General features: G+C 39.2%; 2 protein-coding genes across 6 annotated transcripts; one reads left to right on the forward strand and one right to left on the reverse strand.

Annotated features, from left to right (window-relative positions):
• Nucleotides 1–6,243: 6,243 nt before the first annotated feature.
• GJA3 (gap junction protein alpha 3) lies at nucleotides 6,244–7,758 on the forward strand. The gene has a single exon (XM_063127823.1). It carries the CDS (start codon nucleotides 6,244–6,246, stop codon nucleotides 7,756–7,758), a length of 1,515 nt encoding a protein of 504 aa, XP_062983893.1.
• A 23,415-nt stretch (nucleotides 7,759–31,173) lies between these two features.
• On the reverse strand, nucleotides 31,174–106,182 carry ZMYM2 (zinc finger MYM-type containing 2). Of its 5 annotated transcripts, none has more exons than XM_063127050.1 (25): nucleotides 106,043–106,182; nucleotides 104,875–104,932; nucleotides 94,537–94,652; nucleotides 89,749–90,600; nucleotides 82,690–82,975; nucleotides 76,617–76,782; nucleotides 74,301–74,513; nucleotides 57,022–57,172; nucleotides 55,364–55,479; nucleotides 51,055–51,171; nucleotides 49,670–49,820; nucleotides 47,896–48,068; nucleotides 46,666–46,831; nucleotides 46,127–46,161; nucleotides 43,918–44,047; nucleotides 43,654–43,769; nucleotides 42,445–42,622; nucleotides 41,097–41,204; nucleotides 39,508–39,602; nucleotides 37,759–37,927; nucleotides 37,207–37,358; nucleotides 36,206–36,320; nucleotides 35,437–35,688; nucleotides 33,238–33,361; nucleotides 31,174–32,065 (listed from the first exon to the last, which is right to left on the reverse strand). In XM_063127050.1, exons 4-25 carry the CDS (start codon nucleotides 90,521–90,523, stop codon nucleotides 31,873–31,875), a joined length of 3,981 nt encoding a protein of 1,326 aa, XP_062983120.1. In that variant the 5' UTR covers nucleotides 90,524–90,600; nucleotides 94,537–94,652; nucleotides 104,875–104,932; nucleotides 106,043–106,182; the 3' UTR covers nucleotides 31,174–31,872. The 5 variants fall into 5 exon arrangements, with proteins under 5 accessions (XP_062983120.1, XP_062983119.1, XP_062983121.1 ...); XM_063127049.1 differs by having other exon boundaries at nucleotides 104,875–104,952; XM_063127051.1 differs by lacking the exon at nucleotides 106,043–106,182 and having other exon boundaries at nucleotides 89,749–89,842; nucleotides 90,104–90,600; nucleotides 104,875–105,078.
• Between the last annotated feature and the right edge of the window lie 12,507 nt (nucleotides 106,183–118,689).

Genomic DNA, 118,689 nt, shown 5'->3' on the forward strand with positions numbered 1-118,689 from the left:
TTTTTTCCATGCTAAACAATTTATTTATTTATTTATTGCATTTTTATACCGCCCAATAGCCAAAGCTCCCTGGGCCATTTACAATCCCAGCTGTTGTAACTTTCCCTCATTGGGGAGCTATGCAGCCCCTTGATCATTTTAGTATGACTGAAGCATATTTATGTGTGAACCATTAAAAGAGAGGGTGGGTAGGAGGAGAGGATGATCAAACAGACTGGAGAACAAAAAATCATGAATTATGGTAGCCCCTCTGGCAGTGCTCATTCCTGACCTTCCTCCCTGACGCTTATGCCACTAAGGATTTAAAGGGGCAGGATAAGCAGTAGGATAGTGTTCTGGGAGCAGCAAGCGTTCACGTGTTGAATGGTTTTAGGATGCAATCCTACCCACAGCGTTCTACAACCTGGTGCCCTCGGGGTGTGTTGGAGGAGCACAGCTCGCAGTACTACGGGTTGTGTCCAAAATCACTATAGAAGGGGGGACGGACCAACCTTAAAACATCATCCCTTTCATCCTCCCGCCTTTTCTTATAAATAAAATAACAATAACCACCGAATACCTGCCTTTCACAGACACAATCTCTTCTCCTGTTGCGGGTACAGCTCTGAAGTTATTATACCTGCTTTTTGGCGGGGACCATCACGGCCTAGCCGACGACGCGAGGACTCGCCAATGAAGGGCCGCTTTTGGGGCCGGCTCAGAGGCGGGGCCTCGGGCCAGCCTTCTAGGCGCTAACTTGGCGGGTTCAGCCATGCATGGTCCTCCACTGTGACAGCGGCGATGGCTGAGGGGGAGACCCTGGTGTCTTTCTCTCTCCCTCTCTGTGGGAGTCAAACGTTAAGTGCCACTAAACTTCCCTACAAGACAGATTTGGAAGTTTTTTTGTTTTATTTCTTATTATAGCGTTCTTAATGTTTTATGATTTATTTTGGTCCTGTCTTTTCTTCTTCTTTGCCTCCTCCTTTTCTCTCTCTTCTCGGGTAGCCTCTTAAGTCCCATGCGCTGTGAAGGAGTTTGGTGAACTTGGCTGGTTGCGATCACAGTTTTGGGGGTAAGCGCCGGGCAGAGCCGCTGGGCTGTTTGTGGGGGAAGAAACAGTTTTGTGCGGGTGTGAGGGAGGCAGCGACGGGAGGCTGGCTGACGGGTGCGCGTAACACCTTTGTCGGTGCCAGAATAAAACCAGTACCAAAACCTAGCCTCGTCTGGCACCTGAAGAACTAGCTGCTTTATCGCAGCACGGATTTATTCGCTCTGCTGCCTGTTTATTCCTACAGCCTCCCGACTTCCCTCCTGAAATATAACTGGTTATTCTCCAAAGAAAGTGCTCCACCGCCTTGGGAGCGGGCGTGCTAATTCACATATCGTCGCTTTTAATAAGGGCTCCATGGCGACCCTGGTCTTTTTGGGGGCGCGTTTGCCTGCCGACCATCCTGGTACCGAACAATACAATATTCTGCTAAAGCCTCCACTTGAACACGAAGTAGATGGCTAATTTGGTCTTAAAGATACCTTTTAATATTAATATCCTATGGTAACTACTTGGGCGATGGGGGTGGGGATGAGTTTTTGTAGTGAATTCTCCTGATGCTTTTGAGAACTAGTGGAGAAATGTAATTTACTATCAACTTTTTAATGATTGCTTAAACTGTTTTTTGCTTATTTTTTTATTTGCAGGCGCTTAAAGCTGCAATCCTATACACACTCAACTGGGGATAAGTCCTGTTGAACTCAATGGGATTTATTTCTGAGTAGACATGCATAGGATTGTGTTGTAAGATAACTAAAGTTTATATAGCTTGTTTTCTTTCCCTAAACCTTTTTACATATAGCTTGGTTTTTTAAAAAACAAAAAATCCTAGCAAGATTTTGCTTCCCACGCACCCCCGCGCCCAATTATAATGAATATTACTTGATTGAATGATGTCAAGAATTGTCTGCTTTGTTTTCTTGAAAGAATATAGAGAACAATATGCAACATGTAAGAAGACTTTTCCACCGTTCCTAATGCTTAATCCCCTGTTATCCTCCTTGTCTCTTTGCCTTCTTTCCTTGCCTCCGTTTATTGTTTTTCCATAGATTCCATGGATTTATAGGAACGTATGTTCCCCGGGGCAGGGAGCTGCGTTTTTTTCTTCTGTTATTTTGTAAAGCTTTCTATATATGGATGGCAGTAGTAGTAAAAGTACCAGTGATAATGATGATGATGTCTATAATAGTGTAAGTTCAAGAAAGACATAAAGGGGGAAATACGCATCATGGTTTTTATGAAGCCTTTAATTCGAGTCTGGCATGAATTCTGATCTTAAACTATGGTTTATACTGTTTTGGAGGATTTTTTTAAGGCGGCATTATATATGAAGTTTTAAGAGTATGCTAAATCCATTTTGGAACTGCGTGGGGTGTGTAGCGAAAATAGAAGACAGTAAAACATTTTCAGTATATTAGGGTGCATGTATATACTACTCACATTTATGGCTCAGTCCTGCATAAGTAGTCGGAAACAAATACCATAGATTTTAATAGAACTGACTTCAAGGTAAACGAATTTAGAGTGGCAATCTGGTACCCTCCGTTCTTTACAGTTACTGGGAAATAAGTCCCATTAAATCTACATGAGACAGCAGCTTACTTAACAACTCAGCATTTTAAACTTCCATTCTACTTGGAAGTTAGTCCAAATAATCAATTTCTGTTGAGTTTACTCAGAAATAAGCCCCACTGAATTCAATGGGACTTACTTCCAGATAAGTGCGTATAGGATTGCATCCTTAATTAAGCACACAAGATGAGGTTTAATTAAAAAGTGTTTTCCCCTAAAAGCAAAAGAAACATAGTTGTTGTTTTTAAATAAAAAGATGTAAAAATGACACTTTATACCTAGATCGTGCTAGGCAGGAGCCCCTTGCTCCACATGCTGAATTGTTACTTTCCTCCAGAATCATATCGTCTGTTTGATCTCCTGTTTGACCGCATTTTTATTATTATCATACTTTGTGCCAAAATACAGCGGAGGTGTTTGAAGTGCGAAACAAATTTACAACTAGAATTGGCACCAGCATCCTGCGAGACAGTTTAAGAACATGTGAGAATGTTAGGTTTTTAATTGTCTTGATGTTTGTAGAATTGCTTTGACAACATCTGTTTGAATTCAGGTGTTCATAGAGCCGATTTCCATGTGTGTTTACTCGGAGGTAAATCCCACCAAATTCCATGGAGGTTACTTCCAAGTAAGTACGTCTAGCTCTGCAATCTGCACATTTACTAGTGAATACCTCTGGTTAAATTTGGCTGGACTTATTGTGTAAGTATGCTGCAGATGATGCTGTTAGGCTGTAGTCTTAGGGGTACTTACATGTGAGTAAGGCATATTGAATGTGATGCGTCTTTCTTCTAAATAAACAGTGCAGAGCTAATTTGTTAGGCTGCAATCATATGCACACATACCTGGGAGCAAGCTCCACTGACTCTAATGGGATTTACTCCTGAGTAGACATGCTTAGAAGTCTGCAGCTAGTTGCTTATTCCTGTTGCCAAGGTGTAAATAATTCATCGTGATCCTAAATTCAACTGCTTGGGAGCAAGGTCCACTGGAAATGAAGTAGTTTCTTGCAAAGGCATGTGCTTAGGATTGACACCTAAAAAGGCTATATATTAAACAGCTGACATTCTAGTCCCCAAAACATTATAGTTGCAATTATACTACATTTACCTGGGACTAAGTCCTACAGTGGGACTTACTTCTGAGTAAAATATCCATGGAATCAGCCTGGATGCAATTATTCGGGTGATTTGTGCATTTTGTTTTTGCAAAATGATGTACTAGACCATAGCCTAAACAAACTTGTAAGGATGACCTGCTTACTCTTTCCGGTGCCATGAATATGCATACCGTTCATTCCCGAAACCAATATTTTTAACTCTAGTTTAAGATGGAATGAGTTTTATGTAGCTGTAGGTATTACAGAGAAAGGGATCTATGTTTTAAATCCTCTGACTAGTACTTGATTGATATTTACTTAGGATATTTAAATGTAAAATGCTAGTTAATCTTCAGTTCTCTAAATTAACACCTGACTTAATTATAACGTTTTTATATAAAGAGCCCAAATTCACAGCCTACTTTGAAATACTATAATGTACATGGCTTTGTCCTAATGAAGTCAGTGGGACGAGTATTTCAGCCCAAGAGGATGTGTAGAGTAGATTAGGCAGCCTAGTTTAATACACAGCCTTGTAATTTGACCCTAGAAATACTTAAAATCTAGGCATATGGCTTTTTTCTCGGCACTAGGATAAACCAGAACAGCCTGATAACGTTGATGGCACTCGGATAAAACTCTACCACCTGCCCAAAGCCTGAACCCCAGGTTCTCTTGGCACAAGTGCTGTGCACATAAGAAATAAGTAATGGAACATCAACCTGTTAAAGCTTTGCTGTAAAGTAAAGCACCACTATTAATTTATTGATGTTAACCTTTAAACTGCTAAACGGCTTGGGGTTAGAAGATCTAAAGCAGCTTTCCCCCAACCTGACGCCCTCTAGATGTTTTGGACAACAACATTTGTCTTTCTTGACCATTTGTCATACTGGCTGGGGCTGATAGGAGTTGTAATCCCAGAGGGTCTTTTCTGCAGTGGCACACCACTTGTGGAATGAGTTTCCCAGAGAGGTTCACCTGGTGCCTACATTGTTCTCGTTTCAGTGTCAGGTGAAGTCCTTTATTCTCCCGGGCATTTTAGTTTTATAGTTTGTTTTTATCTGGTACTATATTTAAATTTTCTTGCTGCTAGCTTCTATTATTTTATTTTTATATTGTATTTTATCATCTATATTTATCATCTATTTTTATCATCTATATTGTTTCGGATTTTGTCATTTTAATTGTTGTGAACTGCCCAGGGAGAAGTATAAGGTGAATTAGGCAGTATAAAAATTATTATTATTTACAATTTTGCTGGAAAGCCACCCAAATATTAAAAGTACCTTTATGGAAGACCATATTAGGAAAATACACGTGCTATTTCTGGGGATATCGGCATCTCCCCCCCACCCTCGGAGCCTTTCTGCTTTGAAAGACATATTGCTGTTTGATTCTTGGAAAATACTTTCTCTGCAAAACAACCATTCCCTTTTCCACGTCCAAGTTAGCATGTCTGTGGCAAGTGTGGTTGCAGTGGGGCAATCTGGCTGCACAAGTCTCATAAAAATAATTTGGTTGATGCCCCCAGCATCTATAGTAAAGAGTCACACACCTGTTCTAAAGTTTAATTAAATATATGGTCGCAGCACTTCCCACCCCCAACCCAAATTCCGCTAGGTTAGTAACTTAAGCTCATGGACCATATTTTCTATATTATTTCCCCATAAATATTTATTATTACATGTATTTGTAAAAAAAACACTATTACAGATTTTAAAACTGAAGAGCAAAGTAATTAAGGCCAAAAGTGCCAAAAAGTTTTCTAAACATCTACATTGTTTTAGTATAGTCTTCCAAAGAAAATCAATTGAAGTACTATAACTTGATTCATGTAAAGTTAATAAAGCTTGCTTTTGGTGTAATTGATTCATTAAGGGTGCAATCCTCTGCATATTTAGATAGGATAAAACACCCCACAATTCTCAACATGGCTGGCTGGAGGAACAGTGGGAGTTGTAGGACTTTTTTTTTTTTTGTCTAAATTTGTATAGAATTGTGCCTTTAGTAAAGTTTTAATTACAGGGTGTTTCTTTTCTTTTCATTTTAAATTCCGCAGTTAATTGTTGAGAATGACTACAAGCAAAGATTGACTCCTGGAAGACAGTTTGCATCTTCTTCCTTGTGACAAAGAAACTCAGGGATGGCTTTTCCTTCCAGTTTATATCCTAAATTAGCAAGCATGTTACCCTTTTGAATGAAATTACTATGATTTCCCTTCTAACATGAATAGGTAATTGAAGTTTCATTCTGCCAAAATGAATCTTCCAAATTGCCGGGGCATGCTGGGAGTTATAGGACATTTTTCTGTCCAAACACGCATAGGATTGCACTCTAAATAGAAAGTTGACATCCCAATTGATTTATTTTATTATTTTATTTATTACATTTTATTACAATTGACACACAATGATTTTGAAAATGTTAGCTTGCATATTAATACTTAGGAGTATTTTATGGGATAATTGTTTACAAGCTTCTCAGGTGGTTTTTTTTGTAATAATGCTGCTATAATGTTCTTATTGTAGGTTAGAGATCTGAAACAATGGGTGACTGGAACTTTCTGGGGAGACTATTAGAGAATGCGCAAGAGCACTCCACAGTTATTGGCAAAGTTTGGCTGACAGTACTGTTTATCTTCAGGATCTTGGTGCTGGGGGCCGCTACTGAGGAGGTCTGGGGAGATGAGCAATCAGACTTTACATGCAACACCCAACAACCTGGGTGCGAAAATGTCTGCTATGATGAAGCCTTTCCCATCTCCCATATCCGCTTCTGGGTGCTGCAGATAATCTTTGTCTCCACCCCAACCCTCATCTATCTAGGCCATGTGCTCCACATTGTGCGCATGGAGGAGAAAAAGAAAGAAAAGGAAGAAGAGATGAGGAAAACAGGGATTAGCAGAAATTCCGGCCATCTACAAGGATCAAAAGGAGAAACCGGCAGTGGTGATAACAGTAGCAGCAAGGAACCACTTCCGCAGAAAGTTGAGAAATTGCCACTCCGCGATGAGCATGGCAGGATTCGCATGGCAGGTGCCCTGCTGCGCACGTATGTCTTCAACATTATTTTCAAAACCCTCTTTGAAATAGCCTTTATTTTGGGCCAGTACTTCCTTTATGGCTTTGAACTGAAGCCACTCTACCGTTGCAGCCGCTGGCCCTGCCCAAACACTGTAGACTGCTTCATTTCACGACCCACGGAGAAGACTATCTTCATCATCTTCATGCTAGCTGTGGCCTGCCTGTCTCTGCTGCTTAACATGTTTGAGATGTACCATTTGGGGTGGAAGAAGTTCAAGCAGGGCATGACTAGCAGGCACAGCCATGCAGCACCCACCTTCACCACTGCAACAGCTTCAGAAGTGGAGGTCTCCAAATCTATATCTCTGTCAGCCTTACCATCAACTACACCACCTCCTGTGGCCTCGGTCACTATGCCTGAAACTCGCACTATCACTCCTCTAGTTTTTCAGCAAACCGAGTTGCCGCATTATGCTGAAGTTACCTCGGGGCCACAACTGGCCTCTGTTGCAACCTCTCTGGCTGGCTATCCGGGGGGGCCTGTACCTGGTGAAGAAAGGCATAAAGTCACCAGACACAGTGCGGTCTCCACACCGATAGCAACGACATCTTCCATCCCTTCATCTTCACCGGTCATCAACTCCTATTTCAACAGCCATGCACTGGCTCATGAGCAGAACTGGGCCAATTTGGCTGTTGAGCAGCAGAGGAAAATCCCTGTCTCCAGCTCAGCTGCCTCCTCCACCCCTAACAGTTTCCGACAATCACATCCAGACCAAGAGGAGCCCAGTGAGCACCCCCCACCTCCACCATCTTTGTCTCCGGTAGCTGCCGCCAACAGCAGCAGCATCAGTACCAGTCTGAGTGGGGGAAGTGGCAGCAGGTGGGATGGAGAAGGTGAAGATGAACGGCCCATGTCAACTACTTGCACCCTGGTGGAGATGCATGACCCACCATTGCTTATAGACACACGTCGCTTGAGCAGGGCTAGTAAGTCAAGCAGCAGTAGAGCCAGGTCTGATGACTTGACAGTGTAACATAATCCCTGGCACTGGGAGAAATAGATGACAAAGACAGTGAAGTGTAGAGGGGAACCATGCCCAGGGGGGAGGGGCAGGGGCTAGGCTAGACTTAACCCCAAGACAAGGGAAAGGGGAGGCCAGGTTTCCAAAATTTGAAGCTTGTGGTTATTGCACTCCGTGGGTTGTGGTGGTGGTGGTGGTGGAAGGAGGGAGGGAGGGAGGGATAAATATCAATATTTTCTATTAGGTCAGGGGTGGCTAAAGCACAGCCCACTGGCCAAGGGACCAATAGCAGCCAGGTCATGTGAGGGAGGTGAAAGCTTTCATGGATGACAGGTGCTAGCAGCAAGCAAGAACATGCTGTTGGAATGACACGTTCCCTCCAAAGTCTTTGACATCTGTCATCTCTCTCTTACCCCCACCATCTTTACATTTCCTGTCATAGGTTCACATTTACTTCTTAGTAAACAGAGGCCAGATCTACACTAAGCAGGATATGACACTTTGAAAACGGTTTGAAAACTGTATATGTAGTGTGTCCTGGGCCCCAACAGTTGTCATTATGGTTATAAACTGTTTTAAAGCAGTAGTGTAGCTCCTGCCAGAGACATTTTCCTTCCTGTTAACCCCCAGCTGCCACCAGTCACTTCCATAAACATAAAGGTAGCAGCAGATCATCTGTCGCCTTGGGTCAAATAATCATATTAAGAGAAACAGTAGGCATAGGTGTCTTCCATTTAATTTGGGTAATTTTCTGCTCTTGACAAATTGCCAGTTTCTAATGGGTCTGGACTGAGCAATGCTGGAGTAACCCCTGCTGTAGACTTAAGCATTGATTTTTCTTTTCTTTTATTAGTATTCTTTCTTCTTTTGACTATTGAGCTGTGAGTGTCAAGCTTGGGATTCTTCTGTGTTTCCAAACCAGGAAGACATATTTTAAATCTATGTATTATTTTTAAAAAAATCTTTGGTTATGATTTTTTGAAATTACTTCTGACACTTATAAAGGCAAGAACAAAGTTAAAACATACATGTCTTAACATATTACACAACATAGTTTTTATTCCAGAAAAACAAAGAAACTGTTCCAACATATTATGGCCCCTTGTGCTGATTGTGAGTGCAACTCTAGGATGAACTAGGACTGTGCATTTTAAGTGATTAGATAGTTTTGAAATAGTTGGGGAAAATAGTGAGGGCACAATTCAGCCAGAGTTACAAAAATTCAGCTTCCACTAATTTCAGTGGAAAGAGTCAAGCAGGGACTTGACTCTTGCACTGAAAAAAAAAGTTGTAACTGGGGGTAAAATTGGCCAGTTGAAATAAAATGCATTTGGCAAAAGCCATAAACTGTGGAAGTGAAAGACTAAGGCTGCATTTCTATACACACTTACCTGGGAATAAGCCCCATTTTACCCAGCGGGCTTATGTCTGAGTAGACCTGTATAGGATTGCATTGTAGAACTAAAGTGCACATACACAAATATTTTAAAATAACCTAACCTATAGATTTAAAATTAATACAGCAGTGTACTTAGATGTTTTATCTTGGAGTTCATAGAAATATAAGGAGAATTGAAAAGTAGTTTTTCTTTGTAGCATACTCTTGGTCATTGCTACAAGTAGAAAATAGTTTCTAGTTGGTCTCCAGCATAATAAACTGGCCAAAATAAACATATAAGGTCCAGTTCAGATAAAGTTAGTTGTGCTCAAGCTCCATTGAAATTATTTAGAGTTGTTAGTTGCAACTAACTTATCTCACTAATTTCAGTGGAACTTGAGTGCAACTTTCTCTGGATCAGGTTCTAACATACAGTACAAGACTATCTTAACTAGTATTAAATAACTTTTTTTTTTCATTACCCATGTCTGTAAATTAAATTAAACAGCTGTGTTGTCTAGAATGGAGATGCACATTTGAATACACACTGGCTGATTCTCATTCAGAAGTCACACATTCCTGACTCAAACACTCTAAATGAAGTGCACTGCACTATGAATTGACAGCGCAATCCTATCCATGTTTACTCAAAGGTAAATCTCCTTGAGTTCAATGGGGCTTACTACCAAGTAATTGTGTATAGGATTGCAGCCTAAGTCAGTCAATGTAATTGGAGATGGGAACTTTGCATGCCCAAAATATTAACCTTAATTTTTGACTTAACAGGTATCATTTTTAGATTCTCCCTTGACTTTAAGCCATAAATTAGAATATGAATTTAAGGGTGGCGCTATTGGATCAGACCAAATGTCCGGCATCCTGTTTCCCATAGTCGCCAACCAGATGCCTCTGGGAAGCCCAGAAGCAGGGCTTCAAGGCAAGGGCCCTCCCTCACCATTCTTCCCCAGCAAACAGCATTCTGAGGCATTTTTCTGTATTTAGAGGTGCCCTATAGCCATCATGAGTAATAGCCATTGACAGATCCATCCTCCACTAATTTGTCTAAATCCCATTTAAAGGCATTTAAGTAGAGCCTTAAAACACAGTGATACATAACATTCTGCCCTCAGGGTTGCATATGCAAAATTGCTGAAGTCAGCAGGCTTGTATAAGCAAAAATGAGGATAGAATTTCACTCAGCTTTTTAAACAATGTCTAGAATTTAAAGAATTTAATATCTCTCTGTATTTTAGTAACTTTTTTGAAAAAGAGAATTTCATTAGTGTTCATTGTGATAAATACTGTAATTGTGTATCTCAATGTAAAGAGTGATTTTGCCAAAGTTACTCAGATTTTCTATTTAGGTTAGGGTGACCATATGAAAAGGACAGGGCTCCTGTATCTTTAACTGTTGCATAAAAAAGGAAACTTCAGCAGGTGTCATTTGTATATATGGAGAACCTGGTGAAATTCCCTCTTCATCACAACAGTTAAAGTTGCAGGAGCTATACTAGAGTGACCAGATTTAAAAGAGGGCAGGACACCTGCAGCTTTAACTGTTGTGATGAAGAGGAAATTTCACCAGGTCCTCCATATATACAAATGACACCTGCAGAAATTCCCTTTTCAATTCAACTGTTAAAGATACAGGAGCCCTGTCCTCCTTTCCATATGGTCACCCTAATTTAGGTTACAATCCTATACACACTCACTTGGAAGTAAATCCCATTGAACTCAATGGGAGTTGCTTTTGAGGAGGCATGCAAAGGATTGCGTCCTTAATGAGTGATGTTTCTTATTTAGAAAAGCACTTAGGAATGCATTATTTGCTTGGATTGGAGTTTGACTCACAATTCCCTAGGGTCCCTGATAAATGCAGTTCTTTCTCAGATCATGTAAGTGAATAGGAATTACTAAAACAAAAAATATGAGATATTCTATTTCTCATTTCATACAAAGTGAGAATGTAAAAGATATTTGAAAATACAATTAAAGAAGAACGACTAACATAACACAATACGCTTACAACTTTGTGTGCATGAGAAAAACTGCAATTAATTTTTCCCCAGATCCTGGTATTTTGATTTGCATGCTGAGCATTTCAATATACTTAAAGGGCATTGTCCAAATTCACTAAAATAAATTCCAGCTTTCTTAGGTGGATATATGGGGGAAAGCCTATGTAGGGGTGCTTCCAGACAGAGGGCTCCTAGCGTAAGCAGGCAGAAGGCATTGTGCAGGTGTTTGGTCTTTTTTCATTAACAGATTTTCTACATTAAGGGAAAGAGCAATAAGAAAACACAGGGGGGTCACAAGTAGAAGATGATGTCATCTAGACCCTCCTGTGAACAGGCAAGCAATGGTACCATAAAAGCCTCATCAGGAAGCACCCTAGATGTTAAGTAAGAACTGAAAGTAGAATATTAAGAGAGCAGTTCACAAATCTCCTTTGTGTAAATGTGTATGTATGAACATTTGGAAATATGTATGAAATCCCTATTTTTTTAAAAAATAAAAAAATTCAGTTTACATTTTTCAACAAACTTAGAAAGCAGTTAACTTAAGAACCAATCAACATTCATAAGTGACTTTAAGAATTTGAATGTGCCATAACTATATCAAATAAAAGAGCGGCATTGATCATTGCTGATGTTCAATTTTAAAACTGTCTCTCTTTGGATTTTTAAACCCTCCCTAAGTAGTGCAGCATCCATAAGCTGCAGATATAGGCCATAATCCTGCATGGATTTAGCTATCCTTAAGTTCTTTTATACAGTGAAAATTTAATGCATATAATTGCTATGCCTGATGATAGATCATGGCCTAAATTGTGTTATTTGGCTGTAAAATTATGCACACTGATTTGGAAATAATTTCCATTGAATACAGAGTAGGCAGTAAGTATCACTTTTAAAATATCCTATGAAGGAACTATAAGCTTCACCACATGAGGCTAAAATCCTGCAACCTTACCAGGGCTTCTGCTTCTGGATTCTTTGTGTGATTTAGGTCTGCTCCTTCACACGGGTGGACACATGCTTTGACTTCCTTTCTCAAGAACTTCTATATGTTTCATTATACAGCACTAGATGGCACAGCTGACATATCGGATTAATGTTCCTTTTCAGGTTATCTCCGATCTGTTTAAAGGCAGGATAAAGGTCAAAAAGCGCAGGAGACGTCCTGGAGCTTGATGACATCATGTAAAGGATCTGCAAGCTTCCATGAGTGACCAATCACATTTGTGCAATAAAAGCCTTGTGCAAAAATGGTTGACATGTAATGATGGCAGACTCAAAAGGCAGGTTACTGTCATATTCCTCCCACTATACTCCCCTATCTACCTCCTCATGACTTAGAATAGCCCCCTCCCCCCTTTAAATGTCTTTGATGGTTACCTGCATTTCAACACATGAGACTGCCACCACTAGTGTTGTCTCCAGATTTTTGAAAGCGCTTGGGCAAGACACCCTCAGTGAGCCTACTTTCTCACCGCCATTGTCACCAGCTGCTACTGCTCCTCATCCTCTTTCTCATCTTTGCTGCCAGTGCCTTGCTGGACAGGCTGAGAGCCAGTGAGCAAGTAGACAGTGACGTTTACTCCTCCTCCTCTTCCTCCTCCTCATCTGTGTTGTCTGGGCCAGAGTGAATAAGCAAGTTGCAATGATGAAGAGGAGGAGCAACTCCAGGGGGCTCTTGTCAGTGTGCCCCTGCTGGAGAGTGGGCCCTTGGCAGGTGCCTGACTATGCCTCTCCTTGATGCTGACCTCAGCCCCAATCACATATAGTTCTACCTTATGTCTTTGCAAGATTGTGATCTCAGGAAGTAATAACAGACTCAATATTTTTTAGTCAGGAGTATTCATCTTCTGCAGTTGTACAGGTGAATAGATAAGGAGTGTGGAATATTGTTACCCAGTAGATTAAAAAGTCTTAATTTTAAAATATAAACAAAAAACAGAAAGGCTTTTTTTTAAATGCATATGCTCTCCCACAGCATTGATTTATTATAAAACTGTAGCAACATTCACCAAACAAATTAGACCCAATTAATCCAGTATGTAACTCTAAAAGTAATTTGATTTCACACTGATAGGTGTTTGTTGTCATGTCAGTACAGGAGCCTTAAAGCTAGTGCAAAATCTGCCAGGGCTCCCTGTATTAGTGTTGAATGAAATCTAGGGAACCCTCCCCTCCCTTCCCCAGTGTTAAGCTAGCAAACATCAAAGGGATCATTGTGTTGATGGAGTTTCCCACTGGGACATTTCTCCCAGGAAATAAATCACGGAGGAAAATTATTATAATTTGCTATCCCTAGCCAGAAGGGTGTTGTTGTTGTAGTTTAGTTCACTAAGAATAGCAGGGTACTTATGAATTACTATGGGTAGCAGTGGGAGAATCTCTCTCCTTGGGAACTGGTTGGCTTTAACCTGCAAACAAACCCCAGTTCATGGTAGAGGAATGTCTATATTAAACTTGCAACTGCTTTGATCAGAAGTGCAGGGAGACCTTGCATTGCCCGTGGATGGACAAAACAGTACAAAATGTATTGAGGAAAGTGCTGCAAGGGTAAGAGCATGCAGAGGAAGGGTTCAGCACCCTCATCCCTCCTGCCACTTCTCCACCTGAAATTGCAGCTGCCCTCTTCTGCCTTTCTACAGTTGTTCAACATAATCTGCAATTTAAATCATAAATCTTTCCTTGTAACATGCAGTTAGGTTAGAGGTAGGCGACCTGTAAACCAGATGTTTTGGTTTACAATTTCCATCCATTCTAACCAGCATAGCCAATGCAGAGGGATAATAGAAGCTGTAGCCACAGGTTGCCCACCCCTGAGTTTGATCCTTATCCATTTAGAATTAAGAACATAAGAATCATGCTGGCTAATTGGTCCAGCATTTTTTCCCACACAATGGCTAGCCAGATGCCTATAAAATAGCCCCTTCCACTAATGTTTCCCAGCAACTGGCATAAATATATTGCATTTGAAATTTAGACTATCATCATCATCATTATTTTAATGGCTATGCCAATTTGTTAATCCTAAAGAAGAATTTTGTTATAAAATAACATCTTCATGAATAAGACAATGACAATAAACATCTCTGGAGTCTTACTACTAATTCCTAGATTTTCTCCCTCCTCCATAAATTAAAATGTAGGACATTGTATGCAATCCAGCAAAGCTAGTTCTAACTAAATCCCAGTGAGTTAAATAGGAGGCCAAAGGCTGTATTTCTAAGTACATTTTAAAAGCAAGTAAATAAAATTACTTCTGAGTAAACATTTGTAGGATGAGGCTTTCTAGCATTAACAGTTTACTCTAGTTCAGCTTTCCACCTATTTTGAGCCCTCCAGATCTTTTCCTGCATGATAATATTATGGAATCGAAACGATACTATCTATTGCATTTTTTGTACTTGAATGTTGCCTTTGAATGAAACTGTATGGCTCTGGCATCAGTTAGGTTTAGGGACACTTTAAATATTATGAAATCCCTACATGGACTTTCTGTGTAGGTGTTTGTGTTAATCCCACAAGCAGATCACAATGTGACTATCTCCTGAAATATCACATGTAGACTATAACATAATTCCTACAGTTGACTTGTCTTCCCCATTGCTTATATATTGTAAGGGCCCCATCCCTTGTTGTCTGCTTATGCAACTCTAAGCCCTGAGAATGCTATTTAAAAATAATGACAATCATTCAACTAAAGATGAGGGGGAAGTTGCTTTTTGTTTTGCTGTGCACATGTGCTCTGGGAAGCAATGTCAAGCAGCTTCTTCTCAGCGCATGTAGCACCAAATCATCATTCTGATAACTGAAATAAATTATTATGATTAACTTGTGAAATCCTCCAAATTCTCTGTAAAGGATTTTTTGTAATAAAGTAGCCCTTATGTGAATGTGTATTTGCAATCAATGAAAGTTTACTTGCATATGAATATGTTTAGGGACAAGCTATTATAGAACAAATTGCCACCATAGTTTAAAGTTACACACACTCCAATCCCCCATCAAAATATAGTTGAGAAGCACTGCATTGTTCTCATGTGGAAGGTATTTAGAAAAAAATTTTTTTGTTTTCTTGCTACAAACAATATACCAGTTTCTTTTTCTCACAGATATTTGTTGTGAAACCAGTGGGTTCATTGCATAAGTAGAAATTATTCCCATAAGACAGGAATGGATGTGCAGGTTTGAATTCAAAAACGTATTATGCGACATTCTAATTTTGGGCTTTTGAAACTGTTGGCATATTTGAAATAAATGTCTGCAATTTTGAAGTAGAAATTGTATTCCCTCTTAACATACTTTCTCCCCACTGAAGGATTGGGTTGCATAAGAAAGTTTACTTAGAGCTCCATCACACCTGGGAAAAAATGCTGGCTATCGTGGCTTCTCCGGTCCTAGGTTTCGTTGCTCAGTTACTTCCTGTTTGAAAACAGGAAGTAAACAATGAGCACGAGTCCCATTCAGTTAGGCTTGGAATCACACTGCTTCTCCCACACACAGCAGGAGAAAGCAGCAAATGGACTTTTTCTGGATTTTCTTGTGGCGCAAGGAAGGCCAGAAGGGGCGGAAGGCATGCAAGAGGCAGACAACATCATGTGAGGGATCTGCGAAAAATCCATGAGTGCCCAGTAATGAGTGTGTGATAAAACGCTCATTGGATGGAGCTTTAGGTCATTTACAGCACAGTCTTATACATGTTTAGACAGAAAAAGTCCTACAACTCCTAGCATTTCCCAGCCAGCTGGGAGTTGTAGGACCTTTTCTACCTAAACATGCATAGAATTGCACTGTTAATATGTGCATGTTTTATGTCACCAAACCTCATAAGAAAAAGAAGAGAGTTTTTGGGGCAGTCAGGGACTTGTAATAACACAAAAAGCAGCAAGCTCTTCCAAGTGCTGTCTTTGAATAAGTGCCTTGTGTATTAATTCTGTGAGAACCAGTTGATGTAAATGTTAATTTACCTCAAATGTTTACAAAACTGTTACTAAATAAACTTTTGTACCATAACTTTGTCTCTTATAAATGAAATTTAACAAACATATGCATACATCAGAAATTATTTGTGTTTATTATTATTATTACATCAGTATCAATGTACACTGTACTTTACATCATAAATAAAAAGGGGACAGGATACTCTTTAATTTTAGTTGAAATTAAAATTAATTAAAATTACAATGAAATATTAGGAAGAAAATGGTGCAAACAGTTTGATAGTGGAACATACTGCCTCAGAAGTTAGTGGACTCTCCTTAAGAGGTTTTTAACCAGATGCTGGATGGCCACCAGCCAGGAGTGCTGGAGTAGCAGATATCTTAATTTGGCAGGGAGTTGGACTAAATGACTTCTGATTCTAACATGCTTTCCAAAGCAGACAGTCCAGCTGTTAGCTTGTCTACCATAAAGAGAATTCTTACTTTTGCTCTAGGAAGTAACATACTATGGTAATTGCTTCCTGTGTAGGAACCCCCCACTCCTTTGAGGTTAGCATTATGTGAAAGCTGCGGTCACATCTCCATGCCCTTAAAGTTGAAAATCTGACACTGAGATGAAGCCACAATTTGGTTCTTCTCACCCACATCCTCATTTCCTTTGATACTGGGAGGAGAGATACAGTTATGAGAAAGAACTGCGTTGCAGTCTTGTCCCTCATGATTCCAGTTATTTGATGTTACCTGGGAGAAGCACAGGTAGTCCCACACTGCAAAGGATATGTCAGAAGAGGCCTACAGCTGTGTGCTTAAGGTATAGAAGGCAGCAAGATCCTATAAACCATTATGTGGGAAACAGGGACTTGGGGGGGTGTCACCCCATGGCTTGAATTTGTTCCACTTTGGGAGGAGAAAAAAGGATACATGTGCTTAAGAAACATGGGGAGGATCCAGCCCCTGGCCACAGCACAAGGTGAGTAGGATACGGAAGTGCCACACATAGAGAAGGACCTGAGGAGAGGGAGAGTTGGTTGTTGGTACCTAAATCCATTCCCAGGAGCAATATGTACATGGAGCCTCTTGTTCATAGTATCTTCTCAGATATGCCCAATGGTGTAGTGGGAAATTTTGAAGTGCAGGTGATCATCATGACAGTCTGCATGGCCACACCCCCATGGAGTCTCAAAAGATCCGTATCCACAAACTAGTTCTTCTTCGTGGTCTCTGTGCATCACACATATGGGCTCTGCACCTGCGCAGGGCCAATATGTGTGACTGCACAGATGACCACTTGAAGAACTACAGTTACAGGTAAGCAACCTGTCTTTCTAGCAGTTTTCATTTCCACCAGGAGCGGGTCTTTTGTACATCTAATTAATCTTAAACCACTGCCAAAATGCTTTGCGTTACTACAGGGAATTGTATTGTGGCTAGGAAAATTCATTTTCCCCAGCTCAGCTCAGTGGGAACAGGAAATTTGGGGAGCAGGGTGCAGATGATAGAAAAGTGTTGGCTTTCTGTCCTTGTGAGTCCTGGCTCCACTAGATAAGCCTGTTGTAACATGGCAAGGGAAAGTCCCCATATCTGTCCCCTGCCATAAAGAGGCTTAGTATAGGTCTATTCTTATGCACATCTGGAAGAGAAACCACACACTGCCTGAGATCAGCCCCACACTCCCACTGGATTATGATTTGTATGGAACTAGTCAGGTTTCAGAACCTGTAAGAAACTACTATGCAATACTGAGTCTTGAGTAAGATTTTGTACTGTTTTGTTCAAGCTTGCCTTTGTTAATGTCACTGCAGCCATAGAGGGGCAAACTCCAAAGCCCTGGGCTTGGCAGGTTTACAGACAAGGCAAATTTAACAATGAAATAATGCATACACATTGGAGATGTTTTATCCTGTGGATCTAATCAAGAACCGATGGAAGAAGAGCTTAATTTCCACTCCAGTCCAGTCTGGATTTTCTGCTTAACTCAGCTTCCATACCAGAAAAACGAATCTATTTTGTATCCATTCACATGTCTGATACACAAACAAAGAAACATTCCTTTTTTTGGGTAGTATCACATTTATGGTGACACATAGGCAACTTATTCTTTTTTATTAAATGACACAGTTTTATAGGCTATCCTTTTTAGAAGCTCTGAAGACAATCTGGAATCAACTCCTTTTCATTAAGAAAAAGAACAAAAAAAAGTCAAGGTCTTCAAACTAGGAATGAGTGAATCAGACTATTTCTGGTCTATGCCAGTTTGGCAGTCATAAGTCTTTTTGCATTCAATTTCCGTATCAGTGTGCAAATTTAAAAAAAAAAGTACACTAAAATTTGCATTTATTTTTGTATGTGATTACCCCTAACATAAGCATTTTGTATGCAAGTTTCCCTAATATATGCATTTTATATGCAGCCACCCTAACATACATTTTTGTATGCAAATTTGAACTGAGAACTACATCACAAAATTTGGAGATGTGTGTAATCAAAGGATAACTGTGTTCTGATCCACATATTAGTCTATAAGTATGAATTAATGTCAGTTTGCTTAAAAATACAGACCAAACATACTTCAAACTGAAGTCCTACTCATCCCGACCCATTTCAGTGTGTCTTTCTAAATAAGAAATACAACACACACAAGCATATAGGAGCCCCATTTTAATGACCTCATATTTCGTAGTTAAAAACAAAAACCTGTTCTTCTCTAAAGGCTCATACATTTGAATTACCAGTTACCTCAAACAGTATTTAGATGGCTTACAGTGTGTTTTTTCGTGGATTGCAGTTTTCACAAACTGCAGACGTAAGCAACAGGGATAGGCTGAGTTAAGTAAACTGTGGCTCAACTGGGGATCATCTGGGGATAGCCAGCACTGTGAAAAGTTGTGGGAAATGACAAACCAACTCAACTGAAAATATTTGTGTTAACTAGATATTTTCATAGGTTGTGTGATTAAGAGCCATGACAGCTTAAAACAATTATGCTACATTCTTCTCAAATCATGCAACATGAAATGACCACATTAGCGGTTAAAGGAATTAGCGTTATTCCCAGCTCTCCAACAAAACTGTTCTCTTTTCATTTATAGGCGTTGGGGAACCTTTTGACTTAAAAACATAAGAAGAGCCATGCTGGATCAGACCAATGGTTCATCTCATTAGCATTCTGTTAACATAGTACTCAAGCAGGTACCTGTGGGAAACCCCCAAATAGGATATAAATGTTCCCCAGCAACTGGTACATAGGCATACAGTCTTTGATAGTGGAGGTAGCATATAGCCATCCGCACTAGTAGCCATTGATATCCTTATCCTCAATTCATTTATCTATCTCAATTTGGTAGCCATCCCTACATCTTGTGGTAGCAAATTCTATAATTTAACTATGCACAGTGTGAAAAAGTACTTCCATTTATCTGTCCTGAATCTCCCACTAATCAGCTTCATGGGATGACTCTGGTTCAAATATTATGAGAGGGAGAAAAATGTCTCCCTATCCCCTTCCTCAACACCATGCATGATTTTGTACATTTCTATCATGTCTCCCTTACTTGCCTTTTTTCAAAGCTAAACAATCCCAAACATTGTAATCTTAGTCCCAGACTAAGGATTTCTCTTTCTTAGTCTGTATATTGCAAAACATTTGTGCATTTGAATTTTAAATGCAATTGTGAATCAATATATAAACAACTAAACATATTAATGGCAACAACTTAGAGTCACTAAGGGAAACGACAAATCATTTTTAGGGTGGAAAGAAAAGTGTCATAATATCCAATTATAATATGCTTTAAAAGATGCCTGGATGGACAAATTTGCACATTTTGCTTTCTGCCACATTTGGATTTTTTTTAAATCTGAAGTTTTTTCCATTTATTTATGGAAAAAAATTGCAATTTTGGTGGATTCTTATTTAAAACAAACAAACAAGCAAACAAAAAATGAGCCATATTAAATTCTCAGCCATTACTATTGGTTGCTCTGAGGAACAGGATGGTGAATGCATGGGCGTTTAGTCTGATCTAGTAGGTTCTTCTTATGTTCTTAAAACCTCCTCCCATGAAGATTTCAAGGCATGGGGAAACATGGCATTGCTCCATAGCAAGACAGAAGACAATCAAACCCTATGAGATATAGAATCATAGAACAGCAGAATTAGAAGGGGCCTACAAGGCCATCGAGTCCAACCCCCTGCTCAATGCAGGAATCCACCCTACAGCATCCCCGACAGATGCTTGTCCAGCTGCCTCTTGAATCCCTCTAGTGTGGGAGAGCCCACAACCTCCCTAGGTAACTGATTCCATTGTCACACTGCTCTAACAGTCAGGAAGTTTTTCCTGATGTCCAGCTGGAATCTGGCTTCCTTTAACTTGAGTCCATTATTCCGTGTCCTGCACTCTGGGAGGATCAAGAAAAGATCCTGGCCCTCCTCTGTGTGACAACCTTTTAAGTATTTGAAGAATACTTACTGCATCAACCAGTGGTCCACATGGACAAACAAGGCTGACCTACCAAGTTGCTATTGAATGAGAACAAGGCCAAACTGGAATTAGAACTTAGCTTTCTCAGGAGATAGTCCCACATTTTACATTCTGAACCATCCTGGCTTTTGGATATATCTTCATTTTAACAAATTCCAAAGCACAACCTGCAAACTATAATAACATGGCTCAGGGATATAGGGATAAAGCTTGTGTATGTGGACAGGGGGTGGTGAGGGAAGAAACAAATGTACACCATCCTGTTATCTTTGGGGGAAGGGATTTTTTTAATATACATAATCAAATAAACAAACTTCTTAAGATTGCTTCTCATTCTATCACCTTTCCAATCTTTTAGTAAACACAATTGCTAAAACTGTTCTGAGGAACTGAGTTCTCAACATATCACTTAAGGCCATAAAATCTAACTATCAGGATATTGTTTCATTTTCAGGTGAATGCAAAACACACAGTAATTTCAATATAATTAAAGACTTTATTTGAAGCACTAAGGGGAGCTTTCTTCTCAATGAAAATAGAAGTTTGGCCATCTTTCTTTTAGCAAGCACGATTGCTAAAACTGTTTTGAGGAAGAGTCTTCAACATACATCACTCCAGACCCTACAAGATCTATTTATCAAGAAATTACTTAATTTTCAAGTGTATACAAAAACACCCAGTGATTTCTTTTTTTAAAAAAAAAACTTTTAAAAAATTTGTAACAAAAAATAAATAGGTAAATACATCAGGCACCTCTAATTTTAATATACTTCAACTGATTGTTGGTCATCTATTGAATGATATAACAACCCAGTGATTCCAATATAGTTCAAGACTTTATTTAAAGAACTAAGGAACTCTTTTTTTCCTCAATGCAAATAGAAGTGTCTGAGAAGTTTGGCCATCCATCACTGAGTTGCTAAATGTTGATATACTTGTACATACTTCTCTTCCAGTGGCATTGTGAGGAAAAATAAATCCAACATTTTATGAAAGACACAGAGCTAGTTCATACGTACATTTATTGACAAATAATTTAATGAGTTATTCCTAACTTATTCACAGCTGAACATGTTGACGTCTTCTTCTTCTTCTTCTTCTTCTTCTTCTTCTTCTTCTTCTTCTTCTTCTTCTTCTTCTTCTTCTTCTTATATTATTATTATTATTATTATTATCATTTCATTTCTATACTTCCCAACAACAATCCACAAGATAAAATACAGATAAAACTGCCATAAGTGCCCCCAACAGATGCTATTAAAATGTCCGGAAGTAGAAGGCAGTCTTAATCTGGTGCCGAAAAGATGACAGAGTTGGTCAGCATGCTGACAGAAAAAAACTGGCACGATCCTTGCCCACTGACACACCAGTAACCATCTTAAAAGAATCATACACAAAACAAAGCAACATGATGCATAGTATTGTTACCACATTTTAGCAACAGTTAGAAATGTGAAGGCTTGGGGGGGCATTCTGGTAAACCCCCAGAAAATTCAGGGGGTATCTTTCCCCCCATGTCCCCAAAAATCCATGGGAGAAAAATGAGAGGGACGCGGCCTTCACATTTTTCAAGGCCTTCACATCTCTAACAAACTACCAAGCTTTGATATCTAAATTTTGATTTCACACTACACCAAACAGACAGCAACTCTTCAATTCCTAATCAGAGAGCTGTAAAGGGCTTTTGGTTCACAGATCCTGCCTCAAAAGAAGTAAGAACCCTAAAATATTAACCTTCAACTAAACATTATTTCATCTTCATTTTTCCTTGCTGTCTAACCCAGCCACACTGTACTTGCTTAAACAAAACATTTAAAAATGCAGTTGTCATCCATTCTATCCCTCCTGCAGCTGAACGCTCTGTTGTTTTATAATAAAAATGGTGACATTAGTTCGTATCATGTGATTAAGAAGGATTCATCACACATTAGAGCCCATAATCGCAGCCTATAGTCCTATTTCACGTTTCTCACTGGCATATCCCGCTTGACCCTGCTTACTGAAGCACTTTTATTATACTGGCTAAAAGAGCAAGGGATTGAACAAAAACAAAAAATGCAGGGGAGCAAATTGCTGTCATACTCACAGCTGTGTGTTTAGTATCATCCTGGCTACAAATGAATGGGAGGGGGGAGGAAATGGAGTCTAGCCAGCACCTCTTGATAGGGATCTACAATCTCCCCTGACCTGTCTAACACAAAGCTGCTTCTTCCTCTTCCTCCTCCTCCTTCTTCCTGATGGATTTTGAATTAACTCAAACATGTCTAACCAGGTAACTAATTGTATTTTCAAAAACATGAGTCAACCACCGCATACAGTGGGCAGGATCCAAAGAGCCATGCAATTACTTTTGTGCAGAAAAGGGAGCTTCGACCTCTGGAACAGAAACCAGGGATGGTTACTTGCTGAGGGCCCACACCCCAGTAGGGGCTCACGGATGACAGGTTGCTCCTCCTCTTCACTATTGCAACTTGCTTGTTCTCCTGCGTCTCGCTCTCACCTAGAAAACAAAGGTGATGAGAAGGAAAGGCAGTAGATGCCACTGTCTACTTGCTCACTAACTTTCTGCATGTTCAGCAAGCAAGTGCTTGCAATGCTGGGAAAGAGAGGATGAGCAATAGCACCTGATAGTGAGAAGGTCTACTCACTGAGGGAGAAGTGGTGAGAAGGTATACTCACTGAGGGAGGGGAATCACTGAGGGTGTCTTGTCCAAGAGCCCTGAGAAACCTGGAGCCGGCGCTGGCAAAAACTTCTTATATATTTATTTATTATATTTATACATGGTTCTCTCTCCCCTTAATTTTATTCTCACAACAACCCTGCAAGGTAGTTTAGGCGGAAGGATAATGAGTGGCCTAAGGTCACCCTCTGAACTTCATGGCTGAACAATGATTTGAAGCTCAGTCTCCCCAGCCCTAATCAGATATTAATCCAGAGATGGGCCACTCCAGATGTTTTGGTCTACAACTCACATCAGCTCTGGCCAGCATAGGCAATAGTGAGGAATGATGGGAGTTGTAGGTCAAAATAAATCTGGAAGCCCCAGCCCACACCTCCTTGGCTTTCCCCCCCACATTCCATGTCATGGCAAATCATTTATAAAACTGAGGTGCTTAAAAAACAACAGTTTGTCAACATTTGAACTGGTTCTTTTTCTATGGAATGGAAAAAAGAGGACTTTCAAGCAATTTAATCTAGTTGTTTGCTTTGGGAGAATATACTTCTAATAGTTTTTCCTCTCCTTCCTACCTTAATATATTATACACCATTCAACATGATATAGTAGGTTTTAAGTCTATATTCTTTGTTAATTTAGGTTCCCAGAGATACCCAAAGAACAAATTTATATCTAGGTTTATGTCAGCCTTCCCCAATCCAGAGCCTTCAAGATAGCTGGACTACAATGCCCATCCTCTTCCTTTACACAGATTTAACAGTATGGACAACAACTGCTTTTACTGAGTTGAACCATTTGCTATTAGACTGCAGTGACTAGAGTGCAGACTTCTTGGGTGGAGAACTGAAAAGCAGCCCAAGAGATTGCCGTGTTTGAGGCAGAAAATCTAATTTTCCTCCCTCCCCACAATGATACAAATAAAACGTTACCTCACAAGCAGCCACCTCAGGCAGGCTGTCTCATTTTGCCTCACGTTTCCAGGAACTTGTTTTTTAAAGATAATAGTGGTCACAAGTGGGGCTTGCCACAAAATTGTTATAGTACATTTCCACAGGAGTGCTCCAGTTCGAGGTATCTGCCTGCCTATCAGACCTTTCTCCAGGCTACTATAAGGAGCTCAAGGAGGCAACCCCCTCCCCACTGTTTTTCTAGCTACTAAGCATAAGTTTTTGAGGGAGTTTTGTAGTTGTCCCTTTCAGGGTGTGCTGCTTTAGGTTTTTCCTGCAAACCTCAGAGGTCTCCTGAGTATACCGATACCTTCCTCTTAATTCTGCAGCCTGTTTTGGCTTCAGTCTTGTCAACACTCACCATTCGGGTTCACTGTTAGAAGGAATGATGGTACAAGCCAGTCTCTTTTACAAGATAGTTGGGTTTTCTTGTAAAGGAATCTGAGGGACTTACTAGGAAGTATTGCATTATTAAATCCATAGAAAACACTTCAGAAAACATGAGTTCCCTTTATCAGCGTGAGAACATATACCTTTATTTTATTATATTTTATTGAGGGTATACTATTTTCAGGGAAACCTTTTTTTAAACCCTCTGTATAGCATTTTCAGAGGGCTGGAGGGGTTGCTGTGAAGAAGAGAAAGTACAAAAGGCTGCTTCTGCCAGTCCAGATTTGTTGTTTATTCGTTCAGTCGTTTCCAACTCTTTGTGACTTCATGGGCCAGCCCACGCCAGAGCTTTCTGTCGGCTGTCGCCACCCCCAGCTTCCCCAAGGTCAAGTCTGTCACCTCCAGAATATCATCCATCCATCTTGCCCTTGGTCGGCCCCTCTTCCTTTTGCCTTCCACTTTCCCTAGCATCAGCCTCTTCTCCAGGGTATCCTGTCTTCTCATTATGTGGCCAAAGTACTTCAGTTTTGCCTTTATTACCATTCCCTCAAGTGAGCAGTCTGGCTTTATTTCCTGGAGTATGGACTGGTTTGATCTTCTTGCAGTCCAAGGCACTCTCAGGATTTTCCTCCAACACCACAGTTCAAAAGCATCTATCTTCCTTCGCTCAGCTTTCCTTATGGTCCAGCTCTCGCAGCCATAGGTTACTACGGGGAATACCATTGCTTTAACCTTTGTTGTCAGTGTGGTGTCTCTGCTCTTAACTATTTTATCAAGATTTGTCATTGCTCTCCTCCCAAGAAGTAAACGTCTTCTGATTTCCTGGCTGCAGTCAGCGTCTGCAGTAATCTTTGTGCCCAGAAATACAAAGTCTGTCATTGCCTCCACATTTTCTCCCTCTATTTGCCAGTTATCAATCAAGCTAGTTGATTGATAATCTTGGTTTTTTTGAGGTTTAACTGCAACCCGGCTTTTGCACTTTCTTCTTTCACCTTTGTCATAAGGCTCCTCAGCTCCTCCTCGCTTTCAGCCATCAAAGTGGTGTCATCTTCATATCTGAGATTGTTAATGTTTCTTCCTGCAATTTTAACTCCAGCCTTGGATTCGTCAAGCCCAGCACGTCGCATGATGTGTTCTGCATACAAGTTGAATAGATAAGGTGAGAGTATACAACCCTGCCATACTCCTTTCCCAATCTTAAACCAGTCCGTTATTCCGTGGTCTGTTCTTACCGTTGCTACTTGTTCGTTTTACAGATTCCTCAGGAGGCAGACAAGATGTCTTGGTATCCCCATACCACCAAGAACTTGCCACAGTTTGTTATGATCCACACAGTCAAAGGCTGTAGAATAGTCAATAAAACAGAAATAGATGTTTTTCTGGAACTCCCTGGCTTTCTCCATTATCCAGCGGATATTGGCAATTTGGTCTCTAGTTCCTCTGCCTTTTCTAAACCCAGCTTGTACATCTGGCAATTCTCGCTCCATGAATTGCTGGAGTCTACCTTGCAGGATCTTGAGCATTACCTTGCTGGCATGTGAAATAAGTGCCACTGTACGATAGTTTGAACATTCTTTAATGTTTCCCTTTTTTGGTATGGGGATATAAGTTGATTTTTTCCAGTCTGATGGCCATTCTTGTGTTTTCCAAATTTGCTGGCATATGGTGCATCACCTTGACAGCATCATCTTGCAATATTTTAAACAGTTCAGCTGGGATACCATCGTCTCCTGCTGCCTTGTTATTAGCAATGCTTCTTAAGGCCCATTCAACCTCACTCTTCAGGATGTCTGGCTCTAACTCACTGACCACACTGAGCTATCCCCGATATTATTATCCTTCCTATACAGATCTTCCGTATATTCTTGCCACCTTTTCTTGATCTCTTCTGTTTCTGTTAGGTCCTTGCCATCTTTGTTTTTGATCATACCCATTTTTGCCTGGAATTTACCTCCGATGTTTCTAATTTTCTGGAAGAGGTCTCTTGTCCTTCCTATTCTATTGTCTTCTTCCACTTCCGCACATTGCTTGTTTAAAAATAATTCCTTATTTCTTCTGGCTAACCTCTGGAATTTTTTATTTAATTGGGCATATCTCCCCCTATCACTGTTGCCTTTTGCTTTCCTTCTTTCTTGGGCTACTTCCAGTGTCTCAGCAGACAGCCATCTTGCCTACTTGGTTTTCTTTTTCTTTGACACGTTTTTTGTTGCCACCTCTTGGACAATGTTGCGAACTTCTGTCCATAGTTCTTCCGGGACCCTATCTACTAAATCTAGTCCCTTAAATCTATTCTTCACTTCCACTGCATATTCATTAGGAATATTAGTAAGCTCATATCTAACTGATCTGTGGGTCTTCCCTATTCTCTTTAGTTTGATTCTAAATTGTGCAATAAGAAGTTCGTGATCTGAACTAGTCAGCTCCAGGTCTTGTTTTTACTGTCTGTATAGATGTCCGTCACCTTTGGCTGCAAAGGATGTAGTCAATCTGATTTCGGTGTCGGCCATCTGGTGAGGTCCATGTATAAAACCGTCTTTTTGGTTGTTGGAAGAGAGTGTTTGTTATGCACAGTGAGTTGTCGTGGCAGAATTCTATCAGCCTATGTCCCGCTTCATTTTGTTCTCCTAGACCATGCTTACCTGTAATTCCAGATGTCATTTGACTGCCCACCTTAGCGTTCCAGTCTCCTGTAACGAAAATAACATCTCTTTTTGGTGTATTATCCAGTAGGTGCTGCAGATCCTCATAGAACTGATCTACTTCTGCTTCTTCAGCATCTGTGGTTGGGGCATATATTTGGATCACTGTGATGTTAAATGGCTTACCCTGAATTCGAATTGAGATCACTCTATCGTTTTTTGGCCCTAAATCTGGATCCAACCTATGTGGCAGAGTAGGAAGAGCCATTGCCTAAAAGGATGGATGCTTGAGAATGTCCTGGTATTATAGTATTTTACGAGTCTGAAATAGACCCAGTTTGAATCTAAGGATGTCTCTAATCATTATACTAAGCTGTAGCCTTTGAGGTACTTTATGAAATTAAATATTATTACTAATTAAGTTGCTGAGTCTTGTTTTGAGGAGGAGCAAAATAAATTTTATTAAAAAAACAAGTCAATAAAACTAGAATAGAGAAACAGACAAGTGAAGGGAAAAACACACACTTTACGTTTATATACAAAAGAGCAAGTATATATACAGAAAAATAACTGCATCAGCAGTAATCCTGATTACTCTTACTGCATAGAATAATCACTTCTTTTTTAATTAAAGAGACACATGTATTTTGTCCATCTTTCCAATGACCTAACCCTGTCAACTCTCAAGCTGATTTTACCAGATTATCCTGTACAAACCAGTGTACACACACATTCCTTATCTCCATACCATGGTTAGGAGACTGGGAGTGCTATTGGCTTATATGCTCCTTTCCCTCCTCTCTGTATTAATCCCCACCCTGTATTTATCTTAACCATGTTGCAATATGTTGTCTGCATCAGCACTAACCATGGTTAATGCTAATCCTTTTCCCCTCACTTGCAACCAGTTTGAAACCAGGGCTTGAAGTGGATCTGCAAACCCTGGTTATGAAACTGGTTAGTACCGATGTAGATAGAACATACATCATAGAACAATAGACTTGGAAGAGGCCTATAAGGCCACTGAGTCCAACACTATGCCATGGTTAAAGCAAACCAAGGGTGAAGAAAGATTATTTTTGAGATCAGGAACATTAAATCTGTACCAGACTGAGGTGCTGCTTCCTATGTAATGGCTTTGAGAGATTGGGATACTTTCGTGGAGTATCTCTTCATCTAAAAATAGAAAATGAGATGGGCTCAGGCACACAATGGCTTGTACGGCTGGCATACTGTTGAATTTCTTTGGAAAACATGCTATATACAGGTGGTCTCTAAAGTACTCATGCAAATAACCCCTTCTGTGTTATGCTTACATTGGGTTTAAATGCCCAATGTAGGAATGAGTCTACTACAGAGCACAATAGAATCCTCAGCTTCGACGTGTTTTTTTTAAAAAAGAAAAATCAACAGTGTAAATTTGTTTTGCTGAAGGTTTCATAATTTGTTGGCATAACTATATCTAATACTCAATTTTCTTTTAAGATATCTATAGAGTATTTCACACATCTGAATGCAATTATTTTTAGGACATCTATACCACTGTTAATAAGGTGCAATGGAAGCCTATGAAGCATATAGATGATCAAATTTATGTTTCAAAACACAGTATGTTGAAAACATCTAGCCAAGCACAGGTGGCACTACAGAAAGAATAGCTGTGAAAGGTATTTCCCATTTATTTCTTGAAACCAAATTAAAGAAAAAAGACTGCAGATGAATTCGAGTTGAGTACTTCTTGTTTAGAATACCTTAATTAAACAAGATGAACGGTATGGTTTTATTAAGCATTTTAGCTTATTACTGAGCGTCTCAAAATATTAATCTCTAAAGCAAAGAGTCCCTGAGCTCTAGTTATTACAAGTGTTTATCTTCTTTTTTGAATTAAACCTTTAAAACACCCCCACTAGATTTCTAATATGAATTCAACCAAGTATAATTCTCCTGAACACATAACTCTGAAGTTCACCTTTGACAAGCTATATTTAAAAAGAATACTCAAGTGTTTAACTTTTGAGCCTGCATACACAGAGGGGGGCTTGTGTATGGGGCTTGTTTGTGTTTTCGTCAACTGAAAACATTTTTCTTTTTGAGCAAATTTTTTAATTACGTGTCTTTTTGGTGGCTTGCTGATGCATTGTTAACTGCCTCCAACCCCATCTCTCAGACTTTAAATTGTCATAAAGGATTTCAATGGAATTACTCCTATACTTCGGTTGCTCGAATTTGAACCGAATTGTTTTATACCCTTAATCGCTGTGTCTGGAAAGAAGTAACACACAAGAAAGTAGAACTATCACTGCACATAATACTGAAACCTAAAACGCCTGTAACTTGATTTTTATCAATATACACTAAACCTGGAAAGCCACAAAAATAATCATCCGATGATGCATCTCAGTGCAATTCATGAAAACATATGCTATAAAATTTTTGTTAGTCTTTAAGATTCCACAAGACTCTTGTTTGTAAAAAATAATCAACAGGACAGTAAAAAGCTGTTACTGAAGCCCAATTGTGCCCCGTTCCCCAGCACAGATTCTGTACACGACCACTGAAATCACTGGGGCATTTCCACATGAGTCTAATTAACAAAACTGTGTACATTTGTAAAACACATTACACACATCTTAGGTCAGGGTTTTGATTCTGTTTTTAGGACATTGTATTTTCAGGAAGTCAACGTGTAATACTGAATACGTGTCAAGGCACCTTTTATAGAGGTTTGTGATGAGTATCAACTCCTACCTGCCATGTCCAATTCAAAGCATTTGAAATCTTTGAGCGTGTGTGCTTCCTTTCTACCAGTCCAGTAGTCCTCGTCATTTAAATGAAGGACATCAGCAAGATACCCTTTCCCCTATCCTGAAGCATAATTTTAAAATGCGTTTTAAATGCCCCATCATTTTTAACATTTGAATTCCTCCCATGCTGTACACTCCCCTTCTCTTGCACTGGAAAAAAGATCTGATAAGACACAATTTTTAAAAAGGGCTAGGGGAAACCAGCACAGCTAGTCCCGCGTTCAGCAAAGCAAGAATTACTCTGTACTTGTATACAGGTGTAATATACTATCACAGACTTTTCAGTAGTAGTACACAACACTTGGGACTGCACCCCTTTCCCATCACAGCAATGCATGCTGCCTAGAGAGCCACCCCTGGAAGTTAGAGATCCTCTAGAGAGGGATTCAATAAGATGCAAGGGGATGCAGCCAGAAGTGAAAATTTACTGCCCACCCCTAAGAATGTTTCTACTCATGCAAGTAACCTCTGTGAGGATACTTGCCAAAGGCAAAATGCAGCCATTGTACACTTTGTGTAGAAAAGCTTAGAACTCTGCAAAAACCTTCTGTATATCTTGTACCTGTGCAAGGAATATTCCACATGATTTAGCCCATTACTTGTAAATGACCAGAAAAAATGGATTTTCAAGTAAGTGCAGCAAAGCAAGGACCTAAATAAAATATTTCTTGAAAACAATAGATTCATTATGCAGTAGTCCCTTTTTACTGAGCTGGTAAGACACCTTCACTTATAACTCTCAGTGGGGGTACCCCATTTATGGAATTTTCTCCCTGGAGAGGTGCACCTTATGCTTACTTTGCTATCTTCTCATTGTCAAAGCCCTTTTTATTTTCCCGAGATGTTCAATTTTGTAAATTATTAAGTTCGTATTGCTACCAATTTTTAATCAGCTGTATGATGTTTTTTTTATATTGTTAATTTTGTGTTGCATTTGTTTAATTTATTCTTGTGTACGCCACCTTGAGAATGTTTACATTGCAGGATAGCATAGAAATTTAAAAAATAATTAAATTATAATGAGGGATAAAAAGGAAAAAAGAAGTTTTTGCATTGTACATACTACCCAATATGTTTGAATGGCCTACATGCTTTCAGCTTGTGCTCCTACCAATTTACGCTATATTTGTAAGGGGAAATTCAGAGAGTCACAAATAAGGAAAGGATACTAAGTTTTTTTTAATAAGGGCAACAAAAGAAAAGTCATTTTCACCAGTATAGATTCACATTACAGTACATCAATATTGACAGCATTCTCTTTCATCTATTTTTGGTACATAAGATGGAACCTTTCTACATAACCTTCGTAAGGCTTCAGTAACTAAGAGTAAAAAACCTATTAGTTTACAATTTCTTTAAAAAATTCTGAAAGACACAGCAAGTTCTAAACTTTAGTAGTGCTACCCATACACAACTACCTGGTTTCAGAACCCAGTAAAAGCCCCGACTCTCTTTCAAGGAAGCTCTGCAACAGTGAAGTTGTGCAATATGGATGTGGCTTACCATGACCCCACCACCACCCCAAAAAACCAAAACAAAAAATAAAAACAAAAAAACCATGGCACATTCTTATTAAAATTTTGCAATGTAAAAAGTTACAAACATACCTAACCAAATAAATAATAATTAAAAATGAATGTATTTGTTAAGTATCCTAAAACCACTATGTAGAATAATGGCCACTTTCTCTCACAGATTATTTACATGGTAATACCCAGCTGAGGGCACACTGCTACAAAACGTGTTAAACAAAGAGTAAACTTGAAATGTTTTCCTTTTTCCATAATAAAAATCTAGCAGCTTGACTAGCTAATGCTGTTGTGTGTGTTTTTCCATGAAGAGTTTGGGAAGTGTTTAATCTATGTCTTCATCCAGTTCGCAATTGTCTTTTTCATAAATATCTTTTACTAAAAGAACCCGTACAAGCATGTTTTCCAAAGTATTGCGATCCACTGAGGTGGAGGTGTACCAGACTGGGCTGTCAGAGGAAACTGGGCAGACTGGCTGCAAATAGAACACATCCATCCTTTGATTGAGATTTGGCAGGCTGAAAGGGAAAAGGAAAGTTTAGAAAAGTACAAGCTTAAAGGAAGAGAATGCACATATATTGCATATAGATGCTATCAGTGTACAAGTGCAATTTTAAGCTTGTATCCAATGATGGCTTTCTTTTAGCCTAAAATGCTTCTGCTCATGCAAGTTGTGGCCTTCCCTTACCTGCCACAATTCTCCACACTGTATCCCAATCTGTTCTGGAAAGTAGCCCAGCTCTCAGGAGCAATGTTTTGGGAGGGATGGGGGGTGGGGTGGATTTAAGTGGATAGTGTCCTGACTTGCACTAGCAGAAGCACTGTCTGTTAAGGCAAAGCTGCAATTAGATACAAACCTCTGACTTAGAAATATGTCAAAATAGAAGAACAACTACCTACTGAATGTCATCTAAGGATTTTATAACATGAAATCCAGTACTTAAAGCATAATCCACATTGTGAGAAGTTCTAGACATGTGCTTCATTAAAATCAGCATCTCTAAAATGTTAGTGTATATTGTATATTGTACAATATATATATTCCACAATATATATATTGTATATATGTATATTGTTCACCCTCCATACTGGGGAGAAGAATCTTAATTGATAAAACATCCCAATCCCACCTGGAAGCACAGAGAAGCAACTGAAGTCACCAGACTAGAGGTAATAGTATACTGTTGTATTTCTGTGTCTCATGTCATGATTATTGTGAGATTTCCAATACATGCCCAGTGCTCCCTCTATTGGCCTTTCAGCTGAAGCAAGGGAGATACAGCTAGAAATAAAATGACTTTGGTGTGAGGTAATTTGGTGTGAGAGATAGCCAGAAGCAGACGTGTTGCAATTATTTAAAAAAACAAAGGATAGTGTGAGAAGACCCGAGCCCTTACAGTCATGCAGACAGAGAGCCATTATGGATCTCTGGTGTTGTACAGACTGGCTGAGGTGGCTGGATATGGGTGCAGACTGTTTAGGTGCAGGCTCTTACCAAGCATGGTTGCAATTATTAATATTGATATAGCAAACCTACATTTCTGTCTCTTTGGGGATGTTTTCTTATGCTGAAAGCAGCCCTTTCTGCTAAAAGGCCGAGCAATTTATAATACTATACATTAGAAACAGTCAAGAGTCAGATTTACTATGCACACCATCATCATCATCATCATCATCATTTTTTAAATACCTCTTAGATAAGTAGCATTCAAACATTTTTACAGGACACCTAGAGGGATCTGCTGTGTTTTCAATTTGTTCAAATACTGGCTCATCATCTTCATGCTTCCTCTTTCCAGTAGTAATTTTATCTTCTAAAATGGGAAACACGTAAAAGGAAATTGGAAAAAAAAAAAAAGAGACACTCAGACTAGAATTAATGGACTGCAAGCTGAAAAGCTACAATCTCATGAAGTTGCAACTACTATTTATTTAATTAATTAATTTAAAACATTTCTTGGCCACCTTTCAGGGCAGAAGCCCTCCCAAGGCGGCTTACAACAATATATAAAAACAGTTTAAAACTTTTGCAGTCTCCTAAAATGAGATTTGGGGCTATTATTTTATACAGTTAAAGTGTTCTTTCAGTGACTTTTACCAATGCCATGTTTACACAGTGAGGCACTTTTACAGAACAGACTTCCCAGGAAAGATCCAGCCATCAAGAAACATGTTGTTGTTTATTCGTTCAGTCATTTCTGACTCTTCGTGACTTCATGGACCAGCCCACGCCAGAGCTTTCTGTCGGCTGTCGCCACCCCTAGCTCCCCCCCAAGGTCAAGTCTGTCACCTCCAGAATATCATCCATCCACCTTGCCCTTGGTCGGCCCCTCTTCCTTTTGCCTTCCACTTTCTCTAGCATCAGCCTCTTCTCCAGGGTATCCCGTCTTCTCATTATGTGGCCAAAGTACTTCAGTTTTGCCTTTAATACCATTCCCTCAAGTGAGCAGTCTGGCTTTATTTCCTGGGGTATGGATTGGTTTGCAGTAATTATTCCCCTTCCCCCTTTCCTAAATAAAGGCCCTGCCTTTACAAGCATCTCTTCACAAACAAAAAAGATGTAGCAAGTTATTAAAATAGAACTTCATCAGGTAAAAAGAAATGTTGAGAATTTGCAGAAATGGGAGCTACATGGACCACTAAATCATATTTAAATACAACTGTTCATGTTAAACCCCAAACAGTTCTTATGTTACGTCTCAAGCACAGTCATCAAGCTCAGACATTTTTGGCATGTTTAGACTGAAGGGATACCACCATTTTGACAATTGATTAGTAGAGTCACAGCAGGGGACCTTCTTTTCATTCTTGGGTCAGTGTCTGCTGTGCTTGTACTACAGGCTCTCTTGTTCCTTCTGTATCTTTTCCCCTGGTTTGGCACTATAAGGGAAGACAGCCCTGTGTCCTCAAACCACTCAACAGCTCCTTAGCTCACTTGTCCTTGATTCCATATGAAGGAAGGGGAAGTGTGAGGTGCACTGTGACAGAGAAGAGTGATGGGGTGAAATGTAAAAGGTAAACAGCACATGGTCAAAAGCTTTAAAACGGAATCAGCAATACGAATCTTTTAGGATTTACTGCTTTGCCATAGCTTTGAGGAAGGGCTGCACCTCAGTGGTAGATTACATACTTGGCATAAAGATGGTTTCAGGTTCTAGGCAGAGCTTGGAAAGATCTGTCAGAATCCCTGTATTTATTTATTGATCACAACTGGAGAACTGCTGCCCGCAGTCAGACAACACTGTTAGTCAGACCAAATAAGGCCATGGTACAGTGGCAGAGCACATTTTGCATACATACATTCCCAGGTTCAATCTCCAGCATCTTCAGGTAGGACTGGAAAAACCTTGGAGAGCTGGTCTCAGTGGGTCTCTTCAGACAACACGTTAAACCATAACCCTTTTGCAGCAAATGGTTAGTAAGTGTGTTTAAACCGTGGTTGTGTAGCCACCATGGTTAGGAATAGTTCACAAAACATGCTAAGTTGTGGTTCACACAACACACTATACCATAATGTTTAGCTCAAGACCCTTAACCACCATGGCTTAGTATGTCTTCTGAACATTCAGTGTCAACAATACTGGTCTAGATGGACCAATGGACTCAGTATAAGGCAGCTTCCTATGTTCCTAAGGGAAGTTTCTTTGTCCTCTTTCCAGAGACAGACCTGGAAGTTAAACATGACAGGGCCCTCCACTTGGGCTAGAGGCCAGTGTTTACTGGAGAAATTTTGTCTCAAGTCTCAGAATGATGGCACACCCTTTCTACAACTGAAGAAGAGCACAACTCTTCAGCCAAATCAGCTCCATAGATGTCAGCAGGCTTCTAAAGCTGGCAGCCCAGTGGGCTTTCAATTGGGCAGAATATTCACTTTGGAATGTTATATTACCTTCATTATCCGTTCCACACAGGGAGGAAACCTGATATCGAAGACAAGCTTTGCTTTCCATTGTTATAGGATTTTTCTTCCAATGTCTATAAACAGTACCAAAAGAAAGTCTTAAGTGCTGCTCCACTGTTTTCAGGCCAAAATACTTGGTGTTGAAGTAGAACAGTGTATTTAGAAGGGCGACTGGAGAGTGAGATCCTAGCTGCTTTATCCTCCAGAGATAATCTTCTTCAACGCGAGAAAATATTGAACCTGGCAGGAAAAATAAAGAGGATACAGAAAGAATCATCCTGCAAATGTGGCTGAGCTGCATCTTTCAGCTTCAAAGTAATTCAAATACACTTCTTTAAGAAAAGAAAAAAAAATAGGTTAAACTAAACTAATTTGTTCATATCTCTCAGAAATGTCTTGTACAAAATAAAGTTGCATAGTCCCAGCTCTTTAGGCTTAAAAATTAACTGAAAGTTACACACATTTATAATCATGATAAGTTTCATAGAATTTAAATATTTAAGGCAGTATCCTATACTGCTTCTGTGTCTCTGCTGGTTCTATTGAGGTATCAAAATGGATTGCTAACACAACAGGAACTACCAGTTCCTAAAATAATCACAGAAACGAGCAGCAATGCTCATTTCCAGAATGGATACTGTCCTTAGACTCTCCATATACTAAAAAGGTGAATAAATTTAATTACACTGGACTGAAGTGCATAAGGAATGTAAGTTTAGAAAGAAGGGACAGAAATGACCAGAACAAGAACAGTTACCATCTGGAAGTATGCTTGGTTGCCAGCTTCTCAGTATTTTATTTATTTCCTGCTCAAAGGTATGGTAATTAGGATCCAAAAAGATATTAACTTTTCTATTGCTTCCATTCAGATACTATAGAAAAAGAGAAGCATAAAATTTAGTATACTTTAACAGCAAGAACATTCTACAAATATCAATTTCTTTTATGCATGCATATTTATACCACCCAAATCACAGGGTAATTTGAAAGTAAGCCATCTTGCATATGACAGCACTATTCTGACAAGGTAACAAATGTGTCTCAGTTCAGCAACTAACAGGCTTGTTGAAGGTAAACCTATTGGGTTTGTTTTAAACATGCTGTTCCTGTCCCAGAAACAGATCTTGTATGAAGTGAGGCCCTTTGATCCAGCAGAGGCCTAAGTTCAAGGAAAGGGGCAGGGGGGAGAGGTGATTTTCACAGATCCTTCCCAACCCCTGCAGCCCCCCCTCCCCCCGGCACCACTTCCCATGCTGTTCTGGACAGTGCTCCAACAAGCTATTTCCATAAACCATAGCTTGGAAGTTAGTTTGTTCAGAAACTGACCACAGTTTGTTATAAACCAACGAATCTAAAACTGCACGCAATGTCAAGCTGAGATTCAGGGGGACATAAAAACTAAGTACGGTCGAACTCTTCCTCTTGGCCTCATGAATCAAGATAGAGGCCACACTAGAGGCCTTCAAGAGGCAGCTGGACAACCATCTGTCAGGGATGCTTTAGGGTGGATTCCTGCACTGAGCAGGGGGTTGGACTCGATGGCCTTGTAGGCCCCTTCCAACTCTGCTATTCTATGAACCTGAGCTTTGCTTGAGTTCATTTGAGTTTGTATATGTCATGCTAGACCATATTTTAATGTGATGTATGAAAGTGGCCAGATAATTCCATCGTATGCCACACCAAGCCTTTTATTAAAGCTAATCATAATACCCATCCCATATAGATTAACATCATTATTATTACTTTTACGTTTCTCACCTCCTGAATCCCAAGACACAGATAATAGATACTGTCTGGTGCATAGCTTTCTCCATTTGGTCTTCGGATTTCATTTACAAAGTGTGCCAACCCAAAGTTTAGCTCATTTGAAGTATGAGATACAATGTCTTCTTTTAATTTCACTGTCTTTGCTGCAGTGCAAAATATAAAGAGTAATCTAATGCAATCACTTTGTAATAAAATAAAGCGTCCAGCATAAAAGTACAAAATAAAGATAACAATGCTTTCAAAGAAATTACAAATACTACCATAAAAGCCGGTCTCACACACAAAATATATAGAGAGTTTTTCACTAAAACTGTCAATTTCTATAGTACTTCTAATGCTTAGCTACTTGGTACTCATAATAATTATTTCAGATAACTTGCTATAACCCCATGTCACTGATCAGGCTCTGAAACTTACACCACCCCAGTAAGCCCATGGCAAAGTCAGAATCTGAACCCAGGTCCAAGATCAACACACTTATCTACTGGAGCACACTGGCTGTCTTTTAGGCCTAAGACTTATAGCTAAGTAGGAAATACTTACTTGATTTCAGCTCATCTAATACTGGCAGATCTTCATCTAGATTCCTAGTTTTTACCCAGTGTTTCCATGCATTTACACCATATGCATACTTGAAGGGAAAACTGCACTCTGAATTCTCAGAGCTATCATCCTGAGAGTGGTATTCTGACACTGCTTTTCTCTTCGCTCCCTGCCATTAAAACAGACCTGTAAATATTACTGCTTATTAACATTGAACTTACAGTTAGTAATTCTACTCTCTACTATGGATAGATGAAATCCAAATAAAGCATAACTACCAGCTGCGAAGCAGATTTTTAAAAACCAAGGTAATACTTGAGGCTTCACGGATCAGCTGGTTAGTTCCTTAAACTATAATCTCTTTCAAGAACTGTTCTGCACTACAGTAAAAAGTTGGTTTCATTTTGCAGCAATTATTATTTATTTAATGTATTTCTGAATCACCCCTACACTCAATGAGTGCTCAAGGAGGTTTACAATAAAATAAGAAAAACAATAAATCACACAATTCCAAACAAAACTAAAACTAAACCAAAATGATAAAATACATACATCACAATAAAACAAGAGGATCTTCCAAAACCAAAGAGCAGCATTAATCACTAAAAGCTTGGTGGGACAGAATAGGTTTCTTAACCAACTGGTTGATAGGCAGTTAGAAGGGAGTGAAGCCGACTTCCCTGGGATGGGAGTTTCATAACCAGGGCACTGCTATACAGGAGAGCCCATCTCATGTCCCCACACCAAATTCACCCCTCTAGGAGGTGGGACATGTAACAGAGCCTCAAGTGATGAACACTGGGCAGGTATATACGGGAAGAAGAGGTGTCTCAGATATTCAAGCTGGCTTAGGACTCCATAGGTAAGAACCAGCAGCTTGGACTGGTTTCAGAAACAAATTGGTAGCCAGTGAAGCTAGTTCAGGACTGGTCTATAAAATGCACACTAGACAAAAGCCTGGCTGCTGCATTTTACACTAGCTGTAGTTTCCGAACAGCTCCATGTAAAGCACACTACAGTAACCAAAATGCAAAATGATTAAGTACCACTGTGGCCAGACTATGGGGACAATGAGGGCTTCCTTAGTTATAAATGGCTCCCGAACAGGGATCCATGCAGGTGCAGAGTCTGTATGTGTGATGCACAGAAACCATGCATAGAATGATTACTTTTATAGTGCCACCAGTATAACAGCACTTTACAGCACCTTTTTCAGAAACAACACCCCCTCCCAAAAGATTTAAATTAGCTTTCTGCAGTTGGAAAGAGTTTTATTTACGGATTTGTCCAAAATTTTGTATCTATTTTAAACCTTAGATGTCCAATGGTTGTGTTACAAGTCCTTTGGATAAGGCAGATTAGATGTATGCACTGAGAAATCCAGTTCTTTACATTATTGTTTTAAAAGTTATTCTCATAAGGGCTGATCTGAGGCATTTTGGTGCCTGAAGAATAAAGGTGAAATGTAAATCTCTCTCAGTTTAATATGAGGCATGAGCCACTGAGAAGTTCTCTTGAGGAAATGAAGGAAGCTGCATGAGAACATTTTCATCTCAGTGAGGCTTGTGCAGGAGACCTTCTCAATGAATTTGGCCCTGTTGGTCACACTGTCTGCCTTCTACCATTAATAACACCCAAAATTCACCCACTGGGTCTCCCGCCCCACCTTCCTTCATCGTAGGCTCATTTCAAGCTCTCATTATAAATATGTCATGCAATGTTCATTAGAACATGTTTCAGTCACATTACCTTCTTTTTAGTTCGAGGTCTTGGCTGTTCCTCGTATTCCTCTCCAAAGACTGGCGGCAGCAAAAATTCATTTTCCATGTCAAGTTCCTCTGTTGCTGCACATATATTAGAAGTGCATTCCCATAAGAAATATTTTAACATGTAGTCTAACACTGATTGCATCAGGTGTATATAACTGATGGAGGCATTATTTATTGTGCAAGGTATTGTACATATTATTAATCAATATTGGTAGCTATTCTACAACAACTGCATTACACCAACATTCTAAGAACATGTATGACTTTCCATAAAAGTGAGCATGCTGGTTGTTTTAGTAGCATTTGGCTTACCCAAAAATAATTATAACTGACTCCATATCCATTGTTTCACAAAGGAACAAGCAAACTACATGGCCACTGTTGGGTTTCTTCAGTATAGAAATTTATTGGTGTTAAAGACGCGTAAAATTAACATCTCTAGTCACTTGATAGAAGAGCAACATTGTCTGCCCATTCTGTGCACACATCACTTTGCATGTGACTCTTTATCAGTCCCCTGCAGGCCAAGAGATATTAGATTGTATCCAGATTTAGGCAAGTGCAATGGGCTGGTGGAAATGGACATCCTCTCCTCACCACAGCCCTTATCCCTAAGTGCTGCAAAGGGGGTCAGAGGACCTGCTGAATGGGATAGGCGGTGGTGTGGGGGGAGGAGTCTGAGGTGGAAGGGGCAAGCTGGGTGAGGGCATCTATTGTGAGCAGAGCTCTGCTTGTGGAAGATGCCTTTGCCCGATTTTGGAGGGATCCACACTTTCCACTTCAGTCCCATCCCCAAGCACCACAGCCTACCTTCCTTAGCAGCCTGATCTTCTGTATAGCATGTTTGTAGGGGCTGGAAAGGCTGCCATGGGCAGGCAGGGCTGGGGAAGTCCATTTCCTCCAATCCCAAGACTCAGTTTCAGAAGGAAAAATGGCTTTGAGTAGGACACTTCTTTAGGTTTTTTAACGTAAGGAAGAAGAAAGTGGGGGTTGAGTGGGTGCAATGAAGATGAACTATGGATCTTTAGTGATGAGGTATCTCAAACTGAAGGTGAGGGCATTGGAATAAAGGAATTAGATACATTCAGAGAAGAAGGTCAGTGACTGGTAGCCATAATAGGGTAGGTGGGAATGAGTGGCCCACATTCAGATGCTAGGGACAAGGAACAGATATGCCTACCACCATTACGCCTGGTGCGTGAGCTTCTGAAGAAGAGTAATTGGCCAGCTATTGGGGAAGGCTGATCCAGATGGACCTTTGCTCTGGTTCAGCAAAGGCATCTCATAAACCTGTTTGTAGAATTGTTCTACGCCAGCCCTCTCTCAAGGTGGTGCCCTCCAGATGTGTTGGGCTACAACTCCATGCTGGCTGAGGATTGTGGGAGTTGTAGTCCAAAACACCTGGGGGGCACCAGCTTGGGTAAGGCTTCAGCTAGAAATCAATACGTTAATAATAAAGCAAAGACTGGAGTGTGAATTTCCTGGGGATATGAGAACAAGCATTTAGAACACGTTTGCCCCATGTTGACATTCATTCAGGCTATTCATTAAAGAAGCTAGTGTACAAACCTCTAGGAAAATCAACCTCAATATCAAGGTCTGGCTCATATGGAATATCGGGCAAGCTTGTCTGCGTTTCAGTTTCAGAGTTAGGCAATTCTGTCTCAGTTATTACACCTGTAATTAAAGAAAGGCAAGTTATATTTTGATTCCCCTTAGAATGTTTTATAGCCCTAAGTAAAGCTAGTTCAGAGCCAGAGAGAGGCACGAAATGGACAAACTTACCTGAACCTATCAAAAAGGCTTAATCAGATACAGTATATAACGCTAACTTACTATCTAGTACTAGAAAGTAGCTCCAAAGCATTCAGAAGCAGGAAAAGGTTGTACGCCCCACAATCAGAAAAAAAGTAAGCTAGCCTCACTCTTTCCTCCACAGTCCCCTATCCACTATCATCTTCCCAAGAAAGCCCTGAATATCAAAAGACTGCAGAAAGCATCATGGCTTGTGCCATGTGGACTCAAAACACTATATATATGCACTCTCCTTTGGTGCAGCATGTCCTCCTCTCCAGAAGGACACACATCCTTGTCAGGATACATACTACTCAAGCCCAAACCACTCCGTATAGCTGTACTGCGAATGGAAGATGATCAACCCCCATGATTCTTTGCACAATAGCATGTACACCACTCGCTACCAGGGCTTTCGCCCACTCGCTTCACCCCATATGTGATATGGCCTTGGGATGATCAGCCATTTCCCCCACAAACCAAAGGCTTGCAGGAGCAGAATTGCCTACACCATCCTAGCTGTTGCTTACCTCTCTGAGCTAGCAGTCGGCCCACTTCCGCAACAGTGAGGCTCGGTTGCAACCTAGGTCCAAGCTCATGATGCAACCTAGCCTTAGATACTGTGCTCTTCACTGTCAGTTTTCCATCAGATCTTGTGCTGCTGTAATGATCAAGAGAGGGAGCTCTTGCCACACTAGGTCAGAGTAGGAGGCTAACAGAGGAAAGGATTCTTCCTTCGCCCTCACCCACTTGTCATAACACGAATGGTTCCTCTACTAGCAGTAAATGAGGCGGGATCTCTGTCAAACTTTAAAAACGTTAAGGTTTCAAACAACCCCTTTTGTTCAGAATGTTCAACAGAGTTTCACCACACCTCAACTCAGGAATTGATCTGGATTATTCAGATTCATTAAAATGATCTTGGGGTTGGCCATAGCCGCCCCTGCAGTCATAGGCACCGCTGTGTCCTGGGCCTGTGATTCACTGGTACAAACATTACACTTCTCCCTGTAAGTGGATGCTCAAGGAAAGATCAGGACTGCTCACATGGACAAAAGGAACTGACCACCAAGATTTGCAAACTACACAAACCAAACAAACAAAATTTGCCATCAAGACATACTTTTGAGCTCTGCAGGTTCAACTTTTTCATCTTTTTCAGGCATCTCCTCTTTTACTACAGCCAATAAATCTCCAGCCACTTCAGGACTAGAAGGGGTTTTATTCTTTAGTTTTTCTATTGCTTCAAGTATCTTCTCACTGCTATCTAGTGTAGTAGGCAGAAAAACTGGAACTGGTACCTAGAATAGGAACAATTAAATCATTAACTTTGCTAATGACAAAGCACTATCAACACCAAGCAATGTATAAAGCAGAAACTGAGTACATTCTTTTCAAAGGAGAAATAATTAGTGGCTTAGAAATGTAGCATTCAACAGGGCCTAACTGAACACTGATGAAAAGCATATATTATTAAAAATGTTGGTACAGGTTGGGTGGGGAAATATCACATTGATATGCAATGGTGGGGGAGATGAAAAGATCCAGAATAATTTACTTATGCAAGACTGCATTTTTTAAAGTACCAAGCTTTAATTTTATGTTTCATTTCAGCTCATTGTATTCTCTGCAACTTCAGTTCCTCCTATAAAATTTGGTTATTTCTGGTTTCTGTATTTACAAGGATACCACAAGAATTAAATTTGGTAAGTGAATTGGTAGGGGACAGGAGGAAGGGAAGTGAAAATGGTTTGCATTAAGAAGTCAATTTTTGAAACAAATAGATTCCAGGTTTCTATTCTTTTCCTCCTCTGTTATATCTCACTTTACGGTACTTAATACACAAATCCTTATTTCTGAATGTTTCTGTAACTGAACAGGCTGGGTGCAAGACTGCGGTATGGCCTTGACTAGATTCTGTAGAAAGGCAGGATATAAATTACAATAAATAATTACATGTCATGCCTGTACAGATAAGCACCTTAAAGAGATTGAACTTTCAAAGCCTAGCAAATGAATCAGGGGCAGAGATCCTGGGCAATACTAGAGAAGACAACACAGTGCATTCAGATTAGAGGTTTCTGCCTCATGGTCGGTCTCCATCACTTATTGCAAAGTTATAACAGCACTTTTAAAGGTTGTCTTGCATTTATTTCTGTAGCTGTTAGCCAGGTTTGAATATTATAATCAACTCTTCTTAATAGAGGACTAAGAGGACCTCAGCTCAGCTTCAAGCAGCACAGTGTTTTGTGAGAGAACATGGCATTATCAACAAATGCTCAAGGCAGATAAAACGTAACAAATTCAAAGAAAAGAGTGGCATCTGACTTACTGGAACAGGAACCGTTGTAGGAACTGGAACATTTTGACTATACATGTGCATAGGAATGGGTACATACACGGGTACTGGAACAGGCACAGGGACATATTCTTTTTGCCAGTCATCATCTACAATAAAAGACAATATATTATCCATATGACAATATAATTATGTTATATACTAGCACTAAGGATGTGCCATAAAATGATCAAATCACAACTGTTATTTCTGACCAAAGGCCATACGAGAAACCTACTGCTTCTGTTCAACAGTTACCTGTCTGACAAGATTTCGTTTGCATGTGGGGTTTACAGTATGTAGCTTTTGTCATTGTCAGAGGTTTGCAAAGAACTGCTTTGTTCTTCATTTCTTTATTTGGTGTTGGGGAAGGAGGTGGTGCCGATCCCTGTAAATAAGTAAGGACATCACTCAATATTAGTACAACCAAAAAGTAAAAGGGACCCCAAACTATTTTATTCTGTTTTTATTTTATTTTATCTTATACACCACTCCAACATTTTGAATGGGGAGCAGTATATAAATACTGCAAATAAATAAATAAATAAATAAATATTAAGTAATAGTTCACTCAACTTACATTAAAGTTTCTTTAATGTAGGATGAGGCTGTCAATGGCTACTAGTCATGATGGCTATATGCTATCTCCCAACTTTAGAGGGAGTGTGACACTGAATACCAGTTGCTGGGGGGAAAGAGAAGGAGTGGGCCGTTGTCCTCATGTCCTGTGGCTGGGCTTCACAGAGGCACAGGTCAGCCACTATGAGAAACAGGACGCTGGACTAACAGGCCTTCCATTTGATTTGGCAAATTTCTTATATTGACCTGTTCTGCACAATACGTTGGCAAATCATGGGTTAATTAATCCATGATTTGTGGTGGAATGCAAGAGTATGTGAGTCGTATCCGGTTCCAATAAACAACCTATAGCTTGTTAGTGTGATGTCCAAACACAGACATTCTGAGTTGTTTATGGGTTAAACAACACAGACTTATACTGTAACCAAAGATTAATGCTGTGTGGATTCAGACATAATACCAGCAACTTAATTATTGAAAGTGGAAATGGTTTAATTAACCCTCAATTTGCCACTGTGATGTCTGAACGGGCTTGTTCTCTCTAAAATGACAGCTGATTGGAGAAGTAAATCAATGTTTTGCTGGCTCTCCTTAGAGGGCAATTCATGTGAAGAAATGTTCTTCATGAAGGAAAGCTGACAACTCCAGAGCTGTAGTGGGCCTTTAGTTCACGTGCTCCTCCCTCTCCCCTTCCTATAAGGCCAGGATGACTTTAGAAGCTTTTAATTCCACTTTTACTGAACCACCCATTTCGCCTCAACCTGGGATTGTGATTAACCCTAAGTAATTAGTTTAAACAAGCCAGCTTCATAAACCATGGTTTGTAGATGGTTTCTTTTGAAGATGACTATAGATAAACCATGATAAACAATTCAGATGAAATGGGTTAAGTAAGCAAAAGTAAACCCTTCCTGAGTCCTTCTCCCAGCCATTGTGGAGGAGAAAGCGCACATTTCTGCAGACTGTGTCATTCAAACAACCGGTTTATCATGACATGTGAATGCCACCATTGTGAAGTATTGTTTTCTTGTGAGATGAGAGCACAAGCAGTATGTGTCATTGGTTCAATATAATACTTAAGAAAAATGCAGCTCTAATAAGATCGACAGTTAATATAAATTCCCCTCCTTATTGTTTTACCATGATTTAATTAGAATGTAAGCCTAAGCGGCAGGGTCTTGCTATTTACTGTTTTACTCTGTACAGCACCATGTACATTGATGGTGCTATATAAATAATAATAATAATAATAATAATAATAATAACTTCCCATAATTAGAACAATAGTCAAACTGACAATATAAATGACAAATCACCACAAAACATTCTGAATAGGTGGTATTACTGTAGGGTATTCTGTATATAGGCAGGATATAAATTGAATTAATAAATAAATAATCTGAACATATTCACTTAATGTCATTCAATCATGTTTTAAAGTGTTTCTAATCATTTTTTTTTAAATTTACAAATTGTAATGATAGTAGGCCAGTGGTTTGAATGCTAGCTTGGAAGATGAGACAATATGGAACACAAACCTAAGCAAGTTTATTCAGTAAGTCCCATGGATTTCAATCACACTCCAAAATAAATATGCATAGGATTGCCAACATAATTTGCAACTTATGGGCAAACTTCCTGTCTAGTCGTGAATTATGCAGCAGTTTGGCCCACCTAAACCATTTCAGAAACAAGAACTAGTAGAAATCCTTCCCACATTAAGACTTCAAAATTAGAGACTTGCAGGAAGATTACCATGCCCTTAGAAAGCATACCACATTAAGACTCAATTCTCCAAAATAGGAATTTGACAAGATGAGGGATTTTATTGTGGACCCAAATACAATGAATACAGCTACATATTTTACACAAGTTATGATTTACTTACTGTGACTTTTGTTCGGGGAGTTTGACAACCCTGATCTATAAAAGCAAGAAGAAAAAGTTAATTTACTTCATTCTTGAAGTTGTAGAAGATAAAAACAGTATTTTTACCCTAGTATCACTGAATTATTCCTGGTTTTATATATCAACTTCTTAGTATTTCCAGGTTTATTTGACCATATAGAAATGTTACTAACCTAAGGAACTGATATTAAGGATCAACAATTTGTTCGGGAGACTCAACTTCCTCATAAGTATAGGGAAAGTTTTATGTCCAACTTCCAGTTTCTGCAAAGATTGTGCATATTTGGCAGCCAAGACATTGACCAAGCAAGCCACTCTGATTTCATGTTGAGGTCTAAGGTAATAAATCTCTGCTTATCCAGCTGCCAAACACTGATTTCTGGGTTATAATAAAGACTGTTCTAATTCCTTTTCTTAGAAGAACTTTTTGTAGAAACTGGAAGCTTACAGGGCATGGCATTCCTCAGAAAATTAAAAAAAGGTGAGGTGTTATGCAGTTAGTTAGGGGAAGTACCATACCATAATTTAAGTTTTCTGGTCCTTTCTGTGTTGCCATATTGGGTTCGTTTTGTTGACAGTAGAAACGCAGAAGACAGTGCTCATCACAGAAATGTTTCATCTCTCCTCTCCACTGTACTTTCTCTTTAAGAGTTCCTTGAGTTTTGCAACAGTCACATCTTGCAGCCTTAAAAACAATTTCAATGTTGTTAACTAGATTTACTAGAACCAAAGGAAAAAGAACTTCGGTATGATGTCAGAAAGCAGTCTGACACCAAAGCGGGGACGGTGAGTGTGTTGGGTGAATGCACAGATGACCGCTCAAAGAAGCACAGAAGGCAAAGTGAATGTCTGTCCATGCAAGGAAATTTTCCACCACACTTGACACACTTTTGGAACAGGCCATACACTCCTCGCGTTACTGCAATCAAAAAAAGATTGCAAACAAATAAGAAGAAAACAATAAAAGCGATAAAAACAGGAAAAGTGACAGAGAAAGAGGTATCAGAAAGAGAGTGAGAGAAAACACCTCAGCATATAATTATTTTCTAAAGTCACTAACGGACCGAGTTTCCAGCAAGAGTCACACAATGGCAGTTGAAGAATAAGTGAGGGAATATGTGATAACCCCTGGAATATGTGCATTAGGACAGTGGGGGAGAGGTTCCCGCCTATTTTTTCCTCAGCTGTAGGAAGTTCCCAAAGAGAGGGTTCTGTGCAGGTAGAAATACACGTAATTCCTTCCAAACTGAAGAAGAAATAAACATAATCCCTTCCAAACTGTTTTTAACCATAGGATAACCTACAATACTTATCTTTTAAGATTTTCTTCTAATCCAGTAAAACAAAATTGATTCGAACATACAAAGAGAGGAGAAAGGAAAGCAGGTATTTGCCAAGAACAAAAATCCCTGCTAAATTACTCGAAACAATAGTCAAAATATATTAAACAACATCCCCCTAAACTTTACAGGCCTATTCTAACCTTGAGGAGTGTTGTGGTCAGAAGCATAAATTATAAATGCCTGATTCAAATCTTATCTCAGATGACCCCTGGGCATAACTCTTGACATGTATCTTTAATAAAACTTAATGATTAAAATATGCACAGCATTTTGAGCACTTCATATTTATAGTGTGCATATATATTGTATTAATGAACTACAGCTGGGTCACCAACCTGTTGGATAGTGTACTTAACCAGCATTATTTCTTTTCAAAGTTTTGAATACTTATGGAATGTTGTGTTACCTTATAGTACCAGTCTTGAAATTTTCTACAACACTCTTCACTGCAGAAATCTCTTATTACTCCATCAAGTTCTTTCGTTGCTCCCTTTTTACACAGCTGAGAGCAATAATTGCAAGTAACACATCGTAATCCTAACCGTCTTGCAAAGTCTTGTTTATAAAGCAGCTTACAACCTGGGAAAAAAGAAAATGGCATAGAGAATGGTTGAAACCTATACAGTATTGAAAAGCTATTGGTTTGTTTTAACACGGAATATTACATATCTCCACAAGTTACTCTTGGAGTATGATCTTTTTTAAAAAAAGAAATTTAGCCATGTCCCCTGGCTGACAATTATCAATCTTTCGTTCAGTACAAACTCCTGCAATCAGAAGTAACAACTATTGTTTACACGCTCATTTATATCCAATAAAAAGTAAATGGTTATATATTCTTTCAAGGTTACATCTTTGCTTTAATTTTTACCACAGGAAACAATATTGTCTGATTTATCATTTCATATACTAGAAGTTCAACTGTTTCTATTTGAGGATGGAGTACATCAACCTTTTTGTAGTGCAGTGCTCCATCTAGTGGAGATACAGTGACCCATGAACTGGAATTGTGTCCTGGATTATTGTTTAATTTTTCATAGTTAATATATGGCAGTCTTGAAATTTTCAACACTCTTCACTGCAGAAATCTTTTATTACTCCATCAAGTTCTTTTGTTGCTCCTTTTTACACAGCTGAGAGCTAATATATGGCAATCCAATAGCACATATACATCACAGCTTTCTGACTGTTTTATCACTTTATATTCCATCCTGGCATAGTTATAGCAATACAAAGAAAAGTAGTTTTCTTATTTTTAAAAGGATCCCCAATTCTTTCCTGTCTTCTTGATTTAGCTACTACCTGCTAACAGAGAAAAGTCAGCTTTTTGCTACTTCTGCTGTTCTTCCTAACAGATAAAGCCCAGCTATTTCGCACAGTGCGTCAAAAGATGCATAACTAGAATAATTTTCAATCTCTGCTTTTTTTAGTTTCCCAGTGGATGGATACCTGGATACCACCTCCAAAGACCATAAATTCTTTGGCGAGTGAGTAAATCTGAATTGTAAAACCAACTTTAAAAGAACGAGATGCAAGATCTTTTATCCCAAGATCCAAAGGGCAACATTCTAAGTTTCCCTCTGAGCATTCAAATATTTCCTGTTCTAAATCCCCTCCCCTCCCCTCCCCCCGTTGTTGCACATGATAGGAAAGACAAATCTGCTTTGTTCACTATATGCTGCCTCAGTAAACAAAATTCTTATATTGACCTGCTTTGCACAATACAACGGCAAGTTATGGGTCAATTAACCCACGATTTGCAGGAAAGGAATGAATGAATTCTGAAATCAAAGGCTCAGGTTTCTGCCAGATAAGCTATCTTCTATTTGTTACAGCTGTAATTGTGTTGACATGCATTGATAACATCTGCTAGCCTAAGAAAGCAATTATATTTATTGGACTTACAAAATCTAGATAATGAAAAATGAATGATAGATTGAGAAGTGACACATTGGATATTGAGATCATTTTGTCATAGGTGCGCATCAGAATATCAGCCGACAAAAAACGTGCAAACTCAAATAAGCAGCAGGCTACACCTTAAAGACCACACTAACTTCAGGCACTTCCAGAACTGGTTCATAACTTCCTGTTTTGTACAGTTGAATGACTTCTATATTACTACATCTGTATAAGGCAGTATTGGTAACTATATATACACCACAGAGATACAAACACACCTTCACTACAGAATGGTCTCTTGATACCAGAAAATTTCACTGTTTCGTGCAGAGTCTTCTCCTCTTGACAGTATTCACAGTATGTTACTATACAATGTAGCTTCTTATAGTCATCAGAACAAATTCTACTGCAGAACTGATATACTTTGTTCTAATGAAAAAAATGAAATATCACAGAAGATAAATGGACGAGTAACAATAAATGTATTAGAGGCAGCATACAAGGAAATGACAAAATGTTACTTTAACTTAAGAACTTTTATACAAAGAAAATTACATACACTATTTACTTTCAGAGAAGAGATTAACAGGTAGAAGAACTTTAAATGGAGATTCTGCTTGTTTATTAGGTCTTTAAAATGTAAAATCAGACAACAACATCTACAGTATATAAGGCTTGAATATTTCCGCTAATCAAAAGAATGAGAAATGTGGGTTTTATTTCTTTTAATTATAAATACACAAATGGATCACATACACAATACAAAACATATACCGTTACAAGAATTAAACATATCATAATATTGTAAAATAAACTGCATTCTAAGTATATGCAATTCAATATTGAATAACCAACACAGTGTAGAACCAATGTTCTATATTTGTCCCTATTATTTATATCCCTACACTGCTGGTTATTTTGAGAATACAGCTATAATCCTATACCTGTAAGCTCCATTGAACACAATGGGACTTACTTCTGAGTAGACATGCATAGGGCATGTTTATTTTGGATTTTGGCTGGAAAAGATAGGCAGTTTTCAGTTTATATGGGTCTTAAAAGTTGAAATGGCAGAAAAATGCAACAGTGTCATCAAAATGTATTCCTTTTCATTTGTCTCTAAGAGCCACCTCTTGGATTTGAAAGCTCACGTAATTTAATGAAAACATTAAAAAATGATATTGGTTTGGATCCCTTGGATCCAAAAATAGGTATCATTTCATCTCCTTGTGATTTAGACATCTAATATATAGAGAAGGGGCAATAATTTCATTTTCAGAAAAAAACCTAATGACCTTTCAGTAGTCAATATTTGTCCCTTATTAAAAAAAAATATTTTAAATGATTAATAATGATTAGCCATTTGTATATGACACATTTAAAACTGATAAAAGAATAAGTTTAAAGAATAAGAGCTGTAGGGTGCAATCCTGTGCATGTTTAGAAAAAAGATCCCAGACTTTCAGCATGCTCCAGCCACCCTGCCATGGGCATACTGGGAGCTGTAGGGCTTTTTCTGCCTGAACATACATAGCATTGCACCCTTAGTATCTTTCACTGTAACATTTAACCAGTGACAGTATAAAAATATTGCTCAGCATGTCAGCATCATTTTATATTTAAGACATGTAGCACACATTCCATTTTGGTATAATTTACTTACTTCCCATTCCAGTACTTCAGGCTTTGAGCAGAAAGTATTTTTGCAATAATTGCATTTCAGCTGAATATCACTTGGAGCCACAAACTGGCCATTGGTTGAAGACTGTACACTAAGAGTCTGAAAAATATGTTTAAAATATACAGATCACTCTAGGAAGAATATAAGATACAATAATGGAATGTATTACTTTATCTGTTTAGAAGTGTTAGTGGGAATATGAATTATGATGATGTAGGTTTTCTTTATACATTTTTTCTGCTAAATTTCAAATGCTCTATATAGAATCATTCAGCAAATTGCTAATGCTTACTTTTACTATTAATACAATGTCATCAATGTACATGGCAAGTTAGAGCTACATAAGCAAGTAAACTGGTCCCTGCCCAAAAAAAGCCTTCCATCACTCCTGCCCTTCAGGGAGTACAGACTGAGGGCAGGAGTGATGGAAGAGTCAAGGATAAATATGAACATGAGCAAGAATAGTTGCAAGTAACATTGGCTTCATTCCAGCTGGGAGAAAGGGGAAGCCAAAGATTTCATGGAAGAAGGGAGAGATGGTTGGCATCCCATGGGTATTTTGCAAAGGAGTTCAAGCCAGGTTCAAGGGGAAGCAAGGGACAATGGGAGAACTTCAGGCAACAGGTGTGAGGTAGAGCTGGAAGAGCAAAAATCTTTGGTATGGACATGTTAGGAGATAAGCACAGACAGATGAGGGGGAGGAAAGCCCAGGGAGAAGTGTGAAGGACAAAGAGAGTGCAAATCTTCATGACCTAGTCTCCTATTACAATTTACCCCATTCTCCTCTTTAAACAGTACTCAATCTAAGGCACCTCTTTGCAGCATTACCAGATAAACAGTGAACTAAACATTCCCACCCACCCATATCTAATAGGTTTACATCTGGGGTAATCACGATAGTCAAAGCAGCAGTTTTATGAAAAGCAGCTGAGGGGAAGTGTTACTAAGGTCTGTTCATATACTCAATGTCCTGATGATTTGGGCTCTGCCATTTGTGTCTAGACATACAGATCTATCACTGCTTAATGCTAATAATCAATAATCAACAATTGATGCTTAGCACAAAAGTCTGCCAGAGAAGGCTACCCTAAGCTCTTGAGCCCACACCCATAAGAGCAAATTAAGGCTGAATTGAAAGGGGGAGGGAAAGAATAAAGTTGAATGAGCTATATTATCCAAGAGAAGTACCCAACAAATTGTCTGTTTTCTTTTGACCCCGTTCACTTGTCATAGCAACAACCCACTATTCACTGCTGTGATATGCGAGCTGCACCTTCGACTCATCCTCTAGTTCCAAGACCTTATTAGTTCACATTTAGTGCAAATTTAAAAAATTCTAAAAGGTAGAAGAATGGAAAATGCAAGTATCTGTGGAGCTTGAATCTTTGCAGGCCATGGGGAAGGGAAAATTACTTTTTAAGCCTTAGAATTTCTGAAGTTTATCAACTTATCCACACAACATCTAGTTTTAGAATCTGAAGGACCGAGAACGAAACTACATCTAGCCTTAATCTACATAGGCTAATCTGGCTTTTTTTAATTGAGGGAACATAGCATACACAGACTGATTTAGAAAGATGTCTCCAGCACACAAGTCTTGTTCTACTCTAGGGCACAATCCAAATGGATTGATGCCCACTAGATGCAACCTTCCAGGGTGGGAGGAATGGCAGAGGTGTTTTTGCTTCCTGTTCCTCCTTTTTAGCATTTTATGCTAAACTGAGTTCATCCAGCTTGCTCACCTTCTTGGGGATCAGGACAAGAATGGAAAAGCTTGTGGATCCAACCTTCCTTCAAGATCCACACCATTTTCTCTCTCTACCCACCAGCACACCCATCTTTCCTCCCTCCCTGTTCCCTTCTGTGGTTGTGACTACAGAAGAAGCCGTCATGGAGATTTCCACAATGGCCGGGTGTGTGTGTGTGTGTGTGTGTGTGTGTGTGTGTGTGTGAGAGAGAGAGAGAGAGAGAGAGAGAGAGAGAGAGAGAGAGAGAGAGAGAGAATTTCCCCCTCAGAGGGGAAAACCTCTGGCTCCTCAGATGCTGACATAGGAATGCTCCCTAAGTCTAGTTTCACTTTCATTCATGTGATCCTGATACATCTTTCAAGCCTATGGGTATTGGGCCAATATCATGGTGCTCAAATCTTCAGCACTATTTCTGTGATGTGATGTTTGCCAACTAAGAAAATATATCTTACCTGTACATTTTCACTCCAGTGAAAATAAGGGCAGTCTAGATTCAAAGATTGCCTTCCTTTCCACCGGATAAGAATATTATCAGCCATACACATCAGATAAGAGTTGTCCATCCCTCTTTGCATATATAACAAAGTTACCCCACAAAAAGAACAGTTTGTATTCACTGATTTGACTGACGGTGCACAAACACAGTAGTCCAGCTCCTTCCCATGTCCCTCCCAAAGCCAACAATTCTAAGGGAGAAAGAGGTTGAGCAAAACGGCCCACATGTACAGTTATAACAGAAGAAATCAATACATCTTAAGCCTCTAGAAGTAGACTGAAATGTAGGCTAGGAACATGAAAATAAAAATAAGCAGAGAAGCCAAAAAGTGTTCCTAGTAGATAATGTAAAAAAGAATAAAGAAAACGAAAAAACTGTTTTAAGGACTTTTTGCAGAGTTTTTACAGAAACGGTACATCTGGTTTGGATGAAAAAGAAAGCAGCCAGTGTTATAGGTATAAAAAGAGATGCGGGTCGAACATATTCTAGCTATTTCAAAACAAAAGATAGAGAGAGAAATATAAAGCTATAAGTGTGCAAACATAAGCTCAGTCCAAGATGACCAGAAGAGCAAGAGTGTCCTTGATATAAAATATTGCCAAATTATATTCCATTTAATGGAACTTATCTTCATAGAATCATAGAATAGTAGAGTTGGAAGGGGCATAAATTTTCCAGGGATACATGACCAATTTAAAACTGATTGTTAACAAGTCAAAATCTGGATGCAAATTCAAGAGGATTTCTTGTGTCCAAGAAATGCTTACATGGTTTATAAATAATTTGGACACAGTTAAAAATGCAACATAGTTATGAGGTCTGCAAGCAATGGGTACAATCTAGGCAAAATTAAGCGATTTTAAAACCCACTTAGTCTTCTACTAAAAGTGCCTGAATATCTCCCAAGCTCAATAAGACTTTGGCTGGATCATGCCTACTACAAATCACAATGTCTTCTTACAGTGGCATCTTAGGACTTCTCATTTACACAAAGCAAGTTGGCAAAATGTTAGGAAAGCAACACAAGCTAAAGGCCCATTTAGCATCAAGTCTCATAACAAATCTAGACAGAAGCATAGTCATATTCTATACATTCAGACACAGATGAAACCTGGTTATATGACACATAATTTGAAGGTAAATCCCTGGAAGATGTAGGCAAAAGAATACTTGGTACTTTAAGTAAAACCAATGTAAAAGCCAAGCACAAGCAGTGGACTACTTGGGAGACATAGTCTACCAAGCAACATGAAACATCCATCCCTATTTAAAAGACACATTTCTCTTAAAATTGGCTAGGGTTAATGTTCTTCACAACTCTGCCACATAAAAGTAATGCAGTGAAAAACATGGCAGCCTAGTTAAATATACATACACTCAAGCTTCAAGTGCTGGCCATATGGAATGAACACCAGGCAACCTGTGCACTATAAATCAATCTACTATTCTGTACAATGCAAATTTATTCTCTAAAAATATAGGATTACATCAATTGTGATGGGGTTTTGGTTGCTAAGTTAGACATTTGGCCTTTCTTGCAGCCAAAAGGAGTCCAGAAGGGATAAAGAAGAGATTAGAAACTGCCTCCCACCAACTTTTATTCATGGCAAAATATGAGCAGGTAGGAAGCACACTTCTATCACAGTAATGTCTGAACTAGGAAATCCTGTGGTTAATATTCAGGTTCAAAGGAGATCTTGTGTTCAGGTAACTATGGTATCTCCCAGACCAGGTGCCAAGGGTGGGGAAAGAGATACAAGTAGCTTGTTCCAGGGCAGGGGAATGGGGAGCAAAATCCAAACGCCCCTAGAAGGAAGCTCTCAATGAGAAAGCCCTTGAATTTTGAAAATTACTCTCTTACACTGAGAAAAGCCAAGGTTGGATGAAGCACATTGTAAGGCTCATTTCTTTACACATATATTTATAAAGACTAGCTTTTAACAATAAGTAGTAACACAATTATTTAATATGAACGTATTAGGAGTACCTAAGACATGCACAGAAAAATACATATCCAGGGAGGAAGAGATTTAACACAACAGCTAACCTGAAATTTAGCTACACAACTGGAACTGCAAAAGTTGTACAGTATTCCATCAGGCATTGTGGCTTGATACTGAGGTAAAGAGTTTCGCTTACAAAAGTGGCAAACAATTCCCATACCTAAAAGAAAAATGTAGTTTACAAAGAAAATAAATGCAAATGTACATGATTATGAATGACAAGTTGGCATTTCTCAAAGTTGAATCAATGGCAGCATTTGGGCAACCACAAGCTGATTCATGACGATTTCTGAGTTGTTTAACCCAGGAATTATCATGGCTGAGAGGTAGCATGAGCTGCTGTCTCCCAAGGCATTCTTGGGTTGTTGAGTAAAAGTGGAAGTGATAAGCGCAGAGGAAGTAGTGCGCTTGGTCCCTTCCCCGCGGCCCCAACAACCCATTGGTTATTACATGCAAACCAGGCCCTTATCTGAACTTAACAAGCCAAGATATTAACACAGTTTTTGCCTGTGCACACAGCCCCTTATCTCCTCAAGCAATCAAAGCAAGAAGTCTCTAACTAACCAAAGGAAACTATGGTTAACCAGCTTTGGAACAAGCCAGAATATTAAACCAATTTCAAAGTGTGGTTTAATATCCTGGCTTGTTGCCTTAGTTTTATGGTTCGGACAATGTAGCGTTAAATTAGATACTTCCTGATTTGATTACTCTCCCTGTGAAGAGGTGAGTGAAGGGGTTGCATGAGCAGGTAAAAGGCAATTCTCTGAACTGGGCCAACGTGAACGCTATATTTAAATACCTAGGTTGTGTTTTTTAAAAACTTAACATTAGAAACTTTTTGCTAAGTTATGCCTCTCTAAATTGAAATACATTATTTTTGTGGGGTTTTCAAAATTTATGTTGATAAATTTTGATATATGGCTGTCCAAACAAATTCAGCCAATGTTCTACTATCTTAATCTATTTACAAGTTCCTATCCTAAGCAAAACATGTTATGTCTGTATGCGAAAAGGGTAATGATATCAATCAAGTATATGTTAACAGAATTTACCGTGCATTCAATCTGGTCAAGGCAGACAAGCACTGTTGCTAGCAATGCTTCTTCTGTGATCTTTGCTCTACCAATATTCTTTTGCCACCATAAAATGTAAGCCTCATAATGCTAGAATGAATTCAAGGTAAATGTGGATGCTATCATTACATGTCCAACTAAAAACAAGTTGCAGCTGACCAAAGAATGAGCTGAAATATTAAAAGTCTGAAGGCACAAAGTGGGGGTGTTTGCTATCCTGGGGCCAGATTCCACCCAGGACCAATCCATTGGGCTGGATGATGTTAGGAGATATGGCTTCATTCCCAAAGCCCTATCCTTTCCCTGATGTAATCTGGCCCTCCATCCCCCCATTTCACTTTTTCCCATGCAGAGAACTCTGTGCCTCTCACTGTGTTGAGAAAGTAAAATGGGAGGGGAGATGACATCCAAAATGGGGACAGAGCCTGTAAAGCATTATAGCTTTAATACATAATAGATAAACATAACTAAGATTTTCAAATGTCCTATATGTAATTTGGGCATAAACTAACTTCAGAGTTTTATTTCAGAGGGAAATCAGATAGAAGCAATAAGTGAAAAAAAGACTCCCTTACAGTGGAAAAGTATTTTATGATTATTGTTGGAAACACACCACCCTTTTCACTTACTTTGTGATTTTGCATATTTTGATTTATGTGTGTTCATGCATGCGGTTGAGCAGTATGGCTCCATATATCCATTAGGTCCTATGCACTGTGTCATGTCAAAAAACCTGCACTGAGCTCTGCAACCAGTACAAGCTGTTAATTTGCCATATTTCTAAAAAGCAAATAAAAAACAAAAGCAAAAATTACATTAGTTATAACTGATTCAAACTGATGTATTACAACAGGCATGCAGGAATTTTCTACTATCCTCTCCAAAGTTCAGATATTGTCACAGTTGTGCAAAGTCGTCACACACACTAGAGCTCCATGTACACATATTGTAAAGCATGTAGACTACACATATGGTGGAGTGAGATAGCACCTGCCCACCCTGTCCATGCCTATCTCACCACATGCTCACGCATTTGACGTAATTTTTAAATGGTATCTACTGTTCAGTGCCCATCCATGCTATTTTTATTCATAAATTTTCAAGGGCAAGGATTATATGGATTGGACCCTCCTATGTAGACTCCATTTAAATGCAAGAGACAAGACACTTGAGCCTTTGACTGGCTGGATGTGGGATTCCACACTTTGAAGTCTGTGTGAGATCAGGCTCATCCTTTGTGGTCATTTTAAGGGAAATATTACTCAAATTTCAGTTTAATGAATAACTTTGTGAACCACAATAAAAATTAGTTCTTAGCAGGTGAGATTCAGAAGACTGAACCCTGAAAGGAACATTCTTTCCTAAACATTAACAAAAACGGTTTTGCTAGCATAGGTTTGAATCCAATGTGTAGCATTCAATCCCATTCATTTCAATGGGTCCACTCTAATTAGGACTAACATTGGAACCTAGGTAAGATCAAGATGTAGGGACAAATATGTAATGATGTAATGATCATTTTTTCTTGTTTCTGTTAATCATGTAAAAGTATAGGGTGTTGCACATTCAAATACAATTATATGGCTAATAAGCTTCTCAAAGAGACAAAATTACTCATTATATTCTGTGTTTAATCACATGATACATTCAAGGTGGCTTGAAAGTCAGCTGTATTTAAGAAGTTCCATAAAGAGGTTTCTTGAGCAAGTTGAGAAGAGAGAAGTAACTCACGCCAGAGAATCTTGAAAATTAATGTATGGCTTTGAATATATAGCCTGAGCAAAGGTCACTTCAAACAACTTTCTTTGACGTGAAGTCACCATACAAGGATGTGATAGTCTGATCTTGATAGTATGTCCCTAAGCAGTAAGCAATATTTACTTCGTTGTAGTAAAACATTTATGGCTAAGATTTCCACGTAAAATGATCATGAAATGTCATTTAGGCTAACGGAATGACAGACTTTGATTCTGCCCCATGTCTAGAGATGTGAATGAAGGCTTATGAGGGGGGAACAGAATTTTTGAGGGGGAAATTGTTTTTTGAATTTTTCCAAAAATCCCTGGAGGGTAAAAAATGGTTCCCCCCTCATGTTCCTGGTCTTCCCTGTTTTCTTATGTCCCCACCCCCACCCCAGGCCTAAATCTCTCTAATCATGTCTCAGTAAAAACAGATGAACATCTAACCACAAAGATCTGTGGGTGATACTCAGATGATTTCAATAATAATAATAATAATAATAATAATAATAATAATAATAATAATAATAATTTATTTCTTATCCGCCTCTCCAATTTGATCAAGGCGGGGAACAACAGCAAGCATTTCAAGGAAGGAAAGCATTCAGAACAAAAAACCTCAATGAATATTCCACAATGACATGCTTTTCAATAAAAATCCATGAAATGCATCATGAACTTCCACTAGCAACTTTCAACCAGTAACAACCAAATTCTTACACAAAGGTTACTGCACAACTTTCACCATCCCACAGGCAACCATTCTGCCCTCGCAATGCACCATGGAATCATATACTCTGAAGAAAAGACTAGCTGTGATCACATGGAACATTAAACCATGGATGAGCCTCTGCGAGCCTTGGGCTTGTGTGCTCCCTCCCCTCGCCCGCCCCCCATAAAATGGCTGCAAGGAGACTGGAAGCTTCTGCTTCAGTTTGTTAAACTGTTGTTAATCTTAACTACTGCTAGTGGAAACAACCTAGGTTCATAAACTATGGTTTGTTTTCCCCACCCACAGTTCAGACTAACTACAGTAGTTGAAGTTGTGAAGTCACAACAAGCTTCTATTAATCTAAAACTTAAGTGAAAATGTCTGAACTCTTCACAGCTGTACGCATTTTAATCAGGAAGTTGTGGTAACACAGCCATTAAGTGAACAAAGAGATGAATACTTCTTATGATCAGAAATGTGTAGTAAGTGCAAAGTGGAAACTGAACTCTAGAGCAAATTCTAGTGTCTTTGAAAATCACAGAATCATAGAGTTGGAAGGAACATTTAAGTTCACCTAGTCCAAGCCCTGTCAATACAAGAAATCCACTGCTAGAGTATCCCTGAGAAGTGATACTTTTCTTAAGACCTCTAATAACGTACAAAGTTCTACTGTAGAACAGTTTGTACTGTTGGGAACTTCTCCTAACGTTTAGTAAACACCCCTTGCCTTGTAATTTGAACCCATCGTCCTACCCTCTGGAGAAACAGAAAAAAATGCTGCATCATCCCGTCCAATATTTCATGCAAGACAAACACCAACTTGTGTGCTAAACATGCATTGTCAGTTTTATATTTCCCATTGGATCAAGTGCCCATTGAAAAAGGAGTTTACAAGAAAACATTACAAATATAAGGAGAGCCCTGTTGATTCAGACCAATAGTCCATCTTGTCTAGCTTCCTGCTTCTCAGAGTGGCAAAGCAGATGTTTCTGAGAAGCCCACAAACAGGACATGAAGCCCACAAACAGGACATCCCTCTTTTGTTGTTTCTCCTCAGCAAAGAGTATTCAGCAACACACTAACTCTGAACCTAAAGGCTGCATAATGCTATCTTGACTAGTGGCAAATTACACAGCTCACGACTATAATACTGACAGGGTGCCACTCCTGGCATAAACCTACCCATACTCTTATAATCTAAGGTTCTCCTCCAAGTGCCTCCTCTGACAAAGGCTCACAAAAGTTGGCAACAAGGGAGAGGGTCTTCTTGGTGGTGCCCCCACCCCAAATTATGGAATGATGTTCCCAGCAAGGCCTGCCTGGAGCCAACATTGCTATCTTTTCGGTGTCAGGTTAAGGCCTTCCTTTACTTCCAGGCAGCATATTATAAGGGTTTCCATTCCGGTCTTGGGTTTATTGTTGTTGTTAATATAGTTTAGATGTATGTTTGTGTTTATATGTAAGCGTTTTTATATTATGTACAATATTGTATTTTAAAGTTTTTAATCTACCGAGAGAGCTTTGGCCGTACGAAATGTAAAAAATGAAATAAAGTGTTTACATCTTAAAATATTTGAAATTGTAATTTAGACTTGTTGAAAAAACTGGTTATGCACAACAATAAACATTAATTCATGAACAGTATGAAATATTTGTTTTTTGTTTTCCTGCATTTCCCATGTTTTAATTTAAATAACCTTGCCCAGGCATGTTTTACACTTTTATGGTTCTCTTTCCATGCTCCATGGCATGTAGGAAAGCCTTTTCATTGCCCCTACATACAAAGTGAAATCCAATTACATGATGGGGAGGTGGCACATACATGGGAGAGATACCACCACTAATAATTTGAGCTTTTTAGCTGTTCCTCACATAGAATGAAATTGGGTTTGTTGTACTTTCACCAGCAGAGACATCTGGTTTGTTGCCCTCTACAGACTATAACCTTGAGAAATAATATTATTTGTTTCAACAGCATTACTCAGCACTATTACTGAGACTCACGTGGCCATCACATCTTGTGCCAGCAAATTCCATATTTGCTGGCACCAAATTACATGTTGTGTGTAGCATTTCCTTTTCCCAGCCCTAAATTTTCCAACATTCAGTTTTCCACTGAATCAGAAATGGAGGAAAATGCTTGCTATCCCTTCTCCATACCATGCATAATTTTATAAACTTGATCATATCTCCTTATTCACCTTTTTTCCTAAACTACAAAGCCCCAAACACCATATTGCTCTCAAATTGTTTTGGATGCTCTTTTCAACCAATACAATATTCTTTTTGAGAAGCAACAAAAAGAACTGTGCATGTTATTCCAACTGTGCATGCACAATATATTTCTTTTTATTAGGACATTATGGATACTGGCAGCTTAATTTTTGACCCCTTTGCTAATAATCTTCACCATGGAATTCACCTTTTCATTGCTGCCATATATTGGGGCAACATTTTCAATGAGCTTTCCATAACCCCAAGATCTCTTTTGTAGTTAATTCTGCTGCAAATGATCAAATAGCAGAGGTGGTATTATTATTATTATTATTATTATTATTATTATTATTATTATTATTATTATTATATTTATATACCACCCCTTAACCGTAGCAATACACTTTTAGTTTCTCTAAAAGAATGGCTACCCAATGTTCAAAGTTTCAGTTATATTCCAATATAAGCGAACTGCATTCTATGTAATAGAAAAATGCTCACTTATCGACCAGTTAACAGAAATGCTTTATTTCCATATCCTATCTATTATTACAGGTGAAACACACAGGACCATGTGGGAAACTTCTGCATATGCACCAGAGATTTCCAAAACTTGCACTCACCCTGGCAACATGCAAAAAGACGCTTCTACAGAACTGGACAGAAATAATTGTGTACAATCACATCTAAATCATAATTGGAATGTCTGCTCAACACTTGCAAAGAGCACCTATATCTTACTTTAAGATTAGTTTGTCACATTGGCATAGTTTGTGATTAATAAGGAATTTGGCTCAAAACAGCCATTATGTCATATCTACATGGAAGATGTTCATGGAAGATATATTGAGGGGAGACATGATAGCACTCTTCAAATACTTAAAAGGTTGTTACACAGAGAAGGGCCAGGATCTCTTCTCGATCCTCCCAGAGTGCAGGACACGGAATAACGGGCTCAAGTTAAAGGAAGCCAGATTCCAGCTGGACATCAGGAAAAACTTCCTGACTGTTAGAGTTGTATGACAATGGAATCAGTTACCTAGGGAGATTGTGGGCTCTCCCACACTAGAGGCATTCAAGAGGCAGCTGGAGAACCATCTGTCAGGGATGCTTTAGGGTGGATTCCTGCATTGAGCAGGGAGTTGGACTCGATGGCCTTGTAGGCCCCTTCCAACTCTGCTATTCTATGATTCTATGTAGTCTAGCAAGGCCATCTATTGATAGCCCTGATATATGTAAATAGATTGAGAACATCTACCTAAAAAGTCTGGAGGAAAACTATTAATTTATAATAGTTATAAATTAATTCAAATTAATTTGAATTAAAACAAGGCATGGGATTTATCTGTATTTTTTAGATTTGTATAGAAACACATCTTTGAAGCACACCAATATCCCTCTGCTGAAGAAAATTCAACTCTCAAATTGAGTTTTGAAATAAAAATAGTGATCAGCTTGGCTATGAAAGCCAGCCTTCCATATATTGTATCACATATGTTGGGTATCTTGACTTCTTCTCTAGTGCCTAAGTCAAATGTATTGGGGGAAAAACAGTTCAGCACTGGAAAAACTCTTGCCTAAAACCTTGGAGAATTGCTACCAATCAGTCTCAACAATACTGGGCTAGATAGACCAATGGTCTGATTTAAAATAGTAAGGCAACTTCCTAGGTTTCTAATTTTTCAACTCAATGGAACAGGCAAATACTACTGATAGTTGAAGTATAGTAATAGAATAGTAGCCCTATAAAAGATCCCATTTTCAATTAAGCAAAGAGCTTTCTTGGCTGACTACATTAAATTTTTCACGACTAATTTTGTTCAGAAGCAGTATGCCACTGAATTCTAGGTATTGGGGAGTGTCACCAGAAGGGGGCTGTTGCTTTCATGTCCTGATTGTGGGCTTCCTGGAAGCTTCTGGTTGGCCACTGTAAGAATTAGGATGGACTACTGGTCTGATCCAACAGTGCCCTTATGTTTATAATGTTTCCTTCCTCTCTTTCCACCTTCCTCAAGGTATCTCATTTTAATCTTTCTGTGGTTCCTTCAAATAATACATACTTTGCCAGATCAAAGTAGAGTTAAAGTATATGTCTTGCTATAAAAATCAAACTATAATAGTTATATTAGAGTTTCTGTCCTGTTTTTTTTTTTAAAAAAAAAACAATACGTTTGACCTAGGTACTGGAAAAGAAGACAAGTTACCCAACATGTAATGCAACATATAGAAGTCTAACTTTTACAGCCAAGTTGAGCACTATTTTTAATTTCAAAATTCAATTTGAGAGTTGAATTTTCTTCAGCAGAGGGATATCTGTCAAGGATTTAAAATGAATAGCTTTAATTGAATTTGAACTGCTAGGAAAGCTATTAAGAAACTGTTAACTCACCTTTCTCAAAACAACACTTTTTTTTGTAAAAAGCCAAGTGAAGAGCAATTAAAATGTTTAATAATATGTAACTAACAATCTGAAAATGTAACTATTTTTTTAAAAATTGTGATTATATTAAAGTGAAGACCCACATGACAAAAATAGGTTTACAATAAATTCTGGGTAAGTTATGAAACTAGTAGTACACTGAGTTAAAGGCCCATTACTTGGGTCAAAAAGTTGTATGAGGGATGAAGAGTTGTGGGATTTGATAGCCAGGTCCACAGTTTATCTGAAGATTGCTGAAATGTAAAATTTATTTCATTATCAAACCTTTTTCTTAATTATTTTTTTTAAAAAAAATGTATAAAGCAGGGGTGCGCAGAAGGTATATCTCCAGATGTTTTTGACTTCAACTCCCAGAAGTCCCTGTCAGCATAGCTAATGGTCAAGAATACTGAGAGTTGAAGTCCAAAACAATTTGGAGATCTACTGCCCACCCCTGGTAGAAGGCATACACATCAAAAAGCTGTAAAAACTGATCTCTATAAAACAATATATAGACTTAGGTATAATTAGTAAGTGTTGAGCAAAGAGTCATTTTCTCAAAGATGAAATTCAGAATTAATTTTATCTAGCTTGAAAGATGTATGTTTAAGCCTTTTTATAGATATTAATGTTTAGGAACATTTTTTTTAAAGAAGTTAAGCCCAAACTTATTGAGCCCAAAGTTATGGGTCAGTAAGTAACATCGGCTATGAGGTTATCTCTATAGAAAAAGGTATATGATAATTATATCATATTATAATTATATCATATTATATAAATATGATATAATTTTGTTAGAGGTAGCTTACCATCAGCAGCTTACCAGGCTTGAGTACCTGTCAGCTGAATAGCCTATTCCAAAACTTGGTATTTAAATGAAAGCTCTCCTGTTAGACAAGTAGGGCCTTAGTTAGACCTACGGTTTATCCCAGGATCGTCCCGGGGTCATCCCTGTTCATGTAAATGACACACAGGGGATCACTGGAGCAGGCAGGGAAGACCCCGGGATGATCCTGGGATAAACCTTAGGCCTAGCTAAGGCGTAGGACTAGAAGTCTTTGATAACAAAAACGTTTAGGAAAGATTATTTCCTAGTAAACTATTATGATCTAGGCAATTTTAACAATGCTCTCCTTTACATTTTTTTTTTTAAAAAAAAACTAAGGCGGGGTTGTACAATGCCTGCTTCTTTTAAGGTCTTAATTGCAGCCCCTTGGGTGCCCCTCAGCTGCACACCCGCCCCGCCGCCACCCTGGTTTTCCCAATGACTGTACCATTGCTATCAGCTATACAGATTGTGTTTTTCAGAAAGAACGAATGATCTGTATAACAATCTCTGGGGGAAGGAGTGGACAGCTTTCTTTGCCATGATAGTTGGTTGTAGAGAGAAGGCTCTCTTAGGCCCTCCTGTAGATATCCTTGCTGGAAAGACGGATCTGTATCAGGATCACTGGAATGAGTGCATACATATGTGTGTGTGCCTGCACCCATGTGTGCAGCCTCCCAACCTGAGCCACCATAGCATGTAGCCTTTGGGGTCCAAAGGGTTGTGCACTCCAATCTAAGGCAAAATGTCTTACATCTAATATTATAAGTATATAATAAAACATATTTTGATGTAATATTGTAAGAATTATATAATAAAGCAAACTCAGGGGTTCCCCCCTTATTAATTGTTAGTACAAAACCAAAGACTGAACCCATCTAAAATTAGTGTCATTTCAAATAGAAGGCGGAGTACAAATCATATAAATTTATTGATTTATATTCAACAATGCCCAATTCGTAACGCCATTATCCAGCCATTCAGTTTGACATGACAGCAGGGGTATTATTCAACTTAACTGTGCTGAGGAACACAGTAACTAGGTTTGGAATAATGTTGGATACACACTGTGGGGCAGCTTGAAATGCTTTTACTCACAGAACAGTCAGCTGAACTAAGAGTAGTTGTCTTCTGAATTATAATGCTGAGTAAAGGTGGTAATGGATAAAGAACATCAACATTAGGTGGAATTAGAAGCCCTCTTAAAAATGAGCGGAAAACAAAGGAATGAATTGGCATTTTCACAGAAGATAACCAGTGTGAACTAAAGATTCAATGATGCGAGTTAAAAATAAAGACTTTTACTTCATTTCAGTTCAGAATAATTTATTTGTCAAAATTTGAAGAAAATCCATTTTTTAACTGGAAGGGGATCTCAAAGCAATTTGATCTGTCTTGATTCCACTGATTTTCAACATGTCATTCCCTCGGCCTATCTATTTGGCTACTTTTCTCTTTGAAAGCATTAACACAAGGATTGTCAAACCAATCCTTTAGAGAACATTGGAAAAAGAAACACCTATGCTGGATTCCTCCAAGCATCTGGTTCAGCTACTCTCCATACCAAGGCCTTATTTGTGACTTGAAGTAACAATTGTGTATGGAATGTGAGGATGGAAGAAAGTCTTCTGGCATTAAAATATTGAGGAGGGTTTGTTCTTCCAAAGTGCTCCTGGGTCAATCCTTTTTGCCTCTTAAGTGCAATTTTTCTTCTAGATCTTAAGATCTCTGGGATAAATAAAAGCCTGCTACTTTTTTCAAAAGCAGACCTATAGGAGATTGCTCAAGGGATCAAACTGTTTCTAGTGATGGTCTTCAATTAATATATGACAAATGTCCTATTCTGATCTTCAGAAGGGAGAGAAAACAAATGGTACATGCAGGAAGTGAGAAAAATGAGGTAATGTTAATCAGAACAAATGGGATAATCAAAACCCATTTTTCAGTCATTATAACCTATTGGATGAATAAACTACCAACAGTAGGCATTCAGACCGATATATCAAGACTCCATTTTGAGACTTAAAATGACCTAGACTCTAGAAGGAAGAGGGTGGCAGATGTCTATACAAAGGGACTGGAATTTTCAGGAACAGGTCAGGTAGAGCAACAAAAATCAATAGCAGTAGTACTTTGGAGGGAACGTAAGGGCATGTAGTTCAAAAAACTATTCATGGTTTAATGAGAGGTGATGTGTTGACTTCTGCCAGAGCTCACCACAAAATGGTGCTGGAAGTTACAAGAAGCAAGCCATCTCTGAGACCATGGTAAATAAAAGGAGAAAGTGTACAACAAACCTATTCAAAATCTGAGCTGTTCAGTAGTTTAATGGGGACAAAAGGGGAGCGGAGGGAGAAGCCACCAGGACCGCAGGGATTGCAATGTAATTCTATTGACCAAGCCCAACTGACTCCAATGACAGGAATGGCAGATTGGTTTCTCTGCCTGGGAATTATCCTGTAAATCCTCACAATTCAATAGTGTCTTCTATACTTTTTAACATCTACATGAAACTGCGAGAAGTCATCTAGGGATTTCGAGTACCATGTCATCAGTAGGAAGATGACAGCCAGCTCTACTTCTACTTTTCAGCTGAAATTAACGTCTTCTCTCTCAGCAAGCATCTGTAGTTTGTAATGAACTGAATGGGGATGAATCAATCCAGACAAGACAGAAATTACAGTGGTGAGAAGTTCAAGTGGGCAGGAAACTGCCTCTTCTGGAAGGGGTAATATTTCCAGTTAGGGCTCATGTTTGCTACTTAGGAATGCTTTTGGGTCCAGCTCAACTCCAGGATAAGCAGATAGTAGTTGTGGCCTGAAATGCTTTTTAACCACTTGGGCTGTTTTGCAAACTGCACCTGCTGTTGGAAGACAAAGATCTGGATACTCTTATTCATGTTTTGCTAACTTCCAGACTAGACTGTAATTCACTATTTATAGGACTTCCATTAAAAATGGTACAGAAGTTTCAACAGGACTAAAATGCAGCTGCCCATATGTTGGTGAGTGTATGCTGCTATATCACTTCTTTTGAAACATCTTTATTGGTTACGAGTTTGTTTCTAAGCCTCACTTAAGGTGTTGTTTTTGACCTTTAGGGCCCTCAGTGGTCTGGATCCCATGTGTACCATGGAACATATCTTCTGCTTTGAAAATCCTTTCCCCAAAGTTTATCAATAAATCTTGGCTAATGAAGCACTGACCCAAATACAAGTGATTGCTGACATTGCTGCAGTGCAGAGGCAAGCAACCTTGTGCCCTCCAGATGTTTTAGATTACAATTCTCAGAATCTCTGACTATTGGCCATGCTGGCTTGGGGTTATGGAAGATATAGTGCAAAACATCTGGAGGGTACCAGGTTGCCTACCCCTAGCGTGGCAGCTCCAGAATTATGGAAACCCCCCTCAAAGAATATTTGCTATTTTTAATAGGGGCAAAAAACACATCTATTTAGGCACAATTTTGCAGCCTAGACGAGGGCCTGGCTTTTTTGACAGGAAAGTTTGTGTTTTCTTGTTCTTATCAATTTTTTATTCTCCAGTGTTCTTTAGCATTACTATTTTAAAAGGATTTAACTGTTTTATGTAAACCATCCTGGGAATTATTTCTTGAAAAGCAGTCTAGAATTACAGCATTAAAAATAAAGTGAACAACAGCAATGATTTAAAGCAGGTAAGTCACACACAGTCAGAACAAGAGAAGTGAATAATTTTGGCAGCAGGGTTTTAAATTGAGGTGAGTGGACTGAGAGCTCAAGGGACTATATGTATGTCAGTGAGTATTTCAAGCATTTCCAAGTACGATTTTATCTATAAAAATAACAAGCTGTTTTCTCAACACTATTAACTCCTTATCTCTCTTTGATTGGTAGCAAAGATAGATGCGTGTGGGTTTCACTATATGCTACATGCAGATACATGTTACAGACATCTAACAGCTGCTTTTTAAAGCTTAAGCAACTTCTTGTAACTTTTACTTTTTCATAACATTGCCTAGTATTTTTTTCTTTTTGCCTTCTGGAATGCACAGTACGCACTTGAGCCTCAGTACTGGGCCTGTGCTGCCTTAATGCTACCACATTAAGTCTTGACTACATGGCAGATCTGTCATTTCTAAGGAAAGGCAGTTTTGGGAGGAGTGACCTGGAGCAGAGGAACAGAGGCTGGCGGAGGGGGGCGGATTCCTCCCTGTTACTCTGCTCCAAATCATCCCTTCACTAAGTTGCTTTAGCTTAGAACTGGCAGTCGCTGTGTAGCATAAGTCCTAGCATAATTTTTTAAAATTCCCATTGAAACAATGAATACTGTGGGTTGACTCCAATGACATCATTCCACTGATAGAACTCTATATGTGTGCACGCATGTATTTGAGAGAGTTGTGTGTGAATGTGCATGTATATGCTCCCCAGCAGATACCAATGGGGACTTCAGGGCCTAAACGGATATGTACTTCTGAGCTAGAGAATAAAAAAGCTTTTTAACTTCCACAATAGATGTACATGATACTTATAAAGATCTTACATTCTTATCTTTATGTTCAAGTACACACAATACATTCTACAAGACATGTAATAAAAAGTACCAGCAAACATTTTTGGGGTGAAATAGAGTACTTTACCAGAACTTTTCAAAGTTAGATGCTGTATTTTTTTTATGCACAAAAGAGCATCTAAAAGCAGAAATAATTAGTAGATAGCAGAAACAATTAGTTAGCAATATTAAAGAAAGGGAGAGTGGTTGCTTGCTGAATGAGCAAAAAGAAAGAAGAAACAAGGTACAAGAAACATATAAGTAAGGGGACACCACATTTTAGAAATGGGGAATAGGGTAGAAAAAAATCTAAAAGTGGAATATGAATGATACCTTGCCAATTGAGATCCAGTGTACATTAAATTTTGTAGTAATAGTTCACAGACCTGAAGAACATGCAATGAACTCAGCCAAAAAGTGAATGCTGCCCTGCAGTACTCACCTTGCCACCTTTAGAAGGATCTGGCTACAAGAGACACCTGTCCTAACAATCGACATATCTGAATGCCACAGAAATCAAGGCACTCAACTATTTTATTTTGTCACATTACTGGTTCCTCTGCCTTGAATACGAATATTAATTTACCAACTCAATTAGACACTTTACATGTTCATTAGAGCATTCTTTGCTACTGCAACTGCTATTGATCAAAATAAAAACCCTATCTTTAGGCAACAAAGGGATTCATTCTGGACATTACACAACTGCCATCATCCCCCATCCCACCCTATCCAAAAACAGGACAGATACGTGCTAACAGACAAAGAGGAAAGAAAATAAGGAGCAAGAAACTAAAAGGAGGTGGCCTAAATTATCAACCTCCAAAGAGAAAGCAAGCCAAGGACAGATGCAGTGGGGCTAATAAAAGCAACGAAACCAAAAGATACTGGTTAACAAGTAAGATGTCGTTATGAGCCACCTACAGACAGCAGCCTAAGCCACCATCTTCCGTTTATGGTCCAAGTACTGCTTCAGTGCTTTACTTTACCAGATAAAATATTAATATTTATGTTAGAAAAATCATGTGCATGATGAAGTGTGTGTGTGAATGATTGGGGAACATATCTGTATTAACTTTCCAACATGTAACTGGATTCCAGATATAGATACCAAGTAAAATCAGTAAACTACTCCACCCACACATGTCTAGTACGCATGCCTTTTCTGACGAACACATGTATACAAATTCAGAAAAGTAACCAAGCAACTTTTATATGAATGTTATGGGTATCAGATAAAGCAATTAAGAATGTAAAAAGTGATCCCTCATTCTCAGCTATACAATAATAGTTCTCTACAGACAAGCTCAGGTATCACCTCAAAGTGATTCATGCAGTTATGAAACATGTTCCTTGTGTGTTAAAAATGCATTCAGCCACACGTATAATTCTATGATATGTCACAATGAATCATCTTAATAGTGCTTCTTCTGTGCATATCTAAGTCCTGGATACCCTGGAAGAGCTGCCCCTCCAACCCAACCTCCTAATGAATTGGTAATTACGGACACAAAAAAAGGTTAAATTTTAGACCTGGGATTGGATCCAGATTTAGGCATGTGCAACTGGGTTGGCAGAAGAAGCAGGCTTTCACTCCTCCATTCCACACAGAAGCTCCTCTAGCTCCCCAAATGCAACACAGAACATCAGGAAACCCTGTTGAATGGGTTGGGCTGTAGTATGAGGGGAAGGAACATCCCAAATATAGACAGAGGTACTTTCTGTCAGTGGAGCTGTATTCACAGAAGGTGACTCCGCCTGATTTTTGGGGAACCCCCTCTTCCTCTTGCACCACACCCTACTACGTTCAGCAGGGTTCTCAGCATTTTCAGAAGGCTGGGGGATGAAAAAGAGGAGACCGCCTCTCTCTTTTTTAACTTCATTTATTTGATACTGTCCTAAAGACTGCAATGTCTACTGCATTATTTTTTAAGTTAACCTATGTCATTTTGCTTATGTTTACTTATTTGTTACTTTTGATTTTCCTTCAAGATCTTTTATTTTATAGCAAAGGCAAACCCTCCCATCTACAATTTAGCTCCCCGGTACCAAAGAAGACTAACATCCACCATGAAACAGACACTTTACTGGCACAACAAGAATGTTTCATGTGTATGTTTTCCTTTCAAGAAATATTCTTAAACTAGAGTTCCATCTCCAATAAAATCATTTTGGATGGGGAGAGACCCCCAGCAGACTTCAGAGAGCAAATGAAAGAATACACTGTACTAAGCTAGATGGGGCAACAATAAGACAGCTTCATCTTTGTGGACTGGTGCATTTCCAGGTTTTCCCTGAGACTACTCTGAATATAAAACAAAGTGCTGGATGACTTTCTCAGAGCAAATCTAGTGACAATGGCAAATTAAAATATAGTTCCCTTTTGCACTTCAGTGAGGCTCTATTGAAAACATAAAATGAAGGGTAGAGAGCATCTTTTTAAAGTAGCAAAGAGGTATTACCAGGTATGCAAATGTTCCATTTTCAGCAATGTATAACATGTGCAAACCTACTGGCTTACATAGCAATGTTTCCCCTACTTCTGATACATTCAGGTACAGCTCTATCAAAATGTGTATGAATGCATGCTTTAGTCTGGAATATTTTCAAGCACTTTTTCCCACACAGCAGCAACAATGCAAGAAAATATGGTAATCCACAAACTAACGAACTAGAATAATGTTTAGAAAACAAATTTTAAGCACTGTCAAGTAAAGCTAATTATCCAATAATTCTATGTTCTGAAAGGTAACTGTACATGAAAAATGTACGAGACCAAAGTGAGGTGGAATTCAAGCAATTACGTCAAAAAAGTTATTTGTGAAACTTTATTTATTAACAAATGTTAAGTAGGCACAAATATTGTGTGTATAAGTTCTAGTTTTTCTACTACATAAATACCAAATGTTTGTACTACTGTTTAATACATCTCTTATATTATCAAAAAGCGAAGGCAGCAATTTGAATAGCTTATTGCATTTAGGGTGGAACTCCAGCTAACTTTTAGGCCTAGGAAAAAGAATTCTAAACAAGTCATGAATCCAGATGACTGCACTTTGCTTACAAGTAAGTGCTGAGAATATTTTAAATATTTTAACGTATTTATTTTAACCGTAGTCACTGATAACAGTGTCCATAATGTAACTAATCTAATGTATAAAATGGTAGATTACTTTTAAATCAAAAACGCTAAAAGCATGGCTTAAGATGCAATCAGTTTACATTCCTTTATAATAATTTCTAAATCAGATTAATTTATTATTATTATTATTATTATTTATTTATATAGCACCATCAAAGTACATGGTGCTGTACAGATTACACAGTAAATAGCAAGACCCTGCCGCAATCAGTATTGCACAAAATGTAATGATTATGGTTTTACCCTTCAACAATAGCATCAAAAAGAATTTTAGTCTATGCTTACACTGGCCCAAAGACCCAACAATTTTTCAAAATATTCTAAAGAAAAGATTTAAAGCCAAAGTACCAATCTCCCGTGTATTAAAAAGAAGAATAATCTTAGGTATCTCCATGAAAAGCCATTTACAATCCAACAGCATGTTCCATCCCTCTCCTACATATGGAAAGGTATAGCAATATAGCACTAATAAACATTCCCTTCCGCTCGGGCTTGGGCAAGTGCATGTAAAGCCAGGCAGACTGCAATATGCCCAGAAATTATCTATAAAGGGAGGCCCATGAGTACCTGCCACAACAAGATCCAACAGCCTTGCTTCTCCCCACAGCTGCACATACAGACTAAGTGTATGGAGAAAAAGGAGATGGTTTGAGCAGCCCCAAGGAGAAGTGAAGCCACTAGATTTCACTGAAGGAGGCACACAAGGAACCATTGCAGATAATGGCCAAGTACACTGCTGTACACTAACCAAAGGCCAGCAAGGCGGGGGAGGTTACATAGTACTTACTCTATGGTGACATGGCCTATGCAAAGGGGGGTGGGTGGGTGTAATTAGGTCCGAAGTATTATATGTATCCAAATATCCCTTCCTCCACAGCTTCCTAGATATTTTAAATTGCTCTTTTAAATGTTCCTCCCTCTGTAAAGAGATTCTAAAATATAGATTTGCCCCACCCTCAAAAATCTCAAGAACTCAAATATGATTTTAGAGCTATCTATGATATGTTGCACCACCTCACTCTCCTGGAAAACATATGGGATGATATGTCAAAAATAGCATAAAATATCTATACAGATGAAAAAATGTACATGTCACAATAAACTGATGAGATACAGAGTTGTCATTTGACCACAATTCCATGTTCACTTGGAATTTCAGCAATGCATTACTGGTTGTGGGAAACTCCCATGTTATTCTTGTATCTTTTGGGTTCCTTCATGAAATCTTATTCAAGGCTTCTCCAAGTTTCTCCGTGGCTTCACTGTATGCCTATCATTTTTAGTATCTTGAATAACCTATTTTGGCCCTTTTGTTTTGCTGTGTAATAAAACAACAAGGCCCATGTTATGTTTCTAGAAGTGCTATTTACATATTATTAAATATATATATATGTATCATCTCAACATTTAGAATAGGTCAGGTTAATACAGAAATCAAGGCGTATTTTTCATTTACCATAAGGTTTCTCCGGTTTAGCGAAATTACCTTGCTCAAAGAAAGGAAGAGGAAACTCTTCCATACAGATTAGGATCTTCTAAAAAGCACCCTGGTGAAACAATACATCGACCTGGATCCAATGGGCTGTATCCGATGCAGCACTTGCACAAGGATATTCACAACAAGGGAACTCTCTGACCCCTCTTCTCCACTGCAACACCCTGAAAAACCTCTCCTGAAGGTAAAGGGCAGTCAGGAAAGACCTGGGTTGTGGGTCAGGGGGCTGCAGTGGAGGGGGGTGGAAATTAGAAAAAATTGGGTGGAGGCAACTAGTCCTAATCTCCCTCCAAAGGTTACTATGAGAACAAAAAGGAGAAAACCCATATACACCACTCTGTGCTTCTCTGAGGAAGGGTAGGATAAAAATATAAATTCAAAAAATTACAATTGGAAATTATTGGTTTTCATGTTATCTCAGAGACTGCTATATAAAGTTGTGACTACTTAGCTCCATAGTTGCACATGTACACTAGCTGTAGGGGGCACATGCCAAACAATTCCTTTCAGAGAGGCAGCTACCCACACCGAATTTTTTGTGGGCTAGTTTTTATTTATTTGTATTACATTGGTTTTAAAACAGTATAAATGGGTGAAATCTAGATTTATTGAGGAAAATAGTGCCTCACATAAACTGGGGGGAGGGGGAGACACCAGACTACAGAGGTACTACTTCAACCAACATAAAGTTACTGTATATCCTCAGTTAATAAGTATTATGCTTATCGATTAACAAAAATGCGAACTACTGTTGAATGTAATGTTTTCAATACAAAATGTCTAAAGAATTTAAAATATTATCAGTAAATGAAAATGGAAGAAGAGTTACCTGTTTATATTCACTAACGCAGTTTTGGCAACAGAATCTTTTCGGCTCCCCATCAACCATAAGGATATTGTTCGCTGCACCTTTACTAGGCAGGTATTCCCCACAATGCTCGCAACAATTCATGATTAAGCCATTTGCCATTCGATATCGATTGAAGCAGTGGTCACTACACAGCTTATGAGTCATATTTTTAAAGCTAACTTCATGACGTATCTAAAGGTAAAAACAAACAAACAATTTTACTATAAAGAGATTTAGCTTGATAACAGGTTTCAAGCGTAACTTCTGATTACTTGTTTGAAAAACATGGAAAATGCCATTTCAGATATCCAAGCTATACTGGTACTTTAAGGGTACAATTTTATGCACGTTTTGAGAGAGAAAATTCCTACAGCTCCCTGCATCCCCCAGCCTGTCATGCTGGCTGGGGGATGCTGAGATCTGTAGGACTTCTTTTTCTTTAGAAAAAGAACAGGAGTAGAAGATACTACATGAGAACAACTAAGCTATAAAAATATCAAGCCACTATTGATAGTAGAATAATTGATATTATTCTACTATCAATAGTGTATTCAATCATATAAATGTAATAAGACTCTAAACATTTAGGTTCAAAGAATGGAAACAATGATGTCCCATTTTGTAACAATCATTTTTACTTTCTGTAGAATTAATTTCCACAGAATCCATAAGTTACCCTATGAACAGATGTTAATTTTTTTTTTAACATGTATGTTAAAAGAAGAATGTGTAAGGATTGGGCCCCATATCTCTGCAGAAAGCGTGGGAACGGATTCAGAGTCAGATGAGGAAGAGGGTGAAAGAGCTACCAAGGCTGCATGAGAGAAGAGCAGAGAAACAGAGGCAGAGAGGAGTCTTTGATCCAGCTGAATCAATGCCGGGCATAAACCTCTCCATCTGTGGGAATACAGGATCTTATGGTGGGGGAGAAGATGGAGTGATGAATCAGACCTTGGGTTAAGAGGGAGGAAAGGTTGGCTGCTCAAAAGAAGTCCCTAGGAGAAGACCCTCCCTGAGGGAAGGACTGGAAAAGCCACTCAGGTTTCATACTGTTGGTGGGTGCCAGTTTCGTGGCAACATTGTAGCATAGTACATTCATCAAAGGGAACTTCTTGTAATCTAATTAGTATTGTGCAAAGTTTTTTTTTAGTTTTTTATTTTTAAATTTTATTTTTATTTAAAGTTGCAAAGTTGACTAGAAAATTTAGCTCTGTGTTGCTGGATGCTGATTAGGTCTGTAATTTGAAGTGCTGTTCATCCGGCTGTAATTTGCCTAATATAAGCTATGTACTAAGATAACTGTTTTCCTCGTGTGACTAAAAAGACACAAGGCTTGGCAAGATGGAATGCCCCAAACCTCTCCTCAACTTAAGATATTAACAAAGGACAGAAAGTTCTAAGTTCAATTACTCAGTAACCCAGGTCACATGCAATAGTAACCCTGTTTTTTAAAATTCTGGATTACCATGAATGAGCCAGCGTGCTAGCTCACACAGCTTGATCACTCCTGCTTGGCTCCTCCTGCCAGCAGAAGCAGCTTAACAAGCCAGGGTTTCAACCCTAATAAACTCTGGTTTCCAACTTTGGCTCCTTGGGGGAGAGAGAAGCCAGAGTTCTAGGTTCAGACTGGGAAGGAGTGTCCCTGGCTTGTTTAACCATTTCTACTGGCAGAAGAGCCAAGTAGGAGCCATCAGGTTGCACAAACTGGTATGCTGGCTCATTCACAGTAACCCAGGGTTTAAAAGCCTGGGTTACCACTGGGTGTGAACTGGGTCAATACATAACTTATTCCCATTTTTACAAACAAAGAACATTGCAGTAAGACTGCTGGTAACAACAGGAGAGGCCACCAACATCATAACAAAACAGATCAAAGAATACCTATTCTAAATAAAGTTAGTGAAGGCTATAGACCAGGCTTTCCCAACTTGATACCCTCCAGATGTATTGGACTGCAACTCCTGCCATTCCCATACTGGCTGGGAATGATGGGACTTGCAGTCCAAAACATCTGGAGGGCACCAATTTGAGGAAGGCTGCTGTAGACTTCCACCCAATAAGTAAGGAAATTATTTCACAACATCATCATCTCTATACCACCCCATAGCTGAAGATCTTCTAGCTTTCATACATGAGAATTTTCATGGTACAGAATATACAGATGCATGAAGTGAAATATTATCCACAGCTGGTAAAAAAATCTTACCTAAATAATTTAACTATAAGATGAAATTATGTGTTTCATTTTATAAATAGTTATAGAATTGTATTAGTGTGAGGAAAAAGTAAACAAACCTCTGTTAGTTTACCACAGATAGTGCATCTTGACTTATTCAAAATTCCTTTCGAGGGATTCTGTTTGTCTTCATAGAAGGACAAACATGATGTACTGCAAAACTCCTGGAAGGACTCACTTGAATCAACCTGAGCAACAATGGTACCTTTCATTGTTGTAATATCTCTGAAAGATAAAGGGAACTTCATCTCAGTGTTCTAGCAACTACTACAAACTTCATATTCACAGAAATTACATGAATTATTAAAAACCTGTTCCTACTATATTTATAACTATTTAATACATTAGAAGTTATAACTGATCAACTAAGGGTGCAATCCTGTGCATGTTTAGGCAGAAAAAGTCCTATAACTCCTAACATTCCTCAGTCAGCATTATAAGATTTTCTTTTCTGTCTAAGCATTTCACCCTAAAAAGAGGAAACTACTGGATATTATCAAGAGCCCCAATTTCCCCCCTCAAAAATAGAGCACAATTACACATTAAAACAGTGGTATGTAAATAGGAATTGCTATCTTGAGCTGTACATTTCTCATGTTAACAAAGGCAAATTAATTAATTTTGATGTTTTATGTTCTTGTGATGCTTTTTACTACAACTATCATGCTGTGCTGATATTGAAGCAACAAGACAGAACAAAAGTGTTTAATTACATTAATACGACTCAGACCACTTCTCCTGCTCATTTGTTTGAGCTTCCGGACTGAGGAATAATGTAGACCATGGTTTGCATATTGAAAGTCAAGCCTCTTTGACCTCCTATCTCCAGAGCTGTTCATCTCCCTTCCCCATGCACCTCCTGCACGTCACATGTGCACCTATGCAAACTTGACTAACAAATTGTGCTTCCTTGTGAGAAACTGCAAACCCAGCTCATACCATGGTTACAAGGATCCCGGTTTATTTTACTATATATTCCAAAATCTACATAGAAGACAGGAAGCTCCTTTATAATAAGTTGTATCCAATGGTGTCCTTTCACCAGCAAAATGGGCAGATGGCAGATTGAATATCCCCTCCTCCCATATAGCCCTCAACATGTATCCAGAGCAGGTGTGTGTAATATGTGGGAGAACACAAGGGGACAGTAGGGAAAGGGCAATTCCTGCTGCATAAGCAAAAGTCTGCTCATGTAACCTTGGATTTACCACAGAGTTAGACAATTGGCCCATCTAGTCCAGCATTGTCAACTCCAGGGTTTCAGGCAAGATTCATTCATTGTCCTACCTGGAGATGCCAAGGATTGAACCTAAAGATGTGAAGGCCTGTAAAAACACCAGAAAAAAAATAGGGGAAAATTGTACATAGCACATAGTCAAACTATGGAATGTATTTCACACAGTGCATAGTCAAACTACGGAATTTGTTACTACACGATTTAGTGATGGCCACCAATCTGGATGGCTTTAAAAAAGGGTTTAAGGCAAATTCCTGGAAGAGAAAGTTATCAATGGCTACTAATCCTAATGCCTTTATGTTACCTCCAATATCAGAGGCAGTAAGCCTATGTATACTAGTTCCTGGGGAACATGGGAAGGAGGGTGCTGATGCACTCAGATCCTACTTCTGGGTTTCCCGTTGACAGCAGGTTGGCCACTGTGTGAACAGAAGGCTGGACTAGATGGACCTTTAGTCCAGCATGGCTCTTCTTATGTTATTTTCCAAGGACCTTCCCCCCTCATCCCCGAAAAATTGAACCATTTTGGATTTTCTTTTAGAATGATGAATAAAATGTTTAAGACAAGGTATTCATGTATTGCTATACAGCCTTTACTCCCCCAAAGTGATATCTGAAAATTACATAAAGAGGAAGTATTTTATGTAAGATTAGAGATGTGAAAATTTTGGAAGCCATAGGGGGAAATGATTTTTTAATCCTCTCTGTAAAATTCCCAGCTTTTATTTATTCCATCACTTATTAAAATTATTTATCTAATATCTTTTACTGACATTTAAGAATGTTCCAAGTCATGCTCAATTTCCCAACATATGAATAGAGTTACTAGAATTTTGTTCTATAGAGTCCTGTATTTCTAGCCTTATTCTGGTTAGATGTTGTAGCACTCAAAGGGCATGTTAAGATAACATGCTAAGCCATGGTTAGGCCACTAACTCTTTTGCAGCAAATGGTTAGTGGGTGTGTTTAAACCGTGGTTATGGAGCCACTATGGTTAGGAATAGTTCACAAGACAGACTAAGGCCTTAGCTAGACCTAAGGATTATCCCAGGCAAATGGAGGGGTTTGTCCCTGCCTGCTCCCGGTATCCCCGGTGTCATTTGTATGTACAGGGATGATCCTGGGACGATCCCAGAATATAGGCCTGGTCTAGCCATGGCCTAAGTCATGGTTCACAAGACATGCTAAGCTATAATGTTTAGCTCAAAATGCTTAACCACCATGGCTTAGTGTGTCATCAGAACAGGGTCAATGAAAGTATTTCTAAAACCCACATGTGAGAGAAACAATATAGATTATCCCACAATTACCAACACATGTGAAAAAACATGAGGGTTATTCCTCCTATATTTTAAAATAGACACACATAAACCCAGAGCTTTGAGGCTTGGATCTATGAAATTCATTGCAGCCTCAGCTATAAATCTTTAACCACTGCCACCAAAATAAATCATCTATCCTAGCCCTCCCACCCCACAAATCCTCAATAGCCTGATTTGTTAGACATAAACATGGAACTGATACCACCACAAGAGACAACCTTCCAAAATAACAAAAATTAAGATGTTGTAATATGAGGAATAAATATCACTTTTCGAATACTAAGTTAAAATTGCTTAAAGGTTCTAAAGTAAATATGCTTGGTTACCATACCTAAAAGGTATGAGTCTTCCCCAACTAAATAAGCTCTCAACAGCTTTTCCTTCAGACCAGATTTCCCTAAACTGTACCCTACAATTAGGAATAGATGCTGTACACCAGTCTTCCTCCAGCTCTTCCTACATTTTTAGCTAGTAAAATGATCCAGATATTTTAGGGACTACTTGCTGAAGTTTCCTCTGGTTAGGCATGTAAGAGTAACATAAAGACTTGGTTTGCACATCACAGCAGCAAATCATGGGTTAAATTGAGTAGGGACAATTTGTTAAGTTACCATAGAGTTGTTTAACAAGCAACCTGAAGTGTCCAAGTTTTGACAGAATGCTAGCAACCTACGAATGAGGCGTCCACAGGCTGTTTCTGAAAACCGGAAGGAGCTCGTACCTCAAAAATCATGAATTAACTTGCAATTTGCTATTGAATGCTGCCATAACTGGCAAAGAGCCCCAACATGTATTATGTATAACTTGGTTGCTCATGAAATTACCATATTTGGTACATTAAATTTAAAAGTATAGTTCATTCAGACTGTAATTACAGATTTACTGAGTTTACTTTTAAATATTTTTTAATTTTAATAATTCTATGAGCAAAGCAAGTTATACATATTACTTTTTAAGTTTCTAAAGTAATGAAGTAAAGACTTTTGCATATTGTGTATTTTTCTCACCCCACCCCAATTCCATGGCTTCAAAATTTCTCAGGTAGAGCAATCCTATAGTCCCTGGGACCATAGAATACGGCCAAATCCCACTCCTGAGGTCATAGACTATAACCTTGGGGCAGGGAGTCCAAGACCAGACCATCCCCCCCCCCATGTGGTTCCACTGCCTGAAATTACCATTACAGCTGCTTTTCCTTGGAAGAGCTTGGGGAGAGGAAAAAGGGGGAGGGGAGCCCAGGATTTGCAGGTTCTTAAAGCCTTGCCCACACCTGTCCTGCCCTCAAGAAGGTAGGCCAGCTGAGATCAGAGCCCTCTGCCTACTGGAAAGCAATCCCCTAGGATTGTGCTCTAACTGAATCTGGGAGTTCCTGCATGCAACGTATTTGCTTTAATCATGTTTTGCGTGATTAAGTGGTAATGCCAAGGAGGAGGGGGAAATTGCTCCGAGGGAGCGAGGAGAGAAACAATGTAATCTGAGGCAGGTTTCCATTTCACAAAGTATGGTTTGCAGGGAATTAATGTTATGGCTACATGAGACCTAAAGAAGGAAGGAAAAATGAATAGATTTGTCATAACGGAATCACCACAAAATGAAGGCTTGTTGTTTGACAAGCCAGAGAGCTTCAGCTATTGGGCATTATAAAAATGTAATAAATAAATAAATAAATTGGCAAGAGGAACAAGTTTCATTCCTTTATGCCAAAGCTGTGTTTATTGCTGACAAGACACTACCAATCTAAGTTTTTGCTCCTTGTACTGCATCTTTTTAATGTTCTTTGAGGAATTTGAACTTATCCTACATCTATTATTATAAGCCAGAGGTTTAAATGAAAACCAACCAACCTAGTATTTTTGCGAATTATTACATATACACTAGTTGTCCAGAGACACTAGTCATGAAACACCTTATTTTTCTTACATTTGCTTGGAAATTTGTTTGGAAAATACTTTTCTATGAATAGCCTAAATATAACCTTTATCCTCAAGAAGAAACTTAATGTAAAGTGTTTCTAGTAGTAATGCCTGATGAAGTGTGGACTCATTAGAAACACATCAAGAATTGTTTTATGTTCATATCAAACTGCTTCTGCAGCCAGTTTGTGAACTCTTGTTGACTACTGGATCCCATTTTGGTTTAGGCAATTCTCAAAACACTGTGATAGAATTAGTCTGGGAATCCAGTTATAGCCACCATTTTAAAATGTCACTCCTTACTACACCATTTTTGCACAGCAATTTTCCACTCCAAATAAGGAAGTGTATTATCCTATTACCTACAGAACCTCAGTTTATAGACCACATCTATGAATTTGAACTCATCCTGCATATAAATAATTTACTTGAAACATGTATCTACAGAAACTATATTTGTTTGACCTGGGGAAGAAGATATAAATCAGTGTTTATGGATAAGGAGTAGACCACTCCTGCTTCTTCCTCTCCATGGACTGATTAAAACTAGGATTCCTCGGCATTTAAGGAAAGCAAATGAATCACACAATCCCATGCCTTGGTTTGGGAATGTTGCATCTGCACAGGTTAACAGTATAAGTATATCAATAATGGATCAGCAGATAGATACTAGATTTTCTCTTGGTAAATCTAACATTTTTAAAAGCAAAAGTCCTCTCCCTCACTACATACATAGGTAACAAGAGTTTTTATTTAAGCAACCTTACTATCCAAAGTATCTTGATGCAGTAAAGTTACTGTTTAGATGAGTGATGGAAATATGACAAGTAAAGAAAAACTAGTATGATAATATTCTCAATTATTTTAAGAGACACCTAATATAAATTCATACCACTGGTAAAGCACAAGACTTGGCACCAGCCAAAGTCCTCACAACATTATTTGCACAAAGAATGCTGAAATGCTCTATCCATATTTTCCACAATTCTCACCTTAACTTTATAGTTTACATATTCACAACAGTAGGCCTCCAGCTTATAGCGCTACAATATTGGAGCCAAATGTATTTCTACTCTTGCTATCAGTTAAACTGCAGCTTTCACCACAGATGCCAGAACAGGCAAGTGGCCAAAGCGGAGATGCTAACAGCCAGTAACATTAACTAAGCCCATTCCTCTTTGTGATTCTCAATTTCTGCATAGGATATTACACAGGGAAAGGAATAATTGTGGGTAAGATAAGGGGAAATCTTGACTTTTTGTATAATTCTACTTCACTTTACAACAGTGGCCAAGTTCAGACAAATCATGGCTATCTCCTTCTGAACTGGTTTTAGGGTTGCATGCTCCCTCCTCCCATCAAGAGCAAACCATAGTTTTCAAAATAAAATCAGAAACCACTGCTTGGACCCAAACCATGCAAACCTGAAATCTGTTCACAATAGGCTAACCAGGATTTGGCCATTACATCTGAACCAAGCCAATGTCTATCAGCAAGGCATTTTGGCCTACGACTTGGCAATACAGTTAAGAAGGCTAAAGAAAGGCAGCACATTCATGTCCTGAACAGCAAAAGTAATATTTCAGTGAGTTATTTAATTACGTAACAGGAATATTGATCTTATTGACAAGGATCAAGTAGTAAGACATATAGCCCTTACTTTTTGCACATAACACAGAGTTTCTTTGGAGCTGGTTTATGTGAGAATGATGAAAGGCAGGTAGTGGAACAAAAAAGGTGAACAGATCCTTTCCGCTGATATGCAGTCTGGCCCTTCTGCAAAGGTTTTTTGCAGTTAGCACATGTGACTTTAACCTGCTTTGAAGGTTGCTGTTGTGCAGGAGGTTGGAAGACTTGTTTAGGAAGGGATGCCACCGGTGACAGAGAATCCACACCTGGCTGTTTCTGATTCCTCGGAAATGAAGCTGACTGAGATATCCAGGAATCTTAAAGAGAAAAATGCAGTAAGTAAGCAATTGCCTCCCAATTTACACAGTTTATGAGAACAACAGACTGGCAAGTATTTCAAAAGTGAAGCATAATATTCTATTACCAGTATAGGTAAAACAAGACCCACTGAGTTTACTCAGTACCTGATAATTCATTCAAGTGCTAATAATATAAAGGGAACTTAGGTGCAATGATTCCTATAAGGCACAAAAACTTCCAAAACACAATATATTACTCACTGGAATAGCAACAGAATATTCTACTCTAGAGTTTTGCTAAAACATATCCATTGTTCACAACACAGCAAAACTCTTCAAAATGTGAAGTAAAGTGTCTTTAAGTAAAACTTCTGTCCAGTTTCTCAAGAACAGGAAGTGTTGAGAATTCCAATATGATGCTCAAGACTAAGTTCGGTTAATGTGAGGACATTTTGTACCATAACTTTGAGGGGGGATGAGGGTTGGAGGGAAGAGATTAATAATAATAAATAATAAATAATAATAATAATAATAATAATAATAATAATAATAATAATAATAATTTCTATACCTCCCAACAGCCGAAGCTTTCTGGGCAGGTCACAAAAATTACAAACCACAAATACAAGATAATAAAACATGGTATAAGTTTTTCAACATATGAAATTTAAAACAGATAAAAACAATTTCAGTAAGATACTAGACTGATAAAGACAGCTGACAAAAATGCCCCATCATATGCTGGGAGAAATGGACAGTCTTAACCTTATAACTTGACTCAATAAGCTGAAATGCTTGAGCCCTTGATTTATTTATTTATTTATTACATTTTTATACCGCCCAATAGCCGAAGCTCTCTGGGCGGTTCACAAAAATTAAAACCATAATAAAACAACCAACAGGTTAAAAGTACAAACACAAAATACAGTATAAAAAGCACAGAACATCATCTATCCTCCTTTCATGGCATGCATTGGAAAACTATGGTTACTAGGTTCAAAACAAGCCAGGATTCCAAACCATGGTTTGCAGTTAGTTTCAGACCCTGGCTTGCTCTGAACCCAGGAACCACAGTTTTCCAGTTTGGACAAAGTGGGAAAGTATGGTTTATTGGAGGCTTTCATGTTTAATGGCTGCACGCAGTGAAAGGAAAGCATATGCAGGTAAAAGACTCGTGCATATCTCAGCTTAATAAGCCAAGACAAAATTGTCAAAACATAGGCACTTTATTATTTTATTTATTATATTTATACCCCACCTTTCTTCCATCACTCATTTAAAATCCATCTTGTCTTGTGCCTCATTTTTAAAGACAAAAGCAGAACCCAACATAAGGGCTGGCAATTTCCTAGAGAAATACTAGTTTTGAACAGGTGCTTGCAAGTTATGTTGCATCCCCCACTCCATCCCTCCTAACTATTTACTGGGAAAAACTGGGTAATTAGTATACTAAAACTGATTGAAATATTTTGTTATTTTCCAACAGATTTACATTTGAACTTAATTAAACCCACATATTATTTAAGGCACTGAAGTCAATGTCAGGAAAAAACTACAATCAAGTTGCTGATTTCCTTGTTTAGCAATGCAAGTTAACTAAGCAAACAAAGATAGGGAATTCCCAGATTCAGAAATATGTTCAATTTATGCTTAAGCTACACAAACTAACATTGCATTCCTGACAGTTTCACTGTGTTTGGCTGCCTGGACTGCAACTTAAGCAACTGAACTTAGTAAGTACAGTAAATCAAGTTGAAAAGTATTATTATTATTATTATTATTATTATTATTATTATTATTATTATTATTATTATTATTATTATTATTTTGTAACCCACCTTTTGCCCTCAGGGAGGCCATTTACAGCTGGAGCAGAAGCTGAAAGACCACTTTACCAATTCATCACAATTTTCAGAGCATTCACTGTTTTTATGACACAGCAGTATCTAAATATCCAGTGCTGTGCATGTATATTTCATAGTCTGATAACAATATTCAAATATTGAATATAAGAAGTATGTATCATGTAAGAAGTAGTCAACAGATGCAGAAACAGAATGTATTTTGCAAAATGGAGGAACAAACAGAGGAAGCCAATGATTTCTGCTAAACATTTAAAAATCTTCCATCGCTGTTAAGAACAGCAACAAAAAGTTGGCTTTTCATTCTGCACTAGGCTGTTAGAACCCCAGGTCCAAAGTTACAGATACAGATTTGTACTTGTATAAGAACCGCATCCTAGTGCATGCCTCAGTAGATAACCGGCTCTAACACAAGCAAACATTTTGCTTCTGGCCCTGTTCCAGAGCCACAATACTGCATCTAATAAAAACACAAGAGTAGTCTGCCAACTCTCAGCCTAGACCATATAGATTTTCAGTTGTATAGCCTCTCATTTCTGTGTTCACCTTTCTAGAATAGGCCTTCAACTGAGAATAATCTGAAAGTTTTCAATCACATTGTCTAGGCAACATCTATTACCATACTGGAATCTCGAAAGTCACCTACCAGTAGTATATCAGTATTCAGATCATCAGTGAGAAAACCTATGCTGGCTGGGGAAGGCTGGGTGTTGTAGGACTTTCTCTCTCTCTAACACGCACAGGATTGCACTCTAAATGTTTGAACTGCCCAACTAGGGTTAGAGCTTTCTCTCCAAACCAGAAACAATAGGTTTTCAATTCTGGTTTGGAGCACAAACTCAAATACTATTTCATCAACTTGGATGTTATGACAATGTGGTTAGGGCTAAATACAAAAAGTAGATAGACATGCACAAGAAAGGAGGGAAGGAGCACACAGGAAACTGGTTCACAAACAGAGCCTTTTTCTAGAGAGGTGTACAAGGACATCTATTCTACAGACTAGTCTTTCCCAGCAGTGATAGATGTGAGGAAGATGGATCCTTCATTAACTAGAACATAACTGCAATTGGTTTTCCTTAGGTAACTAACCACAGTTCACCAACTACAAAAATGAAGTGTAACACAGTGAAATAAACTCTCTATTTAGAGCTTACCTGAGACTACTACTACTATGTTGACTGGAAACGACTATATGTCAGATTTATTATTCAAAGATGAAAAAGTCTTTGATTTGGAAGGATTAATTACAACCTGTAACAGCATTTACAGGAATAATAATCCAGTGCAGTCCAGTGGACAGAACCACATTATACCTGTAAGATATCGGTATGAACTCCTACTCAGCCATGAACTGAACGTTGTTTCACATAGTTACGTAATCCACCTGGAAGATCACAGCTTCCCAGTCCATGTAAGCACAGAGAGAAACTTTTGCATAGGACTGACATGTGCCGCAACTTACAAGCAGGTTTTCTGCCAATTCCTATGTAGAAATGTAGTAGAGACTGTCCCATTGGGAAGCTTTTGGCAAGGCATACTCAGCTTTTAATTCCCTAACTGTATTATAGGAGTAAAAGAGATCTACCTCACAGAGTTGGGCAAAGTAGGTTGCAATGCTTTACTACATTAAGTTCTATAAAAACTAAGCTCTTTAAGGTTATCTTAATTTCCACTTGAGCTTACCTACACCATTGTCTTTACAGTGTTATTTGCAACATATCCAGTCAGCTCCCTTTTGAGCAGAACTACATTTGTCTTATATGTCTGCAATTCTAGTCCAGGTGCAAAACGTAGCAACTTCAGAAATTCACCTTTCATTAATTTCAAATCCTCCTGGATTTGATATAACCAGAACATGACCAGTGAAATCTCAGGTGTAAAATGGGGCTGAGCAGGACTTTCACAGTTGTTTGTAGGGAAGGTTTTCAGCCCCATGTCAAAACCTAGTGGAAGAAGTCCTACATGCCATTATGTACGTACGTACGTGTGTGTGTGTGTGTGAGAGAGAGAGGTAGGTAGGTAAGTAGGTAGGTAGGCCGACCTTCTGTGGGCACCAATACCACCCCCCGTGTATTATTTTCAAGTGGACCCTTTCCCCTTTTTTCTGGGAGAAAAGTTTATTTCCTTACACCAATCAGTTTACCATGTTTTAGTTTTCTTTTTTCTTTTCCTTAACAAACATTACTTGGTAGCATTTTTTGCCACTGATTACATATTGGAAAACTTACCACATGCATTACATTTTCTTTCTCCAAGGATTCTTAAATAAAGTTCTATATATTATTTATTTATTACATTTCTATACCGCCCAATAGCCGGAGCTCTCTGGGTGGTTCACAAAAATTAAAACCATTCAAAGTATGAAACAACAGTATAAAACCATAATATAAAATACAATATAATCCACCTGGATTATATCCCACTTCCTTCCTATGTAACATTGGACAATGCAGGTTAACGCTTTATTCATGTGGCAGAAATGCAATTCTATTACCATTTCTAAGACATAGTGACTTTCCAGTAAGTTGTATTACCATTTTTGAACCATAAAACAACTCCAAAGGATATATTATTGAACTTGGTTACTTATAAAGCTCCTTATTTAAATGTTTGCATTTAGACTCCCCAAACTTTCATACTTCACACCAAGCATTTCAAGTGTTTTCCAGAGGCTACACAGTGGCCTGGTGCAGGCATACTGTGTGCCCAACTGTCAAAATATAGCTTGGTGATTGCAAGTATTGCAGGGGGGGGGGAAACCTCCCTTCTTCTCATATATTCCTCTCTCTTCCTTTCAGTTTTGGAAATAACTATGGTTATCTGCAGTATTTTCACAAATCATAATTAAGCCACCTTTAAAGGCAGCCTAAAAATCATGTGAAATAAATAAATAAATAAATCCAAAACCAGTTTAAAAACTGACACAGCTTCAAACTCTGATTTGGTACATTCATGCAATCATCACAGCAGGCATAATGCTAATCAAGTTCTGCATTTTTATAATTAGGAACAACCTTGCAGTAGCAAGTATTGATCAAATCAATCAAATATAGTTTATTTTATGTAGCAGAAGCTATTACAAACACAGGTATTGAAAATACACATAGGTGGATCAAATCCTACTACTTGAAAAACAGTGGCTCCATAACACATTTTGCCCTGCTCCTTGAGGGAGAGAAAGTCACCCATCCATGTCAGGTAATGGTATGGAGCAGTAAAATTCCTACCATCATCATTTCCGAGCACAGATAATTTACACAACATGTGAGAACTCAGTACCAGGTTGTCTTTATCATAATATGTAGTGATAAGGAATACACTCACATAAAAGTAGAAAATGAGTACCTTGTCAGCCAAAAGACCAAAGTGTGACAATTAGCTGTTGAAAAATATCCCATCCCCAGTCTAAAGCAATTTACAGCAATCTTTGGAAGGAAACAAAGCTTACTCAAAGTGGCCAGAGTCTGGACCACTCCCAATAGCAAGTCCCATCGAAGGTATGCAGTAACGTCAGAGCAACTGAGCAACTTCTGCTGGGTGGACCATAAGCTGGCCTTGCTAAAGCATCCAGAACATCCCCTATTCTGTCATTAGCAAACAAAATTATTGATTTTACTTGGATGATGCACTTCATACATCGACTTTATTAAAGGTGACCAAAGTTAAAGTTAAGTTTAACATCCATATCCCAGCCAGGGTGAATAATCATCAGTTTCAAAACTGATTTTAAAATGGTTAAATTTCAGTTACAGTATCTTTTAAAAGCCTGGTTTACAATGAGGTTTAAATTAAATACAAGTCTACACTTATAACCTCACATTGAAACCGTGACCCTACTAGACACATTGCATGAAAGCTTGTTTTTTATATTTTAAGACAAGCCAGGACGGAAAATTACTTTTGAGGTTAAGCAAAAGACCACATATTGAATTTATTATTGTGGGCTTCCTCCTGAACCCAGTAGTTGGAATTATTTTTATATTGTGAGTCACCAAGAGAACTATATAAGATGGCATATAAATAATGTAAATAAATAAAAATGAGAAGAATATGTTCCTTTTATCTCATCAAAAATTAAATTCTATATAGTAACTACCAATCTTTGATGAAAAGTTTTATACAAGTACAGCATAATCCTATATTTAGTCATAACCAGGGCCCACTGATTTCAAAGGGCCATGCTCTTCAAATAAGTCATCTTGCTGCACATAGACAAAAGAAGCCAAACAAAATATAATTAATTGTAAGAACATAAGAAGAGCCATGATAAATAAGACCAAGGGCCCATCTAGTCCAGCACTCTGTTCATACAGTTTCCAACCAACTGTTGACCAGGAATCCAAAAGGACATGGTACAACAGCACCCTCCCGCCCATGTTCCCCAGCAACTAGTGTATATAGGCTTACTGCCTCTGATACTGGAGGAAGCACATAACCATTAGGCCTAGTAGCCATTGATAGCCTTCTCCCCCAGGAATTTATCCAACCCCCTTTTAAAGCCATCCAAATTGATGGCCATCACTACATCTTGTGGTAGTGAATTCCATAGTTTAACTATGCCCCGTGTGAAGAAGTCCTTCTTTTTATCATCTCAACTTTGTCAGCAATAATATCTAATTCTGGAGTACAAAAGGGAACTGGACTTCATAATCAAAGGTTGTGGATTACACTCCTATAATGCAAATTAATGTGCTTTAATGGTTGTAGTAACCAATTATTACACACACTTGTTCAGTAAATGCATGAATTACATGTGAAACTTGATTTAAGTTTATATTTTCTTCAGCATTTAAATAGTCATGATTAAGTTAATTCACCTGACTGGGAAAATTCTTCCCAGATTCTTTGAAAAAGAATTAGCAACCTAATTGGCATTATCAGACTTATGTAACTCTTTGAAGAGAAAAATACATAGGTACAACCTACCAGGATTATGATGAGTAGCAGATTCTCCATTCTGAAAGACATCTCCAGCTACGTTCATTCTACCAGGATTGAAAGGTCCTACACCAGTCTTGGTCTGTGAAGTTAAAGATGGGGTGTATGTTTGTATATTAACACCAAAATTACTTGACTGCAGTCCGTTAGATACATCTCCCAAGTTGGTATTCTGTAGTGATGTTACATGTGTAATCATTAAGTTCATGTCACGCCCTTCAGTATTTTCTAAACGGCCAACATTCACTGAGCTCATACCTCTTTCTAATGTAGTAACATTAGCAATCTGAATTTCAGAGTCTGGTTCTGTGGTTATACCACTATTACCTATTCCTGCATTTACCTTACTTCTTGAAAAACTGGGTGTTGAGAATTCCATCTCATTGGGTCTGTTTTTACACTCTGGAAATCTTCGTTCACTGAAACTGGAATCACTTCTCTCTTGCCCCTGATTTGTTTCAGTATCTTCTTCATCATCAATAATAATAGTCTCAGTTATACTTCCCTTTTGAGAGCTCAGGTCTTTTGATGGAGCTACTGCTTTGGGGTCATTTCCATGATGCTCTTCATTACTGGATGAACTAAAACCAGCATTTCTATGATCCGTTATCAACGGTGTAGAAATCTGTGGAGGCTGTACAGGTTCAACAAATACAACATCGTCGTCGTCTTCTACAGAAGCACTCTGGAACTTAGATCTAGAAACCAGAGAATTAGATGGACCTCCAAAAGAGCTTCCTACATTGGCTAGGCCAGCTGCCATTGTGATAGGCCCCAATAACCCAGATGAGTGTTCAGACAGCGTCAGTTATCAGGCAACTTCTGGACCTTCCAGAAAAACTGTCACAAAAGAAGAAAAGTAGTTTTACTATAATACAATTTCCTGGTTGTTGTTGTTGTTAAATGTATTCCCCCCAAAAAAAAAAACTAGCATACTTTTACTTAATTTTTCTTGCTGGTTTAGTCATGTCTTCAAAACAAAACAACATTACCGTTTATTAGAGTTAGATCTAAAAACTGCCAAATTTAATGTACAAGGGCAAAATATTCCCTATTAAAGCTAATGATCATCTTTTTTGTTCCACTTATACGCTGATCTCTTTATCCCTGTAGATGACAAAATCCTTTCAACAATTTAGGCAGCATTTAAAAGACATTCTTACTCATATAGAGAGAGAAGTAAGAGCTACTTAAAGACCAAAGGTTCATAAGAGAAACTGCACAAGAAAAGGACTTTTAGAAAGCAACCCAATGGCCCTGCAAATACCATGCAAAACCATGGATAGGAGTTAACTCATAGTGAGCCTCAGGCTAGCATGCTCTCCCTTTCCCTCTATATGTGTGAGGGACGCAGACTGAAAGCTTCTGCTTTTGGTTTTGAACAAACTGAAATTCCGCATTACAACCAAGCTTGGGAAACTGTAGTCTATACAAACTGTGGTCATTGAAACAAACAAGAATATCTGAACCAACCACAATTAGAATAAATGACTGTTTTCCAAGTTCAGCATAACAAAAAACTTATTTTTCAAAATCAAAAGTTGAAGTTTCTGTCTCCTGCCCTCATATGCATAATTGTCTTATCTTAAGGAACTACCAGCTGTAAACCTACAAAAAATACTGTGATAAGAGATTGGATTCTCACAACATGCTAATCCATGATTGGTTTATTTTTCGGAACAACCCATGATGGGTTACATGTTCCCCCACCCATGGTGGGTTATTTCATAGAATCATAGAATAGCAGAGTTGGAAGGGGCCTACAAGGCCATCGAGTCCCCTGCTCAATGCAGGAATCCACCCTAAAGCATACCTGACAGATTTCACTCACATAAGCACCCTGAGAACCCACAGTCTGCAATAAGGGTTATTTTAAGAATAGCAGATTACTGGATTGTCTGACGCACAGTTTGGGTTATGGAGATTGCCTACAGAGCTGCTTGGCAAAAGCGGTCAAAAACGCTTCCACCACTCTGCTCCTCTCATTGGATTTCTATTCCCGCTGCAAAGGAAGCTGGGATACCTGCCTGACTGGGCGAAAGGACTACAAGCGGAGGAGGGGCGAGGTGGTGAAATAAATTACTCTTTGTAGCTTGTTTGCTTGATTGTCTGATAGGAGAACAGTAGGTTATTTGAATAACCACCTACCCAGCATAGCTGGCCACCCACCATGGTTAGCGTGATGTATGAATCTTAAGAAAATTTGCAGGTGGGGGGCGCCAAAATTAAAATAAGGAATTAAAAAAAATCTTCTATAGAACACCACTTAAACTATCCAAACATGCAGCCAGTCATAAAAGTAGCCAGGAAGGCTGGTATTTATTGTAAATTAACTTAATTTTGTTCCATATTTAAAAACAAGAACTAACATTATGGGGAAATCCTGATAGCCACACACTATTTAAAAGAAAATATGGTGGAAGAACTTGACATTTAACCATTTTTAACTTTATCTCAAATACTTGACCACAAGGCTAACTTAAATTCTTTTATAGATGCACAGAGCACACTTATGCATTGCCAGAAATTACTCAATTACAGCTATACTATCTCAGAAGTTTGGCCTCAATACACTTGATTCAGACCTTCTTAAAATTCTACCTTCTCCCCACTGGCGTAGATCAGTGGTAATTTTATGTTCATCTCTAATGGCCTGACATGGGCTCTGTGAGAGTTTGGTTGGATTCAGAGAAAAATGTTACATATCTACATTTAAGGTTGCTCTCCAAGCTTTCACCTCATTGTTTACTGATGTTCAACTTTAGCTTAATCATTCAGAAAACTGTATTTTATACTTAATTCTTCTCCCAAAAATGTTTCAATGTGGACATTTTACAAAATGCTGGATAGAGCAAGTTTGCAAGCAACTCTTGTAATATTTTTGAAATGCTTTGTCATTCAATCTTTTTGGAAAGATGTCATAGATATAATCAATTTAGATTTGGTTTCTGAAATGAGGTTTCCTATTCAATCATGTTATTCCAAGACACATTCCTATAGATTGAGCACTTTCAAGAACTACTTTATTCTTATCACTCATTAGTAGCAAACAAACTATATTTTGAAAATCACAAACTCCACTATGACTGAAAACTGGGTTGAAGGCCTTGTAATTTTCCTTTGAACAAATTTTGTACCACAGAGAAATAATCCCAAGAGTAAATGCAATTTGGCAAACATTTCTATAATGACTCTTTAATTAAATATTAATCTCTCATCTCACCCAAATGCAAGACATTGCCCTTTCTCACCCTCTTTTCATTTGTTTTGCTTTATTTTCATATTGGTTTAATCATTTGCCATCTTTTAAAATTCATTATATTCACTGCAGTGGAGGGATAAAGGTTTTGTCATACTTTTTATAAATATACTGTCAAAATGGTTATACTCCTGTCAATAACTAATAAAAAATTAATATAAAAAATATAAAAACTAGTCCTACAATTTCAGTTTTACCTTATTAAGTTTTCTTTGTTCCAGATTAAATTAATTCAAAAATAAAAACTGCAAGAAACAGTGTGCACTTAAAGCAGTGGTGGGCAACTTGCATCACTCAGATTTTTGTCCTACATCTCCCATCATCCCTTACCATTGGCTATGCTGCCTAGGACTGATGGAGCTGTAAGCTGAAACAGTTGGAGGGCCACAAGTTGCCCATCCCTGATTTGAACAAATTCCAATGTACATTCTGAGTCCAATAACCCACTACAAGGACTGAAGCTATCCTAGTGTTAATGAATCAGGGTCACATCACAGTTAACATATTAAAAGGAAAAAAAAACATCAACAGGAGGAATTAAGCCCCATAAATGTCTGTTTAAGACAGAATTTTCTGGTAATAAATCCATCCATAATATGTACAAATGTGTGAAGTAATATTTCCTGTGCAGTGAGAGACTACACGTTTACTAGGAAGTAACCAAAGAAGTCTCACAGAAATCAAGGAATCTTCCTTTCATATACCAATGCTTAGATTGAAATTCCAGTCAGTCCTGATCCTAATGCAAAGCAGTTACCCCTGTGCTAGCAAGACGTAGCACTAAGGGAACCTTAAAGTTCCCAAAGCGATTGGAAACAAAAGGAAGCACCAGTTTCCAGAACTCAAGTCAGCAGAGCTTGCATTTCTTCATTTCTGAGGTTCCTTTAGGAAGTGCTAGTTCCTGGTTCATTTGCAATGGGTCTTGCAAGTGCAATGAAACCAGTGGAGGTACAAGCTGCAATTTTGTAAGCTGCCCACAGATTCTATCCACACTCACCACTCACCACACTGTTCATAATTTTATAAGGGTCATGTTTCCCCTTAATCATCAGCTTTCTAAAAATGATCATTTTTTAAAAATCCAAATTTAGACACAGTATATGAGATTTTGGTTGTCCTCAGCACAATTGTTTAGATCTTTATTTTATTAAAATGACCATCAGAACTGTTCACAATCTTGTAAACATGAATGCACCATAGACTTTATAATGGCATATGATACTGGCCATTGTATTTTACTACTAATTCTCAATACTGGGTTTGCCATTTTTTCCTGCTACAGTACAGTTGATTTTGGTGAACTTTCCTCGACACACATTCACCTGCCAAAATGGTTTTTTCTAGGTGGTTGCAGTCAGTTTACACGCTATATTTTTTCTGTCCTAGTGTTCATATACATTAAATTGTATCTCCCATTTTGTAGCTCATTCACCCAATTTATACATATTCTTTTGTAGATTTCACAGTCTGAATATCACTTCTGAAGAAAATTATGTGTTCCCAGCCCAAACACTTACCCATTCAAAAATATGCAGCATTAAAATTTAAGAAACTGTTCCAATGCGTTGTCTGTGCTGGAAGCTTGGCTCACTTTTCCAGAAACACTGGGGACATTTGGTTGAAAATATTTATCCTGAAATAGATTTAATCTATATTAAGAATGCATTATTCAGAAGACAGTATTTCAAAGCTAGTATTACTCCTTAATCCAGTAATTTAAAACTGGAAAAAAACAAGTGGCAGACTCCATGTAATACTTGGAAACAACACAACATACACATCACTGGCCTGGTTCAGACGACACGTTAAACCATGCTGCTTAACCACAAAATGGTTAATGGAATACATTGCATTTCCTTAACCGTTTTGTGGTTAAGCAACATGGTTTAGCATGTTGTCTGAACCAGACCACTGAAACACTGCTTTGTTTGCTGAGCTGTACCACGAGTTGAGAAATAAATGTAGAATCCCAACAGGTGTAGAAATAACACACACCAACGGTTGTTTTTTGTTTTTTTACCATTGCAAACCTTATTTTCCAAAGCAGGTACCGGATTCCCTTAAAGAGTCATAGGAAAGTAGAGGGCATACTAACATTAAGCTACAATACTTCCTACAATAGTACTGTGTTATAATTACTTTTAGTTCCCTTAGCATCCCTTAGAGATTAATTTTCTAGAGGACTTTGTGAATTGCAAAAATCTCAACTAAGAAGTTCCTCATCAGAAAATGTTTGTTTCCCCCAGCTACTTCCACTGCTTGACTTGTTAAATGGTATACATTTTTTTCCTGGTAGTATAAGCTGAAAATGAAGAGATGATTCTCTTTATTTTGGGAGAAATGGAGATCTTAAACTAAAGCCTTGTTAAACTTATTGCTGGTCAATATCTGCACCTTTTGGAGGAACTTATTGCAGAACACCAAGAAGAACTTGCGTAGATTTCTCTTAGGCCACAGGTATTGAGCAAAGATGAATCTAGCAGAGGTTACGGTTACAGCTTTGAAGTTTCATAGAATTAAATTAGCTCTTTAAAAAGGTATTCAATGTAACATTTTCCAGGAAATTATAGTGAAGTATTTTATAGCTCATACCACAGCTTTTATATTTCTCTTCTCCCCCCACACTGTTTTCTCTTCTCACCGCAAAGGATTGAAAACTTTTGTATAAGAATAAAAACAAAACTACAAGTATTAAATTATATACTGTATTCATGATTTATTCTATACCCAATTTTAATGCAACAGAATAGTGTTTTCTGTGGCTATTCATATGCTGTTGCTAGCATATGTTATCTTTTAAAAGGTATATTTCTTTTATGTTGCAAACTGCTTTAAACATTTCAGTTCAAAAATATTTATCTCATCCTACTAGTCTGAAGTTTAAAAGCTTTTTATATTGCAATGCACACAAATTCCTACTAACTCTTTAATATAGAAGAAATAAACCTGCTGGTTAAAAATAAAAAAGAACTATGTGCACCAGTAAAAAACATTTGTACTGTTGTAAAAAACGTTCACCAGTCTACCCACAAGCACTTGTTTTCAGCTAGCTGATTAACAGCAAGACATTTATCACGTCTCTCCCAAATCCCAACTATTAGAAATTTGTCCTTCACTGTTCCTTTGTACTATCATCCTAGGAAATACTATTTTGAATGTCACAAATACACCTTTTAATGCAGATTTAGCTGGATGTAGGTTTGTTCCATGTTCACTGATTTGAAGGCTCAAATAAGAAGCTCATGTTACAATGGTGGGACACTTAGAAAGCTAACTATTACTAGAAAGCTAACCAGTTATTTAGATTGCTGCAAGGATCTTCCATGAAGTTTAAAGGTTAGACTTGTTTTTAAAAGACTGACATAACTTTATGCTATTAAATCAAAATATCATTGGAGTATGATAGGTATGGTGTTAAAGGGTAGGCTGAGATGTAGATTGCTAAACAATCTGGCCTGAAGAACTTCTCTGCCTGTAATACCGCTCTCTGGCTGTCCAGTCTCTCCCTCCAAAACCCTGGTTTCATAGGAGGTCCTGCCCTAGAAGCAGGAGAAAGCCAGGATATTTGTGTGTGCATGCCCAGGTCAGGCTATACCAATTTCAATGTGACAAGCGGCAGCATGCAGCGTTCTAGGCTGCCTTGCTCTCTGGAAGATGGCTCGTATGCAAGTGGAGAAAGACTCTTGATGAATGCAATCAAACACTACTACATGATCAGCATCAAGCCTACTTAGTGGTGGCAAAGGCAGCTATTTCTCTGCTTCCATTACATCCTCCCTATGCAGTTTGTTGGAGTTTTTCTGAATAATTCTGGGCCTATTACATGCTGGGCTACAGGGAGCAGTTGGAAGCCTTGCTAGCCTGCTGCTGTTTATTTGTTTGGCATTTTGAGGATAAAATTGCTTGATTCTATTGTGACCTTGACTCCACTGTTTTAACCAATCAATCTCATAAGATGTGCAGAGCTTTGTCTGGTCCAATATAATTGATGTGGTTTAAGTTAGTATGGCTCAAGGACACAGACTAAATGCATGGACGAGTATGTGAGACCACTTATGCACTGGAGCCTTGCTTTTCATGGCTGATGAAATCTAGAAGGGAAGGGACAACTAACTGGGCCAAGGAAGCAATACTTGCCTCCTTACGAAAGGGAATGATCACAGGCTGCCTGAAATAGGTAGTGGTAAGGCCACTCCTTAAGAAGCCCTCCCTGGATCTGAACAACTTTAGATTGGTTGTGCAGGTCTCTTGCCTGGGCAGGTCCGTTAACAGTTCTAGGCACTCTTGGATGAGACTAAATTTCTGGATCCATTTCAGCTGTGGTTCAGGCCCCAATTTGATATACCCTGGTTGATGATCTGTGTCAGGAGAGAGACTTGGGGAGCATGTCCCTGTTAATACTCCTTGACCTCTCAGCAGCATTGGATACTATCGATCACAGCACCCTTCTGGAGCAGTTGTCAGAACTGGAAGCATTGCTTTGTGGCAGTTCCACTCCGACCTGGATGGTTGTTTCTACAGTATGCTGCTTGGGAGGGTATAGCTCGATCTCATGGAATCTCCAGTTTGGGATTCCACAGGGGTTGATTCAATCCCCCATGCTGTTTTAACATCTACATGAAAACAATGTGCAAGGCCATCTGAAGTTTAGGCATGTGCTGTCATCAGTATGCTGATGACACACAATTCTATTTCTCCTTTTCATCTCAGGCAGGGTTGGAGGTGCAGAACCAATTGTCTGAGGCTCAACCCTGACAAGTCTCAGGCTCTCCTGGTGGTTCCTCTGTCCAGACAAGGGAAGTACAACTGGCTATGGATGGGGTCACATTCCCCTGAAGGAGCAAATGCATAGCTTTGTGATACTAATGGATCCATCTCTGACATTGGAGGCTCAGGTGGTCCTTGTAGCATGGAGGGCTTTCTACCATCTTCAGCTAGCAATCAAACTGCGGCCCTATCTGGATGGGGATAGTCTGGTGTCAGTGGTCTATCATCTGGTAACTTCTGGTTAGATTAGTGCAATGCACTGTACGCTGTGCTGCCTTTAAAGACAGTCCAGAAACTGCAGTTAGTGCAATATTCAATGACCAGCTTGTAGACTGGGACTAGATATGAACATATAAATCTGGTCCTGGCTCACCAGCACTGCTTGCCAATTTGTTTCCAAACGAAGTTCAAAGTGCTGGCTTTAACCTATACAGCCCTACATGGTTCAGGACCTAATTTTCATTGACATTTCAAAGTTAGTGTTATGGTTTTTAAGGGTTTACTATGTATTTATTTGTTTGTGGTTTTTGTTCTTTGAATTTCTTTTGTAAATTCCCTTGATTGCGTTTTCCAGAAAGGCAGTATAGAAATGTTTTAAAGTCATGCCCCATTATTGCATTCATTTTAGTCTGTGTTGGTAGTGGGAGTTGTGTTGTGGATAAACACTTTCCATACTATATTGTTTTTTAATTATGTTTTTAATGGTGTTCATTTTTATATTTTTGTGCTGATTGTAGTTTATATTAATTTTGGACTTTTTCTGTTATATTATATATTTCTGTATTTGTGGGTACAAGTGTCTTTGAGGCTGCTTTTTGCCATGGGAAGCAACACATGCATTTAATAATAATAGTAATACCCACTAACAGGCATAAGGTTGAGTCAGGGATGGTATTTTCTGTCCTGCCCATGAATCTGTATGTATTTGGGGTCTAAAGGTAAAGTGTTGAAAACAAAATGCTTTCAAATTCCCATCCGAGAACCTCCCAGTTCTCAAGCAAACGATAGGCATGAGCATTTAGGCCAGGCAGCCTGGTAGCCAACCAGGACATTTTATTTATTTATTTATTTAATTTATTTATATAGCACCATCCATGTATATGCCGACCGGCTCAGTCCCACTAAGCTGTTACCTCGCGTGAAAAAGCAGAAGCCTTTGTGCAGTCTGTCTGTTTACTGTCTGTCCTTCAGCTCATCATCCACCATTGCTGCAATGATTAATTCCACTGTGGTAGACAAGCAAATTAATGGTATGTATGTGCACACATGCATATATCAAGCAAATGAAAGTGGATGCATGTATTTGTAACATATTTGTACACACAATAACGTGTGCGAGCTATCCAATCATAGGTCTCTGTCCTATACCTGTCTGGGGCTGCAACTAAGAGGAAAACAATAAGAAAGCATCCATATGTGAGTGTGCATGACTGGAATTATACTTTTAATTTATTTATCAGCATCTTAACAAAAATCAGCCTGTAGCTTTACATTCATGAAATCCCATCCTACTCATGCTCAGAAGTCAGTTCTACTAAGTTTAATTGGGCTTACTCCCTGGTAAGTACATATGAGATTTCTTTCATCTTGTCATTGGTCTTTATTATTGTGATTACCTTGGAAGAAGGAGAACAAAAAAAAATCAGTGACTGGGTTCACATGATCACCATCCTGAATATTCAAGCCATGTTTTTTTGTTTTATCTGAACTTGTGGACTGTGAGTTATGTGAGGATTAGACAACCCTTAGCGAACCCATACCGTTTTAAGTTTCTGTGAGGTTTGTTTAGCCCTTGCATAACCCATGGTGCCCATGTTTGGACAACACAACAAACCATGGTTATGACTTAAATATTCAAAATGGCCACCAGCATACACCGCAACCTACCATGGCTTGATGGGCTGTTCGATGGTGCAGAAAAGCCCACTGGCTTTAACACTTTTTTCAACTCATGTTTCCCAGCTAGTAGTGCTGCATAAGAGAAACTCTTGTCTGGGTAATTTTTAGCTATCTGCTTTGTATGTCTATTACTTACCCTAGATTTACTGTTTCTCTTTGGAACTAGTTTTAAGCTAATTGACCCCATTGGTAAAATAAGGCATTTTCTAACCTCTTCGTCAATATTCTCCATTATTTGTCATGCAATTTTACATGTCTGCAGCTAGATTCACCCACCTGAATTATCAGCTTGCATGCAATTTTAATTCTTGCATTGTGCAGTTCTGGATAGGAACACGTTAATCTGTGATAGCTTCTTAGGGGTGGCAGAATATTGCTTGGTGGCAGAATATTTGAGCATATGCAATAGCTGTACATCAACATAATCCAGTTCCTGTAGGCTAAGCCCCATGATCCAACAGTTTAGTCTTCCCTGAACTGACATTTTGTGACTAACTCCAGCTGGAGAACATCAAGGCTCTGGTTAAAACAGATTTTAAAATATTTTGCACGCCTCAAGCTTGCCCATTTGTCTTAAACCATGCACACTTAGGTGTTGAAAACAAGCCACCAAATGTTCACACTTGTGAACTCACATGAGACATTCAGCTGATGCAGGTAAGATCATGAAATAAAGCTTAAGATACACTTTACTGCAGTTTTAAGAAAAGACAACAACTAAGTGTAAGCCACTTCTTATGTGTTAGTTCTGTGCTTAATATTTAATCTGAGTAAGCAATCCACTGATTAAAAAGCAGAGTCTACTTTTTACACCGTAACCAGTGGGTCAACTGTCCTAATTTTAAATTAGGGGTGTTCTAACCATAAGAAAGAAGCTATCTTATATCATGTCAGACTATTTTTCCACTCTGGACAAATACTGACAGGCCACAACTCTCCAGTCTCAGACTGAGGTCTTTCATATCACCTAGTACCTGATCAGGAACAGTCCCGTGGCACCTTAAAGACTAACAAATTTATTATGGCATAAGTTTTTGAAGACTCAAGCTCACTTCATCAGATGCATGATGCTATCCTAAGTAACAAATATATACACGCGTTGCATATGGAGGGTGGATTGTTGAGAAGTGAAGCCAGAGAGAACTGCTATCCCAAGTAACAAATATATATACACATTGAGGGTGGATTATAAGAAGTGAGGCTGGAGATAACTGAAATTCAAAGTGTACAGACAGTGAAAAAGTAGTGCTGGCAATGACGCAAACATCCTGGTATTGGTAAGTGAACGAATGCGTGCAGCGTGATAAAACCTGATCCAAATTCAGGATAATTGGAGATACCGGAGATTGAACCTGGAACCTTCTGAACTCCATGTAGAAAAAATGAAAAAAGTGTAATTGATATTAGAATTTAGTAAAGCAATTCATTGAAAGAAAAGCATGAAATATTTGTATCACTCCCCTTGAAGTACCCTGAAAACAAAGGACAGCATATGATCATTAACTACCTATGTTATCACTGTAGCCCTCATCACCTGTTTTAAGAAATGACATTTTTAAATTAATTCAAGATGGCATAAGGATGTAATTTGCTCAAAGTACCCCCTTTTAAATTTCACTTTCAAGCAAAATGATAATCTACATTGTAAATTGTCAAGGGGTATGTTAAATTGCCAATGAAATGTCAAGGGATAGGTTTCCAACACCAAGCAATCTGGGAGTTCAGAGTTAACAAATCCATCATGTGAGCATCTCTATGAAACAGTTATGTGATGTTTAGTCATTCATTTAACTTTTAAGAAGATATAACTGATCAGAACAAAATGGGAGGTCTAGAACTCCACTCCTGGATACATGTAGGAACTGCTACAGTTACACATAAAATTTCTATATGGAGACACTCATTTGGTTATTTTGAATACCCTATCTCTAAAGCCCAAATGATGAATTAGAAATAGCCCTAAAACTGAGCAATGGAAGAAAAGCAGGTTTCCTCAAGAGCTCCTTTGAGATACATGAAGTTATATGATCTTAAGCATTCAGTTCCTATTAACTGTGCATCCTATATCTCATGCAGTTACTTATTTTATTCAACGGACACTTTAGTTGAAATTTTCCTATAATTCTAGTGAAATCAAAACAATTAAGTCACAAGACATTTACAGCACAATACTATACACACCTATTTAGAAGTCCCACTGAGTTCAATGGGACTTACTCCCACTGAACATTTATTGACCCGACATCTATATGCATGTCCCACTGATATCAGTAAAACCTAAGACTGGCTTTCACAAGGCAATGCCCACATGACTGGCTCAGAGAAATAGGTGGTGTATGTGTAGCGCCAGGCATTCTTGTGATGGCAGCTATACTTTAGGTGTCAATGATCTGACATCCGGATGCCTGCATGTAATCATCCATGTGGAAAGACCAGGTCACACCAATGGCTCTTCTATGAAAACCTAGCAAGATCCTAATCAATCACACCTCAAATAAGAAGTGGGTCCTATACTCCAAAAACCATTAGAGGCAAAGTCTATTAGAATATCTGAATTTCTTCTGAAGTGTAGACTATTGTTTTGGAGCAGTGTGTAAATTACAGTTTGGCACTTGTGGTCCTACCTATAGAAATCCAACCCAGCCACAGTGACAAATGTGGTATGTTCAGAATTTATTTCTGTAATGCACTCCCTCAAAGATTATTCAGAACCTACAACTGGTACAGAATGCGGCAGCGGGGACAGTTGTCAGAGCAAGGCACTCAAATTATATTACTCTTATTCTGTATCATTTCCATCGGCTTCTGGGCCCAGCTCAGGGCACTAGTTTGGGGCTTTAAAGCCCTAAATGTCTTGGTACCATGTTATCTGAAAGACTGCTTACACCAGGACGAGCTTGCCCAAGTATTAAGATCAGTGTCAAAGGTCCTACTCTCTGCTCTCCCAGCAACAGCCATGGGCTAGTGGCTACTAGGGTTAGGGGTTTCTCAATGGTGGCCCCTCACCTTTGGAACTACTTCTCAAGAGATATGTATGGCTTCATCACTTCTAGCTTTTAAAAAACACTGAACACATAAGCTGCTGCTACTGCTCTGTGTATTTAATTGCAATTGTACACATTCATGTTTTTGTGATATCGTAAGCTGCCTTGTGAGAGCAGTGCGCTCTGAAAGGCAGGTTAAAAAACTCTTAAATAAATAAATCCAACATTTTCATCTAAACATATTTACTTGAAATATCTCCAAGTGATTTCTAACTTATTTCTAAATAAATATGCTTAGAATTGCCATTCAGACCAGCTGAACTGTGTAGCCCTATGCCAGCATTCAGCCTGCTCAAATCAGGTCTAAAAGTAAGAGGCATGAGTGGTCATCCCAATATTCCCATCTCCTCAGTCCCTTGCCATGTTGAATTGGGATGTCTTAAGGGGGGTTCTACTCACATTTATTTGAATGTGAGTAGAAGCCTCTCCACTGTAAGCATTCATGTGAGCAGTCAGAAGTTCTGCATATGTTCTGGTTAAAGTAACTTGTAGTGCATAGCCTTCAGGGCTGAGCAAGCTTTTTCTTCTTTGTTTTTCCATTCTTCTTCTACTTTGGTAGTTCATTATTTGGCATGGAAGTATTTAGCATTCATTTGATCAAGTTATCCTTTACTACCCATAATACGTCATACAAATTCAGAAACAAGTCAAATGGGGCTAAAGGCCATTTCAAACCATTACATATGAATGTCCCAAATGAAACTTTAAGAAAGAGTTCTATACAATACACTATTTTAGTAGTAAGTCTACTACAGATGGATCTTGAAAGAAGCAATTTAGGGCACAATCTTATGCATGTTAAGACAGAAAAAGAAGTCCCACAACTCCCAGCATTCCAAAGCCAGCATGGCTCACTGGGAAATATAGGCCTTTTTTCTATCTAAACATGCATAGGAGTGCACCCTTACTGTACAATCCTTCTCATGCCCTTTGAAAATGCTGGCTCAAGATACTAATTTCTAGTCTGTATTCTTAAAACAATACTCCCTCAAAAAAGGACAGTTCTTGATAATCAGACTCCCATTTCCTTTCTAGTAAGCCAGTTTCAAATAACTTGACATGAAAATATATCCACACCCAGCATTATAAGTGAATGATGGCAAAAGGAGCACCGATCTTGAATAATTTAATCCACATGACCGCCTCCTGCAGGCTAGGTACTGAAATACCACCAATGGATTCTTGCAGTGGCCTCTAGGAGACCTTCCACAGGCAACTATTGATCACTTTCAGTCTCCTGGTGATAGGCCATTAGCTATTTCCATTAAGGTCGCCCTCATGGAACTACTTTGCCACTTAGCAATTCCAGTTCTTCAGTGAGGTGAAGGAAAAGGAGCTAACTGCAGTCTTTTTAGAATGTAAAAAGGGGACTTCTCCTTAGGTGACTTTGCTCACTGAAAGTGACTGCAAGAGTCCTGGAAAATCTCGCTCAGATGAGACACAAATAACAATGACAACCCATGGGCTTTTCAACCAACCTCTGGGGTTTAGAGGGAAATGGGGCAAGGAAGATGGCTGCCTAGCAGAGAAACTAATGAAAATGCCAATGGCCTGAAAACACCAACAGTATCCTCTCCCCTCCTCTATCTCCAAGCAAATTTGCTTGAAAGAGAGAAATGTGTGATCCAAACACACAAAAGACAGTTACTAGAACACACTTCGCTAAAGACGGGATTATTTTTAAGTCTTTTCCCTCCTACCCGCCAGAGAAGTCAGGTAAGGTTGCAGGGATTCAGAGTTGCGAGGGAATTAATTTGAAATCTGGTTAAATGTGTCACTTTAATGTGCGCTCCAAAACTCTAGAGGGCACTCGAAAGATACCCTCCCCCTCGCTGCCGAGCCGGGTAATGCGAGCAGCGGCGAGAGCCCGTCGTCTGCTTGCGGGTGTTGGTATTGCAGGAGCGATGTCTGCAGCAGCGCCCACCCCGCGGGGGAGGAGTCGCCTCACGGCCATTGCCGGGGCTTTGCTCCAGGGCAGCAGCTGCTGCACCCAACAACCTCCCCCGCCCCCATTACCCCTGGAAGCACCTCTCTTCCCACCCACCCGTACAGCCATCCACCCCTTGTGCCAAAAAAGGGTGATCTACCATCGCCTCCCAAGGCAGTTCTAACCGAGGCAGAAAAACATATATAAATAGCACTCACAATGGAGCTCCTTCTCCTTGCTGGGCTCTGCCAAGGCTGCACCAAACTGGCCTGGAGCCTAGGGAAAAGAGGAGGAGCCTAGTGGTGTGGGGGAAGGGAAAGGGGTATTAAGAGGGGTAGTGGGCGCGCCTCCCCATCTTCCCCTCCAGGAGACGCCCTTCCTGCTGGTCAAGACGTGGGTTGCCAGCAGGGCCCTACACTTTGTACCCCTCACCCCGCTTACTACCCCTTCCCAGTGGGATACAAGCCTATTACCCCAGAGACGGACCCGACCGCCCCACACGTTCCCCATCCTCAGAAAAGAGATCTATTTTCTCTCTCTCCGCAGTCTCCAAGGGCAATCAGCATGAGGAATCTTTGCTGGAGGCGCGAGGGTAATAGGCGGCCCAAAGGCGTGGGGGGTGGGTGGGAAGGAAGGAGGTACTAAGGACTTTCTCCCCCCCTCCCCCTCCCAACACACACAAAGCCTCTCCTCTCCCCTTCAGAGCTCTCTGGGGAACGAATGTAAGTCGATATAACCCCCCACCAGCTCACCCCTCGTGTCTCAAGCGACGAAATCTACCCTGGCGCCCGCCCCTACCAATTGCCCCGGGTGTCGGGTTTGGCCCCCTGCAGTCAGCCAGCAGCACTGCCGCCTCCAGTCGGCCGCCATTAAGGAGACCCAGCCAAACAATACGGGAGGGGAGCGAGAGAGAAAGAGGAGGATCCGCGGAGCGCAACGCTGGGCGCAAAGAAGGACCCCCGCAAGGGGGAAGGAAAGAGAGGAGGGCAGAAAACAGGAGCTGAGGGCCAAGCAAAAGAACCCAGGGGAGGCCGTTGGAAATAAAGACGTGCTAAAATAGATCGCGCCCCCCCCCCACGCCAAATACCCCCAGGCAGCCCCCTTCGCATTTCTGCCCCAAGAGCCTCTCCCTCGTCGTAACGGGCTCCCTCCCATTTCCAAATCGCCTCCCCCCTCCCTTAATTGCCTTCCCAATCCCTACTGGAGGAAGGGGGAGGGGAAAGCAGCAGCAAAGAGCGACACGCAGCGGGGTATTTAGCCCGGGTTGCTCTGAGGCACGGCTGGTCTGTTCCTATCCCCACCCTGAAAGGGCAGCTGGGCTTCAAGCCAGCTCTGTTAACCCGACTCAGTTCTTTCTACCTCAACTGGTCCCTCTTAATCCCTCACCGGTCTCGGGAAAGTAGCTCCCCCCGGGGTCACACGCAACCTCCGCGGCTCCTCCAACGCTTCCTCAACTCTAACTCGGTCCAGTCCCGGGCTAAACGCTGCTGCTGGCGAGGGGAGGAGGAGGGACAAACCCAACCATCCGAGCTTGGGGAAAGGCCGCCTCGTGTGCCCGCCCATTGGCTTTCCCAAGGGGCGGGATTTAGTGCCGGCCAAACGCATTGGAGCGATGGCCTGTTTATCAGCACTTCCCGTAGCTGGTTGAGCCGAGTCTCTGTCAATCGGCAGCTCACGCCCGCCTACAGACCCTCCCTCTTTGGTTCCATCAGGTTAAAGAAACCCGAATTATATTGCCCACCACCAACAGCTGCAGCACCTCTGCCTTTCTCCTGGTGGATGGGGAGGGGTTGGGGTCGGGGTCCCAGTGGTTACTGCCGCTGAGTACTTCATGCAGAAGTTTGTGTTCTTTTTCCTACATAAAAGGGTGGTGGTCCGTCCCCCCCACTCCCCATGACATTTGCCAGAGAGGGAGGTGGTATTTAACCCATTGATTTGTTTTCCACGGTCCCTGTGGGCAATAATTGTAACGGGGACACGAGGTGGGAGCACGGGCGCCAAAACCCCATTCTGAGGGGAGGTAACGATTGGCATGCTGACTCCATGGGTTGTTTATTTTTCAGCAGCGTCCGCCCCCACAGCAGGGCTTAGAACCTGGAACCATTTCCATGAGGGGGCAGAATGGAAATACTCTCCCACACATGAGGGAGAACCCACAAGCTCTTTCCCACGGGCAAAGATCCCTGCCTCTCCCCACAATCCCCTGTCTACTCCGAGGGAAGAAAGCTATGTCAGTAGTAGTAGCAGCAGCAGCAGCCCAGCACGGCTCCTGGTGGTGGTGGTGGTGATGGTTGGTAATGGTGGTGACGTCCTCCATTTTGTCGGAAGCTGCTGCGGGGAACTTGGGACCACTTCAAACCAACATGGAGCTCTGTGAGGTGCTAGTTTTCAGAACCTCTCGCCTCAGGGTCATAGCAAAGCTCGGAGGGCACCTTTGGCAATGCCCCTAAAAGTGCTAAACAGAACCCATAGCTACCAAGGCGGCAAAACACCGAAAGCCAAGCTTCCCCACCCTCCCTTAGCCAAAATGGAGGATGCGCACTTCCCTTGCGCGGTTGGTTCCCCCTTCCCTAGCCCTGGGATTGACGCCCGCTTCTTCGAGGACGGGGGCGTGCTCAGTCTTCCTTCTGGTTGGTTAACCCACCTAATACCCCATGTACTGTTCCTCCGCTAACAAAACGGGGAGAAAGAGGCGGGAAACACCACCGCCTTTCCTTTCTCACTCCACCTTGCAGCAATTCCATGCACACAGCACAGCATTTTATTCCCTGGAGATAGGTTTATGTATGTGGAAAGGAGCCGGGCGAAAGCGGCTGGCCCCATTTCCGTCTCGCATATGCGAGCTGCTCGCAATGCCAACTCCCTGGGTAACTTGCGCGGGAGCACCGTCTGACGAGTTTTAAGTTTGCTCTTTTTGCCCTCGATACCAGGCATGGTTGCTGATTTTTGTGCGCCGCAGACACGAGAATTTTTAACGCGGCGCTGTCGCTGCACCGCGCCACCAGTTCTAAACGGAGACGCAGGCTACTGCTAGCCGGTTTAGCCAAAGACGTATGTGAAACTATTAATAGGATAGGGCTGATTAATGAAAAAATCGAGAGCTTGCATTTCTAGGTGGACAAACAACGCTACAGAAAGTCTAGAAAACCAGTTGATAATGAAAGAAAAAACGTAGTTGTCAGTCGCTGACCCATATAATGACAATGACAGTAAATCACTACGCTTTCATAACTTTTTTCTCATGTTTATTTTGAATTGTAATTGATATTTGATGTAATAAAGAAACAAAGTCTTGATGGTTTAGTCGGCAGTCCACAGAAACCGGGATCTTTCAGGCTGGATTGCAGTGTTTTAACGTTTTCTCTCACTCAAAGAACACAAAGATTTCCATTGTTTTCTCCATACAGGAATCGGACTACTCTGGAGTAAGTAATATGAAAAACTCGGGTTTCATTTCAGGTCAATTAGGCTGCGATGATATGCACACTTACTTGAGAGTACATCCCATCAATCTCACAGGCATTTACACATGCATAAAACCCACGTTTAAGAGTGTTGTAAATTTGACTTGTTTTGTGAAATTTGATTTCTGGGATCACTCAGTAGTTAGGGGAAATACACTGCGCATTCTCAGAGGTCTTACTTGACAATCCAAAATGGCACCTTTAGAATCATAGAACAGTAGAGTTGGAAGGGGCCTACAAGGCCATCGAGTCCAACCCCCTGCTCAATACAGGAATCCACTTTAAAGCATACCTGACAGGTGGTTTGCTATATAGGACAACTTCCACATAGGAAAATCAGTGAATCTTAGAGGTGCTGAAGTGCATATGTGAAAGTTGGCCTTTGTTCAAAATGGCACCTGTACCATTGGAGTAAATCCATTTCATTGCCTTTTTTCTCTTCTTACAGAAGGTGCAAATTAACTTGTTGAAAGTTGTAAATACATAAATTGCTCATATTATCTGACTTAGCAGTGCAAAATTATTTTGGTACATTTTTGCCACAGCAAAACAAGATGAAATTTTAAAACACTTATGCAGCCTAATTCTATATAGCCAACAAACCTCCCGCACATTTTATGCAATTTAGGGTACAGTATGGCACACAAGCACTATTAAGCACATTCATTGATGACTGCTTGTGCAGCACTAACCAGATAACTGAAGAAAGCAAGTCACAACACAAATCTTAAGGATTATTTGCTATTTTGTTCTGGAGTGTGGGGCAGAATTCTTCTGGGGCCCAGATATGATGCAGTAAAATTACTCCAGCTTGTTGAATATTTTAGAATTTCAGTGTTCATAGTTAAACAACTTTTCTGGTGACGAAACTAAATGCATTAAACATTAGTTCTTAACCAATTGTTATTTTACATACAAACTTCTTTAAAATTTAAATAAGATCTCCCCTCCAGATTTTATATACCTTCAGTAGTTTCGCATCATCCTGGTTGATTTTTTCCAGCTAAACGTGTCAAGCTCTATTAATTTCTGTTTCTTAGATAAGCTAGTCAATTCCTGTAATAATTCTAATTGTTTGTCATTGTATCTGTTCCTGTTTGAATGTATTGTTCTCAAACACAAGTAACCAAAATTAGCCGCACTTTTTCCTATGAAATCTTACTAATATACTGTAGAGGGGTAACAATACATCACAATCAATAATGTGTACAAAATTATGCCTGGTGTGGAGAATGGATAGGGAGACATTTTTCTCCCTCTCCCATAATACTAGAACCTGAGACCATCCCATGAAGCTGATTGGTGGGAGATTCAGGACAGACAAAAGGAAGCATTTCTTCCCACAGTGCATAGTTAAACTATGGAATTTGATGCCATAAGATGTAGTGATGGCCACCAATTTAGATGGCTTTATAAGGGGGTTGGATAAATTCCTGGAGAAGGCTACCAATAGTTACTAGTCCTGATGGCTATGTGCTACCTCCAGTATCAGAGGCAATAAGCCTAAAGACACCAGTTGCTGGAGAACAATGGGTGGGAGGGTGCTGTTGCACTATGTCCTGCTTGTGAGTCCATGGTCAACAGCTGGTTGGCCATGGTATGAACAGAGTGATGGACTAGATGGATCCTTGGTCTGATCCAGCATGGCTCTTCTTTATGTTCTTAATGCTGATTTGCTGCTTAACCAATGCAGGACAATGTATCGCAAGTTTTTGGACACTGGGTTCACCCAACATGCTAACCCACCCAATGTAGCTGCTTGTTGAACTGTGGGTTATTGTGTTGTCAACGCAGTGCTATTCAACGGAGTGGCTTGTTAACCATGGGTTCTCAAGGTGGCTTGTTCGAGAAAAATAAAACACACTGCATGGTTAACAAGCCACCCTGCAGAAAACGTGCTGCATTCAGACAACACAATAACCCATGGTAGGTAAGTTTGTTCTGTGAACCCAACCATAGACTTGCAATCCCATGGACACATTCAATATATTCAAGGTAAAAGAGCCATAGTTCTTTTGGGCCAGAGCAATGCTTTGCATGTAGAAGGTTCCAGGTTAAATTCCTGGGCTGGAAGAACTTCTGCCTGAAACCCTGGAGAGCTGCTGCCAGTCAGTGTTGACATACTGAGTTAGATGGACCGACAACCTGACTCAGTATAAGTCTGCTTCCAACGTTCCTATGACACTTACTAGGAAGTAATCCCATTGAACACAGTGTAAACATGCTTAAGAATGGGCTGCAAGCCTCCTGGTGAAGTTACGATCTAGTTACTACTACATAATTCAGACCATGCTGGATCTAATGTTTGCTACTGAATTTTCTCATGTCTGATTCTTTGGTATAGAAACTCTTCCATAAGTTCAATATTGAGCTTCAATAGTATCTAAAGGCACATTCTGTTACAGATCTTTTAACTATGAGTTCATTAATAGTTTCTGTCAGAGGTGCCCTGGGTGATATACAATAAAACTACAATTAAAAACTCAGTTAAAACTTTTACATAATAATAAAAAATAATCACAGGAATAAAAACATTCAATACAATAAAATTAGAGAGGAACAGTAAAGTGTGACATAAAACATAAAACACCATTAAAAACCCAACAGAATAGGATAGTCTTCATTGCACACCAAAACATAATATCCTGGCTAGGGAAGGAGCTCCACAATCTGGGTGGTGCTACAAAAAAGACCCTGTCTTAGGTGGTGGGACATATAACAGGGCCTCTGATGAAGGTTGTAGATTACTCAGCACCCTCACCAAACTGCCATTGCCAGGATTCTTTGGGGGAATCCATGATAATTGTTAAACTGGTATAAAACTGATTTAGTATGTAAGTATGTCCTTGCTAGTTGCATTATTTTTCTCGGACCTTGTGTATATTGCAGGGGAGGACAACTTCTGGAAGCCACAAAGCTACCACCCTACAGTCCATGAGGGCCATACCTCTGTTCCCATCAAAATTGCTGTCACCACCAAAATAGCTGTTGAATTTGCCACTGTCAGTGGCAAATCCCCAAGCAATTTTACAAGCAAACAAGGTGCACGGGGAGCCTACACCTTGTTTGTAGACAGAATCAAGGTTTTGAGAACCATGTACCTGCTTGCAAAATCACTTTTTATTGTTCTGTCAAATTTGGCAAGGGGCTGCATGTGGACCATGTGTTACCCAATCTTGGTTTATTGGGTTAGATCCAGACCTCATCATACTAGAGTAGATCCACTGAAATGAATGGGAATTAAAATAAATTAGTCATGACTTGTTTAAATTGCATTTATTTCAATAGGTCTACTCTATGATTAGGTCTAGAGTCAATCGATTGATTCTTCTATTTGCTGACCCACTTCTTGATGCTTCTGACTATCCATGGCTGGGCCTAACCATCTGCTTTTGCATCTATGAAAAACAGGCCAACAGCTATCTAGCGATGCGTATATCCAAAACAGATTCAGAGACGTAAGAATCCTAAAATTTAATTGATCCTCTAGTTGAAATTATGTTTGAGTAAGATGGACATTTCCCAGAGCATTTTCCTTATTTATTTATTTATTTATTTATTTATTTATTTATTTATTTATTACATTTCTATACCACCCAATAGCCGGAGCTCGCTCTCCTTAATCTAAGATGCTTATTTTTGCTATGGAATTACAAATTATTTGACTAAATAATCAATGTTATCAACTAATGCTCAAGAAAAAACCAAACATATAAGATAAAATAGATTGTATTAACACAGTGGGCCTGAAATGTATGCATTTATGCTCTCTATGTTACTGCTTTCACAGACAGCTGTAATGTTGGCAATTCCACTATAACGTCCAAATTGCATAAGAGTGCAACTTTATGTATGTTTAGACAGAAAAAACTCTTTCAACTCTGAGCATAGCTAGCTGGCGAATGCTGGGAATTGCAAGGTTTTTTCTCTCTCTGTTAACATACATAGGATTGTGCCTTAAAGCTATAAGTAATGATATTTGAGAAGTCTGAAATCTTTCTACTGAAAAGTCTTCACTGCCCACCAAAGCATAATATTGTGTTTGTTATGAGAGAGACCAATTTAACGCTGAACATATTTTCAAGGATTTAAGATGTTAAAGAAATCTTATTAAATCTACCTTAAAATAAAATAAAATTTGTTGTGATACATTGGAGTACAGTTTTTAGAGTTCATTCAATCTCCAGCCATTGCTTTACAGCATATATCTGACACAATTATTCATTTTTTTCAAAATAAGGAAATCTGCAACAAATAGCAAAAAGAGAGTTCATGTTAATTTTGCAGCTAAAAGTGGCAATCTATAAAATACTGTCATAGATTAAATATATTGGCATTTACTTTAAATTCAAAGGGCATTTCTATACTACATAAGAAGAGCCATGTAGGTCAGACAAAGGGTCCATCTAGTCCAGCACTCTGTTCATACAGTGGTCAAACACCCTGTCGCTCATATTCCCAGCAACTGGTGTATATAGGCTTACTACTGGTTTACTTCCTGTCTCCTGGGAATCCTGAGAACTATGATTCTGTGAGGGAAGGTAGGGAATATTTCTTAGAATTCTTTGTGCTCTCACCAGACTATAATTTTCAGGATTGGGGAGTGGGGGAAATCCTAGGGTGACCATATGAAAAGGAGGACAGGGCTCCTGTATCTTTAACAGTTGCATAGAAAAGGGAATTTCAGCAGGTGTCCTTTGTATATATGGAGAACCTGGTGAAATTCCCTCTTCATCACAACAGTTAAAGCTGTAGGAGCTATACTAGAGTGACCAGATTTAAAAGAGGACAGGGCACTTGCAGCTTTAACTGATGTGATGAAGAGGAAATTTCACCAGGTCAATTGGCTAGGAAATCCATAATAGGTCAATTGGCATTAAATGACCTTAAGAGCCAGTACAGTATAGTAGTTAGGGTGTTGGACTGGGACTTGGGAAATCCTGGTTCTAGTCCCCACTCAGCCATCTAGCTCAGAGGGTGACTTTGGCCCAGACGCCAACTCTCAGTCTAACCTACCTCACAGGCTTGTTGTGAGGATAAAATGGAAAGGAGGATTGTGTATGCTGCCTTAGATTACTTGCAAGAGGAAAAAGAAATGGGATATATATGTAATCATAAATGAAATGTATTTCCTAAAATATTTCTATACCACCCTTGAGGTGGCATACAATACAAAACGTAAAAATAATTTTAATAATACATTTATATGCTGAGTAACAAAATATATGAAAGTGAGACCAAAGGTTTGGGGTGGATTCTTGGATCAGTGCATGGATTAGATGCCACTTGGACCTCATCAGAATGGGTGAGATGTCAATTGTGTGAATTTTGGCCGTAATTCAGAAGTGGTTTTATGCAGATACATTTAAATTTAATTTTATATTTTATTAAAAAAAATTAAGAAGGTGTGTGTGTGTGTGTGTGTGTGTGTGTGTGTGTGAAGAAGGTGGATGGGTGGAAGGGAGAGGGGAAATGTAGATTGTTTGTTCATGACTAAAATAAAAGCATTTTAATAAAACGTTAATAATAATAAGAACAAAAATATAGGAAAATGCATAGCACATTGGAAGAAAAGCTGCTGAAGAAAAGCTGGTTGTATCTTCTATTTGATATCCAGAATATGACCAGGCTCAGAACCATTGTGCAACCCTTGTATCTGCCTCATAACAAAGAAACTGCAGAACACATGCTGTCCGTACTCCTCTTAGCCTTTTGAAGCATGCACTTATGGGTCCGCAACACAGGAAAGTCATTTGCTACATAATATTTCTTGGTTTGATTTTTGTTTTGTTTATTTAACTGATTTGTATCTCACTTTTTTACTTTAGTTGTATGATGATGATGATGATGATGATGACCCTCAAGACGCTGCAGCTCTACGATTTCGCTCCTTATCTTCCTCTTATGATCTTAAGCTTTGGTCTGATGTACCCACACATTCCCTTGGACACTGCCTGGATCTTGTTCTCACTCGGAATTGCTCTGTTTTGGACTTTTCTACTGCTGACTTTCCTTTATCAGATCATCATCTAGTTTCTTTCAATATTACTCACAATCCTCCTCCTTCACGTCCCGCTTCTCGCTCTTGTCGTGACTTGCATTCTATCAACTATGAGGCTTTCTCTCAGTCTCTAGCCTCCTCTCTTCCTTCTGTCTTTTCGGCTGTCTCCTTGGACTCAGCTGTCTCCTCATTATCTTCAACTCTTGATAATCTCGCTCCATCTACAACTCGGATAGCTCGCCCTTCTCAACCCCAACCGTGGCTCACCTCTTTCCTCCGCTACCTTCGCTCTTGTTCCCGGGCAGCTGAACGCCTTTGGCGTAAGACCAGGGACTGGGCGGACTTTGTCCATTACAAATTTGTACTCTCCTCTTTCTCTTCTGCCATTTCACTGGCCAAACAGCAGTACTACTCAACACTGATCCAGTCAAATGCTAGGCATCCTCAGCGGCTCTTTGCGTCCTTCAATTCTCTCCTGAAGCCTAATCCACCATCTCTCCCCGCCTCTCTGACTGCTAATAATTTTGCCTCTTTTTTCAATGCTAAAATCCAAACTATTCGCTCCGATCTGGCCAGCTCTGCTCCTCTTCCAGTTCCTGTTCCTCATCTGTCAGTTCCTCCTGCAAATTTCTCTGCGTTTCCTTCGGTCTCAGCTGATGAACTGTCTACAATACTACGCTCCTCAAAGCCTTCCACTTGCTCCCGTGATCCGATTCCCTCTCGCGTCTTTATAAATCTTATTCCCGCTATCCTCCCTTCTTTGCTTCATATTATTAATTTTTCTCTGTCCTCTGGCTCATTTCCTTCTGCTTTTAAACATGCTACAGTCTTTCCCATTCTCAAGAAACCTACTCTTGATAGGCTATCTCTGTCTAACTACCGACCTGTCTCTTTGTTGCCTTTTGTTTCAAAGATCCTGGAGCTTGTGGTCTACTCTCGCTGTCTTGACTTTCTTACTAGTAACTCTGCTCTAGATCCTTTTCAATCCAGATTCCGTCCTTTGCATTCCACTGAAACTGCCCTTACTAAGATCACCAATGATCTTCTTACTGCCAAGTCTAAAGACCTTTATTCCATTCTTATTCTCCTTGATCTAACTGCAGCCTTTGACACGGTTGATCATGATCTTCTCTTAGATTCCCTTCATGACCTTGGACTCCGTGGCTCTGTCTATAACTGGTTTGCCTCCTATCTAGCAGGTCGCTCTTTCAGCATGTTGGCTAATGGCAGCTCGTCTTCCTCTTTTCCCCTTTCAGTAGGGGTTCCGCAAGGCTCGGTGCTTGGCCTGTTGCTGTTTTCTTGATACATGTTGCCCTTGGGTAAGCTTATTCAATCTCATGGCCTCCAATATCATCTGTATGCCGATGATACACAATTATATCTTTCATCTCCGGAACTTTCTTCTGATGTTCACGATCGTACCTCGGCATGTCTCTCAGATATCTCAGCCTGGCTGCTTCATCGTCGTCTGAAACTTAATATGGCAAAGACTGAATTGCTTGTTTTTCTGCCTAAATCTTCTCCTCATCTTTCATTCTCTCTCACTGTCAATGATGTTACGCTTACTCCGGTCAAGGAAGCTCGTAGTCTTGGCTTCATATTTGACTCATCGCTCTCCTTTATTCCTCATATTGAGGCAGTAGCTAAATCCTGTCGTTTTTTCCTGTATAATATTGCCAGGATTTGATCATTTCTGTCTACCTCTTCTGCCAAGATGCTTGTTCATGCACTGGTTATTTCTCGGTTGGACTACTGCAACCTTCTTCTCTCTGGCCTTCCTTCTTCTCACATCAGTCCACTGGTTTCTGTCCACCACTCTGCCGCTAAGATAATCTTCCTGGCTCGCCGCTCTGACCATGTTACTCCACTTCTGAAATCTCTTCATTGGCTTCCAATTCACTTCAGAATCCAATATAAACTTCTCCTGTTGACCTTCAAAGCTTTTCACGGTCTAGCTCCTTCCTATCTCTCCTCTCTCATCTCACACTATTGCCCCGCTCGTCCTCTTCGCTCCTCTGATGCCATGTTTCTCGCCTGCCCAAGGGTCTCTACCCTGTGCCTGTTTACCCTACCCAGTTCCTGTTTACATTCTCTTCCCCTCCTTATTCCTTGACTATGATTTGATTAGATTGTAAGCCTATGCGGCAGGGTCTTGCGATTTACTGTTTTACTCTGTACAGCACCATGTACATTGATGGTGCTATATAAATAAATAAATAATAATAATAATAATAATAATAATGGGAAGCTTGCATACTGCAAAGTGAAGCATCAATCTCCAGCAGCTTCTTTCTGTCCAAGAATGCCTCTGGGCCCCACAAGTATTCTTGGAAATAAAGATGGCAAATGATTATAGTCTAGAGTTATGTTCTGAAGCATGCCAACCACCCTGGGGCCATCTATACGATGCTGCTTTGCCTACTGATTCCCCCCAAACCCTGTAGCATCGCTGCTACAAAGCAGCATCGATAGAGTTCTATGGCAAGAGTGAGCGTGGGCTATCCAGCTAGGAAAAAATGCAGCACTGTTGTCAGATGGCAGTAATGGACAGCAAATATTAAGGGACCAAAAACCACAAAAACTTTCCCCCTTGCAACTCTGCACAAATTTGAAAGGCTGTAGCAGCGCTCTCCAGACTTTAATATCACAATATAAGTGAAGAGAAAGTATTACAATTAGTTTTTGGAGAAGTTTGTGGTTAATATTGACATGGCAATGGGAAGCCAACATTGTTCTGTTCAAGAAACCTACACATGCCTACTCAGGAGTAAGAACCATAGAGTTGAATGGGACCGAGTCCAGGCACGGGTAGCGGCCTTACTCACCTTCTCCGTGGGGTATTTCGGTGGCCTCTCTTCCTCCCCCCTCACAGTTGAGCAGAGAACTGCCCTGCCCTCCTCTTTTGTCAGCAAGACCACGCTTCGATACACACATCTCCAACAAAAAACAGGATGGTCCAATATAGCGCAAGGACAGCAAAACACAGGACAGAGGAGCGGCTTTATTGTGCAAGGAGGGGGGAAATGGACTTTCTCTACTCCAAAATAAGATGGAAAAGGGATGGGAAGAGGCGAGAGGAGTGCAGAACAGGGATGATGTAATGTGAGTACCACACTGCAAAAACACATACCAGGCATGGCGAGAGTGCTGTAAATCTCTGGTGTGATGGAGCTGGGGCAGAGCAGAAAAGCTCCTGGCTTCAATAGCTGGAAACCTGGATAGATACTTTTAATTCGTGCTACAATGCCTTTCTCTATATATTTGATATACATATTCATAATAGCACAAATTAAAAAGCATCATACTGCAAATTTAAAAATTGTTTTAAAAACTCACATGGCTTTTCAAGTTGGTTCCATTTTAGCACCAAGTTAATGTTTTCCTAATCTTTCAATTAGCACTAAAACACTTATCAACCTGCTTCTTAAAAAAAAAGTGATTATCCAGTAATTGTGAAATAACATCTAAGTAAAAAAGCACTTTAGCACAAATTAAATAATTAATGACAAATTGATTTGTAAGAATTGCATGCTCAGAGCTGTCCATTGTTGACAGAACAAAGCAGGATGCACGCGCACACACACACCCACACACACACACACCCGCCATGGCTGAAGTGTTGAAAGTCCTTTCTCATTTTGCATGTAGCTTACAATGGAACAGCAGTAGTACTTATAGTGCTTCCGTCTGGGAGCACCCTAAACTTGGAGGGTGGGAAAATATGCTCCATATTGGGCAAAAGGTGGGATGATGATGATTATTATTATTATTATTAATAATAATAATAATCCTCCACTAGGGGGCAGTAACAACTCTTATAGCTTATCAAACAGTATAGAGAGATTTCTGGAAATCTATATCCTTTGAGGTAGATGGCCCTGTTCAGAAGACATCAAAAATCATGGCTTTAACCACAGTGAATTCACTGTGGTTAAAGCCATGGTTAAAGGTGTCTTCTGAACAGAGCCAAAATAAATCAATTCCAAGAAAATATTATTTATCTAGATCAATACAAAGATGAATCATTAAACAAAATGTAGGTTAGCAGTGTTTCAAAATTATTTGCACAGAGAAAAAGAAGGCTTTTTCTTGAGCTATTTCTCACATTTGATTCCCCTGCCCTATTCTTTCTGTCTAATTTCTAGGCTACCCTTCAATGTGAAATATTTTGGAAAGCATATGCATGATGATAAAATTATAATAAAACAGAATTAAAACAAAAACAAAGATAACAGCACAGAAATAGCAGCCATAAAACCAATAAAATCCAGCACAGTTATACCATAAAACTAAAAAGTTATAAACATGCTGGAATTCCTGGTCAAATGAAATGTCTTTGTCTAGCATGAAAAGAAACAGGGCCGGTACCAGGCACGTTTCTCTGGAGATACCTTCTGCCATGACAAAAAATATCCTCTCTAATTTTGGATAATAAAGGAGATCTTAGGTGGGGAAGGTCTGATGAGGGATGGAGAGCAGGGTGCAGGTTCATGTGGAAGGTGGTCCTCCAATTAGCCAGGTCCCAAACTATTTAGACTTTATGGGTAGTAACCAGCTCTTTGCATTAT

The sequence above is a fragment of the Elgaria multicarinata genome, chromosome 5 (assembly GCF_023053635.1).
Source record: "Elgaria multicarinata webbii isolate HBS135686 ecotype San Diego chromosome 5, rElgMul1.1.pri, whole genome shotgun sequence".
Taxonomy (NCBI): Eukaryota; Metazoa; Chordata; class Lepidosauria; order Squamata; family Anguidae; genus Elgaria; species Elgaria multicarinata.

Excerpts from the sequence above, each read along its gene's own strand:
- ZMYM2 (XM_063127047.1), bottom strand. The coding sequence starts at position 90,523 with ATGGCAGCTGGCCTAGCCAATGTAGGAAGCTCTTTTGGAGGTCCATCT. Across the intron at positions 57,173-74,300 it reads GCGTTAGTGAATATAAACAG|AAATATGGCAAATTAACAGC; the intron begins GTAACTCTTCTT and ends TTTGCTTTTTAG. Across the intron at positions 44,048-46,126 it reads CTCCCCGAACAAAAGTCACA|GGATCGGCACCACCTCCTTC; the intron begins GTAAGTAAATCA and ends ACTTATTTACAG.
- GJA3 (XM_063127823.1), top strand. The coding sequence starts at position 6,244 with ATGGGTGACTGGAACTTTCTGGGGAGACTATTAGAGAATGCGCAAGAG.